This window comes from Microtus oregoni, unplaced genomic scaffold (assembly GCF_018167655.1).
Source record: "Microtus oregoni isolate MIOR12 unplaced genomic scaffold, Mior012 000026F_ref0000081, whole genome shotgun sequence".
Taxonomy (NCBI): domain Eukaryota; kingdom Metazoa; phylum Chordata; class Mammalia; order Rodentia; family Cricetidae; genus Microtus; species Microtus oregoni.
Window position 1 is genome coordinate 33315347 of NW_024543085.1, and position 104749 is coordinate 33420095.

The 104749-nt window shown below is 46.4% G+C and overlaps 2 protein-coding genes and 1 pseudogene across 3 annotated transcripts; all 3 read right to left on the reverse strand.

Annotated features, from left to right (window-relative positions):
* Positions 1-2795: 2795 nt before the first annotated feature.
* Positions 2796-53999, reverse strand: Svopl (SVOP like). Its single transcript, XM_041675502.1, has 15 exons — positions 53918-53999; positions 53461-53552; positions 49119-49217; positions 43478-43549; positions 41917-42041; positions 38873-38936; positions 35089-35214; positions 33217-33345; positions 31283-31356; positions 29410-29621; positions 26629-26740; positions 24562-24643; positions 23532-23621; positions 5727-5840; positions 2796-3447 (listed from the first exon to the last, which is right to left on the reverse strand). Exons 1-15 carry the CDS (start codon positions 53997-53999, stop codon positions 3436-3438), a joined length of 1485 nt encoding a protein of 494 aa, XP_041531436.1. The 3' UTR covers positions 2796-3435.
* Positions 54000-60383: 6384 nt separating this feature from the next.
* Atp6v0a4 (ATPase H+ transporting V0 subunit a4) lies at positions 60384-103724 on the reverse strand. 2 transcript variants are annotated; one of them, XM_041675507.1, is made up of 20 exons: positions 103608-103724; positions 102395-102473; positions 102018-102112; positions 98986-99111; positions 98361-98455; positions 96391-96517; positions 93650-93732; positions 92820-92913; positions 89516-89728; positions 85604-85754; positions 83202-83341; positions 80768-80925; positions 77171-77264; positions 72249-72367; positions 68910-69123; positions 64584-64685; positions 63406-63507; positions 62524-62641; positions 61562-61733; positions 60384-60477 (listed from the first exon to the last, which is right to left on the reverse strand). In XM_041675507.1, the coding sequence occupies exons 1-20, from the start codon at positions 103722-103724 to the stop codon at positions 60384-60386; spliced, it is 2493 nt and encodes an 830-aa protein (XP_041531441.1). The 2 variants fall into 2 exon arrangements, with proteins under 2 accessions (XP_041531441.1, XP_041531442.1); XM_041675508.1 differs by lacking the exon at positions 98361-98455 and having other exon boundaries at positions 98957-99111.
* On the reverse strand, positions 95546-95682 carry LOC121463537 (annotated as a pseudogene).
* Positions 103725-104749: the final 1025 nt, after the last annotated feature.

The following is a 104749-nucleotide window of genomic DNA, read 5'->3' on the forward strand; positions in this document are numbered from 1 at the left end:
TGTAGGGATGTGCTGTGATCTATAGATAACAAGAAAACTTTAATTCTAAAATGTATTTTCTAGACCTTAAAAAGATAAGCCAAGAAAAAAAATAACAAATGGGAAAGAAAGATACACTAGTATTTCCTCCTTGGAAGTAGATTTTATCAATAGTGATACTGATTACCTGATCCAGTCCTTTTTAAGGGTATACTGATGATGGTGTTAAAGCCACTCAAACATACAAAAAGTCCAGTTCATGTTACAGAAGGAAATTTTGTCATGAAAATCCACTGGGAGAAGAAGGCGACACAGGCTGTGGAATTGTGTCTTAAAACTTGACTTATATTAATTTTATCTTAAAATTTTGGAAAGTATAATACTCAGAAATGATCGCATTTTATAAGTCGCTACTGAGCTTTTTAAATATTTATTTTTATAGTGTATTGGTGTTTTGCCTGTATCCATCTCTGTGCCATCAGCATGAGGTACGGACATTGTAAACCACCATGTATCTGCTGGGAATTGAACCTGGGTTCTCTAGAAAAGCAGTGAGCGCTCTTAACCACTGAGCCACCTCTCTGTTCCCACTACTGGGCTTTTAATAGATCTTTCTTTGGAGATAATCTGATTTAAACTAAAATAAATAGATCTAATTGAATCCTAGAATTTCCTTCTTTGGTACTTTATAATATTTAATAAAGTTCTGACTCTGCACATTCTCTAATGTGACTTGAAAGAAGGGTGGTTTTATCTTCTCCCACCATTTAGCAGAAAGTATGGGAACAGATTCTTTGCCTGTGTTCTTATGTGTTAATCCCAAGACAAGTGAGCCAGAAAATGTAGTCTGGTATCAATAGTAACAGTTATCTAATCCAGTCTCTTTAACAGTATACTAATCATGTGTATATGAAGTTCCAAAATAAAATTTAGCAGCATATTACAGGAGGTAATTACTTATTATAATACTCTAAAGAATTTTAGATCAAATTCTAAATGCAAAACTATTAGATTCTGACATACCATTTCTACTACACTTTTTATTATTCTTTAGTACATCAACCAATAATGACTCAGTCTTTAGGGATCTTTGAAACAAGCCCAATAAGTTCTTAGAAGAAAATGACTTGGAATTTGTTTGTACTAATGAGGTAAGTGCCCTAAACAACCTTGTCCACAGTTTGTGTTGTAGAAAGGTGCGTTATCAAGCTAGTTATCAAGACTCTGTTAAAATTATGCTAATAGCTTGCTAGAGACTTGATTTGCTGTTGAGCAAAGCCTGTGTGCTAGACAGTGCTGGGCAGCTCTGTGAAGTTCCTTTAGCCTCAGTATTTCACACTAAGAATTCTGAAATCCTAAAGAGCGTGCTTTGTCCTTGGTTGGATTTTACTATTGCTAGCCTTTGAAAAATGAGTGTCTTCAAACTTCAGCTTTGGGATTTTCAGTTATGACTTATAGTGCTTGCTTGCCTTGCCCCTGCAAGTGTAGCCAACATAGTTTTCCATCAAATATATTTGTCCTGAAATAATAACTAGGTTTTAAGGTGATTGTCTGCCTGTTAGCCAGATTAATCACATGAGCTTTCATATAGCTTGAAGTTAGAAATGTTGTATGCTTATAAGAAAGCTTATGTGTATAACTTGAAAAGCCTGTAATACAGTTGGTCTTTCAAATGCATGTGGTTTTTGGTTTGCGTTGGTTTGCTTTTTTTTTAAAGAAAAAATGGTTTATTTTAACTTACAGCTGAAAAGAGAGAGTGTCCATAATTATGGGCATGATAGGGCAGCAGGTTCAGGAAGCTGTCAGATCACATTTTTGAGATGGAGTCTTTCTACACAGCATGTAGCCCTGGCTGTCCTGGGACTCTAGATTAGGCTGACCTTGAACACAGAGATCTGCCTGCCTCTGCCTGCCAAGTGCTGGAATTAAAGATGTGCGTAGCGTATTTGTGGATTCAACCAGTTAGATCACTATTTAGGGCAGGGATGTGTTTGCTGCGCAATGTTGGTGCCCTTTAATCCCAGCACTCGGGAGACAGGAGCAGATGGATTTCTGTGAATTCGAGGCCAGCGTATTCTGCAGAGCAAGTTACAGGACAGCCAAGGCTACACAGAGAAACCATATCTCAAGAAACCAAAATAAAGTGTTCATCCTAAATATACACAGACAACTCTGTCATTATTTCATACATTTCATTGCTGTAATTGATACAGTTTGGAGATGACAGAAATATAAGGGAGGAGTGTACGCATACTGTACCATCCTATGTAAGATGGGCTATTTGGTCTCCACCAGGAGTCTTGGAACCAATCCTCTAAGTTCATAAGAAACTGGCTGATGTTAAGCCATCCGTAGACTGGTTTAAATAGGGGGTGTTTGCCTCCTAAGCAGAGGTTATGCCTCGTGTATGCAGTGTGCTAATACAGCATTTCCTTGTGGCTGTAGCTGCAGCCTTTTTCCACTGCTAATAGCAGGGGGACTCCTGAGCCACCCTGGTAGTCTGAAACTCTGGTGGACCTCCATAATAAGACTGAACAGCAGTAAAAGATAAATGAGGAGGCTTTGTATGTTTTCTTTCCAAAGCACGTCTTTTCCAGTAGAACTCTCACAAACAGTAAGTAATTACTTGTTATAGGAAATCATCGCCGGGCGGTGGTGGCGCACGCCTGTAATCCCAGCACTCGGGAGGCAGAGGCAGGCGGATCTCTGTGAGTTCGAGGCCAGCCTGGTCTACAAAGGGAGTTCCAGGACAGGCTCCAAAGCTACAGAGAAACCCTGTCTCGAAAAACCAAAAAAAAAAAAAAAAAAGGAAATCATCAAGAGAATCAATGATTCCCTCCTAAGATTAAAAAAGGACAATAGTGTATGGGAAAATTAACTTTATTCCCCAGCTTATTGGTAGTTACATATAGAGTAAAGTAGTAGTTCTTTTTTAAGCTACCAAGGCCATAATTTAAAATCAGTGATACCAGCCTTGTTTCTTGCCTTAACTACAGAATCTCTGTCCTTCAGCCACAGACCACATGGAGCAATACCAAGTGTTTTGTCTAAGGTTAGCAGTTCTTGATGCTAAGTAAGAAAAGGGTATATTCTTCACCAACCACCTTCTCCTATTCCCATTCAGTCTCAGGGTTTATTGGTTTGTTTGGGGTGAGGGAATAAGTAAGTGGTTTGGAGGGAGGTTTTGTTATTGAGTTTTTTATTTGGTTTTAGGCACCCAGGCTGACCTCATTTGCCTTATAGCTGAACTGTGACAAAATATAAGCTATAAGAATTTGCATATATTGTTTCCTAAGAAATAGATTCCCTGCTGCATTTTTGTGTGTGCCTTAGTTGTCTTAAAATACACTTGTTTTCTTAATTATCATATGCAAAAATAAACCATTTTTAAAATATTCAATAACAGTGAAGATCAAATATTCATTTTTCGTCTGATGACCATAGTATTGCAGGTCCTTATTTAATTTGCTATGGGAGAAAAAAAGAAAAGAAATTAGTTGGTAAGTCTTTGTTCTTAATACAATTTACAAGGAATTAAAATCTATCAGTTACCCTTATTTATGAAATGACAATTGCTAGCTTTAAAATTTAAAGTTGGTGCAAAACAGGCATGGTCTAAAGAAATTCACACTAGAAATACATTCTGTTTTTATTTTTTGTTTGTTTTATTGAGGCAGGGTCTGTGTACTTGAACTCATGTCACCAGCCTCTGCTTCTTGAGTGCTAGGATTAAAGGCATGAGCCACCACGTCTGATGCTACAAACATTCTTTAATGATTGGATTTTCCTTTAATCCCAGCACTCGGGAGGCAGAGGCAGGCGGATCTCTGTGAGTTCGAGACCAGCCTGGTCTACAAGAGCTAGTTCCAGGACAGGCTCCAAAACCACAGAGAAACCCTGACTCCAAAAACAAAAACAAAAAAAAAAAATGATTGGATTTTTTTTTTAAGTTTATTGACTCAACACTACCTTTAAGCTAGTAAGCAAGTTGGTTTATCATATGGCTGCTACACTGTTTTCTTGTTTTTGAAAAGATGTGCATATGATCACAGCAGTGTGTGTGTGTGTGTGTGTGTGTGTGTGTGTGTGTGTTTATCCTGAAGGCGTTCCACCTCTCTGTGGCCAGGATGTGTTCATATGTATGTATTGTGCATATGATCACAGCAGTGAAGTGTGTGTGTTTGATTATCTTGAAGGTATGCCACCACTTGATGGCCAGGGCATGTTCATATGCATGTATCACAGCGACATATTAGTATTCTACAATGCCTAATGCTGAGTTCTTTGGTCACAAGAACTCAGCAACAGGAAAAGGACAGGCTTTGTAGGTAGATATGAGTCGGAAATCCATAGGGCACATTAAAAGATCTGTTAGGTTTCTTCATTCTTATTTGTACAAATACTTTTAAGATTGTGGAGCTCATACCTAATAACCGTAGCATTTGGAAGGCTGGGACAAGAAGGTCCCAACAAATGTAAGAAATGGAAAATTTGGAAGGGAATGGAAGATTAGCTTAAGACTTGGTTTTTTGGTTTTTTTTTTTTTTTACATTGGTATGAAAATCTGCCCAACTTGTGCCCTAGTTAGTCTTTGTATAAAGGGTGTGGTGACCCTTTGTAGTGCTGAAAGGAAACATGTGAGTCCTAAGCATTCGGTAATGGGGCAACTACAGATTATCTCTCTTAGCTTTTGCTGAAAGGTAGAAAAGTTCCCCAAACCCTCCTATCATGTACCCGACTCCTTTCTCTAGATAGTCAGATCTAGACTGGCACCTGTGCTCCATACTGAAAGTCCAGCTTCCCCGGGACTTTGCATAGAGGTATGTTAAGGAGCCTGTGCCCTGCCTTCCATCCACAGCCTCCAGAGAAATAAGGGACCAAAATACTCCCTGCCTTCATAATCTCTAAAGTTAAGTAGACCAATCATGAAAGATGAGAAAGAGAAAAAAGCCAGTCCTTGCAGCGGAACTCATTGCTTTGGGGTGGTGGAGCCATTAGGGGTCCCTTCCCTAGTTAAGTGTCATGGTCATCTGTAAGGAGTTTGCGCAGGCAGGCACCTTTTTAGGTAGATGGACTTTAATGCAGCTCGAGCTATTCCAGATGCAGTGGAACTAGAGGTCAGTTTACTTGTGGGCAGATGGAAATCACAGACAGTAGGTGTCCAAAGCTCATATTCCAGCCTGTTTCTAGATGGGGAAACACTAGCTCATGATGCCTGAAGTAAGGCTTCCCAAAGCTGCAACCTACACAGCTGTCGCAGGGAAGATACACTAAAGCTTTTACCACTCTGGGTATTGGGGAAAGAAAGGTAGCCTGTTGTATCCCACCCATGTGATCCTAAAGGCTCTGTAGCACTGTTTCAACTCGGCCCCATGGTTTGTTCAACAGTAGCTTTTACGTGAAAATATATAAAGTGAATTATTTGTTAACTTCAACTTTATTGCTGCTCAGAATTTCAATCAGGACGCTCTAATGAGGTCTCTTTGCCTGCTTAAGTAAAGGCTACCCATATCCCAAACTTCTCTTGGGTCAAAAAGTGGTGGCCAAGGAGCTAAGAGGTGTCTCAGCAGATAAGTTATTGTTCTGAGTTCAGTTCTCAGTCAGCACCCCACATCGGACATCTCCCAAACTCCCAGGGGATCTGTACTCATTCACATACCCACACAGATACATATGCATACACATCATTAAAAATGGGTTTTCTTACAATCACCACCTAAAAACCAAGAGCTTCCTGAGTCCCTTACCTGCAAAGCACGTCCTTTGGTCTCAATGGGTAGAGTAAGTGCAGAAATGGCACACACAACACAGACAGATGAGAAAAGACATAGGGCTCCCAGGAATGAGGCGCTCATTAGGACCTGTAGGTAGAACAGAACAACTTCACTGTTATTTTAGAGCACAGGATTTGCCCAATACATATATAAGTGGTCTGGAGCCAGTTCTGTACATTGTGCTTTTGAAACATTGGTTTGATTAGACCAAGTTGGTATCTTGAGTGCCTGGCAGTAATGCACACTGGATGATAGCTTCCATCTCTCTGCACCTGCCTGTTCTCCAGCTGGTCTTAACTCCTAACCTCCTCACTTTGTGATACACTTTCACTAGTGTCCCCTCCCTCCTTCACTTGTGCCAGGAGAAAACAGCAGAACACTTTTTCAGAAGAGAGATAAGCTCCAGAGTCTGAAAAGATTGCTAATTCATCTTGTCTCTATTCACAGTGTTTTGGGTGATGGTCAGAACTTTCTTTTGTTGCTCAAGACAGGATTTCTCTGTGTAGCCCTGACTCTTGGAACTCACTGTAGATCATGCTGGCCTCAAACATATCTGTTGCCTCTGCCTCCCAAATACCAAATACATCTTTTGGGTGGATCTTTTCACTTTGCTACTAATGACTCCATGCACCTGTTTATATAGGATAGTTGCCTATACAGTGAAAAAGGAACAAGAAGGCCTGTTAGAACCAGACTGTGTACAATTTAGAAAGATCTGGAAATTACCTAGTCTAGTCCAACCCCGTCATTTTACAGATACGCTTTGCCTGACTCCTCACAATAACTATTGTCTCAAAGTCTCAGGCCTCTGGGAATCAGAGCCTAGTGATAATACCACCATGTATGTTCTTTTAAGATACCAAACTCAGAAACCCAACTCCAGTATATAAAGTCCACTGCTTTCCAGACTGGCAAATAACTCACATATGTAAGCAGAACCCAACATATTAACATCTCTAATTACTTGGAGTTGACCTAGCAAATGCTAATGTTCTGGTTTGGGAAGATCTTGGGTTGGGGGGGTGCACTGTAGGGCTTGGGAGTGGAGTTAGAGGCAGTCCTGAGAAACCTGATGTGACTAGTAGGCACTAAACTCTGCTGCTCTGGAAAACCAACAAGAGCTCTGAAATAAACAGAACATGAAGGGGCTGGGGGTATAGCTCAGTGGACTGCAGCCTGTAGTAATAAGGGGAGCGGGGCTGCATCCCCAGCACCCGGCCGCCCCCATGGCTAGCTTTACCCCAAATAATTACACAGAAACTGTATTCTTTTAATCACTGCTTGGCCCATTTCTATCTAGCCTCTTCTAGGCTAATTCTCACATTAATTTAGCCCATTTCTAATCATCTGTGTTGCGCCCCTAGGCGCACTTACCGGGAAGATTCTAGCCTATGTCCATCCTGGGTCGGAGCTTCATAGCGTGTGTCTGCCCGGGAGCCGGGCATGGCATCTCTGAGGCATCTGCTCCCGAGAGGAGAGCTGTGGAGTCTGAGCTCACTTCCTCTTCCTCGCAGTGTTCTGTTCTGTTTACTCCTCCTACCTATGTTCTAACCAATAAAATGGGCCAAGGCAGTTCCTTTATTAGCCAATGACCTTCCTCCATCAGCAGCCCACTGGCTAAACAGTTCATGGTAGTATGCACTTGTAATCTTAGCACTGGGGCCATCCATCTTTTGGGCGATGGCTTACAACTCTGAGGAGAGCATGAGCTACATAAATCCTGTGCTCAAAATTAAACAAGTAAGCATGAAAAAAAATAGAAAAATGTGTGCTCAGACATTAATTAAATGAACAACACATGAATGAATTCTTTAAAGTCTTACATAATTTTCACCAAGATAATTTGTAATTCTAATGGAAATAAAAATTCCCAGTAGGAACTTCAATCAGATTAGAAAAGAAAATGCTTTTTAAAATGAACTTGAAAGAATTAATATGTAGAAAAAAAAATCAGGAAACCTGAAGATTGTCAGTGAGCCCAAGGGAAGTTATTAGCTTCAGGTATGAAACATTAGGTTATGGAGTAGAGCAATAAAGTGGAGAATCACAAATATAGTGAGTGCTATAGTAGGGACCTAGTAAATCAGCTGAGAAGAGGCTGATGGTTAATGGCCATTAGTCTATTTTATATAGGCTAGGGAGGTTCTCTGCTGTTGAGCTACATCCCAGATCGTTTTGCGGCTTTTGAAAGCTAGATTCTTTCCTCAGGTCTTAAGAATAAAGTAGAAATCAAAGCTTAAGAAGTAGATGCATGTAACCAGGCATTGTGCATGCCTTTAAGCCCAGCACTTGGGAGGCAGAGATGGGGCTCTCTATGTTTGAGGTTAGTCTGATCTACATAGAGAGTTACATAAGAGAGACCATGTCTTTTACAAAAGGGGGGGGGGGGTAGATGAATGTATGGTACTCAAGCACGACAAAAACACCATTTAACTATAGGTTAAAATAATTGGTTCATTAACTATATAAACATTTACGCTTATAGGCCAAAATGTTTTAATAGTAAAATCAAAAGGCAAACTATAAAACTACCTGTATTGTAGGGACTGGAGAGATGTTCAGTGGTTAATAGCATTACCACTCTTACAGAGAACCTAGCCAGGCAATAACGTGAGTTCAAGACTGGTCTACAAAGTTCCGGTAGAGCCTTACACAGAGAAACCCTATCTGGGGAAGAGTGAAAGGGGGAGTGGGGGATGCGCATAGCGCCCATGTCAGGCAGTTCAGAGCTGCCCATGGTCCAGCTTCAGAGAGATACAACATGCATCCATGTGTACATACCCCCATGCAGATATATGTGCACACATATAACTTAAAAATATAACAAAAAAAAACTAAATCTTTGTTTCTATTGCAATGATAAAATGGAGTTCTACTATGACAAGATCAATACCCTTCCAGAAAGAGGAGGTACCAAACATTCCGTGATGGGAGACACCTACAAGCCAGGAAGAGGGAGGGCTTTGACTAGAATTAAATAATGTCTGTTTATTCCCACTCAGCCCAAGGTATCTTGTTTACACCAGTTGAATAGTGAAGCAGCTGATAGAAACTGTAGGGAAGGAATTTGTGGGGGAAAAATGTCTGCAGTTTAATCAGAAATGCAGGAATTAGGATTCTTTTGAGACAGTCAAATGGAATTGCTGAGGACGTAATTAGAAGAATCTGGAGCTCAGAAGCAAGGCCCGATGCAGAGATGCAAAATTAGGAGTCGTGAATTTGAGCATGGCAGCACAGCTGTGATCCCAGCACTTGGGATTAGAAGCAGGAGGGTCGGGATTTCAAGGTCATCCTTTGCTACCACAGAACATTTGAGGCCTATCTGGACTACGTGAGATCCTGCCTGTCTCAAAGGGGCTGGAGATGGGAGGGTGGAACAAGTAGCAAAGTCTGATTCCGCCAACCCTATAATGGATCCACATGTTGGGATCCTTGTACATCATGGCATATCCATGCTCATGTGCACACACAAATTTAAAGCTGGAGCCAATGGGCATATAGTAATTTAAACCCTAAAATGATGGTGTGTAAACACAGTATGATGAGGAAAGATCAGTGTATAATACTAAGCAGTAAGAAATTTCCAACAAATAAAAGAAGAAGAATAAAAATAAACCTTAAAGCAACTGAGATGAATCCACCAGAAACTTAGGAGGAAAAACAAGAAAATAAGATAATAGAAGCTACCAGAAGGGAGCAAACTCCTTAATATGGCTGGGAGCTCAAGTAACCTTGAATTTAGATCTCTGAGCGGGGACCCAGTAGGGGTTACTGCAGGAGTCAGGAAAGGAGAGTGGAGTGAAGAAACTCCTCTTAGTTTACTGGAGAGTCCAGAGGACTTAGTTTACAGTCTGACCAAAAGCATTCTGCATGGATGGAATGTAGCAGTCACAGAAGGGATGCGATTACAAACCTGAAAACTCAGGAGACCTGATGAGCAACCATTCAGAATAAGATCAGTCAGCTGGCTTTAAAACAATAGCCAGGGGTTGGGGAAATGGCTTGGGTTAAAGCAATTCAGATCCCCAGTACCTGTGTTAATGCCCAGCAAGCCAGCCCACTGGCAGATTCAACAAGACAATAGAGAGTGATAAAGGCACTTGACACATTCACATGCATGAGCATCTGCTTACACATGTGCATACACATGAACGTGTGTTCAAACAAGTTAAAATAGAAGTTAAGTAAATCTCAAAGTATAAAATATCTAGGTGTGAACTTAACAAAGCCTGAGTCTATCGGGAGCTATTGAAGACGCAGTCCCGGCAGAGAAGCACAGATGGGAATGAACAATGGACACACAATTGTCCTACTCTTCACAGATGCCAGCTTATACTTTAGATCTCAATTTCAATGTCACTTGCCATCCCTTTGCTCATATTGTTTCCAAAGCACTCATCACAGTTTGAAATTATCTTCGTTACTTGCATATTTATAAATTACCCAATTTCAATGTAAATTTCCTGAAGTAAGAACCTTAGAGTGGTGTACTGCCAAATATTTAACAGCAGTTTCTCATGAAACCCAAATCACTGGTGGTGTAAATACTACCCATGGCTAACTTTGAATGAGAATGTATTAAATAGCTGTAGAATTTCCCCAAAATGTAACAAGTTGACTTTAACACACTACTAGAACCTTCCTTGCCCAGTGTATTTGCTACAACAAAATGGAAATCGGGCTGCCATCATTTCATTTTTTCTCCCAAGAGCTTATTCAGTGGGAGCTTAGACCTTGGGAAAGTGAAGCTGGGCAGTGGGTTCTAGTGGAAGGTCCTGAGGTCAGTTGGAGATGTGACCTCAGAAGAGACTGAGACCCCAGCTTCTCGGATTTCCTGCACTTCCCATTGGGTAATGTAAGCTCCTCACTCTCAATCTGACCATGAAGCTTTCTTTCACTGGAGACTGAACTAATGGAAACTCTTGATCTTGAACTTTCAGCTTCCAAAGCTGAACTAAATAAACCTTTTCTCTGTAAGCACCCATTAAATGTTAGTAGAGGGAGTAAAGAAACAGTAACTTAGGAATTTGGTGTGCTTGCTGTTCTTTCAAGAGTACCATAGTCCAGTTCTCAGCACCCATGTCGACTGGCTTAGAACTACCTGTAACTCCAACTCCAAAGGATCCAATGCTCTCTTCTGACCTCCATGGATAACTGCACTCATGCACATACCCACACACATAATCGAACTTGCCCACCAGCTAATCCTGGAGTGCCCCCCACCACGTTCCTGTATCATCTACACACACCTAGGCCTAACTCTTGATAAGTCCTCCAAGCTAGCCCTTACCATCCCCTACATGCTCAGGCCTACCTGAGAGTACACAGCTTATACATCAACTTCCCTAGTGAGTGTGCTCAGAACCAAGCCTGCCCACATTCCCAAGCCTAATTCTGGTCACACAGGTCCTGAATTAGCCCAGCCTGAGCCAGGCCAGAATCACATATCCAATATACAACCAAGGGAGGAAGACTACATGCCCAAGTCACATCCCCAAAGCACGAACAATATGAATGGCCAAGACGGTATTCCCCAAATCCAAATTCTCCAATGAGAATTACCTAGATGAATCCCAGGATGCCAAAATTTAAAAGAACAATTGTCAACTTCATCAAAAACTTAGTTTAAAGAAGAACCAGTAACAGCGAATTTAAAGAATCAATAAACCCGGCAATAAATGTCTGAGTAATGCTCAAGGAAAATACATGACAAAATGAAAAGAAAATTATAATTCAAGATTTGAAAACTAAATTCAGTAAAGAGAATTGTTGAAAAATCAAGCTGGAATGAAGATAGAACTGAAAAACTCAGGAAACAAACTACAAAACTTAAGGAAAGCTTTACACACAACGGATCAAGTAGAAGATATCGGGAGGTGAAAATAAATTGGAGGAATTGCAACACAAAAGCAAAGAATATGGGAAGAAATGCTTAAAATACATGAGAGAAACATGCAGGAATTATGGGAAGCCATTTTAAGAAAAACAAATCTTTGATTTATAGACCTAGATGAAGATCAATGGCATAAACTGGGTTGTCAACAAGATGATAGAAGAATTTCCTCCAAATCAAGAAATGGCACATGTATAATAGATACAAAAACACACTGATCATCAAACAGGACCAGAAAAACTCCCATGGTGTGTTATGATCAAAACATTAGATATACAGAGCTAGTTCCTGGACAGGCTCCAAAGTCACAGAGAAACCCAGTCTAATAATAATAAATAAATAATATAGCACAAATAGATAAATGATGCAACTTAAGAATTTGGAAAAGCAGCCAGGCAGTGATGGCAGTCACCATTAATCACAGCTCTTGGGAGGCAAAGGCAGGTGAATCTCTTGTGAGTTCAAGTCCAGCCTGGTCTACAGAGAGAGTTCCAGGACAGGCTCCAAAGCTACAGAGAAACCCTATCTTGAAAAAAAAAAAAAGAATTTGGAAAAGCAACAAATCTAGTAGACAGTAATGAATAATAGAATCAGAGCAGAAATAGAAATGAAGAAAACAACACAAAGATCAGCAAACCTAAGAGCTGGTTCTTTGAAAACAAACAAGATTGACAGACCGTTGGCCAACTAACCAAAAGTAAAGAGATGACCCAAATTAGCATGATCAGCAGTGAACAGGAAAACATTATAGCACACACAGGTAAAATCAGAATGTTACAAAGAAATACTTTAAAACTTATAGTCCATTAAGTTACAAAATCTGAAAGAAATGGATAAATGTATAAATTAATCTAAACTCTCAAAGTTAAAGAAGCAATCAATAAAAACAGACCTATAGCAAATGAGGTTGGAAAAGTAATACTAAGCCTTCCAGTTTAAAAAAAAAATCCAGGGCCACAGGAATTTACAGCAGAATTCTTCTAGACTTTCAAATATCTACAGCCTATTTTTCCTAAACTATTCAAGAGAGAAAGGAAGGAAGGGAGGAAAGGAACGTTCCTAAACTCTAAATCCAGTATCACCAAAAGTAGATAAGGGAGCAACAGAAAAGAAAAATTACAGGCCAATAGTCCCCAATAAACAGCCATATAAAAATCCTTAGTTGGCCGGGCGATGGTGGCGCACGCCTTTAATCCCAGCACTCGGGAGGCAGAGGCAGGCGGATCTCTGTGAGTTTGAGACCAGCCTGGTCTACAGAGCTAGTTCCAGGACAGGCTCCAAAACCACAGAGAAACCCTGTCTTGAAAAACCAAAAAAAAAAAAAAAATCCTCAGTCAAATACAAGGATATATTAAAAAGATCACGCACCATGATCAAGTTGGCTTTACTGCAGAGATACAGGGATGGCTCAACAAAAGTCAGCAAGTGTAATAAATCATATAAATGGGCCGGGCGGTGGTGGCGCACGCCTTTAATCCCAGCACTCGGGAGGCAGAGGCAGGTGGATCTCTGTGAGTTCAAGACCAGCCTGGTCTACAAGAGCTAGTTCCAGGACAGGCTCCAAAGCCACAGAGAAACCCTGTCTCAAAAAAAAAAAAAAAAAAAAAAAAAAAAAAAAAAAAAAAAAAAAAAAAAAACCATATAAATGGGATTAAAGACAAAAATCACAATCAATAAGTGCCTTGACAAAGAAAAAGCCTTTGACAAAATCCTATATGCTTTCATGATAAAAGTCCTAGATAGAGAAGGACTAGAAGGAATATACCTCAACCTGATAAGGCCTATCTATGACAACAGCATCATCCTTTTAAATGGAGAAAAACTCAAAGCAATTCCATTAAAATCAGGCATGAGACAAGCCTATTCACTATCTTTTTGCCTTTTTGATACGTGCTTGAAGCACTAACTGGAGCAATAAGGAGAAGGAAATTAAAGGGATACAGGCAAGAAAAGTCAAATTATCCCTTTTTGTAGATGATTTGATATTATACATAACAGATTCCAAAAATTCCACCAGAAAACTATTAATGGTCACTAATTCTAGCATAGTTGCAGGACACAAAATCAAAAATCAATAGTTTTTCTATATATCAATTACAAACATACTAAAAAAGAGATCATGGACACTCTTGTAGGATATTTGATCGCACGATGAAACTCCAAGACTGTGTTAATAAAATTAACCTTGGATCAGGGGCGGAGTCAGTGACAGTTGATAGGAATTAGCCATAGAGAGGATGGAGGAGCCAAGAATACACATAGAAGCACAGGAAGGAGTCGGGAGGGGCTTGTATCACAAGTCTTTCTGGTTTGGAATGAATGGAGAGACATTTTTCTTACTGAGACTTCTGCCGAAAAAGATCAGTTGTTTGCTCCTCAGCTTCTCTGATCTAGCAGATTTTCACCCCAACATCTGACTCCTGAGTCTTTATTGGTAAATAGAACGAGAGAGAGAGAGAGAGAGAATATACATAGATGATTCAGGTGTGGCTGCTAAGCCAACAGAAAAACAATACTCTCATTCATAATAACCAATTGTTTTTAAATCTAGGAACCTAGAAAACACTAGAAAATGGAAGGACCTCCCTTATTCATGGGTTGGTAGAACTAGTATTGTAAAAATTACCATTTTACCCAAAGTAATTTATAGATTCAATGCAATATCAATCAAAATCTGCATGATATTCCCCCACAGGAAAAAAAAAATCCTAAAATTCATTTCAAACCACAAATGACCCCAAACAGCCAAAGCAATCCTGAGCAAAAAGATGAATGCCCAAGGGATTACCAGACTTCAAGCTTTATTACAGAGCTGCATTAATGAAACAGCGTAGTATTAGTACAAAAGCAGACATATAAATCAGTGGAACAAAATAGGAGACCCAACCAGGAGTACATGTAACCAGAGCCATCGGATACTTGACAAAAGCACCTGAAACATATGTTGGATAAAAGACAGCATCTTCAACAAACAGTGCTGGGAAAACATCATGTCCCCATGTAGAAGGATAAAATTGAACCCATGTTTATCACCCAACACAAAAATGAATCCCAGATGGATCAAAGACCTCAAGGCAAGCCTGGAGCAGTGGAACTGCTAGCAGAAAGCAGAGGCAATACAAGACATGAGTGTAGGAGGGACTTCCTGAATAGGGCGCCATTAGTTCAGGAATTCATACTGACGACTGACAATGGGACCTCATCAAACTAAAAAGCTTCTGTACAGCAAAGGATACAAGTGAAGGGGAAGCCCACAGAGTGGGAGAGAACTTTTGCCGGCTTCATATCTGAGAGAAGATCGATATCCAGAATATAGAAAGAACTAAAACAGCAGCAAAGAATCAAGAAACAAGTGGTGGGCTGGAGAGATGGCTTGGTGGTTAACTTGCTTAAAGACCCAGGTGCTCCCAGCACCTACAGCAAATGACACACAACTGACTCCAGCTCTAGGGGGCCCATAGCCTCTGGCCTGTGGATTCCTATGTGCACATACCACCCCCTACACACACTTACACATATTTAAAAATAATAATAGGGGTTGGGGATTTAGTTCAGAGGTAGAGCACTTGCCTAGTAAGCACAAGACCTTGGCAAAACAGACAAAAAGACAAAAATAAGTAAATTTAAAAAAAAATAACCCAATTTAAAAATGGGCTGCAGATCTGAACAGAGAATTATCAAAAGAATAAATAAATGGCTGGGCCGTGGTGGCACACACCTTTAATCCCAGCACTTGGGAGGCAGAGTCAGGCGGATCTCTGTGAGTTCGAGGGCAGCCTGGTCTACAAGAGCTAGTTCCAGGACAGGCTCTAAAGCTGCACAGAGAAACCCTGTCTCAAAAAACCAAAAGAAAAAAATAAGTAAATGACTAAGAAATATCTCAAAAGGTGTTCAACATCCTTAGCAATTAGGGAGATGCCTATCAGGGCTGTTCTGAGATCTTGTCTCACTGCAGTCAGAACAGCTAAAATCAATATTACAACCGATAACAAACGCTGGAGAGGATGTGGGAGAGGGAACCCTCATTCACTTAGTGAAATTGGACATCAGTGTGGAGAATTCTCAAAATGCTAAAACATCTACCATATGGTCCAGCCACTCCTTAGCCTACTCCACAGATATGTGTCCAATGCCAAGTTATTCAGTAGCGAAGAAATAGGAGCAACCTAAATGTCCTTCTGCCTATGAATGGATCTTGAAAACGAATGGAATACTGTTCAACTCTTTAAAAAAATCATGAAATTTGCAGGTAGATGGATGGAATTTAAAAACATTAAGCCAGACATCAATCCCAGTACTCAGGAGGTAGAGGCAGCAGATCTCTGAGTTCAAGGTCAGCCTGGTCTACAAAGGGAGCGCTAGGACAGCCAGGGCTACATAGAGAGACCCTGTCTCAAGAAATTATTATAGCAACTCAGACCCAGAAAAACAATTAATGCAAGTTTCTAGATCTGAGTATATAACCAGGAGTTGCCATGGAAACCAGGAGAGGGGCCATGTGGGGTGAGAGAAGGAGCTCTGGAAGAGGCGCTAAAAGACACAGGTGCTAGGCAGGGGAAATGGCAGACTGGGGATTTAACTGGAAGGGAAGAGGAGGCCAGTGTAAACCGAGAAGGAGGAAAGAGGGCTAAATAAAATGTTTGAAAAGTCATATGGAGCGGCTGGAGAGATGGCTCAGAGGTTAAAAGCATTGCCTGCTCTTCCAAAGGTCCTGAGTTCAATTCCCAGCAACCACATGGTGGCTCACAACCATCTGTAAAGGGGTCTGGTGCCCTCTTCTGGCCTGCAGGCATACACACAAACAGAGTATTGTATACCTAATAAATAAATAAATATTTTTTTAAAAAAAAGAAAAGTCATATGGAAATATATTGGTATATGTTTTCTTAAGCACACACACATATAGATAAGTATAGAGAAAGGAGGAGGTATGACACTTGGGGTGATGCCCCACCCCAAGAGCCATCGACCATCTAACAGAAGCCCAGCACCAAGTATGGCAAGCCTCCTTTTGAGTTGCTGACCAGGGGAGTCAAAGAAATTGCTAAAGTAATATATATGTTATTGGTTTTGCCCTTGGTTACCGGTAATGCCTACTGTTGAAGATACCACACACTTTGGACACAGGACTTGGAGGAATCGAGGCAGAATTGACCTGGAAGCCTCCTTCCAAAGGACTAGATCTCAGTTGGCTATGCAAGCTGCCAAGCGAGAAAAGCAACCAATAGTCCTGCCCAGTTATAAAACATAAGAACTATAGCAATCACCAGCATGGCAAGGTATTCCCCGTGGTGCAACAGTGGCATTTCTATCTTAGGGATAACCAACAACTGTCTAATAGGGCCTAGAACTTGTTCAATAGGAGAGCAGTTAGGTCTGGTACTGTAAACCTAGTCAGCTCCCTGTAGCTGGTGAAGTATCCCTAAAGAAGAACCTGCTACTACCATTTTTCCTAAACCAATACGTTTTCTGTTTTCTAAATATTTATCCTGATAGCCCCAAATAAATGTAGCTCTCACCCCCCATCAAAGAAGCTTCATTTTGCCTCAGAAGGAGACCATTACAGAAATTGATAATTGATCAAAAAGCAAAGGACAGCTAACCACGGGCTGCCCAGCTGCAATGATGTACTACAACCCCTACACCTATGGCTTGCGGGGATGTTGCAAAAGATGAAGCAGAAAGAGTAAGATCCAGAGGACTAGGATGTCTGCTGTAAGATAGTGTCTTTCTGTGTGATAGGGAGCTGTAGCCATGAAATTTCAACAAAACAGATATGCCAGTGTAGATGGGGAACATCTCACAAGGCCCCACCCCTAGATGAAAAGCTACAGGCAAGTCAGAGCTGATGAGGGAGAAACAGTCTTCCCTAGGTACAGGTCTGCTGGTAGGTTATCCAGTCCTAAGCAGTCAGCCCAAACACATACATATATGAGCAACGCTAAATGGACTCAGTAGACTATGAGAGAGAGAGAGAGAGAGAGAGAGAGAAGAAGAAGAAGAAGAAGAAGAAGAAGAAGAAGAAGAAGAAGAAGATTTAAGAGATCACAAATTTTCCAGGCAATGGTGATGTACACCTTTAATCCCAGCACTCAGGAGGCAGAAGAGGCAAATCTCTGAGCTCAAGGCCAGCCTGGTCTACAGAGTGAGTTCCAGGACAGCCAGAGGTACACAGAGAAACTCTGTCTCAAAAAACTAGAAAAGAAGAGAGAGCGAGATCACAAATTTGAGAGGGAGGGAGGGGTGGATATGGAAAAAGTTGGAGCAAAAGAAAGGGAGGAGATGATGTAAATAAAGTACTCACGTATAAAGTTCTCAAAGTTTTTAAAAATATTTTTAAAGGATGTTTAAAAAATAAAGTTAAAAGACATCTCCAACGTGATACCATTTCTTATCTAAATAATGAGTTCCAGGCCACCCAGGGGTTCATAGGAAGACTTCCCACAAAACAAAGAAAACCCCAAAAACAACAAGAAAACTGTATAGTGTCAATTATTTTAATCTAAAAAGTAAAACTAAAACATGTTACCTGAATATTTAATTGGGATAATGTAATTCTACAAATAGTAACATGCTAATAGAGTAACAATCATGTCATAAAGACTAGCTACTGGAGTTCTTTTCACTGTTCTAACTGCCGAGCCGTATAATACCTCTACAAAAAACCTCTATAATGGGTGCTATTACTCCAAACGCCATTTCCTAAATTAGTCACTGAAAGGGGATACTGAATGAAGAGACCTCCTGCCTCCTTAACAAAGGCTCCGTGTGTCTGTCCTGACCCGTTATGAGTCCTGACAGGCTGTTGTTCAACAGAACTAGCAGAGAGCTGCTCATGAAAGAAGAGACATTTCAGTTCCCCGAGAGCTGTACTAGCTTGGAGGGGCAATGGAGTCAGAGCGGAATGAGAGTCACTGCTATGCCACTGACGACAAAGGGAGTGGAGCAAAGACAAGGAAAAGGTCTACGTTTCACTGGGGTTATGAGTGAACTCTCCCACTGACATCCCTTTGTGAAGCGCTTTTTGTGGGTGTGTGATGCATATGTGTGTGATGTGTGTAATGCATGTGTGTATGATGTATGTGTGTGTGATGCATACGATGCTTGTGTCTGTGATGTGTGTGATACGTGTGTGCAACGTGATGTATGTATGCGTATGTGTATGTGATGTGTGTAATACATGTGTGCATGGTGCATGTGTGTGATACATGTATGTGATGTGTGTAATGCATGTGTGTGCGATGCGTGTGTGTGATGTGTGTAATACACGTGAGTATGATGCATTGTGTGTGATGCATGTGTCTGTGATGTGTGTGATACGCGTGTGTGATGTGTGTAATACACGTGTGTATGATGCATGTGTGTGATACATGTATGTGATATGTGTGATGCGCGTGTGTGATGTGTATAATACACGTGCATATGATGCATTGTGTGTGTGATGCATGTGTCTGTGATGTGATACGTGTGAGTGCGATGTGATGCATATATGTATGATGTTTGTGTATGCGATGTGTGTGATGCATGTGTTACACGTGTGTGTGATGTGTATGATGCATGTGTGTGATGTGTGTAATGCATGTGTGTATGGTGCATGTGAGTATGATGTGTCTGTGATGTGTGTGATATGTGTGTGCGATGTGTGCATACATGCCTTCATTTATTTGCATGATACTCACTTGATGTGAGGCCATGTTTAGCTTCATCCATCAGGGGGCAGTCCTCATTGCTTTAGTATACGTTTCTATTTTGCCCAGCTGTTCAACACCTCAGGCTGTCCCACCAACTGGATGAAGGTCATTCATGCGCTATAGAGACTTCACCACCCATCCATAGACGGGACCAACATATTATACATTGCTGGACCAAGGTACTTCTAGTGTCATTGACCCTGTAGGTCTTTATGCCCCTTCAAAATTCCTATGTTGAAATCCCCATCTCAGATGTGAACCTGTTCTATTTGGAGGGATTTTCACTCTTATAAAACAGACCACAGGGCTGAAGAGATGTCTCAGTGGTTAAGAGCATTGCCTCATCTTCCAAAGGTCCTGAGTTCAATTCCCAGCAACCACATGGTGGCTCACAACCATCTGTAATGGGGTCTGGTGCCCTCTTCTGGCCTGTAGGCATACACACAGACAGAATATTGTATACATAATAAATAAATAAATAAATATTTTTCAAAAAACAGACCACACCAGGCCTTTCCTGAGTGAAGATACAATGAGAAGGTGACCATGTGCTGGCTAGGCAGAGGGCCCTCACCAGAACCCAATCATACAGGCACCTGATTTTGAACTTCCAGTCCACAGAACTGTTAGAAATTTCTGTTATTTATAGGCTACTCAGTCTGTGATGTCTTTCCTTTTTGTATTTAACTCAGGGTCTCACATAGCCCACACTGGCTCCAAATTTACTAAGTAGGTGAGGATGACCTTGAACTTCTGACCCTCCTACCTCCGCCTTCCAAAGTGCTGAGTTTGCAGGGCCTGGAATACAGGCCTTCTTGGCTTACTAGGCAGACTCTCTCCGACTGAACTACACCCCTAGCTCCTCAGTCTATGGTGCATTGTTACAAGTGCATGAACACCTGGACACCTGACTCCTAATGCATTCTGGAATAAAGGAGAATAGTCCCTGAACTAGCTCTACAGAAGCACTTTGGCAAGCCTTTAAAAATTCTGTAACAAAAGTCTCCTTTTTTGTTTGCTTGGACTATATACACCCAGATTTTATTTTTATTTAAGTTAATTTCTTAACAACTAGATACTTCAAAACATTTGATTTAAATAATGCACTTAAACAAAACAGGCCTGTAGTGGTGGTGGCACACGCCTTTAATCCCAGCAGTTGGGAGGCAGAGGCAGGTGAATCTGTGAGTTTGAGACCAGCCTGGTGTACAGAATGAATTCCAGGACAGCCAGAGCTGTTCCACAGAGAAACCTTGTCTTGAAAAAAAAAAAATATTCAATTGAATTAAACTTTATACATTAGTCTTTGGATTATGTAAACACATTACTAACTAATGTATATGGGGTTTGTTTTTAAAACACCTTTATTTTATGTGTGTGTGCATGGGTGGGGGGCGAGGGGGTACTTTATGTGTGCAGTACCAGAGGTGTCCAAAAGAGGGCACCAGGTATCACATAGCTGTGATTACAGAGTTGTCAGCCATCTGATATGGATGTTGGGTCTGAACTCCAAAGAGCAGCAAGCATTCTAAACAGGACTATGCCTCTAGTCCTCCTGTAAAGTTCTCACTTAAACTCATTCCAGTTGTAGGAAATCAGAAGAGAAAGAACTGGGTGAAAGGCAAAGCAGCTCCTAATCAGCACCCTCCCAGTGGACGGGACCGCCTCTCTCAGGACGGCTCACAGAGCAGCTGACTCAGCTGTGGGTTCTTACAAGTGCAGGTAGTGGGTCCCATCTCTACCTTCTGCATCTCTGGGCAAAGCCCAGGAATGTCTACATTACAATGCTACCCTAGTAATCTTGATAAGCACTAAGATCGACAGCTATCACCTAAGATTTCAAGGAAAGCCTTGAAACAGCTCATTCTGTGAGAATCTAGGCAATGCTGTAGGAGTGGGCGTGAAGCTTCCCAGACTTAAATTCTCCTGATTCAGACTGGTTAAGGGAGCAAAGCACACACACAAAGCTCATTGTACTGGGCTCGATTTAAAGTGCTTTTGTTTCTCTTATTTTCGTGTCCCCTCCTTCTCCTCATTCCCTTCCCCACCATAGTTCATTAAAGGCAAAAAAATAAAAATAATGAACACAAGGTAGTCGAAGCTAGTTCCAGTACCCAAACCCAGCAGTGTACATGTTGTTGAGGCTCTATAGCATGAGGAGAATTAAAGTATTTCCTCGCCAGGAAAATCACTCCGTACGAAGACAGTGAAGGATGCACACAGATCTGTGCTTTCACGACACAGGAAAGAACCCAAAAGAAGCGGTGGTCTTCATGCTTCTCTGCCAACAGATCTGTCTTGGGAAGCTGACACTGGTATCTGTGTGGCCATTACAGATGGCGTTCCGGGCAGTAAGAGTACTGTCTCCTGGGCCTCCATGCTCAGAGCTCATCTTGTCTAGTCTATTCAACCTTTGCAGCCACTATTTGCTTTAACAATAAAGGATTCGTCGGTGGTCACAAAAGTATTTTCTTAACAAGACATATTTATCTGAGTTGCATTTGGCCTTGATTAGCATCATTACATAATGTCTCTCAAATGCTGTGTCGTGTGTGTGGGGTGTGTGTGTGTGTGTGTGTCTCGATGCTTTGCATTTAAATGGTCTCATCATCCCAACAAACCTATGCAAATGTGCTCTTATTTGTCTCTGTTTTAGAACATGGGAGGCACAGGAAGGATGAGCGAAGCCACCCAGAGTCAGGAGCCACTTTGTGCCCAGGATGTCAAGCAGAACAGAACCCTCAGGACTCGGCCCAAATTGTGATCTTTTCTAACCATTGCCAAGGCCCCTAGAAGCAATGTGGCCTGTCACATAAATAGTCCCATGTCCCTAGGGTGAATAGGCACAGGGAACTAAGAACCCAGAGACTCCATCCCCACAGTGCTGGGAAGAGAAACCTAGTCTCTGTCTGCTTACAAGGGACAGGGTGGGTGTTTTACTTCCCTTTTTCCCTGGTAGGCTCTTCTCTGAGATGGATGAAATAGGTGGAATTTTTTTTTTCGAGACAGGGTTTTCCTGTGTAGTTTTGGAGCCTATCCTAGAACTCACTCTATAGACCAGGATAGCCTTGAACTCACAGAAACCCACCTGCCTCTGATTCTACCACTGCCCAGCATAAAAAGGAATTTTAAAAAGCAACAATTCAAGACAAAAGTAGCACCATTTATAAGACAAGAAACACTTTCAAGAGAGTTTTTAAAAACTCATAATGCGGGGCAGTTGATGGCACACACATTTAACACCAGCACTGGGGAGACAGAGACAGGCAGATCTCCGTGAGTTCGAGGCCAGCCTGGTCTACAAAGCAAGTTCCAGGGCATCCAGGGCTATACAGAGAAGCCCTGTTTTGAAAACAAAAACAAAAATCAAACAAACAATAAAAACCCTTTGTAACCCCCCCCCAAAATTTTTCTGTTAAAATATAGGAAGCATCTACTTTGCCCATATGACTGTTTTCCCTGGGAAGTGCCCCCCTTCCCTGCCCTCAGATGGAACTGTTTGAAGCTCTGACCCCTGATCATGTGACTCAGACATAGACCAACCAACTCCAGGGCAATGCCAAAGTCATGTTTAGGACTCTTGAGAATGCCCCATACACAGGGAGCAGATAGAGCCTGCATGGTGGGTGTGGGGGCGGCAGGGGGTCAGGTGGTGATCTCAGGCCCCAGAAAAACCGGACAGGGCCTGGTTTCCTCCTAGGTTCCCACAGCCGATGAGGCACTACAGGACCCAAGGCCCATTTCCTATTTCTATAGCAGGAAGAACAAGGCAGAGTTCTGTTGTGGCCAAAAGGATGAGCAGAGCAGAGGACAAACAGTAGACCCCTCCATGACCCTGTGGGCCGCTGCATTAGCCTGGGTTCTCCGTTTCTTGTCACATGGTGCCAGGTCCCCCGTGTCCCAGACTGTTCCAGACTTTGAGCCAGCCCCACCTCCCCATGTCTAGGCTCTGCCGTACTGTTCTACCCCCGACTCCTCACCCCATCCCCACCCCACGCGAATCCTGGTACTCTCGTGTTTTCCCATAGTCCATCCTGGCTGACAAGCCCAGCAAAAGGTTTAACTCTGAATCAAAGTCTATAGGCTGTTAAATATTCATGTCCCGAATAAAGTAGAAACCCTTGTTATACCCTTTCTGGGGTCCCTGTTGCCCACCCTCTCCGGTTCAGTGGCCCCGCATACGCTTCTGGGTACCTGGGATATAAATGGTGCCACCATCGCTCCAATGCGGCACAGGGAACCGCTGGTTCCCATCCCCAGAGCGCGCATCTGAGTAGGGTAGACCTGCGGAGGAGAGGCATAGAGAACACCATTGGTCACGTTTCTTCCCAGGGTTCTCTTCCTCTCTTCCCTCCCTAGTTCAGGCTTCTGTGTTTGTAGATGGGTAGAAGATGCTCATTGTCTTCGGTATCTAGTTTTGAATTTTAAAAAGTTACATTTCTCCATTTCTCCTGTGTATGTATGGCGGGGGTTATGCATGCATGTCATGGTGCATGTGTAGACGTCAGAGGACAACTTGCAGGAGCCGGAACTGTCCTTCCATGTGAATCTCGGGGATTCCACTCAGAATGTCGTGTTGGGCAGCAAGTGCCTTTCCTCAAGGAGCCATCCCACCAGCCCCATGGTGGTTAATTTTGACGTCAACATATTTGGATTGAGAGCTGTTTCCCTTAGTAAAGGGTGGAAAGATGAGAAACACCCTAACCAATTGTTTAACCATTTAAATGGACTATTGGAAGGAAGAACTTCGAAGCCTGGTTAGAGGAAGTGGTCGCTGGGCATGTGCTTTTGAGCGTGGATCTTAGCCCAGGTTCCTTCTTGGTCCGTCTTTGCTTCCTGACTGCTGCGTGGTGGCCAGCTTTTCTCTCCCAAACCCTTGGACCATGGTGCCTCCGCCACAGACCAGAGGTAAGCCAGCCAGTCATGGACCAGAACGACTGAAGCCGAACTAAGATAGCTCTTCCCTTCCCTAAGTTATTTCGGGCTTTTGTACAGTGACAAGTTAGACTAACGACCTGCTTTCACTTGAGAGGCAGGAGGCCCTCTCTTTCAGAGACTATATGGGAAAGGAAAGATCCATATCAAGCTCTCTCGTGTCGTTTTCAACGAATTTCACCGTTTAAGCAACTTGTCAAAGGTTGACCAAAGTTAGGGATGCATTCCCCACAGATTGGCAGCTCCCCTGACGTGCCCTGATGTAGCCATGCCCTTCCCCGCTGCTCACCTCAGCAGTGTAAATGTAGATGGTGTTGAAGTTCGCTGCTACCAGGGCTCTCAGCATGAAGAGGAAGCCAATGAGGCCGGCACTGAGGAGGAAGCAGAGGAGGTCGTAGTCAGAGACACAGAAGGCCCTTCACAAAGCCCAGAGCCTCGGCAAGATGCTGCTTCTTAACTGGCCTGACCATGACATCCTCAAGCCTGTTTCCTCACAATCCACCTAAGGGGTGGGGGGGCATTCAGACCCGATGCTCCCAGACGGGCACATGCGTTGGAAAAGGTATTTTATGAGTATGATTCCTTAGCCTATATGTACATATTGTACCATGTGTGTGCCTAGGAGGTCAGGACAGGGCATCGGCTCCCCTGGAATGAGAATCAGGTGGTGGTGAAGCATCCTGAAGGCACTGGCAACCCAGTGTGGATCCTCTACAAGAGCAGCAAATGGTCTTATCTGCTGAGCCATCTCTTTAAAGCACTAGATTGGCTGGGCGGTGGTAGTGCATGCCTTTGGGTACAGCCACCCTGGCATTTCTAGGAGACACTCACAGCAAACTCTCTGCGATCTTCCTGACTCCTCTTCCACAGTGAGCCCCAGAAATTGTGTTGTAATGGGTCAGTTGGAGCTGGGTACCACACAACCTCTTATTTTCTGTGTGTTATTGCTCCTTCAACATCAAACAACTGTTTACCGCTGCATTTACTTTTTGCTAGGGATTGTAGGCAATCTAGTAATTTTTTTTTTCAAGATAGGGTTTCTCTTTAGCTTTGGAGCCTGTCCTGGAACTAGCTCTTGTAGACCAGGCTGGTCTCAAACTCACAGATATCTGCCTGCCTCTGGCTCCCGAGTGTTGGGATTAAAGGTGTGCACCACCACCGCCCAGCTGTCTTGGGGTTTCTATTGCTGTGATGAAATGCCCATGACCAGAGCAACATGGGGAAGAAACAGTTTATTTGGCTTACACTTCTACATGGTAGTCCGTCACCAAAGGAAGTCAGGACAGGAACTCAAACGAAACAGGAACCTGCATGCAGGAGCTGATGCAGAGGCCATGGAGGAGTGCAACTTGCTCAGCCTGCTTTCTTATAGAACTCAAGACTGCCAGTCCCGGGATGGCACTACTCATAATGGCCTAGACCCTCCCACATCAATCACTAATTAAGAAAATACCCTATCTGAGTAATTTTAAGTCTAAATTATTTATAAAATATCAATATAATAAATATTAGGATTCAAAATATGCATTCATTTTATAATAAAACATAAAACTATTTAAAAAAGAAGAGGGGCTGGAGAGATGGCTCAGTGGTTAAGAGCATTGCCTGCTCTTCCAAAGGTCCTGAGTTCAATTCCCAGCAACCACATGGTGGCTCACAACCATCTGTAATGGGGTCTGGTGCCCTCTGCTGGCCTTCAGGCATACACACAGACAGACTATTGTATACATAATAAATAAATAAATATTAAAAAAAAAAAAGAAGAAAATACCCTACAGCCAGATCTTACAGAGGCATTATCTCAACTGAGGGTCCCTCCTTTCAGATGACTCTAGCTTGTGTCCAGTTGACATGAAACTAGTCAGCACCGCATGCTCTATACAGATGCAGTTTGTTTTCATTGTCTGGGATAAAACCTTTTCTAAATTTTACTCTGTGCTTAGATGGCCTGTGAGTGTAGAACTCAACAGCTCAAGAGTCAGCCATATCATTGCTCCGAGTACTGCAGGGTTGCCATGGGAGATGAGACTTGTTATCTGAGGCAAGTCCTCCACCACAGAATGACTTTCTCAGCCTTCAGATACATGTCGTCTGTATCACCAGAATAGCTCATGTTGGTCCAGAAAACAAAAACCCTACGGCTGCTTTCTAGTTCTCCAACAAGTTCTGTATAAAGTGAGCATCCTGGTACTTAGCCACATCTCCTGACAGCTGAGGGAGGCAGGGCAGGGGGGAGGAGAGGGAAAGGCCTCTCGGTCTAATGGACGGCCTCTACTCTCCACTCATCCCCAGGACTCAGGAAGTCCCATCTGATAACCACTGCACAGCCGTGTGGAAGCAGGCAAAGGGTGAGTACCTTGAAGTGCAGATATTGAGGAGAAGAAAGAACAAAGCCGTGCATCCCATGGTGATGGACAGGCTCCGCCGTCTGCCCAGGAAGTTGATGCCCAGGATGTTTAAAGGGTTCACTAGGAAGCAAACAACAACCACAGTGGTGACACTTGGAGCACAAGTGATACCGTAGACCCCAGCAGGACCCCTCCTGCCATTCCCTAAGGAAGCAGCTCCCGTCCTGAACCAGGCACACTGTCATGGGATCTGTGACTTCTTGAATGTGCTTCTTCCTCATGAGCGACTAACACTGCTTAAACATTAAGGCCTTTCTACGTTTTAAGGTTTTGATATGGGGTCTCTCTTCGCAGTCCTGACTGTCCTAGAACTCACTTTGTAGACCAGGCTGGCCTCATACTCATAGAGATCCTCCTGCCTCTGCCTCCAAGCGCTGGGATTATAGGCATGCGCCACCATGCCTAGCTTTATTTCATTGCTTTCTCTACCACTTTGCAAACTACTAGTTTGCTAGAACTAAATGCCATATACCATTGTCCGTTGAATTCAAGGCTCCACTGATTTTTTTTGTTTGTGTTTGAGAGATTCTCACTATGTAAGCTTGTGCCAATTGGCCTTGGCCCTTTGATTCATTTTCTTTATTTTTTATTTTATAGTATTATTTATTTAATTTTTGAGACAGGGTCTCCTATATCCCTGACCTCAAATTCAGCTAAGGCTGACCTTGAATTTCTGATCCTCTTGCATCCACTTTCTGAGCACTGGGATTACAGGCACACACCACACCCCCACACCCAGTTCACACAGACCAGGGGATTTAAACAACTCTGCCACATCCCCAGTCACACTGGCTTTTTTTTTTTTTAATGGGCCATCATTTTTGTTGGGAGAAAACAAAAAACAAAAAAACAGTACAGCCAATTGAAATCTAACAAGTCATTGTAAGATGTGCCCATTTTAGTTACTATGTGTTTGGACACCCTGCTCCAGGGTTTATCCAGGTCAGTGGATGGAACTAGGAAAGAGCACAGAGTGAGGCGACCAGACCCAGGAAGACAAACATCCATGCTCCCTCTCATCTGAGGTTCCCAGCTCCAAACCATCAGATGTCAGTATATAACCTGAAGAAACGGCAGAAACCAGGAAAGCAAAAACAACAACAACAAAAACAAAAAACAGCTATTGTGGAGGTGGGGGGAACGATAGAGAAGGAATTACAAGGGATCTGAAGGGGAAATGAGAAAGCGCAGCAGGGGCCGACTGATTAGGGAGACAGGCTGAGGATGGCTCGGCAGTTGAAAGCACTTGCTCTGGCAGAGGGTGACCTGGATTCTAGTCCCAGCACCCGTCCACATGGTGGCACACAACTACTAATAACTCCAGCTACAGAGGCTCAGACACCCTCTTCTCACCTAGGAGGAGGGCACCAGGCATACACAGGGTGCACACACACACACACACACAGTCATGCAAAATAGTCATACACATAAAACAAATATCTAGCCGGGCGGTGGTGGCGCACGCCTTTAATCCCAGCACTCCCAAGTCAGAGGCAGGTAGATCTCTGTGAGTTCAAGACCTGCTTGGTTTACAAAGTGAGTTCTAGGGCAGTCAGGGCTACACAAAGAAACCCTGTCTCGAAAATTAAAATAATAATAATGATGTCTAAAAACACATTAAAACGAAATAATTAGAGAGAGGAAGGATAGTAAATACAGGATGAAAGAAGAGAGTGAAATACAGTAATAATATCTGAAAAAGTCATAAAAGACATACTATTATCTATCTACCTAAAAATACCTATAATACATGTTACATGTAAGTTGATGCATAAATTTCCAGATATAGTTTAAATCAAGTGTCCCCATCTGGGCTGACGATGCTTTCCAAAACTATCTAACCAAAACCCCAACACCAGGCAGGAGGAACTCTCTTTTGAACGGTTGGTCAGGATCATACAGGAGACTATCAAGTCATACAAAACAGATCAGAAAGCCGGGCGGTGGTGGCGCACGCCTTTAATCCCAGCACTCGGGAGGCAGAGGCAGGCGGATCTCTGTGAGTTCGAGACCAGCCTGGTCTACAAGAGCTAGTTCCAGGACAGGCTCCAAAAACCACAAAGAAACCCTGTCTCGAAAAACCAAAAAAAAAAAAAAAAAAAGATCAGAGCATAGAAAAATTGGATCCAACGATAATACATTATAGGCTATATTGTTGCCCTTGAGGTGGAATATAAGTCCCTACCAGCTGCATCTATAAAACAACTCCTGTACCTAAGGTTCAGAGGTCACTGTGGAGGAGGGCAGAAGGGCTGTAAGAGCTATGGGAGAAAGGAAGTCTGCTGTTAAAAAAATAAACATTTTTAAAAAGGTCATGAATTTGAGTGTGTGAGTTTGGGGGTGGAAAGAGAATTATCTCAAAAATAAATATATCTTTTCATTTGAGATAGGGGCTAAACTATGGATGTAGCACTGGCTGTCTTAGAACTCATTATATAGGTCAGGCTGGCCTAGGATTCACAGAGGTCCACCTGCCTCTGCTACCTGAGCACTGGGATTAAAGGTGCGCACCACCCTAGACTAAAATGTACTGCTGAAACGGAACAGTTCAAGGCTTTGCTCTTTCCGGTTTTCCTCCCCACAACAACCCAAACTGGGGGTGTAGCAGCATGATCTGAAGACCCTTGGAGTTCTACTGGACAGGAGCCTCGCCTCAAGGTCACACTTCCCTTTGACCCTGAGCTGCAGGAACCCTGCCTGAAACGGGAAAGTTGGGCGGGCGATCTTACAAGCAATTTCCCCAAGTGTGCTGATGATCATGGTCCTGTAGTCAGAGGGTGCAAACAGGTGGCAATAGCAGGGGCTGAGACTCTCCTCTGAGTCCCCCGTGGTCACCACCACCTCTGGGTCTGACTCCGACTTCGAACCACAGACCAGATCCCGCTCCAGCAACTCTGCGCTGGCCAGGATAACCCCATAGTAGGCGAAAGAAATTCCCAACCTGGAAGGAGAAGAGAGTATCTCAGCACTGGAGAGGCAGAGGCAGGCGGATCTTGGAGTCTGAGGTCAGCCTGGCCTACAGAATAAGTTCCAGGAGAGCCAGGGCCACGCAGTGAAACCCTGTCTTGAAAAAACACAAAATAAAAATAAAAAAGAATGTCATCAGTAAAAGTTTTCACCAAGCTTGGGGGACAGGAAGAACCATGACAGGCAGAGGTAAGGAGAACGATCTATGTGGAAGGCATAGGGCAAGAGCAACAGAAATCAGCCCACACAGCATCCAGGCATCTGAAGACAACTTTGGAGAAATGTGTGTGTGTGTGTGTGTGTGTGTGTGTGTGTGTGTATTTCTCTGCATCCTTGCAAACCCAGTCTTTTAAAAGATTGATTGATTGATTTTGATTCTATTTGTGTTTTGCCTGCGTGCATATATGTGCACCATGTGTATGTAGAAGCAAGAAGAGAGTTTGGATTCCCTGGAGCTGGAGTTAAATGGTTGTGAGCCACCACGTGGTTGCTAGGAACTAAATTGGGGTCCTCTGAAAGAGGATCTGACACCCTCTTCAGGCAACTGCTCACACATGAAGTCTAGAGAAATACACACATACACATCAATTAAAAAAATAAAAATAAATTTTAAACTGGATTACCTATCTTAACTGCTGAAAGACAATTATATATAGCATGTGTTTTATATGTATATTATATACTGCACTATACATATATATCAAAAATGTGATATATGCATGTGTATATATATGCATATATATTTCAAATTTCTTCTCTTAAATGATAGCTTGCTATTTAGGCTTCTCCTGATATTATATGGCGCAGAGACATTAATTTTTGTTTGAGACAGGGTTCCGTGTAGCCTAGGCTGGCCTCAAACCGGTAGCAATAGATGACCCTGAACTCTGCTGACGTAGGAATGTGCCACCAAGCCTGGCTCCAGAGACACTAATGTTATAAAATCCATCAGTCCTTCCCGGTATATCAAGTACTGTTTTTTTAGTCCTATTCTGGATGCACTTGCTCACTCAAGGTTAAAGCTGCAAAGAGATGAAGCCCAGAGAGGCCCTGAAAAGGCTGTGCCACCGAGCCTGTCATTGGTGAGTTCAAAGGATCTGTCCATTGTAGGGTAAGCAGAAAGCACACCCTACGGAAGTCCAGGACATGTAGCCACGTCACTGGAAAGAACTGGGAAACTGCTGTAGAATGTTAAGGTTCTCTTTCTCCCTTTACAGTTTTATCATTTCGGGGAGGAAGGTAGAGTGGGTAGCATTAGAAAGAGAAGGCGTTGCAGGAGGAACTATTGGTGACTTCCTATATTTCTCTCTAATACCCCAAGAGTGGATTTACAGTGGTCCCTCTTCATCCATAGAAGATCCACACAGATCATATCATGCCTCCCATGTAAGTTCCTATACAGACTCAACAAAATAAAGCAATTTACAACATGCCATAAAAGTTACATGCAAATGTGGTCTTTCTGTTGAAGAAGTCAATACAAATACAATTTTCAACTTTGATTGACAATGGATAACAGAAATCACAAGAGGCAACGTGAAAAACAAGGTGTATTTGTAGGGCTACTCTCCTTGAGTGGGTCTCCTTCAAATACCTGCTTATCTAACATCTGTCTTGCAGTAATTATGTTCTTACCATATGACCCAGATCTGTAATGTGGTCCGAAGATATTTAGAATCCAGTAGATCTGCAAACCTTCCTCTTTTCTCCTAGGAGAATGAAAAGCAGGGGACAGAACACACATGGAGGGGTAAGGACATATTTCTGTGACATTCCTGATGGTGCCCGAGGATACAAGGTGGTGAGATCATCCTGTGTGGCTCAGTTATGAAGCAACCTCTCCTCCCCTTGGCCAATCCAAAAGGCTGATGTCTAAAATCATGACGACCTAGGGGTCAAAGAACAGCTCCCTGGTTAAGAGCACTGCCTATTCTGGCAGAGGATCAGGTGGATCCCAGCACCCACAAGGCAACTCACAACCATCCATACAGGGAATCCAACATCCTCTTCTGGCCTCTGGCAGACACTTCCCATGTGTGAAGCTCAGACATATGGAAGCAAAACACCCAAATATACAGAATATTTTTTTAAAAAACTGGTCCTGGCTGGTGGAATCAGTCACTTAAAACCGACTTGATCATAAGTGCCCTGCTTAGCTGATAATTAATCCACAGAAGTAGCCACAAGTAGAGGGCATTTGGACACGGATGAAAACTTTCAGGAGAGGGGCCCATTTGTCCCTGACCCCACTTTATCAGTCTTTGCTTCTCAGCTACCACAGAGTGGGCAGTTCTGCTCCAACATGCCCTTACACCATGACACTCTGCCGTCACCGGCCCAAAACAATGATGCCCCTGGCTACTGACTGCAGCCTCTGAGACTGAGCCAAATATAACATTTCCCCCTCCTCCCCCTCCACACCAGACAGTGGCTATGGAGCCAGTCCTGGAACTCACTCTGTAGACCAGGCTGGCCTTGAACTCACAGAGATCTGCCTGCCTCTGCCTACCCAGTGCTGGGATTAAAGGTGTGTGCCAGCACCACCCAGTACACATTCAATTTCTAGAGCCCACAAAGTAGAAGAAAAAACTGGTACCCACAAATTGTTCTCTGACCTCCACAGGCATGCTGTGCCATGCACATCCACACCCATACCCACAAACATACGCCTAAATAAATGCTACAAAATACTTCAAGTGGCTGGGCAGCGGTGGCACACGCCTTTAATCCCAGAATTCCGGAGGCAGAGACAGGTGGATCTCTGTGAGTTCGAGGGCAACCTGGTCTACAAAGTGAGTTCCAGGACAGCCAGGGCTCTTATACAGGATCACCCTATCTCAAAAAAACAAAAAAAAAAATACTTCAAGCAATAAAACTAATCCATCAACAAAATATGTGAACCATGCAATAATGTGCAGAAACCAAATAGGCAGTGGTGGCGCATGCCTTTAATCCCAGCCCTCAGGGGGCAGGCGGATCTCTGTAAATTCAAGGGAAACCTAGTCTATAGAATGACAGGGCTACAAAGAGAAACCCTGTCTTGAGACAAAACAAAAACAAAAAGATAGCCTCCAAAATTGAAGCAGGCTTTATGGAAATAACCTTATCAAAATGAGACAAAGCCAATACAAAAAACAAATAAAATGATTATTAATAAAAATCATGGGCTGGAGAGATGGCTCAGTGGTTAAGAGCACTGGCTGCTCTTCCAGAGGACCTGGGTTCAATTCTCAGCACCCACATGGCAGCTCACAACTGTCTGAAGATCCATTTGCAGAGGATCTGACACCTTTACACCAATGCACATAAAATAAAGTTAAATAAACCATAAAGATATTTTTAAAAATTCATATTATAACCACGAAGGCAAGTGATGTGATTAGTTCTGCAAAATAAGAAGTATTATTTATGTTTCACAGATGACAAAAAGAAGTCAGGTAGACCAGTATTGCAAGGCTATATGGCAGTGAGGAACTAGATCAAGCCCCGCCTCTACTCTGCTCTTTCAAAGAGCCCTGGTCCCCTTCCTTCTGGACTACTGGTGGGCGATCAACCACTTGTGCACTCACCAGAATGGGCTCCACGAGCTGTCCCTCCGGCATGACTGAACGGTTCATCTTGGCGATGCTCTCTAGCGTGTCCAGTGCAGCCTGCGTGTTTCCGGTGGAGACGTTGAAGCGCGCAGATTCAGGGATAAACTGGGCACAGATTATAAAGGACATCAGAGCTGCAGGTACCATAGGCTGACAAGGTGCTGTTGGGTGCTGTTGTTGCTACTGCAGGCCTTCTGACTGCCTCCACACCCAGAAGGGGTGACAATCTTGAAGGTATCCAACAGGTGTTCTGATAAATTCAGTGCTGATTTGGAAATTTGCCTCTAGGGAGGGAAATCTAGGGACCATGAGAGTCTGGACTAAAACCAAAGGACCCACTTTAGATATCTGAATAGAATATAGATTTTAGATTTTTTTTTTTCGAGACAGGGTTTCTCTGTAGCTTTGGAGCCTGTCCTGGAACTAGCTCTTGTAGACCAGGCTGGCCTCAAACTCACAGAGATCTGCCTGCCTCTGCCTCCCAAGCCTGGAATTAAAGGTGTGCACCACTGCTGCCTGGCTAGAATATATGTTTTCTTGTTTTGTTTTGGGTTGTTTTTTTTTTTAACAGATACATCAGTTATACAATGGCAGGTCTTGGATTCTGGGCTTGAAAGCAATTCATATACAACAAATTCCAGGCAGCACTTAACCTAGGCCTTAAGAACACCCAATGGTGGGATGCAGTTGGCCGAGAATGCAGTGAAGTCTTCAGTCTACAAACACAGAGGCAGGAGTCTTCCCACAGGAAGCAACAGGACTGGAAGTCACTGGTCCCAGAGCAGCTGAGGGGTCTGGGTGTGATTCCTGGTGTATGTGTGGTGGGGGTGCATAGTGGGAATTGAACCCAAGGCCCTTGTGCAAGTGAGGGATGCATTACACCACTGAGCCACAACCCCAAACTCTCAGGGGCCAGGGATGGGGAAGGGGTGATTCCAAGCAACAAAACTGAAAACAATGATCCTCTGAGCTTGTACAGAGGAGAGAAGGGGCCTGACTGTGGAACCAGCCATGGGAAGGATGTGGAGGCCATGGTTTCTTTTACTGTGGAATAGGAAAGGCTTGGGATTATGTATCCTTTAAAAATGCTTTAAACTGGGCAAGGGGGACACATGCCTTTAATCCCAGTTAGCACTCGGGAGGCAGAAGCAGACAGATCTCCAAGTTTACAGCCAGTATGGTCTACATAGTGAAAGTTCCAGGACAGTCAGAGCTATACATAGAAACTCTGTCTCAAAAAATAAAATAAAACAATTTTAAAAGATGCCAGGTAAGAAGACGGACCTCCATGGCCTAGCCACAGGCTTTCTAAAGCTGGTTACATTCCTGAGGAGACCCAAATGGGCTTCAGGTTTGGAATAAATGACCATGCAGGAACCTCTACGTCTCTGCCCCATCTCTATCTCTCCTCTCCCTCTACCCTCTTCTTGCCTCTGTTCTTACTCTCCTCACCTCCTCCTTCCCTTCCTTTTTCTCAGGTATCCTAAGATGACCTGAGGATGACCTTGAACTTCTGATCTTTCTGCCTCTTCTCCTGAGTACCAGGATTACAATGAGGATGTGTTACCACACCCAGTTTATGCTGGGCTAATGACCAGGGCAGCTTCAAGTATGCTAGGCAAGCACTCAACGAACCGAGCTACATACATCCCCACAACTTACTGTTACTCCAGCTCCAAAGGACTGGACACACTGATACACACATACCCACATACAGACACATACACGATTAAAAACAGTACTTATAAATCATTTTTAGGAAAAGAAACTACCATAAATACATTTGTGGAGAAAAGAGGTCAGTGGTCCAGCAGAAAGGGAGCATAGAGGCAGTTTCAAAAGCATCACCTTGAAGGCCATGATGAGGATGATGCCAGGGATGGAGGCAATCCGGATGAGCCAACGCCACCCAATGGTGGGGATGACCACAGAAGCCATGCCGATGATGAGTAGGGAGCCAGCAAGCCAGAAAACCTGGGAAGAAAGACTTGAAACATGACAATTCCTTCGGTCCTGTCTCTGTGCCGTTTCTCTCTTCCCCGGAGCCTTGAACCCGTTCTTTTGTACTGTATGTGGGCAAGGTGAGAGTTCTGAGGAGTGACTATCGAGTTGGATTCTACTCCCAGGATAGCCGCTCCGACCTGAGGAGCTGCCGAGTCACTCTACTTCAGAGCTCAGTTGTGTGTGTAAACTGTTTGCTCCACCTTAGGACAGAGAACCCAGCAGCGATATCACTAGAGTTTCAAACAAAATCCAGTCTAATGCCCTAGAGGTTTGTTGTTTGTTTTTTTTTTTCTTTCTTACACAGATAATGCAGACTGCTCTCTTCTCCCAGGTCTCTGCCACCAGCTCCTTTTCTCAGAGGAACTGACAAGGCCTACTGTTTATCACCAAAGCTCCTTCAGACACTCCATTTTCAAAAACAGCCCATAGTATACATGGTGCTTCACACTTTTGCTTTTTATGCTTTCGGGTTTGATATCAAGTAACATGGGCCCTGAGGGTCGAGAATTATTACTAGATGCCTGGAGGTGGTAGCACACCCCTTTAATTCCAGTACTCTAGGGGCAGGGGCAGGCTGATCTCTGTGGGTTTGAGGCCAGCCTGCTCTACAAAGTGAGTTCCAGGACAGCCAGGACTGTTATACAGAGAAACCCAGTCTCAAAAAAAAAAAAAAAAAAAAAAACGAAACGAAAAAGAATAATTAGTAGAACCACCCCATTTCGCCCAAATACTCCTACTCACCTAAGACAATTGGTCACTCCATGTCAGAGAGATGGAAAGAGGCAGCATTTAAAAGATCCTTTGTGGAGCTAATTGAGGGATTTTTTTTTTTTTGAGACAGGGTTTCACTATAATTTTGGAACCTGGGACTAGCTCTTGTAGACCAGGCTGGTCTCAAACTCAGAGATTCGCCTGCCTCTGCCTCCCAAGTGCTGGAATTAAAGGTGTGCGCCTCTACTGCCCAACTGAGGGGCTTCTTTAAAAAAAAAGTATTTGTTATTTTATTTGCATGAGTGTTTTCCATGAATATATGTTTGTGTACCATACCTGGTGCCCAAGAAGGCCAGCAGGTGTCAGATCACCTGGAGCTGGAGTGACAGAGATTGTAAGTGTGGGTGCTGGGAATGGAACCCATATGTTGTAGAACAGCCAGTGCTTTTAACCACCAAGCCGTCTCTCCAGCCCCAAGCGTTGATTATCTTATCAAAGATAATTACACCAAAATTTGATTACTTAAGAAAGTGACAGGGCCACAAAGAAAATAGAATAATGTATGGAGAATGGCTTAAGTGACAAGGGACAACTTCTCTAAAGAGTCAATAGATATAGCTACTGTGTAAGGGCAAGCGACAGTTGATGTGGCAGTGGGATGCATCTCAGTAATAATAGAACAAAGGATTTTTCTAAATGCACTGGTCACACGTCTTTGAAGGTGACAGAGCTTATTGATGGACACTTGCACCATGGGTCCGTGAACTGGGGTGAACCAGCACAGCCTGGCAACCGGGTAGGGTGAGGGGAAGGGTGGGGTCCACTGTGGCTGCTGCATTCAAGCTCAGGTGGAGAAAGGTGAGCTCTTCGTTATGACCCGAGATAGACACAGGGAGATGAGAGGTCCTAGGGGAAGGTGGAGAGGTGGGTTCTAAGAAGGCGGCATTGAGGACCCTCTAAGACATTTTAGTGACTCTCAGGTAAATGGCCACCTGGATCTTGGTTCAGGAGGCGTTCTTGGTTTTTTATACATGTTTTTAGAGATGGAAAGAACACACAGGTAGAGCTGTCCATCTGCAGGATTCATACCCATGAATTCAAATCCATGGTTTCAGCCAACTGGGTATCAGCAGTATTCAAAAACAAAGAGTCTGAGCTTGACAACTGTCTACCTACAAAATATTGATTAGGTAGCTCATCTCTTGATGATTTAAAGTACACAGGATCTGGAGTGTATATCTGTGTACCATATCTGGTGCCCAAAGGTGTCAGTAGGTATCAGATCCCCTGGAACTGGAGTTACAGATGGTTGTATACACAAACCTGAAATATGACACCATTTTCTTTTCTTTTTCTTTTTTTTTCTTTCTTTTTTTTTTTTTTTTTTGGTTTTTCGAGACAGGGTTTCTCTGTGGCTTTGGAGCCTGTCCTGGAACTCGCTCTGTAGACCAGGCTGGTCTCGAACTCACAGAGATCTGCCTGCCTCTGCCTCCCGAGTGCTGGGATTAAAGGCGTGTGCCACCATCGCCCGGCTTGACACCATTTTCTATAAGGGACTTGAGCCTCCAGAGATTTTTGTATCCTTTAGGATCCAAGAGCCAATCTCCCAAGGACACAAAGGGATGACCATATAGATAGGCAGCCACTGGAGTTGACTATATGACCCAAGGAGACATAGACATGGAGGGGCATGTGAGGAAGGCTGCCATGGCACTAGACAGATGAAAGAGTAAAACCCTGATCCCTTAGTACTGAGGTATAAAGTAAGATGCTGTAAAAATTAAGATGCATTCCTGGTCATGAATCGCTGAGGACAAAGCCTGGAGAGAATGCGGAGTCACCATCGGGTGTTCCTGGTTCTTTTCAGTTATTGTTGCCTACATTATGTATAAAAATTGATGGGGGAGAGTCTGCTGTTTTGTGTTAATTTCATTGGTTAAATAAAGAGACTGCCTTGGCCCTTTAATAGGACATAAAATTAGGTAGGCAGAGTAAACAGAACAGAATGCTGGGAGAAAGAAGCTGAGTCAGGGAGTCGCCATGATTCTCCCACTCCAGACAGATGCAGGTTAAGATCTTCCCTGGTAAGCCACCTTGGGAGTTACACAGAATATTAGAAATGGGTTAGATCAATATGTAAGAGCTAGCCAATAAGAGGCTGGAACTAATGGGCCAGGCAGTATATAAAAGAATACAGTTTCCGTGTAATTATTTTGGGTATAAAGCTAGCTATGCAAGCAGCCGGGTGCTGGGGACACAGCCCTACCGCTCCTCATACTACAAAAAACCAAATCTCCTGGGTTATTTATTGACAAATACATGAAACCTTAGTAGAAAGGGTCATCTTTTTCCTGAACATTCCCCAGAGTTGGGACTTTTAGGTCTGGGGAATAAAAACAGTCCAGGGGAACAAGATTGATAAAGATTCTGGATGTAAAACCTCTGGTCAACAGCCAGCCAGGGTCGGAGGAGGACCCTGGAGGAACAGCAGCAATCAAGACATAATCTTGGAACTTTCCTCCAAGTGAGGGCAGTGTGGACCTGGAGACACCAGCGTCCTTGGAAGAGAGATGGGGTACCCCGAAAAAGTAGGAGCTGTCTCCCTTCTCTGAAGTCTTTGTAAGGTGAGAAAGGCTCTCTTGGGTGTCTGTCATTCTAATGAAGCCAGCCACTAGACTACACCCTGGCTCTTGAGGAAGGTGGTACGGTGTCTTGAGCATCACGGCTGGGTGGCAAAAGTCCCCAGCTCAGAACACCTTCCTGCTGGACCTGTGGCACCAGACATGTTTCACGCTCCCTAGTTGGTGCTAAGATAACAGGCAGTGTACTAGCCCAAGTCCATTAGCGGGCTTGAAGGAAACCCACGTGTCCCGTCCTCTCACGCGCACCAGGCTCCAGAGTTCCCCCTTCACCTTACCTGAGACAAGGGCAGCATGTACCCTCGGTATTTTGTGGGCAAAAATTCGGTCTTTATGATTAACCTGCACAGGGAGCGGGGAAACACAATGATTCTGTTTTTAGAAAACCAAACGACCTTTAACATTTAATAAACAGTCACAAATTTTCACCTCAATAAAGACACTGTAAGCATAAAGAGAGGCTTAAGAGACGGCTGCAGTTAAGAGTGCTTGTGGCTCTTGCACGGGACCTGTGCTTGGCTCTCAGAACCCACACAATACTCACAATCATCCATAATTCCAGTTCCAGGGGATGTGACAGCCTTTTCTAACCTCTGTGGACACCAGGCACCCTCAGGGTATACGTACACACAAGCATGCAGCAAAGCACTCATGCAGATAAAGTAAATCTAACCAATTTTATATATTATTTTATATCTTATTTAATTTTTTAATTAAAAAAGGAGTTCATCATATATTAAGCTATAATTGTTACGGTGACGTTCCACATCCACAAACAGTGAGAAGTGAACTCACAATGGCTCACAATTGCTCCTCTCCGGTCACTCTGCTCTGACATTCATTTTAAACTCTCTGGCTCACGGGGACATTGGCCTTATTGCTTTGGCCAAGAGAAGCTTTGGAAAATGGCTTTGTCAAATCTAATGCCTTTGTGGTGTGAAACATACCCGAGAAATCGAACTGCCCCCAAGGGAAGGCAGAGTGTTCACTGGTGACAGTCAGGGCCTTTCCAGGGAAGTGTGCAGAGATGATGTAAACAGAAGAACAAATGGAGTGAGATCCTCAGCTTTGACGTTGTTCTCCGCTAGCATATTAGCCAGGGCTAGGACTTCTTTGTCTTTCTTTAACGAATCTATTGGGCTGCTTCTTGCAGGAGACTTTAAAGCTCTCTCAGCACCTACTCCTATCAGGCTCTCAGTTCAGTGAGCTACTTCACTAGTTCCCCAGGGAAGAACATCTATCTTCAGTCTTCAGCGCATTAAGGTGATGCCTGGTGCTTTGACATCTCCTAACGTGATTGAAGAAGAATGTGCCTCAGGGCACCCAGGAGGGAATAGCCTGAGGGGCTCTGTGAATTTTGAGGTGGCCCTGTAGCAGGAACATTAACACAGCAACGCTCACACCCAACATTGAGACCCGCAGGAGACAGGCAGACGCATTAATTCTATTTCAGTATTTCTCATTCTGCTTTGCAAATTCATTCTGGTGTGGGTTTTGTTTTTGTTTATTTTTTAAATCTGAGCATTTTTCTTTTCTCAGTTTCATTTTTAACTATGTTTGTGCACATGTGCATGTAAGTGTATGTGATGTGTGTGCACATGTGCATCTGAGTGTATGTGATGTGTGTGCACATGTGCATCTGAGTGTATTGGCGTGTGTGCACATGTGCATGCAAGTATATGTGATGTGTGTGCACATGTGCATGTGAGTGTATTGGTGTGTGTGCACATGTGCATGTAAGTGTATGTGATGTGTGTGCACATGTGCATGCGAGTGTATGTGATGTGTGTGCACATGTGCATGTGAGTGTATGTGATGTGTGTGCACATGTGCACGTGAGTGTATTGGTGTGTGTGCACACACGTGCATGTGAGTGTATGTGATGTGTGTGCACATGTGCATGTGAGTGTATGTGATGTGTGTGCACATGTGCACGTGAGTGTATTGGTGTGTGTGCGCACACGTGCATGTGAGTGTATGTGATGTGTGTGCACATGTGCATGTGAGTGTATGTGATGTGTGTGCACATGTGCATCTGAGTGTATGTGATGTGTGTGCACATGTGCATGTGAGTGTATTGGTGTGTATGCACATGTGCATGCAAGTATATGTGAAGTGTGTGCACATGTGCATGTGAGTGTATTGGTGTGTGTGCGCGCACGTGCATGTGAGTGTATGTGATGTGTGTTCACATATGCATGTGAGTGTATGTGATGTGTGTGCACATGTGCATCTGAGTGTATGTGATGTGTGTGCACATGTGCATGTGAGTGCATTGGTGTGTATGCACATGTGCATGCAAGTATATGTGATGTGTGTGCACATGTGCATGTGTGTGTATTGGTGTGTGTGCACATGTGCATGTAAGTGTATGTGATGTGTGTGCACATGTGCATGTGAGTGTATGTGATGTGTGTGCACATGTGCATCTGAGTGTATGTGATGTGTGTGCACATGTGCATCTGAGTGTATGTGATGTGTGTGCACATGTGCATGTGAGTGTATATGATGTGTGTGCACATGTGCATGTGAGTGTATTGGTGTGTGTGTGCACATGTGCATGTGAGTGTATGGATGTGTGTACACATGTGCATGTGAGTGTATGTGATGTGTGCAGGTGCCCAAGCAGGCCAGAGGCACCAAACTTCCCCTGAAGCTGATTTGAACTGGGCAGTGTATGCTCTTAAGCCCTGAGCCATCTCTCAAGGCCACTGGGTATGGTTTTAAACTAAGGGCAATGGCACTTTGTAATGGATGGTTATTCTGGGCACTACAAGGGTCCACAGCTGCTTGTGGTTAGCCCAAGAGTAAGCTATCTCTCACCCTTTGCAGGGGAGAGGTATTGATACGAGGCAAGTTCATGGAAGGGAAGGGATGGGAGGACACAGCAAGTAAGGCCACATGCCTTGACCTTCAACCCAAGACCTTGTCCATGTTTGGCAAGAGCTCTGCCACTGGGCTACATCCCCGGTCTTCACCTACTTAATATAGTCACGTGCACATGAATGTGTGTGTGTCTGTCTGTCTGTCTGTCTGTCTGTGGCTGCATGCATGTACGTCTGTTTCTGTGTCTCTCTTTTTTCTCTCGTGTGTCTGCTGTCTATGAGTGTGTATGTTTGTGTGTCTTCTTCTGTGTATCTGTGAATGTGTGCATGTGTCTTTCTCCCTCTATCTCTGTGTGTGTGCACAGTATGTGTGTGTGAGTGTGTGTGTTTGTGAGTGTGTGTATGTGCGTGTGTGTGTGTGTGTGTGTGTGTGTGTGTGTGTGTGCCTGCCTGAAGCATCCACATTTCTCTCTCACACTCTCTGGAGCAAGTCTTACCCTTGTGCATGGCCAGACACTCCACAGCCTACCATGGTCCTCAGAAAGACAAACCAGATGTAGGACGGGGAGAAAGAGGTCAGTAAGGAGAAGTAGGCTCCCCACAGGAACGAGAGCAGCAAAATCTGCAGCAAGGAAAGAGAGCTTGTTACCAGGACCCGTCTGGGGAATGAAGGAGCCCTGATACCTTTTGAAGTGGGTGCCTCTTCTGTGTGACCTCAGCTTCCCCGGGTCACTGCTCTCTCAGTCTCCACTGGCATGGTCCAAGCCAAGTGTCTGGTGTGTCCACTCTGGGAGGTAACAGAAAACAAGGGGCTGCCCTCCCTCCTCACATGGCTGTTGGGAACACAGAAAGGCCTTGTATTGGAAAGAGTAGAAAAAGCAAACAACGCATTGCCTTTTCTTATTTACAAGAAAAGCAGGCTTTCTAGTATGAACTCAAGTTCCCAGGAAAAGCCACAGCTATACTGATGATTCCATAGAACTGGAGACTGATGAAAACTGTGACTTTAAGAAGCGGAACCATTGGGCAGCAGTCCTGGGTTCAATTACCAGCAAGCACGTGGGCTCACAGCCATCTGTAATGAGATCTGGTGCCCTCTTCTGGTATGGTGGCAGAATGTTTATATAATAAATAAATCTTTAAAAAAAAATCTTAAAAAAATAATGTGGACTATTGCAGAGCCAAATTATCCCAGGATTATCTTTAGAGCCCTAAATAGCCATCTCTTACCCACCTCTGTATCTAATCCAGCGCCCTAGTGATTATAAAGTAAAACCTTTGGATTACATTAATTTAACGGAAGACTAACTTTCACTGTCCCCAAGCTACGAATGTCATCAGATAGCATCTGGGTCCTATAGCAGACATTTCCCTGCTTTGCTGTAAGCCTCCAAGTCTAACGTTCCCAACCCTTGTCTTTGATATTAAACAGCAAGACTATGTTAGGATGTTGTCTTCATTGGGGTTGTCACTATTGCTGCGAGGAAACACCATGGCCAAAAAGTAACCCAGCGAGCAAAGGGTTTATTCGGCTTACGCTTCCACATCACTGTTCATCAATGAAGGAAGACAGGACAGGAACTAAACAGGGCAGGAATCTGGAGCCAGGGGCTGATGCAGAGGCCATGGAGGAGAGCTGCTTACTGGCTTGCTCTGTCTGCTCTCTCATAGAATTCAGGACCACCAAACCAGGGATTTCACCACCCACAATAAACCGGGCCCTCCCCCGTCAGCCCCTAGTTAAGAAAACGCTCTACAGGCTTGCCTGCAGCCAGATCTTACGGAGGCATTTTCTCAACTGAGGCTCCTCCTCTCTGATGACTCCAGCCTCTGGCAAGTTGACATAAAACCAGCCAGCATAAATGTGATACTTGTGGTAACCTGCATCTGTGTTTCTCCTGGGCCACCGTCACTTGTGTTTGACTCTTATCTCCTTTGAGGGAAGAGGTAGTGATGTGGGGGCAGGTCCGCGGAAGGGAAGGATTGGGACAATGCCCAACAGAGTACAGGGTGGTGGGGGGCGGGGGAATGGGGGGTATCCTACATGGCCTGACCTACCTTCCAGCGGCCATATCTGTCAGCCAGGAGACCAAAAAGGATGCTGGACACCATGTAGCCAAAAAACACCATCTAGAGTCAGGGTGAAGAGAAACAGTGCTCTAAGCAGATCACACTAGGAAGAAGTGCAGTTACTACGTTAAGCATAGAGCTAAACCATCCTAGCTAAAATTAGGTTGGAGATGGGCTTCCCAGAGCACCCCAGGGCTCAGGGCAAGCAGGCAGGCTTCTGGGGTTGGGGGTCTATACTGAACCTGTCTTTCATTGCATTGTCACAAACTTTAAATGAACACCTGAACCAATCATCCACCTAAAACCCTCTAAAGGGCTGGGGCCGGGGCTCAGTTGGCAGGATGTTTGCTTATCATGCACAAGGCCCTGGGTTCCATTCCCAGATTCACATAAAAGCAGCCAAGATGGTTGGCTTATGGATTAAGTGTCTGTAAACCCAGCACTCCCAAGGTGGAAGAAAGAGGGTCAGAAATCTAAGGTCGCCCATGGGTACACCATGTATTGGAGGCCAGCTTGGGCTACATAGATGCAGGGAATCATGGAGCTGGCCTGGTCTAGCTGCCTCGAGAGGCGTGAGTCATAGGTTCTTCAGGTTAGAGTTCATGGCTCCTGGGGTACTGGGTGCCTTCCAGTACCTGAGAGACCAAGGCACCCCCATGCAGGGGAGCATTCAAGTCTCCTGTGTACCTCTGCATTCCCCAGAAGTCAGCAGAAGCACACAGAAGCTTGGTTGTACAATTAGTCTTAGACATTAATCTTGAGTATCCTGTATAGCTAGCAAACATCATTGTGTCCTGGCAACTACAATTGTAGTCTCTTTCCTTTTTGGTTTTTTCTCCCCCCTCCCCCCCCAGACAGGGTTTCTCTGTGTAGCTCTGGCTGTCCTGGAACTAGCTCTTGTAGACCAGGCTGGCCTCAAACTCACTGAAATCCGCCTGCCTCTGCCTCCTGAGTACTTGGATTGAAGGCGTGTACCACCACCGCCCAATGTATCCTGTTTCTGAATGTGTATAAAATGTCTGATTGTTATTAAACTGGTCAAAGCGTCATTCTTGCCGAGACCTCCGACCCCAGCCTGGTTTCCATTCCCACCAACCATATCAGGAAAGCCTGGCACTTACACATGGAGACCCTGTCTCAATAAACACATAAAATCTCCGAACTATAAGTCATCGGGTGGAGCCGCTTGCTTTCCTCTCTTGTCCAGCACCTCACTCAGCCTGGCTCTGTGTGGACCTGTGCAACCAGCACCTACTTCTCTACCTTCCAGACAATCACTTTTTCCCTTAGGAACCCTCCTGGCTGACGCCTCCAGGAAACCAGAGGCGCAGTGCCAGCTTTGCCTGCAGCACCTCGGGGGGGGGGGGGGGGAGGCTGCTTCTCTCTGCTGCCTGCTTTGCTTTGTTTTTTTTCTGCCCCTCATAAGAAAGACTCATGAGCCAGGTGGTGGTGGCGCACACCTTTAATCCCAGCACTCGGGAGGCAGAGGCAGAAGGATCTCTGGGAGTTCGAGGCCAGCCTGGTCTACAGAGCTAGTTCCAAAAAAAAAAAAAAGACAAGGAAATATTCATGCACATCTGCCCCACCCACTTCTGCACGTCATCATACATGCACATCTGCCCCACCCCACTTCTGTGCTGCAGGTCAAACCCAGAACTTTAGGCTCTAATATATTCTCCTTTATAAATACTTGGTTTAATAAGCATACAGGTTGTATGCAATGGGCTTCGTTGCAGCATTTTCATGCACTTTTTAAAGATGGATTGTGCATGTGGATGTCCAAGGTGCCCAGGCAGGTCAGATACAAGGAGCTGGAGTTACAGGTGGTTTTGAGCTGCCCAACATCGGTGCTGGGACTCAAACTTGTGTCTTCTGCAAGAGCAGCAGGTGTTTTTAACAGCAGAGTCTTCTCTCTGTCCCCCAATTTTTTTTTTTTTTTTTGGTTTTTCGAGACAGGGTTTCTATGGTTTTGGAGCCTGTCCTGGAACTAGCTCTTGTAGACCAGGCTGGTCTTGAACTCAGAGATCCGCCTGCCTCTGCCTCCCGAGGGCTGGGATTAAAGGCGTGCGCCACCACCGCCCGGCCCCCAATTTCTTTTTATGGCCCCTCCTTCCTTCCTGTTTTCCCTCCTCCTGTTTTCCTGTGGGTCCCTTTTGTCCCTCCCTCCTGCTGTCACATCCCTTGTATTCTGTTACCTTTGTTTCCATCTTCCCCAGCTCTCAAGACCTCTCATGGTTATCATCTTCCCTTCATGACATACATCTACCCTAAACACATATATAAAAGTTAGAATCTAAGACCCACACCATCAGTGAAAATACGTTGTGTTTGTCTTTCTGAGTCTGGATACTTGGCTTAACTTAATGAGTTCCAGTTCCAGACATTCCCACACAATGCCATGACTCTTCTTCCCTTATGACTGAATAAAATTTTGGTTTATACATGGACCACATTTTCCGATGCATTCATCCGTTGATGGACATCTACGATGGTTCCATCTCTGGCCACTGTGCACAGCGCAGCAATCGTGGATATGCAAGTGTCTGCAATTGAACCAAGGACACTTTGAGTCCTGAAGTGGCATAGCTGGCTCATATAATAGTTCTGGTTTTAGTTTTTTAGTTTGTTTTTTAAAAGAAGCTTCCATACCGATTTCCATAGAGACTACATCAGTATCAACGGTGGTGAATAAGGGCTTCCCTTTGCCCGCATCCTTGCCAACATTTGTTGTCATTTGTCTTCCTGCTGACGGCCGCTGTGACTGGTGTAAGATGAAATCTTCTCTGAGAGCTAAGGATGATGACTGCTTGCAGTGTTTATTGCTGTGTCTCCTCTTGAGAGCTGTCTGTCCAGTGCAGTAGACCACTTACTGAATGGGAGATTTGGGATCTCGCGTGGAATTTGTTTTTCAGTTCTCCGCATGTTTGTGGACACTGGCCTCCTCTCTGAGCAGGCAGAGGTTTTCTCCCTTTCTGGAGGCTGCCCCTCCGCTCTGCTGGCTGCTTTCTTTGCTATACAGAAGCTTTTTAATTTCGCATCATCCCACTTGTCAACTGGGCAATATCCTGTGTTATTGGAGTCTTTCCGAGAGTCCTTTCCTATTTCTATGTCTTGGAGTAGTCTTCCTGTTTCCTTCAAGCAATTTCAGTGTTTCAGGTGTTAGATGAAGGTCTTTGATCCATTTTTAATTGATTTTTTTGTGCAAAGTGAGATGTAGTTCTAATTTCATCCTTTGTGTGTCTACGCAGGTTCCCCAGCACCATCTGCAGAAAGGCTGTATGCTTTCCACTGGGTGTTTCTGACACCCTTCTCAAAAGTTGTGTGCCCAGTGCTGTGTGGGTTTGCGTCCCCTGCTGTGCACCCTTGCTCTGCACATCAGTGTTGTGCCAACACTGTTTGTCATCATGGCTCTGTAATGTAATTTGAAGTCAAGTATTATATCTGTATCGATCTTTCTGCTTAGAGTTGCTTTGATCATGAATCTTTGGTGTCCACACATTAATTTTAATTGTTTTTTCCAGTTCTTCATAGAGTACCATAGGGATTTTGACGGGGATTGCAATGAATCTACAGACTGTCTTCGCCAGCACAGCCATTTCCATGACATTAATTCTATCAACCCATGAGCATGGAGTCTTCCCATTTTCTGGCATATTTTTTAATTTTAAAATTTAAGTGTCTTAGTTTTCATCCCATAGATCCTCGAGGTACAAAAGCCATGACTTTTGCCCTGGACTCTCTGCTTTCTGGGACAGAAACCTTGGCTCAAGCAAAGCTTTGTTAACCCGGAAGCCTGCATTTCTGCAGCCCCTTGGGAAAGTGCACATCAACAGGACACTAACCTCACCCCTGCCCTGCACTCTTCCCTATCCCCTTTCCCTCCCTGAGGAGTTCTGTTCTTAATTTTTTTGTTTGTTTTTTTGAGACAGGATTTCTCTGTAGCTTTGGAGCCTGTCCTGGAACTAGCTCTTGTAGACCAGGCTGGCCTCGAACTCACAGAGATCCGCCTGCCTCTGCCTCCAGAGTGCTGGGATTAAAGAAGTGCACCACCACTGCCCGGCTCTGCTCCCTTATTTAATATGAAACACATTGTCTAGAACAATGGCACACATCTGTAACTCAAGAGGCTGAACCGGGGTAGGCGTGCAAACGAAAGAGGGATGGCAGCCTGGGCTGTGTGGTGAGATCCTGTCTCAAAAAGCAAAGGACAACTTTCTGGTTTACACACTGCACACATTCCTGTCTTCTCAGAAAAGGGCAGATGTGGAACTGTGACTGGAGACAAATCTGGGCTCCACGCCTTCCATCCTCCAAGACACAGAAAGAAGCAGGATTCGAACTTACTACACATTAAGAGAATACAGGGCAGTTCTGAGGGAGAGGGTAAAATTCAGAGAAGGCTGTGAGCAGAAAGGCAGCCATCTGTCCTACCATCCCTCCAAACAAGGGTGGCTCCTCTGTCCTTGCGAGCTTGGAAGGACTTAAGCCAGGGAAGGGGAAGAATCAAACTTGTCGAATTTTCCAGGACTGCTACAGGTCACCACCTTCCTGCCTCCCAAAAAGTCCTCTCACTCTGGCCACATCTGTATGCCTTTCTGTTACAAGTTGTCTCCGTTAACACCAGTGTTAATGACAGGTAAGTCAACCCTTTCCCATTACCCTGTGCTCTGGACCTCTGAGGCTGATGCTATCTCCTTAGTAACTCCTGAGCACACAGCCTCACCTCCAGGCACTGCCATTCCCCATCAGACACCGTATCCCTGGAACCTGGCCCTTCAGCCATATTTCCTCAGAGATCTTGGACACCCAATCACGGCCCTCTTTAAAGCCCTGCAGTGGCTGCTCACATCCATAGCATGTTCCCCACGATTTTAATATGTCTTCTTCACATCTTGGTCAACCATAGAAAGCTTACTTTAACATCCACTTCATAAGAAACATATTGACAGGCCGGGCGGTGGTGGCGCACACCTTTAATCCCAGCACTAGGGAGGCAGAGGCAGGCGGATCTCTGTGAGTTCGAGACCAGCCTGGTCTACAGGAGCTAGTTCCAGGACAGGCTCCAAAACCACAGAGAAACCCTGTCTCGAAAAACCAAAAAAAAAAAAAAAAAAAAAAAAGAGCTAGTTCCAGGACAGGAACCAAAAGCTATGAAGAAACCCTGTCTTGAAAAAAAAAAAGAAAAAACCATATTGACTATGAAGCCATGCGTTCTTTACCTAAGGTTGCCTTTTGTGGCATGGAATGGAACTCTGAAAACTGTGACACATACTGAGTCCAAGGCTTTTTCAGGGAGGACGTATTGTTTTGGCGGATGTTGAGGACCAGTGAAGATCAGCTAGAGAGGTGGGCTGGGGCTGGCAGTGCGTGGAGGTGAGACTGTTCTAGAATTAGGGGAGGTAACATGGGCTAGGGATGCTTGGCTACTCAAGGTTATTCACCAGAGGAAGAGAGAGAGAGAGAAAGGCGCTGAGCGCTAACCACTATGGGGTCTGGAAACCCATGAGCTTGGAGGCCAGCACTCCTCATTTTGGGTGGGGCCAGGGTTGGCGCTCGGCTCTCCGAGTACTGGAAGGGAAGCCAGACCTTCAAGTTGTTCATTCCCACAGCACAGGCAGCAGGTACTCACCGTGGTGACAAGTGCCACCTGCCAGTTCTCCAGCTGCCATTCACAGCGGATAACAGGAGACACAACCGCTATTAACATGATCTCCATGGCTTCCACCACCTTAAAGACAAAGCAGGAAACACACTAGCTCATGCCACCGCCACATAGGTCTGTCACCCTCCTAGTCCTGATGGCCTCTTTTCTCTTCCCCTAGATAAATAAACAATTACAGCAGAACCAGGCACAGCAGCATACACCTGTGATCCCACCACTCTGGAGACTGAGGCAGGAGCATGGTGGGTTTGAGGCCAGCACTGACTTCCTATCAAGACCCTGACTGGAGAAACCCCACACTAAGCAAAGCGGAAAAAGGAAGTAGACACCTGTAGGAGATCCTCAGCTTTCATAGGTGTGATAGCCACAGTCTGTACAACTTGGGAGTGTCCCTAGAGATTCCCTGTGTGTGCTGACCTGCGCATGTGTGAGGGGCCAGTCACTGAGCTAGCGGGTGAGCCTAGCTAGTCACAGTGTGTTATGAGGATGATAGGATACACTTTTGCAAGGGAGGTTTAGAAACAGCTTCTTACGTCAGGAAGCTTGGGTCTCAAGGAGATAGGAAGGTTTCTGAAGGCTGGAAGACAAAGCAACGGGCACAAAAGCAAGGAGTTCATTTTCAGGGAAGAATGTCCACTTGACAGATGATGTAGGATGTGCTACTGAGGATTTTGAGAGGAGAAGGGTTACTAGAACACTAGTTACTAGAACTTGCTTTATGTTGCTGGGATAAACACCAGGACCAGAAGCAACGAGGGGAAGAGTGGGTTTACTTAACCTACAGGTTGTAGTCCACCGTGGAGAGAAAGCAGGACAGGAGCTCCAAGCAGGAACCTGGAGGCAGGGACTGAAGCAGAGGCCGTGGGGGGGAGCTGCTTCCCGCCTTGCTTAGCTACTTTTCTAAACAAGCTCACCTGCTCGAGGCTGGAACCTGCTGGAGGAGTTCCCACAGCACCGTCAGTTGTAGATTATAATAGGAACCCACAGTGGGCTGCGTTCCCACCCACCCTTGCATCAATCAGCGATCAAGAAAATGTCCTACGCGTGCCCATAGGCCAATCTGATGGGATCGGTTCTTCAGATGAGGTTCCCTCCTGACAGGCGTGCCTAGGTTTGCGCCAAGTTAGCCGAAACTAACCCGCACAATTAATCTTTGTCCATACCCTATACTCCATTTCAGGGTGGGTTTATCTCTCACGGGAAGGAAGCAGATACCAGAAATGAATGAGTAGGAACAGGTGAATTAGATAAAGGGCAACAAAGACAGGACAGCCTGGGACAGGCCGCTCAAGTGAGAGCTGTAGAAAGAGACATGCCCACACTGTCCCCTCCCGACAGTCACCTCTACCTAATTTATTTTTGAGGTGTGTGTAGGTGTGTGTGTGTGCCTGTGTGCATGTTTTCAGGAGCCATGGCAGCCGGAAGTTGGTACTGGATCCCCTGGAACTGGAGCTGTAGATGGTTGTGAGCTGCCATGTTTGTGTTGGGTCTTTTGCAAGGGTCTTTTGCCTTATTTTTCCCTCTGGTTCAACCTTATTTTTCAGACACAGTCTCTTTCTGAACCTGGGGCTCACTAATTTGGCTTGGCTGGATGGCCAGGAAGCACCGGGACCCCCTCATCTCCTCCGCTCCCCACAGCACTAGCATTGCAGGTGCACACACCACCAAAGTCAGCTTTGAACTCTCAACCTCAAGTGATCCTCCTACCTCAGTGTTCTGAGTCACTGGGACTACAGTACCTACCACTGTGTCCAGCCAAATCTGAGGACCTGTACCTGCAGGGCAAGATGAACACAAACATCACAGACACGGACAAAGATATCAGGAGGAGGAAGAAGAACTAAAGGAAGCGAACACATTTGTCTGGAGTTTTGCAGCACACCAAGCCCATCTGAGCTTTATGTGCTACCATACCGTTCATGAACCGGGCAAGATTGAAACACACAAAGACTCACAGACAAAGACACAGGTGATCCTTGAAACAGCAATGTCCCCTTTATTATGTACCAGAGCTGCTTATATAGAGATCCTTAACTGATAGCCACGCCCCAGCCAAATCCACCAGAAACCACTCTCCTGCCATCAGGAACTCCTCAGGGTCTCGTGCTCAGGGCAGCTGCAGGCTGTCTCAGAGCAGAGGAAAACAAGTTGTTTACCAGAAATTCAGGATCTGGGGGTTCACTGCTCCCAACATCTCACCCCTTTTTTTCTTTCTTTTCCTCGACAATCTTTTGGGGAATTTGGATGTAGTCAATCTGTCAGGCTCAGCCAGCGGGGGTGCTGCATTCTTGGGGGTACTCCTTTTAATCTGACTGTCTCCTTTAAACTTATCTTTTCCTTCATCTCTGAGGCTATACTCCGTCATTTTTTCATTCTTTTTGTACTCTTTTTACTCTTTTTCTTTTTGAGGCTTTCAATTCACCCTCCTGCCTCCTATTTTTTGGAGGGCATCCCTCAGAGTGTCTCTGGGGATGAAAATGCACCTGTGGAGGAGCAGTGGTCCCCAGGCTGTGGCTTGTCTTCTCTAGAGGATTGCAGCTGTCCTCAGAGTGGGCTGTTTTAGCACAGGACTAAGGCAGCAGGGTCATCTCAGAAAGATGTTCGCTTTGCTAAACTCCTCCTTCTTAGTGATACGGAACAGAGGGGCGATGACCATCAGGACCGAATGTCTAAAGGGTCCCAAAGGAAATGCACTGCTTAGGAGTAACGCGGTCCCTCTCCAGGAACAGAAGTAGTAAAACCTGCTGTTGGCTCTGAGCGTGGAACTGTGAGAGCGTGAGCCGGGAGAGTCTTCCCTCTGCATATAAGGAAGGGTTCCGCATTGCGTGGCATGTTACCATGAAAGGTGGGGTGTGATGCTTCTGATATACCTCTTTCTATCCCACCCTCTCTCCCGAGGGAGCACACAGCTCCAGAAAGATGCTTCTGTGTTGGATGACTTTTGGTCTTGGTTTTATTTGTGTTTTTTAGAGAAAATTTCCCTGTGTAGCCTAGGCTAGCCTCACAGCAATCTCCCTACCTCAGCCTTCTAAGTGTTTCGATGACAGTCATAAGACATGACACCCAGTTTTTGTCTGTCATTTTTTATTTGTTTTTGAGACTGTCTCAAGTAACCAGGTTGGCATTGAATTTGCAATGTAGCTGAGGCTAGCCTTGAACTCCTAATCTTCCTGCTTCTTCCTCTCAATGTAGCTGAGGCTAGCCTTGAACTCCTAATTTTCCTGCTTCTTCCTCTCAAGTGGCATAATTATATCTGAATATTATTTGCTGCTTTTAGTTAGTGAATATTTGGTGGAATTTATTAGAGAATTAATTATTTAGGACTGGAATCACCTAAGACCACCATACCAAGGACAGCATAACAAGATCCCATTTCCCCTAAAAACAACAGATTTTACCTGATTTGATCTTTGTACCGGCATGGGTGGAGAAGTACAGGGGTGGATAAATGGGGGTGGTGGGAGGAGCAGGGACCTATTCCAGGGCTTTGCTGAGACTTCACACGCTAGATATGTCTCTTTCACTGAGACATACCACTAGCCCTTTCTAAAAATTAAAAGAAAAAACAAAAAGTCTAGCCGGGCGGTGGTGGTGCACGCCTTTAATCCCAGCACTCGGGAGGCAGAGGCAGGCGGATCTCTGTGAGCTTGAGGCCAGACTAAAAAAAAAAGTCTAAATGTGTGTGCATGTGTGTCGTGTGTTTATATGTGTGTGGTGTATATGTAGTGTGTGTGTCCACATGCCCATCTGGGAGGAAGCCATTCTCTCTTCACACCTTTACATGAGTTCCAGGAACTGATGTCAGATTTCATGTATCCCTAGCTGGCCTCAAACTCAATACACAGCAGATGACCCTGAACTCTTGATCTTCTTACAGCTCCCTGCCAAACGCTGGGATTACAGGTGTAGCCACCATGCCTAGCATACAACAGAAGTTAGGAGAAACACATGCCACTAATAGAAGGGAATTCCTCTTAGGGGATCTAGAATCTTCCTGACAGCAGGCATTCCAGGTGATACCAATGCACACACGCTCAAGGGCCACACACCTACCCCACGTGAAATAACCCCATGGTCCTCTCCCTTCTCCCCAACAACTCAATGTAAACTTTTACGAGGAGTCTGGAATTGCCAGGACAGACACACGCAGACATTGTTCCCAGCCAACCCATGCCAAGGACTGCTGAAATGATTTCCACAGGACTCCCACTCCCTGGGATGGCCAGTCCGGTGGTGGAGGCCAGCAGGAAGACAGTGTCCAGCAGAGAGGACAGTGTCTCAGATGCCAAGCGTCTCCAAAAGCACTCACCCCAGTGCTGCCCATGATCAGAAAGAGTGCGATGTGAAAGCGTCCAAACCCAATGGTCTCCACGGCATCCTCCACAGTGAACGTCTTTGTCTCTGACAAGGAAGGCAGAATGTAAGGACCCCTTGAGTAGGAATGGAACCCCCAGGACTGTGGATCACCTTTAGAGTTATGTGCAACATTATTGTTATTATTTATTGGGGTCTTGCGTGGCCTAGAGTGACCTCAAGCTCCTACTCGCAGCAGAGGATGACTCCCGACCCTCCTGTTTCTCCCTCTCCAGCGCTGGGATTACAGACATGCACCTCCACACCCAGTTTATATGGTACTGGGAACCAGGGTAGGATTTCATGCCAGCTAGGCAAGCACGCTGCCGTCTGACCTATAACCTTGGCCCCTGCTCATTATTAGAACAATGTCAGCATTAGTCTGAAAGCCAGGCCTTCTGCGGCGGTCTTACCTTTCTGCTGTGGCTCTGGGGTTGCCTGGCTCAGCTTCCGAAGGCTAATGACCGTCACGGGTTCTTTCTGCTTGGCTGCCATCAGGGGTCACTACAGCTCCCCACACAGCTTCCCTAATGAAGCCAGGGACAGTAGCAGAGAGGACACATAATGACCATAGAGGGCATATCATGTGGCAAGTCTACTCATGTAAAATTGCCTTGAGCCATCAAAAGTCCTAGGAGGTAAGTTGGTAGCTGGCTGTGCACATGGGAGGAGCTTTTTCTATACACACGTTTAAAAAAAAAAAAAGCTTCCAGCCGCAGCAGCCATCTTTCAGGAACTCACCAAAGTGGAAAACACCAGGGAGAGAGGGGGGCACTCGCGATGTTCTCTAGGCCCTTAGGAAACATGGAGTTTTTCCTTTGGCCACGTGCATGTGAGTGTACAAGAAGGGTGATATTGTAGACACCAAGGGAATGGGCACTGTTCAAAAAGGAATGCCCCATAAATGTTACCATGGCAAAACTGGAAGAGTCTACAGGGTCACCAGCATGCTGTGGGCATCATTGTAAACAAGCAAGTAAGGGCAAGATTCTTGCCATGAGAATTAGTGCGTGGATTGAACACATCAAGTGTCTGAAGAGCAGAGACAGCTTCCTGAGGCGGGGGAAGGAGAATGGCCAGAAGAAAAGGGAAGCCAAAGCGAAGGGCACCTGGGTTCAGTTGAAGCGCCAGCCTGCTCCACCCAGAGAAGCACACTTTGTGAGGACTAACAGGACGGAGCCTGAGCTGCTGGAGCCCATTCCCTACGAATTCATGGCCTGATGTATAAAAATAAATAAAAGACCTGGGCTGTAAAGGGTTTTTCTTAAGTTCAAGTGTAGTGTCTTCTCCCTGAAAATGTTGAAGCAGGAAAGAAAAAAAAAAAAGAAAAAAAAAGAAAAAAGAAAAGGAAAGAAAGAAAGAAAGAAAGACTGGTGTGGATACAAGAAGACTCCTGGGGCTCTCTGACCAGTCAGCCTGGCCTATGAGTTCCAAGCCAGTGAGAAACCCTGCCTCAGGAAAATGTGGACAGCATTTCTGAGGGACCACACCCAAGGTTGACGGCTAGCATACACATACATGTGCACATACATGCATAGACAGATACCCACACACCCTCACGAGCACCCTCACATGTGCATACACACATGAGCACACACATGTGCACACACTCACGAGCACCCACACATGTGCACACACACAAGCACCCACACATGTGCACACACACATGTGCGCACACACACGAACACACACATGTGCACACACACGTACCCACACATGTGCACACACACGAGTACCCACACATGAGCACACACACGAGTACCCACACATGAGCACACACACAAGCACCCACACATGTGCATACACACATGAGCACACACATGTGCACACACACACGAGCACCCACACATGCACAAACAGTCCTATTTTTTCCTGTCATCCGTCTCATCTCAAGCAGACTACTCTTGTGTTTAGATCCCCTTCTATTTATCAGGCTCCTGGCTTGAGGAATTTGTCTTCTTGTGAACCTCCTTTTCCTCAGCACTGAAATGAGGGATATACAGCAATGCACCTAACTCTTAGGCTGGCGTGAGGAGCAAACATGTTAGCTCACAGACAGTGTTTATCCTGCACCTGGCCTGTCCCACCCCGCCGGGAGGAGGCTGAGAACCCCACTACTCCTGTTGTGGGTACTGCTCATAAAGGACACGTTTGGTGCCACAAAAAACTGTCCCAGGCAGTGGGGGTGCACACATTTAATCCCAGCACTCAGGAGGCAGAGGCAGGAGGATCTCTGAGTTCAAAGTCCAAAGCCAGCCTGGTCTACAGAAAGAGCTCCAGGACAACCAGGACTACACAGATAAGGAGGACTTACCCTGTCTTGATAAACCAGACAGAAGCAAAGAGTGGGCTGAAATGGAGCTTGAGGACAATTTGTTAGAGTTGAAGGGAAAGGCCAGGGCAGGCAAGCTGTGAATCCCACATCTGCAAGGAGGGAGAGTGGAGAGAACAGGCAGGCAGGGACGATAGCCACTCGGTGGCAGGAGGATAGCGACTGGGTGGCAGGAGGATAGCGACTGGGTGGCAGGAGGATAGCGACTGGGTGGCAGGAGGATAGCCACTCGGTGGCAGGAGGATAGCCACTCGGTGGCAGGAGGATAGCCACTCGGTGGCAGGAGGATAGCGACTCGGTGGCAGGAGGATAGCGACTCGGTGGCAGGAGGATAGCGACTGGGTGGCAGGTAGCAATGCGGTAGGGCACTGAGCTTTGAAAAGGAACAGGGAGGACAGGCAAGATGCCTCAGTGGTTAAGAAGGAAGGAAGGAAGGAAGGAAGGAAGGAAGGAAGGAAGGAAGGAAAGGAGGAAGGCAGGAAGGAGCGAGCAAGAAAACCCAAAACATCCATTAGAGTTTAAAAACATGCTGAGGCTCTGGCCAGCGCTCCCAGGGATAATTGTGGCTTTCTGAGTCAGGACTTGAAGCAGGTAAACAGACACAGCTAAGCCCCGTACTGACTCACAGGGACTGCACTAAGGGGTGAATTCCAGGATGAAAAAGTACATTATCTTAAAGCAAACCCAACTTCCCAGGGGTGGTCCCCTTGCCAGGTCACTTGACCTTCCCCACTGGATTAACCTGTAAGGGAGGAGACAGGGGCCCATCTCCACCTGGAGGTGGGTTTCCATGTGTACAACAGCTGACCTCCGCCGCTTCTGGAGCTTGCCATGAGGGCAGTCATTTCTAAGATGACTGTCCTCTTTCCGAACACCGTTGGGCTATGTCTTAGCTATTTGGTAAAGGTGTGTTGAAATACACACACACACTCATACACACGCTCACACGTGCACGCACACGCAGGTATGTAGAGGCCAGAGAATTTTGTATGTATGCATTTATGTGCATGTGTGCGGGGTGTGGTGGACAACCTCGGGTGTTATCCTCAGGCATGTCATCCATCACCCTCGAGACAAGGTCTTTCCTTGGCCTGGAGCTCACAAGTTAGGCTAGACTTGCCAGCCAGTGAGCCCTAGGGCTCCTTCTGTGTCTGCTGCCCCAACACTGGGAATTGCAAGTTTAAGCTACGGCACCTGGCTTTTCACGCATGTGCTGGGGATCTGAACTCGGGTCCTATGCCTCATGGGCTAGCCCTTTACTGGCAGCCATCTTCCCAGCCCCTGGCTGGGAATTTTTAATGAAGTAGTTGCAATCGATTATAAAATGGTCTTCGTAGCACACTAAACACCCTCCCTCCCCCGGCAGCCACCAACTGCTCCTCAGCTAGGTGGGCTCTCAGGAGGGAGAAGCTAAACCACACCAACTCGGGAAAACAAGGGAAAAACTCAGCACCCCCAGCCATCCCTTCCTCAAACACGGGAGTGAGGACGACGTGATACACGACACACCTTCAAGCCACCTGAAAGTTTGTGTGGATGGAAACGGAGAGGTTAGGGTTGACTCTGCCACTGAGAGGCCCAGGCGCAGCTCTTGAGTAGTCAGACGTCTAAGGGACAGATGGATACTTCAATTGTATTTTGATGCATGAACTTTTTTTTTTAAAGCCAGAAATAATTGAGCCCCTGTAGATCTTTTTCACACTGACTTGTATCTGTGATGTGATTTTAAAAAAAAGGGGGGGGGGACTGGAGAGATGGCTCAGAGGGTAAGAGCACTGGCTGCTCTTCCAGAGGTCCCGAGTTCAATTCCCAGCAACCGCATGGTGGCTCACAACCTCCTTGCCAGCAGTACATTGTATGCTTAATAAATAAATCTTTAAAAAAAAAATAGTGTCATTAGTAAGGGGCTGGGAGAGTACTTGAATAAGGACCTCAATTCCAAATTCCTAGAACCCATATAAAAAGCCAGCACGGCTGTGGGCCTCTATAATCAGCACTGGGGTGGGGGCGGGGGCAGGGGCAGGGGAATCGTTGGGTGTGTTGGCTGTCAGCCTCGCTCCAGGTTCATTGAGAGATGGTCTCAAGGGAATAGGTAAAGAGTAAGAACAGGACACTCAGTGTGCTCCTCTGACTTCTGGGAATGCGCACAGGGCACAAAGCTGCGCGCACACATGTCCATACACCACACACACACACACACACACACACACACACACACACACACGCTAATATTTATCATACATACATGATTTTAAAAAATAATGAAAGCTTCACGCTCCATCTGCCTCCAGCCACCCACAAATAGTTGGTTCCCCTCTCTACCCTGAACAGCAGCAGTGAAAGCAGACACACCTGCTGCCTGAGTTTCTCACCTGTGTATCCCTCGGAAAGTGTCACGACTGTGGGTCCCTGAGCGCTGTCTCACTGCAGCCGGTCTGGCAGCTCCGGAGGCCTCTCTGCCTCTAGACTTACCTACCCTCCTTTCATTTCGGTTCTCCACACAGGATTCATTAAGGAGCCACCTGGCATTCCAGGTGAGCGACAAGGAGGGCACGCCCCCTTCTAAACAGCCCTCACCTGATCTGTTGTTAAAGCGAAAATAACAGTGTTGTCTGAGACAGAAAGCAGCTGCCAAACCTTGGGGGAAATGTGGGCCTGTGGCTCTCAGGTGGGAGGGGCATTTCTAAAAGAGCTGGGGTGGGCGGTGCCTTGGAGCCATCTATACAGGGTACAGTCTTTAGATGGATGTCCATAGGACACCAGCAAGCTGAGAACCTTAAAACTTCCTGGTGATCGTGATAGCAGGAGAGTATGGGCTTCTCATAGGCACTTATGGTCTCTTCTGTCGGCTGTCGTTGACTGAGCATCCCCTCCATCACCCAGGTCTTAACAATCTCTTTTCTACAGTCCGGAGAGGTGGAGAGCCTCCTACGCACTTGGCAGGGGGGAATAACTCCATTTCTGGTCCAGTAATGCAATGTTGACATTCACAGCTGGTATTCAAACACAATAGTCATCCTTTGATCCAACCTTGAGAAGTGAACACTTGAAAAGACAGGCCTCGACTTGCTGTGCAGGCTGTGACAGACAGGAAAGGACCATGGCCACTTCCTTTTAGGTTTGAGACTTGCTTCTATTGACCCGAGTCAGTCTTGGCATAGGGCAGCAAGCGGGGTCTAAAAGATAAGAGTCACAAGCTGGGAAGATGGCAAGTAAATAAAGTACTTGCAAAGCAAGCATGAGGACCTGAGTTCAAAACCCCAGGAGCTACGGGAAAGCCAGGCACAGCTGCATGCATCTATAATCCCATTGCTCCAATAGTAAGATGGCGGTCAGAGGCAGGAGCATCCCTGGGAGCTCACTGCCCAGCTAGGCTGGTGCACACAATGACAAGGAAAGATGTCCATTGATCTCCATGTGTGCTATGGTATACACGTGCCTACACTCATACACGCAAACACATTTGAATCTAATGGGCTCTTTCGGTAGAAAGGACTTAGTCAATCATGAAGCACACAAAAACAGTGTGATAGAGATGGCATTTCACCTGGACTCAGGCCATTCAGACGAAACAACCCTCAGGATGAATCTCCTCAGGCGCTTGGGGGATCTCCAGTCCAGGCAACCTAAGAAATTGGCTTGGGACTCTCAGATCCAAAGGATAAGGAACCCAACCATGAGGCAGTCTCCTTCCCTGTACGCTGGTTCCCAGAACCCGGCCAAGCCTCTGCATCTCCTTCCCCAGTCACTCCAGCCCAGTGTGGTGACAATAAGCAGTGCCCAGGAATGACGTCAGGTTGTCAGGTTTCATTCCTCAGGACTTAGTGACACCGAGAGCCAGGCCAGGCCTGGGCCTCCCTCTACACAGAGGCATTAGCTGTGCTTCTGGTAGGGGTGCCAATGTTTTGAGGAAGTCCCTAAGCTTGTAACACTAAGCCCCTGACTAGGGGGAAATGCAGAGAAAACACAAACCTGATCCGTCTCAGGAACTAGGTTGTGTAATTCCATCGTCCAGTGTTGGCCTCTAACTGTAGATGCTCTATGGCATGGATTAATTTTGAATAAAGACATTTTAAAGAAACAGTGAACAAAGCAGGTATTTATTTCCATGATTATAATACTTGAAATTCTGCAGGAGATCCAGGTGTGCTGGCTGGTGCCTGTCATCTGAACACTGGGGAAGTGGAGGCAGGGGGAGTCAGAACTCAAAGCCATCCTTGGCTAGGCAGCTATTTCCAGGACGGTTAGAGCTAATGAGACCTTGTCTCAAAATAGATACAAAGTAAAACACAAATAAACTAGTACAAGATAGTGGTCTAGTGTCCCCTCCCCCACTTCCCAGTTATTGTAGTATTTGACCTGCACATAAAGTCCCAAATGAAAAAAGCAGCCCTTGGGTTACGTGGTTAAATCCTGCCAAATCCTCACACAGCTTCTCACTTCACTGTAGCCAACAGGGTTGCTGCGTGGGACTCCCGGCCTGGGCTGACATCAGAGACGAGAGTGAAGTCCTTCAGGTGGCATCAGCACCAGGGACGCAGAAGAGCCTACTCCTCAGCAGCCCCTTCCAGGACTAGCTTGAAGGAGAAGGGGGAGAACTTGGAGCCAGCGCCCTCATAGAACTTGTTCTGGAACTCCACCCTGTGGTGATGGGAAGGGCGGAAAGAGCAGACTGAAGTGTGGGAGGCTGCGGGGTAGCAGCAAGGCCCAGAACACCTTGGGAACCAGGCGACCTTTTAAGCCTCCCTCTTACCACGCCCCCTCCTCCCACCTCTCTTCCTCAGGCTTCACGGGTCACAGCACACACCTCCCCCACAGCCTCCGTCCAAGCAAGGATGCCCCCCCCCCTCCATGCTCTCTGTCTGAAAACCACAGTGCACGAGGCGACAGCTCTTCACGAGGTCGTGCGTGCCTTTCCACCCGCACCCTGACTCCCAGCTGTGGGGTCCATACTAGGTACAGACGGAGCAGGAGCTTGACCTGCATTTTTAAGTCGTTCTATGACCAGTCGCACCCACGATCATTCCTGTTCTGGGACGTAATGGAGGTGCACACTTCACGCCGTGGAGGGCAATGTTAGCGTGGAGACAGGATGCTCCAGCTTTCTCTGCTCCGTATGGAAACATAAAAGTGTTTCCGAGGGCTGGAGAAATGGCTCAGCCTTTAAGAGCACTGGCTGCTCTTGCAGAGGACCTGGGTTCGATTCACAGCACCCACACGGCAGCTCACAAGTGTGTGCAACTCCAGTCCCAGGAGATTTGATGCCCTCTTCCGGCCTCCACGGGCCCTGCAGACATAGGGTGTACAGACATACATGCAGGCAAAACACTCATACACACAAAATGAAAAAAATCAAAAGCTTCCTAACAGTGGAAGCCCCAGTGTGTCCCGGGCATGTCACAGGCTTGCTGTGGTACCCTCCATTTCCTCTGTAGAGTCCCATGGCTTGTTCTGCCGCTGCCACTTCCGCCCTCAACAGCCACAACAGCCAAGCAGGCCTATTCGCTTAACATCTGTCACCTGACTGCTTTTGAAGCCCACTGTTGTAACAAGTAAACACAGAGCAAAAGAAAGCCACGTTACAGGGCAACCAGCACATATGCATACATGTGAACATATGTTACATCACGCACATCACGCAAACACCGAGGTTCTGAAGATGCAGCTAAGTTGTGGCTCTGAGCGGCCCGTCAGCCCTGCAGGCTGCCCTTCCCCCAGCTCTTACCAGTGCAGCCGGAGGGCATGCAGAAAGGCTGAGAGGCCCTCCATGATCAGGAGGATGGCCACGGTCAGGACGGCGAAGACGGCAAAAATGATGAAGACCCCGATGAGCCCTCCCCAGCCCTGAAGGCGAAGGCCGATGTTCATCACCATGGTCCAGAGCACCTCGGACAGCTCTGGGGGAGCAAGTGGGACATCCTCAGCCACCAGGTGTGCCTGCTCAGTACTCCTCATTTCCATCCTATCACCTCAAACCCAAAAGTCCCTCTGAAGGCCAAGCGGAAGCTCGACCAACACAGCTTTGCTCACAGTGGCGGCCGACCAACGACGCCTGCGCACTCTGATCGCCAGGAGCAGCCAGCTAGGGCTATCGGCAGCAAAAGGAGCAACTCTGAACATCACGAGACAGGCACAAAATTGCTGACCCTAAAAGAATGCATGAAGCGTGGTTTGTTTGCCTAGGGTCTGAGAGGGATGACTGGAAACACGAGAGGAGTCCTTAGCCGTGGGATTGGGAATTTCAGAGCGTATTCACTCTCGTGGTCTCGCTCTCACTCCCTCGCCCTTCTGAGCGTGCGTGCGTGCGTGCGTGCGTGTGTGTGTGTGTGTGTGTTAGAAAGCGGCCTTCCACTGGAGCCCCACCACAATGACACTCTCATCTCAAATGTCCAGGCTCCGGAACTATGAGAAAAAAAATCTGCTTCTGGCTGGAACCACCCTGTCTGGGGCATTTTGTCATGCCAGGCTCAAGTTAAGATTCTGTTCAGGCAATTTCAGAAGTATGGGAAATTATAGTAAGTTGCTTAAGGACCAGAGAGACATCCAAGAAAAACATTAAACAGTCGTTATCATACTAGTATTAAGTAACGACTATCAAGCAGTCCTTATTCTTGCTCATGAACAGAGTGAGTCTGTTCTCCGGGTGATATGATTGGCAGCCCCACCCCTCCCGGCTTGCACACTCACCTGCATGAGCCAAGCTGAGGGCCCAGAGACGAAGATACGAGGCTGTGTTGGAGATGCAGCCCAGGCAGTACTCGATGGTATGGATGGCCTGGTGGACAAAGATGTCTCCAAAGTTGAACTGTAACAGAGAATTTTTGGTCTCATTTCATTAAGGTTTTTTTTTTCTCCCTTCTCTCCTCCTTTTACAATGAGGACGTTAATTCCCTTTTTTATTACAGCAATAACTACACATTTATGGGGTACAATATATATCAATGCATGTTATGTAACAAATGCTCATCATATCACGGTAATTGCAGGCTTTGAGTGTCTATCTTCCACATCAGTAACAAACTAGATCATAGGACTGGAGAGTTGGCTTAGCAGTTAAGAGCGCTGGCTACTGGCTGTTCTACCAGAGGTCCTGAGCACAGTTCCCAGCACCCACATGGTGGCTCACAAACATCTGTAATGATCTGGTGCCCTCTTCTGGCTTGCCTGTCTACCTGCAGGCAGAATATTGTATACATAATAAATTAATAAAATCTTTAAAAGAAAAAACAAGCTAGGTCGTAGATTATCATCAGTCATAGTCGCCCTGGGGCAGGATAGAAAGGGGAAGTTATGGAAGGGAAAGGGACCCCTCACCCAGGAATCTGACGGCTGAAGGCTCTTGCCAGCAAGCGTCAAGGGTTCTGAGTGCTGGAGTTAAAGGCATGCACCCCCAGCGCCTGCCCTGGGCTTTCTTGAACCTGCTAACTCAGGAGCCACCAGGCTGAGGGCAGCAGACCCTCCAGCTTGTGCCTGAGTTCACACTACACCCCATGACTATCAAGATTATATTCCAGTTCTAGATTTGGTGCAAACTGAGAAGTCAGCCTTTGGTGCTCTGGTCTCAGATACCTCCTCCTCGTGGTCACCCTTAGTCCCCGCCGTCTTCTTCTGAGCAGAGGTGTTCGAGTGGCCACCCTCAACGTCATCCTCGTGGATCGTGAAAGACTGCAGCTGTTGACAAGCAAGGAGACGAAGACAGCATTAAAGTATTAGCAAAATAAAGGGCTTCACTCAAGGTTAACTATGTCCTCTCATCAGTCATGTTATAATTGTTTTGGCTTTTTGGTTACGTCATTCTCTTTCTCCAGGCCCCACAGGAACGATAGTTGGGGTTAATCTCTACCTTACACCTTAGAGAAGTAGAGTTTAAAGCCTGCAGTCATTTAAAGCATTCGCAGTCTCAAAGCAGGCTGCTGTATCTTCTGTACTAAAAGAAGAAAGCAGGGGTCATCTCAGTATAGCTGGACCCCAGTGTTCCCTGGGAGGGCGTAATCTCCCTAAATCCTATTTGCTTAGGTTACAACGCTCCCTCTGTAAATCTGAGGCTTCAGGCAGTTTAGGAAGAAAAAGAAAGAAATCAACTGGAATTGATATTTAATTTAGCAATAGGAGGAAGTTATTCTAAATTAAAACTGGATTTTTGAATGTGCCTACTATGGGAATTTCCTAAGAGAGTCTATAGCAACATTCTAAGGAAGTGAAATTACAGCCTTAGAAAATTCACAAAGAGCAACTTGCAATGGTCATTTTAAAACTCAGATTATCTGGGGAGGGAATAATGATGTATGCCTGTAATTCTAGCACTAGGGGTGCAGATGCAAGAGAGGTTGCTTTGAATTAGGCTAGCCTGAGCTACATAATGAATGTCAGCCCAGCCAAGGCTATGTAGTGAGATTCTGTCTTTGAAAAACAAAATATAAAGTATAAAATTCTCCCATGTCTAAGCAACAAAGCAACCAAGTCTGAATGCTTATAAAGCTTCTAAACCTTCAAGGACAACCAGATAGGATACACACACCCTGAGCGGAGTCTGAGGAACTTCAGACTCACCGTGTCTGAGAAAGGGAGGACCATCGTGCTGGAAGTAAAGGGACTCCTGTGGGACCCCACCGAAGGACACACGCTTGAGGCCAGCCTTGCCCTCCAGGCCTCGCAGGGAAACCCACCACTCTCTCCCCATCCCAGACTTCCGTTTCCAGGAGAGTGTGCTGTAACCCACAGTGGGCTAACTGAAAGACAGCGCGTACCTGAGATTTCTGGTGTTTGGCTCTGAGGAGAAATGGCTTGATCAGAAGCATCCACGGCACAGAGATCAACGCGATGATGACAAAGAAAGTCTGGACTTCTTGCTGCAAGATCAACAATGACAGCAGTCACGAGGATGGCCAGAAGTACTCTGCCCATGCATGGTGGGGCTTCGCATGCTCGGGCCGAAGGCGGGCGATCTGAAGCAGTCCGATCCCGTCACCCTCACTTCTGCTACATTCCTGGTGTGGACAGACAAACGGCCATCCTGTGGTGCTCTGTGCTCAAGGAAGGATAGAAACCACTTCTTTTCTTCCTTTTTTAAAAAAGATTTATTTATGTATTATATATGCAACATTCTGCATCCATGTATGCCTGCAAAGCAGAAAAGGGCACCAGATCTTACTATAGATGGTTGTGAGCTATCATGTGGTTGCTGGGAATTGAACTCAGGACCTCTGGAAGAACAGTCAGTGCTCTTAACCTCCAAGCCATCTCTCCAGCCAGAGAAACCATTTCTGTGTTGTTTATGCGCTATGTAACCCTTGCAATACACTCATGTCATATGAAGTCTTTCAAGCAGGAAGTCCTCCTGAGATACACTAGGAAGACAGCATTAGGCTTCCCTGGCCCTTTAACCCTGCTCGATGGACAGAGTTACTCTAATTCCAGAAGAAAATTGGCAGGTCACACGACTCCAACCGTCTCTCTGCTGAAACCAGCCCTTGCGTCATTGTATACTAAATCAATAATTATATACTCACAATGTAAGGTTATTGTTTGAGCTCTCTCGCCCTCCCCACTTCCTATCCCCCTCCCTCTTGGAGAAGGAAACCAGGAGTTCTCACACACTCTGACGGTCTGCCTCCAGTCCCCTCAGGGACTGGCATACCACTGTGTACTCAGAACCAGTTTCTCATGGTTCCACATTTGAGCCCTGCTGAGACCCAAGAGGAATTCCCAGTTTCATATTTCCTTTCAGGGCTCCCCGCCCCCTAACACACACAGAGCCTATTTTACAGGTCCTCATCCACATTTCCCAGTTCCAAGGAGCCCTTCAGCTACCCTGTAGAAAGCTGTTGTTGGGGAAGGTGTCCTGACTACGGGGTAGGGACAGGAAACTGCTCCCAGGCTGAGGAAGTGCAGCTTTGTGAGCCTTCTTCCTGCTTCCTCGGCTGCTCTTGCCAGCTCAAGGTTCGCTGCATCAGGAGATGGTCCCGGAGCGACAACAATAAGACCTTTTACCCAGTGGGAGCATTTTATCTGCTCAACGCCTGCTCTGTTTCACAAGCTCAAAGGAGGGAAGGGCACGTGTCTTGTCTTTATGCACTGAAGCCCCTGCACATGAAGCCACCTCCTGCCATTTGCCCGTCTCACAACCAGACCTCCCGGCCCCAGACGACATACAAAGCGCCTGTATGTGCCTGTATGCAAAGACAGCAAGAGAACAAAGCTGAGGAGACTTTGGTGACTGCCATTTCTTCTAACCATGTGACCCCAGACCGAGGTTATGGAAATCTCAAGCCATGTCAACATAATTAATCTTCATAGCAGGTCCGAAGGAAGGCCGCCAACTCTCCGTAATGTTTTTCAATACAACAAGAAGTTGGAAAGCCACCACTCTCTCGCTGCAATGCCTGGCGCCTCTTCCAAAGGAAACAAAGCCCTGGGCCTCTCTACAAGCAGTTAACACTGGGAATACCTGGTTACTCCAAGGTCAATGTGTACAAGAAAGCGTTTGTTTGGGAAATCCAAATAAACCAGCATGGAGTAAACGAGCCCTGAAAACACACTCACTTTGTGCCAGCATTCCGGGGCCAGCCCAAGGTTGTTGTGTGTATGTTTAACAAGCCAGACACAAAAAGGCCCTCTGAGGTATGTTTCCTCTCTGATTATTATCTAAAAGCATCTCTTACAAAAGCCAAGTCGGGCAGAACGCTCTCTTTTTGCTCGATGCCTCTGGAAGGAAGGGAACACAGCTAGGAGCCAGGAAAAAAAGCTCAAAGTCAACTAGGAACCTAATGTTTACAGTCCCTGGCAGAGGACGTGTCCGTGGAAGAGCCACCTGTGCGATCCCAGCTGCGTAACTCTGTCTCAAGGAATTAGACAGAAGCAGGTCTTCCATTTCTGAAAAACCTGTCCTCAAAGCTGTCTCGGTACTGGGTGAGGCCGGGGTGAAAGAATAGTTTGTGTTGCCAAAGAATGATTCATTGAGTTCATTTTCTATCTAGCTCCTAGAGAGCGTTTTCTATTGTTTCAAGATAAAATAGTCTTTATGGGGAGAGGGGAGGAACACGCCGGAGGGGGAGCCGTGAGGGAGGACAAACGGGAACACATTATAATGACACCTGTGTCATGACACCATGAAGAAACCTATGACTTTGGATGTTCACCTAAACACTTTCTGGGATACCTAACAAATAAATTATATCTATTACTGAAAACAGCAAGATATACTCGATCATCTCTGCAAGTTTCACATCTGCATATCTGTTGGGCCAAAATCATCTCAGGGCCTGTACCTCGAGGCCTGTAGGACAGAGAAAAGCCTGGCTCGAGTTTGAAAAGATAGTCTCAAAGCTGAGCACGAGACAGCAAAGTCTAGGTAGATGCCCCCTCCAGCCAGAGGGAGGGCTTGGCTGTCTCTCATTGGCTAGAGGTACCCCCACATCACATGATGTCATTTAACCTATATAAGCTGATGCTCACAGTAATAAACTGAGTCCCTGCCTTTGACTTGACTCCCTATCGCATCTGGTTGTACTGCGTCACGGGGCTACAGAACAGGCAGATAGTGCACTCACCTTTCCCTGGGGAATAAGGAGGCTAAGGAAGCCTGGCACATATCTACTCAATCAAAAATATTAAAAGAGGGCTGGGCGGTGGTGACACACGCCTTTAATCCCAGCACTCAGGAGGCAGAGGCAGGCAGATCTCTGGGAGTTCGAGGCCAGCCTGGTCTACAAGAGCTAGTTCCGGGACAGGCACCAAAGCTACAGAGAAACCCTGTCTCGAAAAACCAAAAAAAAAAAAAATATATATATATATATAAAATATATATTAAAAGAACTCTGTAGTGAACACTCAAAGACCCTTTGTCTAGTCATTATTTCCCTAGAACTGGTATGGCCGCCATTTACACAGCATTGGCATTGTGCTGGCTGCATAGGGGGTGGAGCTAAAGAGTCTCTACACCAATACTGTGCCACTTTATAGAAGAGATTTGAACGTTTCGGGGTTTGGGATCTACAGGGGCTTTTTGTGTCCTAGAACAATCTCCTGTAGAGACCCAGGAGCAGCTATTAAGAGGCTGAAGGCAATGGAAAGTCAGAGTAGACATACCACCCATGGAAGACCAGAAAATGGGGTGAGGTCTGGCAGACTTTGGGACTCAGGGAATAGCATGACCCTGGCTCACAGTACCCAGAAACTCACCATTCATGGGAACTGAGGAACTTCTGCTCCAGGTTTTATTTCTATTTCTGTCATGTGAACCTTAGCTAGAATTTGCTTTTTCGTTGTTGTTTTTTTTTTTTTTTGAGACAGTTTTTCTGTGTAACAGATCTAGCTGTCCTGAAACATGCTCTGTAGACCAGGTTGGCCTCGGAACTCACAGAGATCCGCCTGCCTCTGCCTCCCGATTATTGGAATTAAAGGCGTGCGCCACTACTGACAGGCTTAGAATTTGTTTTTTTTAACAAAAGATTTTGTTTGCTTGTTTATATTTAGACACAGTTTCACTGTGGAGCCCTGGCTGGCCTGAAACTCTGTGTAAGACCAGGCTGGCCTCAAACTCACAGAGATTCACCTGCCTCTGCCTCCCACGTGAGATTTTTAATTTTTCTTTTACAATTACCTACATATTTATTTTGGGTGCATGTGGAGGTCAGGGAACAACTTGCAGAAACTGGTTCACTCCTTCCACTGTATGGGTCCCAGAAACTGAACTCAATCAGCAGGATGGCAGCAAGCACTTACCTGCCGCTGACCTATCTTGCCAGTCCCAGATTTTTTTTAAACCTTTAATGTTTTAATCTGGAGCATTTTACCACTCAAGCCAATCCATTCAAAGGTCATATTTTCCTCTTTTGCTAGCCAGTTTTCAACTCAACAGTGATGTCCCTTGTGCATTACCCCAGCAGGAAGAGTGGGAGCCTCCTAACAGCTGTCTATGCTCGTCCCTTTACATAATGGGAACATAATGTTCTTCTCTGAGCGCTAAGATGGCTCAGTCTTGCAGGGAACTACTCTCCGCGGCACTCAGAGAGGGAGAGAGAGATCTCTCAGAACCAAGTGGGCTGGAGGAGGGATTTTCAAAGCAGAGCTACCTGATGGCCGTACAGGGGTGCATTGGCCTCACTGTAGTCAAACAGAAACATGCTGATGAAGTGGATGAGGATGCTGGGGGCCTTCTGGGACGTGTGGGCATCGTACCGACACCACTTGAAGATGATCATGAAAACCAGGTATCCAAACAGACTCAGCATAAAAATCATCTCAGGGATGAACTGCAGAATGATGTTGTGGGTCCTTCTGAAGTAACTAGGGGTGGAAACCACACAGAGACGGAACGTTAGCAGAACGTCTGTGCTTAAGCATCATTCCCAGAGCACACAGTGCTCATCTCCTTCTTGAGCACAGGCGAACAGCTTCACTCCCCTGGCAAACACAAACACGGATGGGTAAAGAAAGAGAAAGGGAATACTGAGAGAGTGCTTTTGCTCTCACAGATTCGGGGAGCCTAGGTCTAGAAGGTGCTGTCTGGTGATATGACCACACCTCTCACGGAGATTTCGCTCCCAAGACACATTTGAAGGGGAGATGAAGCAATAACAGACACTGGAAGCTCTTCTCCCACTCAGGCACTAAGGCAGGTATTGTTATATACAGTCTGGAGACCAGATACAGCCCGGAAATTAAGGATGATTCTAACATGGGGCTGGAGAGATGGCTCAGAGATTAGAAGTACTTTCTGCTCTCCCCAGGGACCCAAGTTCAATTGTCTGCAGTCACATCAGGTGGCTCACAGTCATCTTTAACTCCAGTTCCAGGGGTCCAACACATGTGACGCACACACATTCTCTCTCTCTCTCTCTCTGCCTTAATTCAGTAGTGCTCACTTTTTCATGGTTGGGTAGAAGAACATTAAACACTGTTTCTGTCATCACAGACACTCCAAAGGCTGGGGCAGGAGAATCACATGTTCCAGCGTTGCCTGGGGTACACAGTGAATCACAAGTCAGCCTACACAACTTAATGAGACCCTGTCTCAAAATTAAAAAGGGAAAAAAAATGGGCACCGAGGTTCCCATTAATTCTGCCTATAATCCTAGAACCTGGAAGCAGGAAATCAAGGCCGTGTGTGTGTGTGTGTGTGTGTGTGTGTGCGTGTGTGTGTGTGTGTGTATGTGTGTGTGTGCGTGTGTGTGTGTGTGTGTGTGTGTCAAGTCAGTCTGGGCTACGTGAGACCCTATCTTTACAAAGGAGGGCTGTTGCTCAGTAGAGAACACTTGCCTAGTGTGGTGGTTTGGATGAGAATGGCCCCCACGGGCTCATATTTGCACTTAGTCTTGAGTTAATGGGCTGTTTGAGGGGGATTAGAGAGATTAGGAAGGGTGGCCTTGTTGGAATAGGTGTGACCTTGTAGGAGGAAGTGTGTCATTGGGTGACTTTCAGGTTTCAAAAGTCCACACCAGACCTGTCTGTCGTCTCTGTTTCTCTCTCTCTTTCTCTGCCTGCAGGATTAAGATGTAAAGCTCTCAGATACTGCTCCCCACCGTGATGATAATGGATTAATCCTCTGAAACGGTAAACAAGCACCCGATTAAATTCTCTCTTTATAAGAGTTGTGATGGTCATAGGATCTCTTCATAGCAGAACAGTGCCCAAGACACCTAGCCTGTGGGAGGTTTTATGCTCACTTCCTGGTACCTCAAGAACAGAAAACAAGAGAGTAGTTTATGATCCTAAAATTCTATAAAAGTCAAAAATTCTCTCAAGACATGGTACCAAGATAGAGTAATAAAGTTCACAGCCTTCTGCACTAAGACAGAGCCCTACCAGGCTAAGAGGGGAGCTCTAGAGACGCACTGTCAGAACTCCTGCTTCACAAGGAGGCCAATGGCCATCCATCCACTGGACAGTTCTTTCCCACACATATTTAGCCTCTCGCTTGCAGTTCATCCTTCAGGGCACAGCATCCTTGGTTGTCTAAGGCCTATCAAGCTAAGATCACCCTACAACTGGTTCTTGCCAACAAAATGGGACCAGAAATAGTCACCTGCCACTTTGGGTAGAAGCTTTAAGACTCACTGAGTAACTCTCTACCTTTTCTCTGCCATGGCACCTGCAGGGATCCAGGTAGTGCCCACCCATCCTCCTCTAAGTCCCCTGGGCAGAAGGATGACAGACAGTGGGCGCTGCTGCTGTGATTCATGGTCTTTGGCCATCGAGGTTGAAGTTGTTCGTTTTCCTGTAACCTAACCCATTCTGGTCATGTATTCCCATTCTCTCTTTATCTCCTTTTCTTTCTTTACTTGCCCCTCTATTTTTTAGACAGGATCTCCCAGAGCCCAAGCTGGCCTTGAACTGGCTGTGTCGCGAGACTTTAAACTCCTGGTTTTTCTGCCTCCACCCAAGTGCGGGGACTACAGGTGTATACCACAACCACACCCATTGTATGAACCCAGGGCTTTGTGCAAGCCGACAGGCTCTCTACCAACTGAGTTACAGCCCCCATGTTATACTATGCTAACAATCTCAGCATGTCAGGCATTGCAGTTATGATCACATTCCCTAGGAGCTGAAGTTGAGACTGAAAATGATTACAAGCTCTCCACCATTTCTGTGGACCCTGATGCCCCACTTATTCCTGACCTAAGCAGCGAGTGGGATTTCTGGGCACCTGATGTCAGCTGCCACGTCCAAAAGGCACATTGAGAGAACATGTGATGCTATTAGTATCAATAAGTTCGAGAAGCTTTCCAGTAATGGATGCTGACAAAGGAAAGGAATAGGGTGTGACATGAACAGGCAAGAGGAAGAGAGGCTGCTACCAGCTGAGAGAAAAAGACATCCAGGATGATTCAGGATTGGGAGCACCAAAATTCATACCAGTCCTCCCTGGCCCATTGGGTGGAGAATGAGGTGGATACTATACCAGCCATCCCTTCCGGGTAGGAGAAACACAAGGTGCTCTAAATGAGCTTCCCAGCACCTTCATGAACACTAAGGTATTTCTGAGATGCAAAACACACGTTCACTTCAACAGACTCTGCATGACAGAAACAGAGGTGCTCCTGATTCTAGCCAACCAGCCTCTCTCAGCTCAAGCCAAGAACCAGAGGGAAGCTACCTGCCACACAAAGGCTCACTGGTGGCTCTGCCTCATCCTCCTCAGTGCCACCAGAAGAGCAAGCAGAAGGTGAATCAAGAAACTCACATGAAGGGTGGAAGATGGTTCATTGGTTAAGAGGCCCTGTTCTTGCAGGACCCAAATTCAGTTTCTAGAAGCCATGTTAGGCAGCTCACAATCACCAATAACTCCAGTTCAGGGGATCCATGAGCCTGCATTCATGTGCACACACCCACACTGAAACACACACACACACATGTACACATAATTTTAAAAAAAAAAACCTTTTTTTTTCCTTTATGAAGAAACTCACATGTGATTGAAGAGGCCGAGAATAACGCCAAAAGTCATCTGGACGATCCCCAGGATGACTGACATCTTCATCTTATAGGAGTTCAAAAACGTGAGTTTGTTGGAAGCCAGGTTCCAAATCTGGAGGAGAAACATGATGAGAAAGACATGAGCGGAACTGGGGAGGTTTCTTGGAATTCAGGTTACAACACAGTCCCCCAAGGATGCTGCTGTGAGGATGACAACATGCACATCGGGCTAAGAAAGGGGAAAAGATAAGCTTGTTATAGCCACAACTATGGTAACCAAGTGTGAGGACCACTGGTGCCATTGATCATATATCCCAGTGCTGGAAGAAAGCAAGTGTTGTAATAATTGGAGCGGCGGGGCTGCGTCCCTGGCACCCCCCGCCGCCTGCACGGCTAGCTTTAGCTTATGCCCCGAAATAATTACACGGAAACTGTATTCTTTTAAACACCGCTTGGCCCCTTAGTTTCAGCCTCTTAACCCACTTCTATTAATCTATGTAGCACCACGAGGTGCGCTTACCAGGGAGATTCTAGCCTACGTCTGTCTGGAGTGGAAGAATCATGGCGACTCCTAACTCAGCTTCTTCCTCTCAGCCTTCTGTTCTGTTTACTCCTCCCACCTATGTTTTAACCTATGAGGACCAAGCAGTTTCTTTATTGCTTAACCAATGAAATCAACAGATTGATATATGACACTCCCACATCAAGCAAGGGATAAAGATTGCCGAGATGGCCCTGTGTGGAAGGGTGTTTGTTGCCAAGTCCGGCTACCTGTATTGCTCAGCTTTTGTCAACTTGACAAACCAGAGTCACCTTGACCTCCATCAGATTGGCCTGTGGACTGTTTTCTTCATTAGTTACTGATGTAGGAGGCCCAGTTCTCTGCGGGTGGTTCCATCCCTAGGCAGACATTCCTGGGTTGTCTATGGAAGCAAACTAAGCTATGAGGAGCAAGCCAGGAAATGGCTCCCATCCATAGCCTCTGCTTCAGTTCCTGCCTTAGCTTCCCCTCAATGAGAACTGTAATCTGTGAGGCTAAATGAGCCATTTCCTCTCCTAGTTGTTTGTGGTCATGGTGTTTATCATAGCAACAGAAAGCAAACTACAGTGGACCTGAATTCTATTCCTGGGACCCATGAAAAAGTAGAAGGAGAAACCAGTGAAGTTGTCTTCTAACCATACATTCTATGGTATGCATGCCTCCCCTCATATATCACACACACACACACACACACACACACACAGACACACACACACACACACACCAGAAGATACATGGTTTGCCTTGTACCAACTGGAAAGATACTCTGAAATACTACGGAGAGTCTCAAACTTGCTTCAGTTCCTTTACTAATGGCCTGCAGAGTGTTGACCAAAGAATGGGTTCCAACTCCTTTTTTATAGTATCCCATTTTGCTTTGAGTTCCCAGAATACTTCACAGGACAGAGCATTTTCCAGAACCTTCTTAAGCCATTTCTACAATCACTTGGTAGAGCCACCATGGATAAGATACGGGTCCTTATAACCAGAGACTGCTCGTTCATTTCCCGGCCGCTCAGACTCGAATAATCACACAGAAACTATGTTAATTACAATACATTTGGCCAATAGCCAACTAAGAGCTCCCTCCTATTCTCCCCTTCCCAAGCGTTCCTGTCTTTTCATGATTGCCCTTCCAGTCCCACCCCCATTGTGTCAAACACACGTCAGATCTAGGCTTTGTATTAGAGAAAAGCAGCAGCATTGGTCTTCTGGCAATAGAGTTAGGCAGCCTGACATATTATTTTCCAGTTTCGTCCATTTCCCTGCAAAAGCCGTAATTTCATTTTCCTTTAAGGCTGAATGAAATCCCATTGTGTACATGTAACACATTTTCTGTAGCCATTCATATGCTGATGGGCATTATGATGGCCATTAGGCAGGTTCCATTTCCTGGCTGTTGGGAATAAAGGAGCAATGAATATGGACACGCAGGAGCGTCTCTGTGGCTTAGCCGAGGGTGGGCTAACTGGGTCATGTAGTTCTGTTTTCTGGATTCGACTTCTGTGATGGCTACACATGTTTACATCCCTCCACCCATGCTGCGTAAAGGCTCCCCTACATCTTCCCCAGAACTCGCTGGCCCCCTCAATTTGTAAGTTTAAAGTTCTCCATCCTTGCTGAGTCTGAGGAGCAGAACTAGGCGGATAGGGTTTGCTGACAGGCGGGTATGGGCTGTGTGGGAAGAGAAGGTAGGAACAGTGGGCTTCAAAGGAATGTCATCAGACCCTGACATCTCCTCCAAACTCCCCTTGTCTGCTTCCTGGTGACGCTAGTCTGACGAATAAGAACACCTTCCCCTCTGTGAAGATGCCAGCACATGGCATGGAGCTGGAGAGACGGCTGATGGTCAGAGCACTTAAGGACCTTTCAGAGCTTGCTTCCAGCACCCACATCTGGCTCACGAAGACCACCTGCAACTCCAGCTCCAGGGGTCTTGATGCCTCTGGCTTGCTAGGACAGCTAGACTCGGGGACACACACACACACAGAGACACATACACACAGAGAGACACATACCCACACAGAGACACATGCACACACAGAGACACATGCACACACAGAGACACATACCCACACAGAGACACATACCCACACAGAGACACATGCGCACACAGAGACACATGCGCACACAGAGACACATGCGCACACAGAGACACATGCGCACACAGAGACACATGCGCACACAGAGACACATGCGCACACAGAGACACATACCCACACAGAGACACATGCGCACACAGAGACACATGCGCACACAGAGACACATGCGCACACAGAGACACATGCGCACACAGAGACACATGCGCACACAGAGACACATGCGCACACAGAGACACATGCGCACACAGAGACACATGCGCACAGAGACACATACCCACACAGAGACACATACCCACACAGAGACACATGCGCACACAGAGACATATACCCACACAGAGACACATGCACACACAGAGACACATGCGCACACAGAGACACATGTGCACACAGAGACACATGCGCAGAGTTTCTTTTCGATTAAAAAAAGTTGTTTTGTTGTTTTTTTAATTTTTTGAGACAGGGTTTCTCTGTGTAACAGTCCTAGTTGTCCTGGAACTCGCTTTGTAGACCAGGCTGGCCTCCAACTCACAGAAATCCCCCTGACTCTGCCTCCTGAGTGCTGGAATTAAAGGTGTGCACCACCACCGCCTGGCCAAAAATAAAAACTTTTGAAAACATTAGCAACTCATTTGTCTTTTACACTTTGCAGTTTACAGACTGGCTTTCAAGGATTTTACCCGTTTTGATAAAACTTAGAATGGAACTGGGCTTTAGGCCTGAAAAGTCTCCTGCAAAGCAACGCCTTCTGCTTTTATTGGGGTAAGGAGAAGGGCTGCTGGGGAGAACCCAGGGAAACTGGAGGAGATGGTGGCATGGGGGGAGGCTGCTGGGGAGAACCCAGGGAAACTGGAGGAGATGGTGGCATGGGGGGAGGCTGCTGGGGAGAACCCAGGGAAACTGGAGGAGATGGTGGCATGGGGGGAGGCTGCTGGGGAGAACCCAGGGAAACTGGAGGAGATGGTGGCATGGGGGGAGGCTGCTGAGGAGCCACTCTCTGACCCATGCTGCTAACTCTCAGTCGCCAAGACTGACACTGGCCACTCAGGCTCCTTCCCATCCAGAGCTGAGAAAAAAACTAATCAAATTCCAGTCTACAGGAGGCATGGTTGATTAGAGGGCACAACGCTGACACCTGGTGGCAGTGTGCACCGGCTTTCTGTGACTGGATGTGCGTGACCATTCACAAACCTCTACTCAGAGATCACACTGTCAAAGGGCGATGGGAGGTGCCAGATCTTAGTTGGCTGCGAGATATAACAAACAAATCGGTAAAATGAAACATGTTTTCTAAACCCAGGAGTATGGGGAGATATCTCAGTCTGTGGAGTGCTTGCCATGCAAGCGTGAGAAGTCAGGCTTGAGCCCAGAATCCATGTAAAAATGTATGGTTGTGTGTGCTTTTAATCCTAGTGCTGCAGAGGCAAAGACAAGGGGATCCCTGGGGCTCACTGGCCGGCCAGCCTCGCTTATTGGCAAGGCTTAGGTCCCAGGGAGAAACCTTGTCTCAAAATGCAAGGTATGCTGAAGATGACACCCAAGGCTGACTTCTGGCCTACAAAAAAGTCACCCTATACAGAGCAAAAGAAAGATGTCACCCACTGGGGAGGAAAAGGTAGAGGGCTTGATTAGGATATTAAGTAACTTATTTAATGCACTGACTATCTGGGCAGCCAACGCGGAGAGCACCTGCAGGGACTGCCCACCAGTTTTCCCTTTTTCTTCTTTGATGCAGGATCTCTCATCGGCCAGCCAGGCTAGGGCGGGTCCCAGGGATCCACCTGTGTCCGCCTCCTGATGGTTGGGATTCCAAGCACATACCACCATGCCTAGATTTTTGTTTTGTTTTGTTCTTTGAGACAGCGTCTCACTGTGGAGACCAGGCTGGCTCTGAGCGCTGGCATTAAAGGTGTGCCCCACATGTCCAGCCCATATCTGGGTTTTGACATGAGAGTCTGGGAGACCAAACTTGGGTCCTCACGCTTGTAACACCACGTGCTTTGCCAGCTGAGCTTCCTCTCCAGACTGCAAAGGGCCTTTTAAAAGCTATCAAGAGCCAGCAGTGGGCTAGCTGCTGGAGAAGAAGCGGGAAGCAGGCCATACAGAAAGCGAGAGTTCAGGGTATAGCGGAGGTCGCCTCCTGGACCCAGCTCTGCCTGTTACACAAACCCCACAGTTATCCCATCTCAGCCTCAGGTGACTGGGCCATCTCTGTTCAGAGGTCTCGACAACATGGCAACCATAACTGACATTTCACCCCGGAAAACATTCTTACCGGATCAATCCCAAATGGGTAGGGATTTCCAGAATACACTCCTGGGATGGCAGGGTCCAGCTGCAAATATTGACTCTTTTCCATGACATGAGTACTGTGAAAACAAAGACAAAGTGGGGAGACAAAAGTAATATAAAAATATATAAAGTAAGCCGGGCGGTGGTGGCGCACGCCTTTAATCCCAGCACTCGGGAGGCAGAGGCAGGCGGATCTCTGTGAGTTTGAGGCCAGCCTGGTCTAGAAGAGCTAGTTCCAGGACAGGAACCAAAAAGCTACGGAGAAACCCTGTCTCGAAAATCATATATATATATATATATATATATATATATATATATATATATATATTAATAATAACCAGCCAAGTGCAAAAATATTATAGTGTCATCAGCCATGAGCTTCTGAGCCAACCAAAGCCCAGATGCTGGCAATGTGGCCATTTTGTTTACTCAATGACTCCATGTTTGGTCACAGAATAGCCACCATGTATCAGGTACTGTCCTGAGCACTGAAGCTTCTGAAGTTACTCTCTGGACCACACAGGTTAACAGCCCAAGTTTCCAAAGAGCCCTAGCCCTGACTGGAGTGCAGTCAGGAAAATAGAAACTGCAAAGCATCAGCAAAGAAGTGGGGACCAGGCTGCGGGGAACAGACAGAAAAGGAGGAGAGAAAGAGCAGGGCTGAGCCGTGAGACACTGAGCCAGATTTAAAGGGCGGTCCTAAAGGGCAGGCGGACTTTTCCACATAGACCTTTAGCTCTGTAAAACTCAACCCCCCAAAAGAAGAAAAAGGGGAAAGAAAAGAGATGAGAAACTTGGTCTGGCTACACAGTGAGTATCAGGGACTCTGTCCTTGTGTCCCCTGATACCGAGGTTACAAATACACGCTGTCAACCCAGCTTTCTATCTGCATGTACACCTACACACCAGAAGAGGGCCCCAGATCTCATTACAGATGGTTGTGAGCCACCATGTGGTTGCTGGGAATTGAACTCAGGACCTCTAGAAGAGCAGCCAGTAGTCTTAACCTCTGAGCCACCTCTCCAGCCCTTTTCAACCCAGCTTTCAAACGGATGCCAGGGACCTGGATTTGGATCTGCCTCTTGGCACAGAAGCACTTTACCAGCTGAGAAATGTTCCCAGACCCAGTTTGTTTGTTTGTTTGTTTGTTTGTTTTAATGAGCCTCTACAGGAAACGAAGGGTGTATGTGTTTAAAATAAAGACCAGAAGAATGTCCACGGTGACAGGATGTCTAGAAAAGCACTCTCTGTAGAATTGTGCCGTGGTCTCAGTGGCTTGGAACATCAGGAAGTCTACTTGGACCACTACTGTGCTGCCTTCCTTGTTGGGCCATACATCCAACCCCAATGACCATAGGAAGTCTCCAGAAAGCCACTGTCATGTGTCAGAGGAAGCAGGTCCGCTGGAGAGTACTTCCCCTCTGGTGATGAAGGACTGCAACCTTCTCCACCTCACCATGAACACGAGTCTACTTGGCGCAACCCCAGCACTGGGGCCTGTGCTGAAGCACTGTCTACCCGGGTTCCAGGGTGTCTGAAGAGCCAGTAGCTGAAAGGGCCATTTGCGGGGACAGTAAAGGCATGCATGCACTTGTACCCATGTCTGCAGACTGGCAAGCCCACTCTACAGGAGGAACGGAATTCGCGTAGTTTTGGGAAATCACACAGATTTAATATATTTTGAAACTAAGTTCTTCTAGGAGTCTCTTCAGAAGCCTATCCGTTATAAGGGGAGCAGACCACAAATACAGCCATGTTGTAGCTTCGGTCTTAGCTACCATCTTCATTCATTACCTTTATCATTGGCATCTGCTACTCCCAGAAACTGGACCTTCCAGAAAATCCAGATGAGATCTGTCAGAACCTCCACAACTTAAGCTAAAGATCATCACCATCTGGGCTGGGGATGCAGTCACTAGTTTGTGTAGGACCTGCTTTCGGTCCTCTTACTAAAAACCAAAACACTGCCCATTTCTTCCAGAAAGCTTTTTTTTTAATATTTTTATTTATTTATTATGTATACAATATTCTTTCTGCGTGTATGCCTGCAGGCCAGAAGAGGGCACCAGACCTCATTACAGATGGTTGTGAGCCCCCATGTGGTTGCTGGGAATTGAACTCATGGCCTTTGGAAGAGCAGGCAATGCTCTTACCCTCTGAGCCATCTCTCCAGCCCCCAGAAAGCTTATTTAAGCCTTCCAACAATGGCCAGCAAATCTCCTCACGTGAGACTGCCTGTTTCTTCTCTCCCTTCTTTTGCATTCTGTACAGACTTGAATGGACAGACTAAACTCTTATTCCTTAAATAGAAGTGTTATAGACTTGGCACAATGAGGCACGCCTTTAATCTTAGTGCCCGAGAGGCAGAGGCAGGCAGATCTCTAAACGTTCAAGGTCAGGACTATGTAGTGAAGCCTAGTCTCAAAAATACGAAGAAAGGAAGGGATGGAGGTAGGGACAGAGGGAAGGAAGAAGGGAGGGGGAGAAAAGGAGGAAGGAAAGAGGGAAGTGGTAGGGAGAAAAGAGAAGGAAGAAGGGAGGGAATAGCACTCCCATGATAGGAGGAAGAGGGAGAGGAGGCAGGATGGGAAACAAGGCTGTAACCACACTGTTTCTGTCTCTCTCAAGCTCTGAACCCCATCTCCCCCCGATCCCCATGCCTGAAGTCTGATTCACTGGAAAGTACATGGGCGAGCAGACTGTGGGCGTTAGAGAGCTTCTAGTTGCCCACTTCCATCCATCCAGCTGTGCCCACCCTCCACCCACTCTGCTGACTCAGCCACAAGCAAAACCAGGGAGCTGCCAACGCCTCTTTGCTCTTACTGTTGAACTCTGGCTCTTCTGAGCAGCCTAAGGAAATGTCCTGTGGGATCTGCATACTGTACCATCTGTGCCAGCCTCTCTTAAGCAAAGACTTCACTAAGCTCCTAGCTGGCGATCTTACTCTCCCTCCATCTCCACATGAGAACAAAGTTTACTGCTGACCTCACCCTATTCTCCCTGACGCTCTCTCTCTGCAATACAATAACCAGTTCAGTGGTTGGGGAAGTGGTGCAGGTCTTGCATGCAAGATAAAACTAGATTATTAGGACTGGAGAGCTGGCTTGGCAGTTAAGAGCACTTGCTGCTCTTGCAGAGGACCCAAGTTCAAATCCCAGCAACCAAATGGCAGCTCAGAAAACTAACTACAGCTTCAGGGGACCTAATTCCCTCTTCTGACCTCTGCTGCACATACATGGTACACACACATTTTCATACATGTAAAATACATTTTAAAAAAGATTTATTTATTCATACACAGTGTTCTACATGTACACCTGCAGGCCAGAAGAGGGCACCAGATCTCATTATAGATGCTTGTGAGCCACCATGTGGTTGCTGGGAATTGAACTCAGGACTTCTAGAAGAGCAACCAGACCCCATAAGTAAATCTTTCAAAAAAAAAAAAAACTACATTATTGGGTGAAATTTCAGGGGCACCTGTGATCAGAGCCGTGTGTAAATAAATGCCCAGCTGTAGAAGTAGGCATTGAGGTCTTTAGATGGACAGCAAGCACACCCAGGCAGGCTATAAACTTACTTCCATGTGCCATTTCTGAACATAGGCTGGACGCTCCAGGAGGACCCAAAGATGTTAAAAGACTTGGAGAAGCAGTCATTGTAGATCAAGCCCGTGTAGATGGAGAAGATGCCCATGAGCAGGATCAGGTAGCGCCCATTGAAGAAGGTGTTCCAGATCTGGTCCAGGAAAACAAAGGGTGAGTGTCAGTGGGGCCTGAAGAGATGCCGAGGGGAGAGTGGCATCAGTAGTGGGGGGAGAGATGGCATGACCAAGGCAGACGTCACAGTCGCCCACGTTGGGGTAATCCTGGTAGGTATTCTCTGTGCAAACAAAACATGTAAGCCTCGTGTTCTTTGTCTCAGCGGAATAGACTGTTGTACATTCTGAGGCCTTGTCTGCTAAGGGACTGGAAACTGGCAGGCTGTGGTCTCCAGCACCTCCGGGAGAGAAGCCTGAGCTGGCCTCTGCCCCACCATTCCAGGTCAGATCTGCCATCATTGGGGGCTTTGCCTTCAGAGCTGGGCTTCTGTCTGCCACATCCGCCAGGGAAAGCAGTTTCCTGGATGCAGGTACCATTCATTCTCAAGATGCTGAATTCGGGTATCATTCATTCCAGGAACAGCTGACATGTCGCTTTGCAACTTTAAATGTCTTCCACAGAAAATGACATCAGTTAAAAGTTTGCCATGGAAGACTGAATTGGTCACAAGACTGACCTTGCTTATGATTAACTCACAATGACATCATGGCACTTGCTCGGCTAATCCAACCTGTGCCTCTTACAGCCTGGAACACAGCTAAGGGCATGTTTCCGCTCTGTCACGTGTATTACCATGAGCACACCTGCCATTAACCGACTGGCAGACGAACTCCAACCCGCACAAGCACCCGTGGACTTCTGCCTTCAAAACAGCGTGGAAGAGGGCCGTGCTAAAGAGGGATGCCAAGAGTAAGGTCCCGATGTCCAGGAACCCTTGGGGTTTCTTAGAAAGATACTCTGCCATGAGCAAAACATTCATGGTATTTTAGGATAGGTTTTAAAAGAAGCTACAAATAATGTGTAGTTCTTGATGGCAATTTCTTAAAATTATGTATCTATAGATAAGCACAAACACACAAAATGTAGACATATTCAAAAGCATCATCGCCATCTTTTCTAGGTGTTCAGACTGTAATCCAAACTAAGTTCTACAATTAATATGTTTTGTTTTTATAATAAGAATAAAGAAAGATTTTTTTTAAATTATGAGAAGGCAAGGTTTAATTCCAGCAGAGGTTTAATTCCAGCACTCTAGAGGCAGAAGTAAGCAGACCTCTGAAAGTCTGAGACCAGGTTGGCTCATATAGTGAGATCCTTCTCAAAACAATTAAAATAATGATAATAGTAATGATAATAATAATAAAGGGAGCTGGAGGTGTAAGAGAGGTAGAATCCTTGCTTAGCACACACAAGTTCCTGGATTCATTCCTCAGGCCCCCAAACAGCAACAAGAACCAGTGCTGTGGGCTGGCCTAGCATGCAGTCTCCTGTCCAACACAGACCGGGCAAGCTGTGCATGCCTACAATCACCAGCTTCCAGAGGTAGAGACAGGAGGCTCAGAAGAAAAAGGTCAAACTTGGCTATAAAATGAATTTGAAGCCAGGCTGGGATCCATGAGACTCTAAAACAAACAAAAATAAGTAAGCCAAAACCCAATGCCTTATTATCCCAAATGAGTTGATGAACTTACTGCAGCAAGCTGCCCAAAGGAACCACCTTGTTCAAAAGCCTTATGTTGAATTAGGCTATTGGGTTTTTTTTTTTTTTTTGAGACAGGATTTCTCTGTGTAACCCTGGCTGAACTAGCTCTGTAGAGGAGACTGGCCTTGAACTCACAGAGATCCACCTGTCTCTGCCTTCTGAGTGCTGAGGTTAAAAATGAGCACACCAGCCTCCACCACTGGGCTGAACTGGGCTATTTTTAAACTTTGTATCTTTTTCTTGTTTTTCACAAAACCATGTTATTCCTTAGAGTGACAATCACATTATGTTTATTTTTTTATGTGTGAATATATGACACATATGTTCAGGGGCCTAAGGAGGCAGAAGAGGGAGCTGGATGCCCTGGAGCTTAGAGTTACAGGAGGTTGTGAGTTACCACAACACACACGCTGGAAACCAAGCTTCTACAACTTCTACAAGAGCAGTTAGCACTCTTAATTGCTGAGCCAGCCCTTCACATATACATTTCCTTTTTGTTTTTTGTTTGTTCAAGACAAGGTCTCAATGTCTCTCAGTCTGGCTGTCCTGGAACTTGCCAAGCAGGCCAGGCTGGCCTTGAACTCACAGAGATCATCCTGTTTCTTCCTCCCAAGTGCTGGGATTAAAGGTGTGTGCCATGTGCACCACCACCAACTCCTCACGTACACATTTTACTGCTTTCCTTCCAGGAACACTGGCTGGCCACCCACCTCATTGGTGCTCTTCTGAGCCAGCAGGTGCCTCTCATTTAGGACCATCCACAGGGCCGCCATCAGCATCACCAGCCCGTGACCACAGTCTCCAAACATCACGGCGAACAGGAAGGGGAAGGTGATGATCGTGTAGGGAGCTGTAGGGGTGACAGTTACAGCGGCTGAGGCCCCTGAATGGGTTCCCATACCCCCACCAAGATTTCTCTAGAGAGGCCCCTCGAGCAGCAGGCAGGTTCCCACAAGCCTTTTTGATTGTCTTCCCCCCATCTCCACACAGTACTGGCATGGTTCCCACATGCCCGAGCTACCCCATGAGCACAGATTCTCCTTTCTCAGGTTATGCCAGCACTGAGTCTTTCACAGGTGACTCAAGCATCAAGCTTCCCACGATCACATTTAGGTGGCATTTGTAATGGTAAATTTTTGACTGCTTGCTGGACTGGATCAGCAAAGCACCTCTGGGTGTTTCTGTGATAGCATTTCCAGAAAGATGAGATCCTGCAGGCTCTGACCTAACCTCTGGATTAATCCCTTGATAAATTCATGGAATGGTGGCATTGGGAGGGGGTCAAGGGTAGAGAAGGTGGTCTAAGGCCTCATCTGCTAAATAAGGGATTGGTCACTGGCAGGCTGCGGTTTGGGGCATCCCCAGGGTACAGCCCCTGAGGTGCTCTTCCATCACAGACTGGAATTGTATCCATTTGAGGAAGTAAATGCTGGCTAGATTTTGTTTTGTTTTGTTTTGTTTTCATCAACTTGACACAGCTAGAGCCATTCTGGGGAGAAAAAGCCTCCATCAGACTGACTGGTAGGCAAATCTGTGGGGCGTTTTCCTAATGACGTGAAAAGGCCCAGTCCACCGGGAGCGGTGCCTCCCTGGAGTAAGCTGAAGAAGCCATGAGGCGCAAGGCAGCAAGCAGCACTCCTCCGTGGTCTCTGCTTCCGTTCCGCCTCAAGCTCCTGCCCTGGCTTCCCTTCATGGTGAACTAGAACTATAAGGTGAAACAGACCCTTCCCTCCCCAGTTTGGTTTTGGTCATAGTGTTTATGGCAGCCACAGAAATCAAACTAGAATAGACTCAACCTTGCCCTGACCCCTTTCCATTGACCCTTTTCTCGGCTCTTGTTTCTCCTTCCCTGCATGACAAACGCCCCCCCACCCCCATAGGCTCACATGTGATCACTGGGTCCCTGGTTGGTGGCACTCTTTTGGGAAGATTATGGGACCTTTAGGAGGAAGCATGGGCTTTAGGTTTTATGGCCTCGCCCCATTTTCTGTTCTTTCTCTGTTTCCTGTATGCAGATGAAAATGTGGGTGCCCCCAGTTTCCTGCCCCTACTGCCATGCCCTCTCTACCTGCTGGGGATAGACTCTCCCTCTGGAACCAGGAACTAAAATAAACCCTTGCTTCCCTACGTTTCTTTGGTCAGGGCATTTTATTACAGGGCAGAAAAGCCCTGATAGAATCCCATCTTCCATAGACTGTTTATGGAGGTATTTGGCCAGTGTGGTAAAAGTGGCTAACACAGGACTGGAAGGGTGTCTCTAACTCCTGTATTCTTGTCAGTATCATCTTTGGTCTGCCTCCACCCCAGACAGCACCAGCAGTCACTCACAGGCATCATGACCCCTTGAAGGCCCCGAATTATTGGTCACAAGTTAGAGAAGACTCCAGCTAGAGAACTATCCTCTTCTCTGTGCAGCTATGGAGCATCTAGTCTACCCCTCTATTTTACTACCCAGGCCGCCATAGTCACATGAAACAAGTCAGGGTACCAAGAATCTATTCTCTTGATCTCAGGTCCTGTGGATCCTTGTCTTTCTCACACAATAACTTCGGAATTGTAAAGATGCTATAGGGCCTTGGCTGACTTGGAGAAGAAAATGGAACCTAGGGTTGGCTCACATTTAAAACAGCCAGGCGTGGGGTTACTCACTTGTACACTCAGTGCTCAGGAGATGGAAACATGAAGATCGTGAGTTCAAGGCTACCCTGGGCTACATACAGGAACCTGACTCTAAACAAAAACATACTCAAAAGGCTGGAGAGATGGCTCAGTTGTTAAGAGCACTGACTACTCTTGCAGAGGATCTGGGTTCAATTCCCAGCACCCACATGGCAGCTCGCACTGTCTGTAATTCTAGTTCCAGGGGACCCAACACCCATGACAAAGCACCAATGCACATAAAATAAAAATAGATAAAATAAGCATACTCAAGGAGGGGTGAAGATAAAAAGTAAATCTTTCATAAGTCAGCATTTACAAAAGCCTTGGGAAACCAAAAGACATTGTAAAATGTCACGGTATAATTGGGTTCACCTCCTGCCTCTACAGAGAGGCACACCTCAGCAATTTTCAATTTCTTGCTACCTCGTTGTGCAAGGCATCAGACCTTTACCTGGGTTTATCTCTCTGTAGCTCCCTACACCATAGGCGTCGACAATGTTCTGGAAGCCAGCTGTAAATTTATTAGTCCTGTTGAAGGTGGGAGGGTCTGCTTTCGTCTCCACTTCGGTCATGATGGGGACCATGGAGGAGCCACTAAGTTCCTGCAGAAAGAACAGGTGACCAATGTATATATTTGAGAGCTAAGTACCGGCCCTCAGATCTGGATCTGGGACATAAACTTGGGACATCTCTTACCTCCCCAAGAACCATGATTCCACCTGTGCAAGGTGAATGTGTCTTAATACTTACCTAATATCGCTTACATGAGTGTATCAAAAGGGAAGAACCTGTCCTGGTTCTCTGGTCGTCCTCCATGCGTTCCCAACACACACACACACACACACACACACACACACACACACACACCACACTCAGCTCTAGGCTCTCTATTCTCCGCCCTCCCCCCTTTCTTTGGAAGCTCAGCCATTTTGCTAATTCATCCTTTTCTTTCAAGGAAAGAACTTTCTTCCACATCTCACTCTTTTCTAACTGCCCAGTAGGTTTTTCTGACTCAGCATCTCTAGAAAAAAATCCATGCACCTACAGATGAATCACCAATGCACCCCAACTAGGTCCTCCCTGTCCCCTGCCTCTTCCCAGAGCCTCCACTTTCCTAGGTTCTTGAAGTTCTGTGGCCACTATTTCAATCCCTTCTCCTGACTTAGTGGCTGCCATTCCAGCTCTATACTTCTCCCTCCTGAACCCTGGCTCCTATTCTCCGAGTTACCACCCTAGCCAGGCCTCACCACCTCCTCCAGCCTAGGTCCTTTCTGTTGATTCACCCACCCACCCGCCCACCCACGCTGCCCAGTCACGCCTAGAATAAAACAAACCAAAGGCATTGTTCTGCAAAGACTTCCTACAGTCTAAAGAGTGACGTCAAAACACCTTGGCTTCCTTACAGGGTTGACTTAGTCCTCTACTGACATCTTCGTGACCTACTCCTCATGGAAACCAAGACTGCACAAGTCACCTCCCCTGTCTGCCCATCCTCCACTCCATCCACCACCCCAAACACACACAGCGTGCCCTCAGATGGACTTCGCCAACTAAAGGAGACTTTAGTCACACTTCACCTCATGATGCCATGAGGTGGATCTCAAGACAAAGCCCAGTTTAGAGATACAGAAACCGAGGACAGCAGGGTTAAGAAACTGCTCCAGGTCGTAAAGCATCTGGAGGAGCTCCCCACTCTCCAGTTAAGGGGGAGTAGGCATCTCCTCCTCAGCAGCAAGGCCCGAAGCCTCCTCTCCATCTGGTACACACCCGACGGCAGCTGAGCCGTGGCTGGCAGAGGCCACAAGGGAAGGGATTGTGACAATGAGGACAGAGCCCAACACCTGTTCAGTCTTCACCTTTCCTAACCCTCCCACTCACACCTGTTCTGGAAGCACCTGGGATACTTCAGGGGGTTGAAAGAACTGCTCTAACCAGCCTCGTAGGAAGCCTGGCCTTAAGACGACACAGGATAACATTGAGACAGGGTCTCCTGTACCCCGAGGCCCGCCTTGAAATAGCTGTGACTCAAGGATGCTCTTGAACTTCAGTCCTTCCACCTCCTGAGTACTGGGATTGCAGGCGTGCTCCACCCCCCTGCTAAATTCTAAATTCAATTCTGACCCCAGTGTTGTGGCACCACCTCCTTAGTGGCCTGGCTCTCCCCATTCTGTGGTGAAAATGCTTCTAAATTATAGACAGGACCAGGCCACTCTGCCATGGAATAAAATTGTTCCCCTAAGCCACTAAGTTGACTCAGTAGGTAAGGGTGCTTGCCACCAAATCTGATGGCCTGAGTTCAGTTCCCAGAGTGAACACGGTAGAGAGAGACAGTCAGTTCAGACAAGCTGTCCTCTGACCTCCACGTGTGTGCACCCCCTCCACACACACAAGTTAAATGTAATAAAATGTTTTATTCCACCCCTTACACTGTTCTGAGGGCCTCAGGAGCTTTCTTTTCATACCTCCATCCTAACCAGCCCTGCCCCCTCCCTGCACCGCCCTACCCCTACCCTGTCCCCTTCCTGCCCCTTCCCTGGCCCTACCCTGTCCCCTTCCTGCCCCTTCCCTGGCCCTACCCCACACCACCCACCCTGCCCCCTTCCCTGCCCCTACCCCACACCCACCTTGCCCCTTCCCTGCTCACTGAGCACTCTGCTTCACAATTCGCCCAGAATGCACCCCTGCTCTGCCCCATCAGAGGGAAATTCATAATCTGAAAAAGCTCCTTATGTGTAGTTTGGGAATGCAACTTGAGGGTGATGGGAATGCCCTCCGCCACACACACACACACACACACACACACAAGTCCTGCTGCCCTGATTCACTCTGATTTCCTATTCGTCTCTGTGCCTCCGTTTCCTTCAGCGGGAATATGGATGGCTTCCACCTCCTTGGCCGTTTTCACCACAAGCTCTGTCTTCAGACCTCTCCACCTGAGAGCTTTACCTCACAGTATTCCCAGGGTCCTCAGCAATATCTGCTCTGATTGCCACAGCTGCCATGAGTCCCCCCAGCCCCCAACCCCTTACCAGATGTACCACCGGCCTAGCAGGAAGTCTTCCCACCTTCCTGGCTAGAGCCAGTTTCCCTCCCTCCACCCAGGCCTCAGTCCAGCGGGGTCACCACCCTGATCCTCCATGCATTGATCCAAGCAAGTGTATCACATTCTCCAGCGGGAAGCAGTCAGGCCGCCCTCTTGGCACCACAGAGCCCATTCCCACGTGTGGGTCACCCTGGCCCTGTGTGGCTTTGGATAGCCTGAGGCGTCTTCCTGCCTGAGCTGGGACGGCATTGCTGCTGGTCTCACCCACCCAGAACCAAGGGTCGGCCCTGGGGCACTCTTTCCTCCATGAGGTCAACAGGTGGTCACAACCAGCTTCTCTCCCATGATGCCCCTCACTTCCCTCACCCACCATTCATGGCTGCCCGCAAGCACATATTCAGGGGCAAGCACCGCCGTGTTCATCTCTCTTTCTAGAAAGTCTCCTGGGCCTGGTCATGTCTCCCCCGGGAGCTCTGGATCCACTGATCCACTGTGCCCAGGGAGAGTGCCACAGATACACGAGGAAGTAGCAACCAAACACCATGCATGTGCTTGGTGCTGCAGCTAGCACGCTGAACCAAGTGTGCCTTTGAGCTCTTAGTACAAGGGTTCGGGTGTTGTGTCTCTCTAGCTAGCCCATACCGCTATAAGGTGATGGGGGCACCTACAGTCATACTATGAAAACCACCCTTGCAGCCGGCAGAGGGGCAGCGCGTGAGCACTCAAAATGTACCCCCTGAAAAGTGAGTGAATGCCACAAAGAAATGGTGGCAGCTTTTCAACTGCTGGAGGGAAAAAAAAGTTTCTCTCCTATGCCTTAGCATTGAGTTAAGAATCGAAGGTAAAGGGACTGGAGACGTAACTCAGCCAATCGAGTGCCTGCCTAGCAGGCTCTAAGCCCTGATTTCAGTTCCCAGCAGTGAATAAATCAGGTGCAGTGGTGAGTGCCTAGAGTCAGAAGTTCAAGGTCAGCCAGGTGGCCAGCACACGGTCAGCTCTATACAGACAAAGGCAGACAGATCTCTATGAGTTCAAGGCCAGCCTGGTCTACAGAGTGAGTTCCAGGACAGCCAGGGCTGTGCAGAGAAACTGTGTCTTGAAAAAAAAAAAAAAATCAAGTCATCCTCAGTTACATAGAGAGTTGGAGACTCTCTGTTATATGAAATACAGTCTCTCTTTTTTTTTTTTAATGTGCTGGAGGTACAGTTCTACCTCAGAACCACTTGTTAGCTTGTTCACACCCCAGACAGGATGAGCAGGGGCTGGGAAGACCAGACGTCATTGGCCTCCCGTCCCCAGCCGCCCCTGCCACTCACTCACCATGCCCTGCTCCAGCGCCTTCTTGATGTGCCTGGTGTCTGCCACTGGGAACCAGATCTCGGCGATGATGCACTGCTGGGTGACGTCAATGTTGCACATGTTCAGGACATGGTAGACAGCCTTCATCTTCTGCACTTTGATGACCCAGGAGTGCCAGTTGGCGGCTGCTTCCTGCAGTAGGCGCTGCCGGTGAGACTCTGTTTGGGTAATGACCTGGCCGAAAGCAAAAAGAGAAAAACAATAGGGGTATTTGATAAGATGGCGAAAGCGGGGGTTCATCTGCCCTAGTGGCTTCCCCTGCTTGGAAAGAGCACGTGATCAGTTTGTCTTCCCCTACCCAAGGTTAGACCCTACGAGCAAGGCCTTTTCTCCTTTTTCCTCCTTTTCCTCTAAGCTATTTGCTTGCTCTTCCTCCTGCTGTTGCTCTAGGTTGAACTGTGTGTCCAGTTAGGAGGAGTGTGAGCTTGGATCTAGAGAGGAAGGCACCCAAGAAGTTCACCATGGGAACCGCGGCACTGATGGGAGCGACGCATCCACTAGCCAGGGCCATCAAGTTGCCAGTGGCCACCAGATGCTGGGTAGGACAGGAAGGCTCCTCCCTCAGCCTTCTCAGCAAGAGCCCTGCCCAGGTGGCACCTTGATTTTGGACCTCTGGCCTCCAGAAAGAACTGTGTGTGAGAGTCTATGTCTAGTACCTGAACCTACCCACTGTGGTCATATGTTACAGTCAGACCAAACAGTCTCCATGATAAACCCTTCAATAAATGCCAAGCGAGTTCATGAACGGGAGACTTGGTGCTCATAAAACTCCTTTGATGGAATTACATTTCCTGTTTTGACAAATAAAACAGGGTCATCTTTTTCAGTCCCCACTCATGTTATAAAAGACAGTTCATGAACGTGAGACCTGTAAGACACAGGCCTGCACGTGTGTCTTGAAGGATCACTTGCAGGTGTAAAACAACTCAGTCTGAGGATTACCAGAAGACAAAACCACCTTGGCACAGATAAGTGTTCACTAACCTTACCACAAATCTCACCCTAACAAGAACACCTGCAGGCATGAAATGGCTCAGTGTGTAAAGGTGCTTATGGTCAAGTCTGACTTCCTGAGTTTGATTCCCAGAGCCTACGTCGTGAAAAGAAGCCATTTTTATAAGTTGTCCTCTGATCTCCACATGCCATAACACAAGTGCTTACACACACACGCACACGCACACACACACATCTATCTCCACATGCCATAACACATGTGCTTACACACACACACACACACACACTGTGATTTTAAAAATCCTGCTCACAGACAGGATTGAATCCTAGAATACAGAAACTCTGAGAATGGACTCCAGAGGAGGCCCTTCTGGCCAGTCGGTCCTTTGACCCTATGCCTACACGTGCCTGTTTCCTCAGTTTGTCTTAGGAGAACAAGTGCAGACACTGGAGAGAGTCTCAGATTCATCCTTGGCTATGACTGAAGAAAGGGGAAAGCGGGTCAGTCAGAGCTTCCCAGATCTCTGAACACAGCTGCCCAAGTCCCACTCCCCGTAAACACAATCAGCCTCATTTCATCCCTGATCCCCATCAGAGTATTTTCAGAGAAGGAATTTCTTGAGGGAAAGAGTTGCTGGGACAGTGGCTAAAAGGGAATAGAGACAATTAAAAAGATTAAATACAGATATTCTGGGACAGTAAACGTGTTCACTGGCCAAAGGCTTTTAAAACATACATTCCAGGTGTTGTGGCATATACCTGTAACTCCAGCACTTAGGAGGTTGAAGCAGGAGGATTGACATGAGTTCAAAACAAGCCTGAATTATGGAACAAATAGCCACCCACCTAGAGCTACACAGCAAGACCCGGTATCAAAAACGAATAGCTAAAACCTAACTTCTAAACTCACACACTGAAGATTGAAAGTGTCCAGCCTATCCAGTGCAACTCTGGGAATCTCGATTTAATAAAAACTGAACAGTGATCTGGGGCAGCGGCTCAGCTGGTAAAGCACTTGCCTTGCAAACATGATATCAGTCCAATGCCCAGAACTCATTTAAAAAAGCCAGGCACAGTGATGTACGCTAGCAATCCAAGGCTGAGGAGTTAGGGACGGGAGCCCTGGGGCTTGCTGGCCAGTCTGCCCACCTGACGGGGAGCACTGGTAAAATCAGGGATTGGTGTGGGACAACGGTCTGTATTCTGTCAATTATATTTTAAATAAACGCTGATTGGCCAGTAGCCAGGCAGGAAGTATAGGTGGGATAACCAGATAGGAAGTAGAGGCGGGTCAATGAGAACAGGAGAATTCTGGGAAGAAAGAAGCCCATTCCTCTGCAGTCCTGGCCCAGACACAGAGGAAGCAAGATGTGACTGCCTCACTGAATAAGGTACTGAGCCACATGGCTAGCATAGACAAGAATAATGGGTTAATATAAGTTATAGGAGTTAATAAGAAGCCGGAGCTTAATGGACCAATCAGTTTATAAATAATGTAGACCTCTGTGTGATTTCTTTGGGACTTAACGATTGCAGAAACCAGGCAGGACAGAAACCCTGACAACAAGGGACCCTGTCTCAAAGAAGGTAGACGGCATCCCTGAAGAGAATATCTGAAAGTGAAATTTTCCTTGGCTTCGACACACGCACCCATACACACAACATAAGCACACTCATGCGTGTGCACAAAACTTAAATAGCAATCAAAATTCAGTTCCTTGCCATCACTTGTCACGTTTCAAGAGCTCAACAGCCACCTGTGGCCTGACATTACAGCACTGGATAGAGTGGACAGCAGAGCAGTTCTGTGGCGCAGAAAGTTACGGTGGACGGCATTGGTGGGGAATATACCATTGGACGGAGGCCCAGGCGACATCAGCAACCAGTTTGCAAGCTGCTGCCATTCAAGAGTAGTCTGATCCCAGACACACGTGAAGTCTATCTGGAATGCATCCAGCACTCGCAAGGAAAAACCAGACTCACTGTTTCCACAGTCATCCCAGCCAACTGGTTGCTCCACTCCGCTGGCTGATTGCAGGGTTGCAGACTTGTCAGGCAAAGGCTGGCCATAAAGGGCTTCTTTCATCAGATTAGGGCGGCTGCCTGAGGTGAGCTAGGGCTGCGGTGCATTCTAAGCTGAGCAGCATGTGACAAGCATGCAGAATTGTCGGCCCCAGCTCACTGAACACTGCTTTCTAATTGTGCAATCGGTTGCAGTTCCAACCAGAATTGCAAAGCAAACATTCCAGGCAGGACTCACAAGGAAAGGGCAGCGGCCCCCATCAGCTCACAGCCTGAAGCCCTCACTCACAGTGATTAAGTCCTCCAGCCTCACGTTGACGCTGGCCAGCATCTCTCTGCGCTCGACCGCAGACTCCGGGCAGGGGTAGATGGTGGCACGAAACCTGTATTGGACACATTGAGAGGACACACTTGAGTCTCTACAGAAAGCCTGCTACAGTCACTTCCCTAACCAGGCCATCACCGACTGGGTGACACGGCTCAAGGGGCCAAACGGTCGCTAAAACGGCCTCCTGTGTGGTCATTAGAAAATGATTCACAACAGCTGGGCACGGTGCCTCACGCCCGTAGCAGGAGGATTACAAGCTCAATGCTTCTACAGAATGAAGTCAAGGCCACCCTGGGGGTATGCCTCAATGGGAAGAGTGCTTACCTAGCATGAGTTGAGTTCCTGGGCTCACTCCTCAGGACCACACACACACACAGAGATTGGTCTACAGAAACAGCTGAGCCATGGTACCCATTTTCTCCTTTTCTGTTTATTCTTTTCCCGTGCCAATGAGTCAAACCCAGGGCCTCTAGCATGCCAGACAATGCCCTCCCACCATGCTCCAGCTCCAGCCTGAGGCTGCCCACTCAAAAGGAATAGAACAAGATATACCCTGAAACAGGTTGTGTCTCTACCTAGTGCTGCCTTTGTAACTCGTTAGTTCCCTTCTCCCTGGTAGTATCCTCACAACTACTGACAGCTGGCTGCACTTCCAGCATCCTCCTAAATGGTCTTCGGAAAGTAATTGTGAAATCCTCATAATCCTCAGAGAGGGCGTGTCATTCCACACGGCACAGCTCCACCCACTCCCAACCCCGACCACCAGGACAGAGCATGGCGGCCTCGCTCACCCATCACAGATCTTCTTGATTTTCAGCCTGAGCTGTTCTCCTTGATAAAATATGATGAATATATTCTTTTTCATTTCTTCTTTCTGGAATATCAGGAAAGTGAGGTTACTTTTCCTCCTTCTTTCTTCCCTCCCTCCCTTCCTTCCTTCCTTCCTTCCTTCCTTCCTTCCCAGTGTTGGAGGTGGAACCCTGATGTAAACATTCTCCCCTGGCAGAACATAAATCATAAACACAGAAAGGCCTCAAACTAACAGCTGCTCTGCTTGCTATGTGCCAGTGACCACAGCCAGGCTTTGGATTCTGTTCTCATCCCTGCAGGGAAGAGAGCGTTCACACCTAAGAAAACACCTCCAGGAGGGGCTGGGATATTTCATGGATTTCGTGGTTCAGAACAGCAGCGCCTAGCCTGGGTATCAGAAGCAGCTGGAAACATCTGCACATCACAGTCTGTTTGATACTTCCTAAGGGAGAGCTGTGACTAAGTAGTGACTCACAGCTACTGACGAGGCGCCCTTAAGAACCCACCGCTTAGGCTGGGAGTGGTGGCACACGCCTTTAATCCCCGCACTCAGAAGGAACGCAGAGGCAGGTGAATGTCACAAGTTTCAGGCCAGTCAGGAAAAAGGAGTGAAACCCTGTCTTAAAACAAAAGGAACAAAGAGACAAAACAAAAAGCCAAAAGCCACTATTTCGGGCTAGGAGTAGCTCAGTGCCTGGGCGCTTGTCTAGCTAGTGCAGAGTCCTGAGTTTAGTCCGTAGCAATGCAAAAGTAAGTCATTTGTAAAGAGGCTAGTATGGACTGAAACAGGGCTGCCGGTTTGTAGTTGTTTTTCATTCGAGGGAAATGGGGGAAATTATAAAGCTTGCTGTTGAAGGTTCCAATCCAATAAACTCATCACATGCACTCGGCATCCCAGAATCAGGGGCCACCTCAGAGGGAAGCCACTTGTCAGGACCAGAAAGGGTCATGAAGATATCACATACCCTTCAAGCCTACCTTCCTTAGATTTATATTATAAAACTAATTCATCAAGAAGAAAAAAGCCACATGCATAATCCCAGGGCTACAAGGATGAGGAAGAGGGCATTGAGTTTAAGCCAAGCTGGGAATACACTGTCTCAAAACCACCACCACCACCACCACCGCCAAAAGGTCCAGGAGCAGAGGGATGCAGAGGCTAGGCAGGGTAATCGGAAGCAAAATGTCCAGAGATACAGCCAGAGAGTCACATCCTGATCGTCCCTCAGAGACAAATGGGTATACATGATCATAGGAACAGGGTAACAACTGCTTTGCACAACTTCCAAAACTTCCTCCACCCAGGGAAGCTGTCCGGTCTTTTTCAGAATCTTTGAGGTCATCTAGACTCTAGATTCGCTGGACTCAGGGATCCGTTCCGACTTCCAGCACCTGCTGGGTGACCCTCTATGACTTGGATCATCTTTCTCCATACGTTCCCTGTATAAATGCTCTCCCATCAAGACAACTACATGTCAAAACTTGACTGTAAAGTGACAATCCAATTTAAAATAACCATAGAAACCAAGCATGATTGGCCCATGCATGCAATCTCAACACTGCACAGCAGGCAAGAAGACCAGGACTGCAGGCCTGTCTCGGCTACCTGGACAATCCAAAGCCAGTCTGGGCTACATGAGACTTTACCAAAAACAAAAACAAAACAAAACACACACACACACACACACAAATAATAAGACTAAAGGATGCACGGGATTAAGGGTAGAAATTTTCTTATTTTAAACAAAAAAGCAAAAAACTCATTTCCATGTAAAATTATTACTGCCCGTGATTAGAGAAAAGCAATACAAGAAGATAGTTTAAATATACTGGTGTACTGACTGGAGAGTGTATTCCGTATATTTTAAAAATTATTCACAGAGAAGAGCATGAACTGCCCCCCACTATCACAAATTATGGGATCAAGTTTCTCACAATGGGGTTAGTGCAACCCAGATACAATGAGTGAGCCTCACTCTGGGAAAACCCTGTCATCTCCTCCCCAGATAAATATATGTGTCTTTTTTTAAGATTTGTTTTCTATTTTATTTCAACGATGGCTTTTTTTTTTAAATTAAATAAAATTTAATTCAAGTTTTTAGCATCTAGCCTGGAAGATTACAGACTTGGTTTCTGGGAGTGAAAAGAACAAGAGCGTTTAAACGTTAATTGGAAGGATGCAGGAAGGCAATTAGCAGAGGAATTACCAGCGAGGAATGTGTAGCCTTCGGGGAAGAGCCTTCTCGTTGGAAGCCTGAGGGCTGTAGCAGCCAGTTCCATCTATCTTACCAACATCATCGGGATGCTGTAAGAACGGCAACCCTTAGGTTCCACCCCAGCCCAGCGAGATTCCAGGTGACTCTGCAACCTGTGTGCACCCCGAAGCTTGAGAAAGACAGACTCCAGTCGTCTCTGGGTGCGTTTGTGAAGAAAACAGCTTCGGCCTCTTGTGGTACTTGTATAGTAAGGTTCTAGAAGCAAGATGCCCACACACTTTGAGGAGTGAACCAACTACAAGGTGTTAAGAAGAACTGGTCCTTAGATGGGCCCTTCAAACATACTGAATTTAAAAGGTGGGGCGTGGGGAAAATAGAGAAGAAAAGGAAAGAGAAGAGGTGGGCAGGGGAGGACACAGATACCAGCTGGTGGTGAGTGAGCTGTCTTTAGTGCTAGGGACTCCAGGAAGCTTGCGCAGCCCTTTCTGGAGGCCTGACACACCCACCGTCACAGGATCCTCCAGAAGCGTGTCCATCTCGCTGAACTTCAAGTACACGTTGCCCCGGCAAACTCTCCACAGCAGCCTCTCGAAGGAAGCCATCCTCTCCCTGTGTATCACGCCAGCCGTGAACCTAGACAGCAGCAAGAGACAGCACTGAGGCCCAGGGCCTGTGGGAGGATGACGGGAGCTGCTCACAATCCACACATCCCACCTGCCCACAGCCTGATGGATTGTCTGTTCTCTTCGATACTGTGTCCTTAATCATTGCGATTCTATCTATGCTATAGTAACATTATGTGGTCTATAATACTATATTATATACACATAAATATATAATACAATAAGCCATTCCTATGGTGTTATAGTCATTGTCAGTAAATGTTCAATGGTCTCTATGCACCTTTATTTTTCAGAAGCAATGCATTAAGAAACACACACTAAAAATATTTAAAAAAAAATAAGAAGATAAAAAGAAATACACACTGATATCCAAATATCTCTGTTTTACAGCATCCTGGTACTTAGGTAACTGCTGGCTTAAACATCTAACATGGTCTTCAAAAATGTAACTTTTCAATGGTTTATTACTTTAGATAACGTTGATCTTTTATTATCTTCAAGTAAAATATTTATATAAATGTCATCTTCTTTCCATTTCATTTTTGGTTTTGGGTTTTTTGTTTTGTTTTTGAGAAAGGGTTTCTCTGCAATCCTGACCTGGAAGCTCTCTATATAGACCAAACTAGCCTGGAACTCATAGAGATCCGCCTGCCTCTGCCTCCAGAGTGCTGGGATTAAAGGCCTGTGCAACCACAGCCAGCTCCATTTCAAATCTCAATAAGCTCACAAATATTTAGTGAATAAAAAATTAGGGGCCTCCAGCCACAATGTTCATTAATGTTTTAAACTTCATCGACCTCACATAAACACTGAATGCACCCCCATTTTTAACTGCCACATATTTTCATGAGTATCATGCCATAGTTCTACCACTTAGGGTTCATTTGCCTGCTCAACTTTATCATCCCTAACAACATTTGAAAACTCCTAGAGAAGCTAAATAAGAAGGTGAATCCAAAGACAAACACATAGGCATCCTCATGAATATTAACCTTCATCAGGCGATGAAAGGAGACAGAGACAGAGACCCACATGGGAGCACCGGACAGAAATCTCAAGGTCCAAATCAGGAGCAGAAGGAGACGGAGCACGAGCAAGGAACTCAGGACCCACACACTGAGACAATGGGGATGTTCTATCGGGAACTCACCAAGGCCAGCTGGCCTAGGTCTGAAAAAGCATGGGATAAATCCGGACTAGCTGAACATAGCGGACAATGAGGAATACTGAGAACTCAAGAACAATCGCAGTGGGTTTTTGATCCTACTGCACGTACTGGCTTTGTGGGAGCCTAGGCAGTTTGGATGCTCACCTTACTAGACCTGGACAGAGGTGGGCGGTCCTTGGGCTTCCCACAGGTCAGGGAACCCTGATTGCTCTTTGAGCAGATGAGGGAGGGGGACTTGATCGGGGGAGGGGGAGGGAAATGGGAAGCGGTTGCGGGGACGAGGCAGAAATCCTTAATAAATAAATAAATTAAAAAAAAAAAGAAAACTCCAAATATATTTTATCAAACACAAGGCGGGAGGTGGAACATACCTACCTCCTAGCTTTGTCCCAAAGCTAGAGAAGAGTCACAAAATAAACCATGAAGCCACATCCGCCCCATATGGGAGCCCTGTACACAGGCAGGCACTCTCCAGGATGAAGCCATGAGCATAGTCACGAACAAGGGGCCCTCCCTTGCTCACCTCACCAGCCTTGTACGTTACCCCCTGGTCTGTCCCTGCGTGGAAGCCTTGCATTCATACCTAGTTCTCCCTCAGTCGGGGAGATTTACCAAATGCCAGGTATCAGGCAAAGGACCAGGAACCTACCCACACCCAACTCTAAGGACATGGAGTGATACTAACCCCAACTTCCCAGTCATGAACGCAGGTATGGCTCTTAACTCCAAGAGCCCCGAAGTGTCTTCAACAAAGAAATCGTCAGCTAAGTTGGTTTCTGTCTGAAAGACAAACACCAGCCCTGTCATCAAACATGGGCACCTTAGAAGCACCCGGACCTCAGGCTTTGCTAAGGAAGCTTTAATCTTCCACAGATGTTAACAGAAGTGAACAAGAAAGAGCTCCTTGTCAGGACAAAAACCCCCAAACCTTCCCACCCCAACCCTACGTCTACTCAAACCCATCCTCCTTGTCCTGGATCCCCTTCTCTTGGGTCCCACTTTTCTTATGGAGACAGGGTGTCACTATGTCACCCTAACTGGCCTAGAACTTGATCTATAGACCAAGCCTGCCTCTGCCTCCCAAGCACTGGGATTGAAGGCGTCACCGCCATACCTGACCCATATGCCATCATTTTTTTGCATTCCCTTGAACAGGAATCACTGTTGGAGTACTCCCCACTTCGCTGATAGCGTGGCCACGGGCCAAGAAACAAAGTGTTTTATCCATACTCCAGACCAGCCAATTTTTAAAACAGAAACTTGGGGCTCTGAGGAAAGGACCCTTTACTGACCACACCCCCAAGAAACACCTCAAAAAAGTCCTGGGTTTTCTTTAGGAGGTATTTGAGTTCTGTCAGTTCCAGAAAGCTCTTCTTCAAAGCCTGTTGGCTCTGGTTGGCTTCCTGGAGCTCTCCTTCCAGTTTCTCCAGAGTACTCTGCGGAGGGAAGAAAAAAATAAGCCGGGTTAAAAGTGCTGTGACCCTCATTCCACACACTGACCCTGATCGAGAACTAGAGAGCAGAGAGGCCATCCCCGTCAAATTACAGCTGAAGCTGGGCGCTCCAGTCAGCTGTAAATTAAATATTCTTGTGGAAGGCAGCAAAGGCCTGACAAACACTGTCTGGAGTGTCATCCTCCGACAGTGGCAATCCACAATCACTGAGGGATGAAGGAGAACTCTTGAGGAACTCATGATGTCTTGTCCCCTTTAGGTAAGAAAGTAATTTTACACGTTGGAAATCTAGGTTAAAATGCAAGACAGTATTCTCCCCCCTCCCCCATGACCTCTTCCCAGTTCTATGTGGATCCATGGATCTGAAGAACCAAATTCGAACAAGAGATAAGAGGCTACAGAGAATAGTGAGAAAAAAGGCAAGAAGGCAGAACTGAGTCAAAAACAAAACAAAACAAAAAACCCACAACAATCTATTCTCCTGACTGAGCACATACACGAGAGACTAAAGCTTGTATGAAACCTGATGGGAAAAATCACCAGCAAATCAGGACAGACTCACACACATATATCACACGGCAGTCAATCATAGAATAGTCTGGAAAAAACAACTTTTCTGCTTTGTTTTAGAATGTTCAAAGAGGTAAGTAAGTAAGAGAGGGTGCTCCCTTCATTAATAAGGAAAAATAATAAATGGTTAAACAGCAATTACCTCAAATAAGAAAGCAGGCAGGGGACAAGCAAGATGGCTCCACAGGTAAAGGCACTTGCCGCCAAGCCTGACAACCCAAGTTCTAATCCCAGGACCCATGGAGTGAAGGAAAGAACCAACCCCTGCAAGTGGTCCTCTGACTTCCATACACACATCACAGTATGTGCACATGCACACTCACCCGAGAGACAAAGAAATGTAAGAACTCGAAAATCAGACAGACATAAAAAGATAACTATTAGAAATCTGGAAAGTGAAAAGATATACCTATTCAAATTCAAAGCCCAATAAATGAGATGTAGTACATTCTAGACATGATTTGTAAATTTAATATTGAAATGTAACAGCCAGGCATGGTGTTTCACACCTTTAATTTCAGTACTTAAGAGGTGGAGGCAGGTGGATCTCTGGGAGTTCAAGGCTAACCTGGTCTACTTAGTGAGTTCTAGGACAGTCAGAGCTGTATAATGGACGCACCCTATCTAATAAGGAAGGAAGGGAGGGAGGGAGGGAAAATCCTAGGTCACTTATTTTAAAAAAAAAAAAAAACCTTTAAAATAGAATGGAGAGCTGGGCAGTGCTGACACATGCCTTTAATCCCAGCACTTAGAAGGCAAAGGCAGGTGGGCCTTTGTAAGTTCGAGGCCAGCCTGGTCTACAGACTGAGTTCCAAGACAGCCAGGGCTCCACAGACAAACCCTGTCTTGGGGGAAAATTACAACAGAGAGGACTAGAGACTGGGCTCAGTGGGTTAACAGTATTTGCTGCTCTTGCAGAGGACCTAGGTTCAGACCAGCATCCACATGGTGGCTCACAGCCAACTTAACTCCAGTTCCGAGTGATTCAAAGGCCTCTCTGTCCTCCATGGGCACCAGGCACACACATGGTACATATACATACATGCAGGCAAACACTCAGACATATAAAATAAGTATACCCAAGAAGGGCTGTCTATACCAATGCTACCTTCCCCTCTGCCTCCTGAAAACAAGTGTATACTGTCAGAAAAAACTGAATGCTGGAATTTGGAGCAGTGAGACTTGGAGGTGCCTGTCTCGGCACAGCTGAAGAGTTTACGGAACAGTCAGTTAAACCAATCAGTCAGAGTCCAGCTGGAGGAATTTTTCTTTTAGGTTGAAAAGAGCCAGTTCACAAACTTTGTTCTGCCAGGCACTTAAGAGGAACACATCCCATTCAGCCTGTCCTATGGCACCACATAGACTCCACTGCCTGTGAGAAACTTCTATACTCAAAGGAGTTCGAGGCCAGCCTGGTCTACAAGAGCTAGTTCCAGGACAGCAGGCACCAAAAGCTACAGAGAAACCCTGTTTCGAAAAACCAAAAAAAAAAAAAAAAAGAAAGAAAGAAAGAAAGAAATCTCTCCTCAAAGTGGGGCGAGCTTGCTCAGAGCGGTGTTGAGAAAGGAAAACAGCTCCCCCCAATCGGCATAAGAGGCCCTAAAGTTGTACCCTGAGATTTTCCTAGGACACTATCTTAGTTAGGGTTTCTTTTGCTGTGGTGAACAGCAGGACTAAAAGCAACTCGGGGAGGAAAGGGTTTCTTTTGGCTCCAAGTACTAGTCCATTCCTGAGGAAGTCAAGCAGGAACTCAAACGGGGCAGGATGCTGGAGGCAGGAGCTGATGCAGAGGTCATGGAGGGGTGCTGTTTACTGGCTTGTTCCCCATGGCTTGCTCAGCCTGCAAGAGCCCAGGACACCAGCCTGGGGATGCTACCCCCACCAAGGTCTGAACACTCCCTCATCCACACTAAATAAGAAGATGCAGCCGGGCAATGGTGGCGCACGCCTTTAATCCCAGCACTCGGGAGGGAGAGGCAGGCGGATCTCTGTGAGTTCGAGACCAGCCTGGTCTACAGAGCTAGTTCCAGGATAGGCTCCAAAGCCACAGAGAAACCCTGTCTCGAAAAACCAAAAAAAAAAAAAAAAAAAAGATGCGCTCTAGGCGTGCCTACAGCCCCATTTTATGGAGACATTTTCTCAAACTGACGCTCCCTCCTCTCAGATGGCTCTAACTTGTGACATGCTGACATAAAACTAGCCAGAGCAGACACGAAGTAGCCCCCAAAAAGGAACTATCAACTACTTGTTCACATGTAAACAATCTGAAAACTGCTTGACCGTCCTCAGCTCAGGGGATGGTAAAGCGAGGCTCTTACCTCCAGGGTGATCATTTCTCGGGGGAGAGGCGTCTCTGGCTCCTTCTCGGGTGTCTGGATTACAATCTCGTTTTGCATCTCATCTTCCAGAAAACCTGAAGGAAAGCACAGGTATCACGACTTCCCAGAACCCGGAAGTGGGGGTCCAGCAGAAGAGGTGCCTCTGGCCAGCTGAGTTATCTGGGCTGCTCTAGTTCCTGACCCATGGGGAGTGGGGGTCCATCCTCTTTCCCATGTTGGCTTGGCACAGCTCTCTGCCATGTAATGCTTCCTGAAGTGGTTCCCAAGGCAAAGGGTGCGGGGAACCACGGTAATTAAGTTCTATAAACTAGCTACCGCTTTTGGTTCAGTTAGGCAATGAGAGGAAAGAGGCTTACGGAGGATTCGCTCCAGCGACTCGCACCTTCGGACTTCATTCACAAATTTCCTCTGGAAGCTGTTCACATTTGCATTCAGCTGCAGGAAAGGGGAACCACAGGCTCATGTTAGGGATCTGCAGCTACCAGTGTCTTCCCCTCCTCGCTGCATTACCCTCTGGTCGCTGGAGACGGCTGCTAGCAACGCGGTAGGAACACACATGCTGCGCACGGGATGTATGAGTCCCAGGCAAGTTGCACCTTCCATTCCTACCATCCTCAGTGGGGTCAGGAATATGAGGGGAACCGAGAACACCGTACAGGTCTACAGAATGCATCCGGGTCATCAACGAGAATTCACCCTCTGCTGTGGGTAACTCTTAGCTTAGCATAATAAACATTAGGCCTAGAGAGAGGGCTCACTGGTCAAGTGCACTTTCCGTTCTTCCAGTTAGGGTTCCAGTAAGCAAGTCAGGCAGCTCACAGTCACGCCGAGCCCCAGCACCAGGGGACCCAATGCCTCTGACCTCATGAGCACCACACTCAGATGTGTGCATGCATGCCCGCGCACACTTACTCATGATAAAGATAAAATCTTTAAAAAATTGTTAGTGAGGACTGGCCTCTGGTCAGGTGCTATGCTAACTAGCAATGCAAAGGACAAGACCAGGGCCTCCCACGAGGGAGCCAAGGTTTGACTTTGATCTTGGTGAGGAAATAAAGAAGGACTTATTTTCTAAATTGGACTCACTTAAAGCTTGGCAAAGATATAAATGGCCCATGAGAAGCAACACTCCTGATAGCCCATCTCTAGAGTGCCATTACCGGAACTCAGTGTCGGAAGCAATTGCCAATTCCAGGATGGATGCATTGCCTCTAGTCTGACTAGTCAGAGAAAATAGATTCTGCATCCACTTTGAAAACTGGTAAATTCTCTATTCACTGCCTAGATCCAGCACGTGGAGACGCTGTGCAAGAATTGAAACACCCACTCACTGAACTGCAGCTTCAAAACATTCCTAGAGAAGTGTGGGAGGAGGAGGAGAGTAGAGAGTGACCTGCTGAGGGTCAGGAGAAATCTCAGCCAGAAGGTCAGGGTCCTGGAATTCTGCCTATCCTAGCTCTGGGCTCCTCTTCAAGCAGAGTGTGTTTTGTTGCTTATCAAGAAGCATAGTGCAGGGGCTATCCGTTGCCACCCCACCTTCCTCTTATCTCCAAAGAATGCAGCACCTACGTCTTTGAACTGCACCAAGCCAAGCTCTCCCAGCTCTGCTACACAGCAATAGGCAGCCTCCACCTGGAGAAAGACTTGGGATAAACACATCTCCTCACTTCGAAACACAGATGCCATGTTGGCCCAGCCTTAGTCTGGAGGGGGGAAAAAGAGAGAGAGAGAGAGAAGGTAATAAATATATGAAAATCTTAATATATTTAATTAATATTATAACTAACTTATATTAATCAATATAATATAATTAACTTATATTAATCCTAACTTAATATAATATTACTGGGTTATAGCCCAGTAATAGAGTTCTGACATAGCATGTATGTTCACTGAACACAGCCTAGTTCAATCCCCAGTGCCCATTAAACCACTCACACATACACAGATACATAGACAAAGAGAGACAAAGACAAAGACAAATAAATCAACATTAATGAACCCAAATCACCCCAAACTGAAACTTGGGAGCACCAATCTGATGCCACATCTGGAAGAAGTGCTCCGGCCCCACTTCCAACCTTACCTGCTAGTCACAGCTACGACATCTGTGCTCTGAAAATATCAGTGCAAATTCCCCTCCAGCCATGAGTGTGCAATGTTTAAGTTGAGACGTGGAATGAGTTTTGCCAGTAGACTCGAATTCTATCCCCAACATAGTGTATTGTGTGTGTATATAAATTGCAAATATGGAAATCTAAAAGTTCCAGCGCCAAGCCTTTCAGGTAAGGGGTGCTCAGGCTGGGGGACGAGACTTCCAAGGTTGGTCAGAGAAAAGCAACTAAGGCCCTGGCTCTCCCAGCTGCGCCCCAACCACTCAGTGTACACTGTAAGGAGCCTACTCGAGGCTCAGGGACAATGCATTCCAAAGTGTGGCGTGTGACATTTGTGACTCACATTCCCCCACCTCCAAACATTTATCATGGGCCTGGGAGATTGCTTAGTGGAGAAATGCACCTGCCATCTGGCCGGATTTAACTGAGTTCAATCCCAGAAACCATAAAAAGTAGAGGGAGAGAGCCAGGTGCAGCAGTGCGTGCCTTTAATCCCAACGCTGGGGAGTCAGAAGCAGGTGGATCCTGAGTTCAAGGCCAGTCTTGAACTGTGCGTGTACATACATACATACATACATACATACATACATACATAGA

Coding starts and splice junctions, on each gene's coding strand:
- Svopl (XM_041675502.1), bottom strand. CDS start 53,999: ATGGCAGCCAAGCAGAAAGAACCCGTGACGGTCATTAGCCTTCGGAAG. Junction 38,937..41,916: donor GTGTCTGGCCATGCACAAGG/GTAAGACTTGCT, acceptor CTCCCTGTGCAG/GTTAATCATAAAGACCGAAT. Junction 31,357..33,216: donor AGCTCGTGGAGCCCATTCTG/GTGAGTGCACAA, acceptor TCATTCTCCTAG/GAGAAAAGAGGAAGGTTTGC.
- Atp6v0a4 (XM_041675507.1), bottom strand. CDS start 103,724: ATGGCATCTGTGTTTCGAAGTGAGGAGATGTGTTTATCCCAAGTCTTT. Junction 93,733..96,390: donor TTCTGGAGGATCCTGTGACG/GTGGGTGTGTCA, acceptor CTGATATTCCAG/AAAGAAGAAATGAAAAAGAA. Junction 89,729..92,819: donor GGCTGGAGGACTTAATCACT/GTGAGTGAGGGC, acceptor GCTTTCGGCCAG/GTCATTACCCAAACAGAGTC.